A 144,179-nucleotide genomic window follows, 5' to 3' on the forward strand; every position below is an offset into this window, starting at 1 on the left:
TTGCCTGGACAAGCGCGGATAAATATAACATAATTAAACTTGTCATGAGGAAATTTTAAAGACAGAGCTAATTTATCCAGTTTGTCTTGAAGAACCAGTTTGTCTTCACAAACACAAGCAAGATGCTGTTCATGCGAGACGCAGACAGAATGTTCTCAGGCCCAATCACTTCTCCTACAGCGAGACTAAACTCTTCTATACTGACCACTGAGTCTATTTTTACACCTTGACGGCACGTCAAAAATATCAAAACTCCCCCTACCTGGGGCAGCCATGCTCCCAGTACAAAACCGGGAGAAGACACTCTAGAATATTATACCCCTCCAGTCCTTACCCTCCCAACTAAATTAATAAAGCAAAACCTAAATTTAAATCACCAACAAAACAATAAAAAAAGATTTGATTGAGAGAGAGAGAGAGAGAGAGAGAGAGAGAGAGAGAGAGAGAGAGAGATAGAGACACACACATCTGTCATTATGATTGTGGAAAAGTTGATTGATTGTGGACTTTCTGAACTTGCAAAACCTGTTGTTTTATTTTGAGTGAAAAGTGCAGAGAGAGAGAGAGAGAGAGAGAGAGAGAGAGAGAGAGAGAGAGAGAGAGAGAGAGAGAGAGAGAGAGAGAGAGAGAGAGAGAGAGAGAACTTGAACGTGAGGGAGGGAGGGAGGGAGGACAAGATAAGCTGTGATTTGTACATATAAGCATTGCAAAACTGACAGCACAGAATGTAGTTTAACACACAAGAGCTTCAATAAACATTTGAGGAGAGCAAAAGAGAAGAACAACAGAAAAAGGGAAAATAAAAGACTGAGAAAACGGTTATAAAGGAACATCTTTTCACCACAATGGAAATCCATGAATCATCCTCAGTGAGTAAATAAATATGTTAAGTATGTTGTAGAAAACCATGTTGAAGAAAACCTTTGGGGGTGAAAAAATTGGGAATGGGAATTAGCAAGGTATAAATGAAAAAACAACTGCAATGTTATTGTAACCTGTATGTTCTATTTTAGTTTTGGTTTCACTCTGTTCCTGCTTTCCCGAGGTCCTAGTTTCCCTGTTTGTTAATTGGTTTCCACAGTCCCTAATTTTCACACTGTTCTGTTTCTATTTGATTATATTCTCTGTGTATTTAAACCCTGAGTTCTGTCTGTTTAATTTTCCGTATCCTCAATGTTTTATTGTTTGTGTTCTTCTGAGTATTCTCAGTGATTATATTATTAAATTCAGTTTATTTCGACAAATCTCCTGTGTTGATCGCCTCCTTGTAGCAACCCGTGACAAAATACGGAACCTAGAATAGATTATTTTGCTGCAGTTTTTCCTTATTTTTTTCTTTTTCCCCTTTCACTATGGACTTACCAGCTGTCAAGGCAGAAAGAAAGTTCAAATACAACTTCTGCGGTCGTGTCGAGGTAGACAGGAAGTTCAGGTATGACCTCTGCGGCCGTGTTGGGGTTAACAGGAAGTTCATTGTTCATGAGGCTGGGCTCTGGGACAGGATCGAACTCTGGAGCGGATTCATGGGCTGGAGTAGGCTTTGGAGTGGGCTCTTGAACTGAAGTGCAGTGGATGGCCCGAACACACAACATGGCCATCGGTGTAACGGGGAGTGCAACTGTCAATGGGACCACTTCTGAGACACCCAGACTTGATGCCACTGTAGAAATAGCAGCTGCTCGCACCAACATCAGAGGTGTGTCTTGTAGACTTGAAGTCAGTCTCAAATGCCTAGGGGTTGCCTTAAAGGTGCCTTGTGTAATATCCGCAAAAAAAAAAATCAATTCTTACTCCACATTCCATACCAGATGGGGGCAGTCTACCTCCAGAAAGTGAATTGATCTACTCTAGAGTAACAAACGAGATACGGCATAGTCTCTATGCTCCGCCCCTACCTTCACAACGACCCTAGAGCCATAGCCGAAGCCGAGCCAACTCCTAATAGAGGACGTTTTGAGTCCAGAGGAACGTTGGTTGATGTCAAGTGATTTTTAAATGACATCTTCAAGCTACTCCCCTTCACCAGTGAATGTTCATATTCGTTTTGTTCACATTACATTTTTATTGTTAGTTTGAAATACATTAATTTGACAGACAGCATTCGCTGCTGTTGACCAAGCTAGCGCCATTCAGAGCTGCCAACTCTCACAAATTCACCGTCACCGATTCTGTCAATGTTATTACGCAATTCAAACAAAAAATACCGTTTTGGCGCTTGTAAATGTTAAGGTTACACGACAGATCCCTAGCGCACGTGAACCGATCATCTCTACTAGCTAATAGTAAAAACACACGAACACTGTTGAAAGATACAGTATGCTACAACTTACCAAAATGTATTCTTCATACAAAATACCGACCAATCATTTTTTAATCAGCTTGCAGAGGACAATAACATAGCTGGAGAACAAATATGTCAGATTTACCTCAGGAAAGCAATTTAGTAAACATAATATAGCTCACGTAGTTCTCATTACACCTTTCAATGTAGCCATCGCTAACTTTAGAACTTATATCGAACAGCCTTCGATACATTTCTATGTTATAACTTCCCGAAAAAACTAAAACATATAAAACAAACTTCTAGCGAAATACTAACAGCATCTTACTTACCAATCCAAAAGAAATGTTGCAAGTTCGGAGTCAAACCTCATTTCTTTCATTTCCATTAGTTGTCTTCAACGATGGAAAGCAGTGCCAATGTTAACTCTGGTTCTGCTGCTTTTTTTATCCGATTTTATTTGTGATTCCGAGTGCGTTTTTTTTCCCTGCAGCAGGTGGTTGTGGTAAGGGTCTCTCTTCCCAAGGGCTTCAGCCATTCTTCTGCTCTCTTCCCTGAACTAAACTGTAGTAGTGGGGTGTACTTTCCACACGATTGACATCAGGTTCAAATACGCCCACAAGCCATGCGACTTATTCGTGTATTACAGTTTGGCTGGTGTTGCCCGCATACCGCCTCCTATGGCCGAAACTGGTATTATGACATCTGTCGGGCCAGGGCTAGTAATTTAGCATGCTAATTCAGGTTGATATCTCTGCAACACTATAACTTTTCATTTTTTTAATGACATCATCGCCCTTATTTCTTCTCATTCTTTTGATCCGTGTAACTCATTTTTTGTATATTTTTAACTCAATTCTGACATATGGCACCTTTAACATGCTTCATGTTGACCGGTAACACTGTCCATGACAGCTGAAGGCTCTGGCTAAACAACCATGACAGCTGGAGGCTCTGGTGTGGTGGCCATCTTGAGAAGAGGCTCTGGCCATCTTGTGAAGAGGCTCTGGTCTTGGGAACCCAGGACTGGAAAGAGTTGAGAGCACTGGACTTGCCATCATCAAAGCTAGAAGTGCTGGGGACAGTGATGGGCCAAGCTCCGTGGCCACCGGAGCTTGATGCATACTGTCCTCCCCTAAAGAAATGTTTAGGGGAAGCATCCTCTTCTACTTCCCCAACAGTCAAGTCAAGTCACATTTATTTATATAGCGTTTTTTACAATACAGATTGTTTCAAAGCAGCTTTACAGAGATAACAGGAAAGTAATCCAAAAAAGTTTGTTTTCAGAAGAAAATAGCGTCACAGTCCAGCTTAAGTAAGTTCAGTGATGTTTCATTTTTGTTTTAAAAAAGTTATTAATTTAGTTAGTTTATATATATATATATATATATATATATATATATATAGCCGCTCTGGAGTAAACCGTGATGCCATCGTGCAGCTCAGTTCAGTTCTTGTATAATAGTTTCAATTCAGGCAGATCACATTTACATTTACATTTACATTTATTCATTTAGCTGACGCTTTTATCCAAAGCGACTTACAATTGCTATGTATGTCAGAGGTCGCACGCCTCTGGAGCGATTAGGGGTTAAGTGTCTTGCTCAGGGACACATTGGTGTCTCACAGTGGATTCGAACCCGGGTCTCTCAAACCAAAGGCATGTGTCTTATCCACTGCGCCATCACCACCCCTCATTATTGATATAGATCAATATTATTGTTGAATATTAAATTAAATATTAAATTTAATGACCCCTACTAAGCAAGCCAAAGGCAACAGTGGAAAGGAACCAAAACTCCGTCAGGGAGCAGAATGGAGAAAAAAAGCTTTGGGAGAACCCAGGCTCATTCGGCGGGCCAGTTCTCCTCTGGCCAATGAACGAACAATGTATGATTACGATTCAGGCAGTATTATAGGTAAGAAGTCATATTGGTTTGGAACAATCAGAATATTATCCGGTTCCAACCTGTTGACGATCGGAGTCATAGGTTATAGTCTGTAATCATATCATTAGCATTAAGTGCTTTTGAAGTAAGGGATTGAATATTCAGCAACCCGAGCTTTATCATTTGTTCATTTGTATAATATCTGTTTTTTATTTTTTGAACATCAATTACATTTTTACACTTAGATGGGTTTGGAAGTTTTTTGTATTTCCTAATTCGGGGAACAGAACTATTTGATGATATCTAGGTGAAAGACTCTCTATGTGATGGGATTTATCTGACCTCATTGCCATGCTAGCAGATGGTCGGTTTAGCCAGTTAGTCTGCTTCCTCACCTGAGCCCCAGATTGTCATGTTTGAGCTCTTAGACTATGTGCCATATTACTAAAGAGAAGAGCAGCACCATCCCAGGAGGGATGAATACAATCTCTTTTCAACAGGTCAGGTGTGGCCCAAAAACTTTTACAATTGTCTATGAATTCTATATCATTTTGCGGACACCACTTAGACAGCCAGCCATTGAGAGAGGAAAGTCTACTAACTATCTCATAAATCCTTCGAACAGGAAGGGGGCCAGAGCAAATTACAGTGCCTGGCATCGTACTTGCGAGTTCACACACCTCTTTAACATTAATTTTAGTGATCTCCGAATGGCGAATTCGAATATCATTTGTGCCGACGTGAATAATAATCTTAGATAATTTACGATTAGCATTAGCCAGCATTGTGGCGAGCAGGACGATGCCGAGGGACGTGACAGAATGGTGCGAGGCCGGTGGTGTGAGTGATAATGAATGTCACCTGTGAGACGCACCGGTCTCGCATCTCTCACAGAGGAGCAGAAGCATAAAAGGAGGAGCGACGACACTGAAGATCAAGACCGGTGCGTCTCACATGTGATGTTCATTATCACTCGCGCCGTTCTCACGTCCCTCCGCCTCGCTCGCTCACCACAAGCACTTTTAAATTTGCTTTGATGTCAGGCACTCTGGCTCCCGGCAAACATGTGACTATGGTAGCTGTAGTCTCTATTTTCACATTCCGTGTAATATGAAATTCCGTTTCACATTCGCCAGTAACTAGGGCACATTCAACAGGATTCTCAGTGGGTGTTTCACTGAGTGGAGAGAAACCTGACACATACATAATCAATGCATTAATTGCAGTATATTAAAACATATAAGCACTAATTTCCCATATATGGAAATGTATTATGTAATATATCACATTATATTTTGCAGTATATTCCCATATATTTTTGTTAATATTTTTGTTAATTTGCAAAGCCCTATACTTTTAATAGATGGACAAAAAAATTGATAATATTAAAAATAAATGACAGTATATATTGGTTATAAATGGTATTGAATATTGATACTTTTCAAGGTATCTTATCGAAGTTAAGTCTCTTATCCTCAGAGCTCATAAAAGGGTCTGTCTTAAAAGGTTTGTAAATGCTGTATTTCAAAATCTATTTGTTTGTGTATGTTTTGCAGTTTTTTTCTTCTTCTGAAGCCTGAAAAACCTGATTATTCCTACTCAGGGATGATTAATGGAGTGAAACCACAGCAATAACCTGAGGCTTTTTAATACTTTAGATGAAACTACCTGGTCGGCCTGAACTGTTTGATTTTGAGGGTATTTCTATGATCCACTACTTCACTGACAACTGGGAAAAGGTGAAAAACTTTCAAGCAAGACCTGATGACGTTCTGATCGCCACTTACCCCAAAGCAGGTGAGGGTACTGCATGATTAATAATTAATAAATTAATTTAGCCAGCATGTGATGTGACCATGGATCCATATACAGTATACATACACGCTATACATTTAAAAGGTTTGGGTCAGTAATTATGTCCCGAGCACCAATGGTGAGAGGACCCTATTGGAATTGCTCCATTTATTATTGTTATTATTATTATTACTATTCAAAGTGAATCGCTTTTTTGAGAAGCTAAACATGCTTGAAAACTCAAGAAACTTTGCAAACGTGTCAGGAGTGGTGAAAATTTACGTGTGATATGGGTTTTAGAAGTAATGTTAACTCAGAATTAACATTACTTTTATTCATATCTTTCACATCTACTGCAGTCAGATTCACCGTGTTCACTCTGAATAAAATCACTCACATGGCTGTGCACTTGTAATGACACATCAAGGATGTTAAGAGGCTAAAAGCAGGTTTAAAATTTGCCCAAGTTAAGTCAACAGGGTGCAAATTTTAAAAAGAGGATAACACGATGTAGGCAACACCGATTTTTGTCGTTGTTCTCTGTACTGACAGCACTCCAAATTTACAAAAAAAAATGAGCTCAATGTTAAAATTGACCGGAGTTCTCTTTTCAATGAACCGCGGCAATGTTTCAAATGAGCGTCTAACGCTAGACCAACGCCTTTATTTTCAACCTGATCACCTTGTACCCAAACCATTTCGAAACTAAGGAGCCATTTGTCCTCCGATAACATACAAGCTCCTCGGCGCCGCGTTTGCGGGACTCATGTTTCTTCTTCTTCTTCTTTGTTTTTAACAGCGGTTGGCAACCAGCTTTTGGTGCATTACAACTACCTTCCGCTCCGGAGTGTGAATCAGACATTAGGCTTACAATCTAGTTTCCACATAAAAAAAAAACAATAAAAAAAACATCTTATAATTATATGCTCCACTGACTCCTCTTCCTGACACCATTCACACAAGCCTGTCTCGTGTTTTCCTATCATTTTCAGTGATTTATTTAAAGCACAGTGCCCCAGCCTTAACCTTGTCATTACAGTTTCCTCTCTCCTGTGCCCACCACCTAACCTAGTTATTTTTACACTCTTTTGAATTTGATATACATGCCTTCCTTTCTCCTCTCTGTCCCACCTTTCTTGACACATTTGGTTAGTTTTTTCCCAGATAATACTTTTGACCTCTGCTTTACTTATTTTAATTAGCATTTCTATATTTTCCTTCTTTAAAGCCCTCTTTGCCAATTCATCCACCTGCTCATTCCCTTTCACCCCTACATGTGCTGGAACCCACATAAATTGTACCTGTCCTCCTTGATTTGTTATCCTTGTAACTGACTGAAGGACTTCATACAATACATCCTGATGGCTCTTAGAATGAAAAGACCTTAAACTCACAAGGACTGAGGATGAATCGGAGCATATCAGCACCTTTTCTTGCCTTGTTTTTTCCACCCACCTTTACACAACTAACACTGCCACCATTTCCACTGTGTATACTCCTAAAAAAATCTAATGTTCTTCTATTTATTCCTATTCCTTTTGCAGGTATTGCCACCCCATATCCTGTCACTCCTGTCTCAGGTTTCTTAGAACCATCTGTATATATATTTATGAATTCTTTATAATCTTTATTTATATGGTGTATGCATGCTCTAACCAAATCTATTTGATCTTTTTCTTTCCTTTTTACCTCTAACAAATACCAGTCAATGGGACTCATGTTTCGCGCTGTAGGGGATTTAAAAAAAGTGACGTGAGTGGAAGGGCGGCGCCGATGCAGTGTGTGTGCGAGCGGGAGGCAGAGCGGCAGAGAGATATCATTGAATTTCATCCCTTTCACCCCGGCTTCATTTATTGAATCAAAAATAAAGTAAAAACTGTAATACTGTGAAATATCATAATATTTTATATAATAATAATAGTATCATAATAGTATCATTTAAAAAAGCTGTTTTCTATTTGGATAAGAAATCCTTGAGCAGCAAATTAGCATTTTTAATGTTTTGAAATAATAGTATTTATACTGCTCTCTTCACTGTAATGCCGGGGACACACTTAACGACTAGCTGAAACATTCTAAGACCTGAACTGAACTCACTTACACACTTTCCAATGACTGGAGCAGATTTTAAACACTGACTGAACACAACTGTCAGTTGATCAGTTGTATGAAATTACATTCATAATCAGCCTTACAGTCGTTGGACTGAGGGAGGGAGGGAGAGAAGGAGGGTTGATTTAGTAAAATCACTCATCAGGAGGGGGGCAGGAGAGTGTGTAGTTGTTGGTTTAGTGCAGTGCTTGTAAAACCAGTCCCGGGGACCACATTTCGGATGTCTTCCCCCTTTTAACACACCTGATTCAACTCATTAGTAGAAATTGCAAGTATGAAGGGAGACATACAAAATATGTAGTGGTGGGGGGTCCCCAGGACTGGTTTGAGAAGCACTAGTTTAGGTCACTCATTCTGAGTCATCATTATGCAAGAATGAAAGAATAACCTTTGAAAACATTTATATGATTCTCCCTAGATGTAGTGCCCCAGGAATGTGCCTCAATGCTCATAGTTAATCTGTCCCTGATGATTTTCAATAAATGCTCTTTTAGGACTTCTCTTTGGTCTTGTTTGCGTTCTCAAAGTGTTTAGGCCTATATTACATTGTAGCAGTATAAACTACCATTTAAAACATTTCTTATAATTCAAATTCAAAGTTTGATTCCAAACCCGCAATTGTTCTAAATGTTACCTTAGATGTAGTACACATTACCGATTTCAGACACATAAAGTGATTTAAAAATAATAACCCCTCTAATAGAGGGTTTTAATCATGCAGAATTCTACTCTCCATTCTTCTTCTAGGTACCACATGGGTTTCATATATTCTAGACCTTCTGTATTTTGAAAAGGAAGATCCAGAGCGCCAGACTTCCCATCCTATCTATATGAGAGTGCCATTCCTGGAGTCAAGTTTTCAAATTATGCCATCAGGTCAGAGATCACAGTATAGTGGATGTTCACTGAATTTGTTTGTGTTTCATGTTCACTATTAAACGTTGTCTAAAATTTCACTGTAAAAAATATTACAATGCCTTACAAGTCCATTACTGAACCAAGATCACAAGTTATTAACAGATTTAGTGTTACTATTCCACAATATTTTAAAGTCCTGCATGTATTGTTTTCTACTTACATGTACTGTATTTTTTTTATTATATTTTCTTTAAGTCTAATTTTTATACTATGATTATATATTTTTTTAAACATTTGGGGCTTGTTTCACAGACAGGACTTAGATTAAGCCAGGATTAGGCCTTAGGGCATTGAAGTAGCTTTTATAAACATGCCTTAAAGTGTCAGTGAAAGTTACTTTCAGTTAAAACAGCTCAAAGCTGCATTTTAGTCTGGGACTAGGTTGAAGCCTTCTCTGTGAAACCAGGGGTTGAAAAGCCATGGAAAGACTGATTACAGACTAGGATATTATTACTACCTCCAACCAGGAGAGGTCGCTAGTTTCCAGTCATCGCCTAATTAAAGCTTAGTATGATGTGCAAGCTCAAAGCCAAAAAGAAACAAAAAAATGACATTTTCCAGGCAAGGTGGGAACAGTGGTGGTAAGTAACGAAGTAGAAATACTTCGTTACTTTACTTAAGCATTTTTTTCGGGGATCTGTACTTTACTTGAGCATGTTTTATTTGCATCTACTTTTACTCTTACTCCACTACAATATTGAAGACAAAGTTTACTTTTTACTCAGTTACATTTCCCCATGCCTGCTCCAAGTATTTATTACACTTGCTTTCCAAACCAATGAAAAACTTGGTTTTATTTTGAAAAAAAGAACGCACAAGCTCTTTGCCAGCATACGCTCACATAGCAGTCAGTTCGCCATTGTGGAAGATGACCGCAGAAACAGGTGAAGGTGCAGCTCTGCCCTGCAATGATCCCGAGATTCCCGCTTACCTTGTATCTTGCACATCTTCTTTTTGATGCAGCTAATGTTATGGAACATGTCTATTGCAGAGCTGCCAACTCTCACTCTTTCGGTGTGAGACTCACGCAATTGACACTTTCCACACGCTCTCACGACACACATCCATTTTCTCACGCACAGAAAAATCGCGAAGCAAAGAGGACACTGACACCGACAGACAAGACAGAGTAGGTTTATTTTGATATGGAACAAATTCTCAGCTCTCAGATTCTGTCAATTTTATTATGAAATTCAGACAATAAATACTGTTTTGGAGCTTTTAAATGTGATGTGACAGATAGCTAGCGCCTGCTATGGGGTGCCGTTAATCTCTTTACTCCTAGTTAATTGTAAATAAACACACATATGAACAATAATAGGTAGCCTATGTTGAAATATAGAGTACAACTTAGCGAAATGTATATACCTTATACATAATATCAATAAATCAGTGTTTTTCAACTGAGAATAGAGGTCAATAAAACAGCTGGAGAACAATGTCACATAACGTTAAGTTACATTTACCTCAGGAAAAAAAAAACATTTAATGACCATAGTATGTTAGTTGGCTAGAAAAGTTAGTTTTTTATAATATATGTAATATTAGTATAAATTAGTATTTTTTTAAATGTGCACTATATATTTATTATATTTTTACTTATATCATTAAAATATTATAAAGTTGTTATTATAATAAAAATCTAATGTGTTTTTAACATGTAATAATACCAGCTGACAGGGCTCTCTGTAGCCTATGTTTACAGAATTAGGTGAGATTTTCTTAATTTAAAAATTAACATGTATCTACTGTACCAAATATTTATCAAAATGAATCTATTGAATCAAGATCGGAATCAAACCACAATAATTGAATTGAAATTGTAAAATTTGTATCAAAGAATGGCCTACCAGTCATTGCACCATAATATGCTGTCACTAAACTTAATGAAATTGTTTAGAATTGATGCAAGGTGCTTCATTGTCTCTTATGATTGCAAATCTAACAAATTCTTAATTGCAGTATCTAATAAGTTGTTCAATTAAAACAGATAAATTGTTTTGGGAGTGATATGCAATGTTTAATTATTGATATTTACAGTTTGAATATTTACTTTTTACTTTCGGTACTTAAGTACGTTTTAAATCGGATACTTTTGTACTTTTACTCAAGTGATGTTTGAATGGAGGACTTTCTACTTTTACTGGAGTCATTTTTTATTTAGGTATATATACTTTTACTCGAGTATAATTTTTGAGTACTTTTACCCCCCCCTGATTATTGTAATGCTCTACTCAAAGACCATTGGCAACCGCAATGCGTGCTCCACAGATGAGGCATACAGCTTTATCTTTAATATTAGTGAAGAGGAATTCTGTCTCCCACTCCTCGTTAAAACAATAAGTCTTCTTTTTTGCATGACCTGCATCGTCAGCCATAATTAATTTATTTTTTATTTTTTATAGTTCAATTTATCTTATGTATAAATGTATCGGTCTGCCCGCGACCGCCTCAACTCACTGAAGTTACGTTACGTTTTTTTTTTAAACGTGCTCGACGTGCAGATTCTAAATATTTTTAATTATTTTATTATGTTTTAATGGTATATGAAATGTTAACATTAGTTATTTTCTCATTTTATGCCATCATCATAAATAATAATTTAAAAAAACTAAATGAAAGACAATTCAGGCTATTTTTAGAACGTGCACGGCGGGCGACTCAGAGACTCCATGCAGGCTACCAGGTGCCCGCGGGCACCATGTTGGAGACCACTGCTCTACTGGGTGGTTAACCTGCACGTTTAATACATAAACTATAGCTGGTCCAAAATGCAGCCGATAGAGTTCTTACCAGAACCAGGAAGTATGACCATATTAGCCCGGTTCTGTCATGTGGTTGAAGGAGAGAACCCAAACGCAGACGATATGCACACACTCAAGGTTTATTACGGCACAAAACAGAAAACAAAACCCACGAGGGGGCAAAACAGGACTGGAGGAGACAAGATAAATTCTGACTTGACGATGACTAGACAGGAAACAAACAGCTACACAAACTCACAATTCTTATTAAACAGGATTCAGACGAAGTACTCACAGGACTGACACAGAGATTAACCCTCTGGGGTCTAAGGGGTTTTTGGGGTCCTTGAGGTGTTCTGACATGCTCTGACATTTGTGCTTTTTTCAGTTATTTATAAACATGTTAATGGCAAAGGTGTAAATTCACTCTATATAGCACAAACGGGGCTACCGTAATATGTGAGCAACATGTATGTACATGTTTGTATTTTTTAGAGAATAATGTTTATGCGTGGTTATTGAAAAAACTAAAACTTAAAGTGTCTGAAATAAGGCCAAAAAACACATACTAAATATGTGTCCACAAGACTTTTGACTAATGAGTGTTGTTGCCTAGAATCATCCTGCCTAATCATTTACACAAAACAATATATTGATTTAAATTTCATAAGACACCTTTTGTTTGGAAAGGCAATATGCATGAAGGCGTGTTCACACCTGAGAAGACAAAGGCCGGGTAATGTGACACATACATAATGAGCTGCATATTAATTAGCCTTTCACACAGGTGTGTCACATGATCCCAAAGAATGCAAGGACAAAATAAATTTTCTATATATATACATATTTTACGATTAGAAATTGTAACCAATTACAAATAGGTTACAATTACAACAACAATTACAATTTTAACAATATTTCAAGTGTATTTCTTTGTAAAAAGTATACATTTTATCATACGTATTAAAAAAGGTAAGGATTCATTAGTTTGAATATTGGAACAAACACTATAATAACATCTTAGTCGATATTTTCAATATACCTACTTTATTTTTGACAAAACATCATACTATAGTATATTTAACTATGAGCAGAAATTGGTGAACAAAAGCGTACCTCTTTAATGTGACAGTAGTCTTTTTTTTCCAGTCAAAACTTTATAATCTATCCAAAACTAATCACAATATCTTGTCTAAACATTCATATTTAGTTTGTAACATATTGTGTATGATATATTAGCATATACATGTGAATTTGCAGTTTGTTGCTTATACAGACATTTTATTTCAACATATTTCAGTCTATTTTTACTCATCTTAGTAGGCTATAGCAATATAGTTTTGATGTGTTCATGTAAACATAACGTTTACTAATATAGGTGCGAGAGTGAATGAACGGCACAGACAAGCGCTGTATAACTGTAGTAAACAAAGCACGTGCGCCTGTGCTGTTCATTCATCATTTAGCCTACACACAGACACTTTGAGTGAAAGCTTCTCAACCAATCAGCGGCTTCTACCCCACGTGTGACTTCGAACACTTTATTCTCTATTAGTGTACACACACCGGCGGTGCCATTAGTCGTCTGTCTGTGGCGCCCAGCTACGGCTCAGGACCTTGTTTAAAATCCTGCCACGCCACAGAGCGCCATTTGTTTTGTTTTATAATAAATTTAAATGTATGTCTCAAATCGCTGTTTATGTATATACTGACTTCACCCTGTGCTGCAATATACATTTAGTTTTATATTCATTCACAGAAATCAGCTGCTTGAAAAAAAAATTGCTGATGTTATCGGATTTTCAGCTGATATTCTCAATTCATTCAGTTAACGGACTCTGAGGTAAAGTGTTCAGACTGCAAAGTCAGCAACGATTGTATTTAATTGTACAGTAAAAATCATAACATAGTACAGACATTATCTTAATTCCATAATGTCCTTAAACATAACAGTATTGCTGGCCATAAACTGAGAAAGTGCGCGTCCAGTGTGCGATACCTCGAGTTGTCCTAGACGCGACGCGATGCGGCGCTGCGCTTCGCTTCGCTTCTTGTCCAGTGTGCGACCCCCCACTAACGTTACTGCACTGAGCTGAGGACAGCGACACAAGAGCCACACAGGTAGGCTACTGAGTCGCTGTCCTCAGTGCCGCAGAAAAGCGCTGAAACGGAGATGAAGGGGAACCCTTTTTTTTTTTTTTTTTGCTTATTTTAACTGGCCCATCCTCGAAATGAAACTACCAGCACTCCTGGTACATTTTCCAGGGTTATTAGATAGTATTATTCCTCACAGCGTATGGATATGCTGTGTACACAGCTGTAGTAAGATACTTATTAAACACGATGTGTTTTATAATCCAGCTGGTGGGCGTTGGCATGTTTGAATGGCTTGTCTTAGATCATTTGCATTTGAATACCACGCGCTCTCCGTGGGCGTGGCACATTAACGCGTAATTAGGTATAATGAGCTGGAAAGAAAAAGACTGACATCTCTCTCTTTTCATACAGATTACATAAACTGAGAATATCTGTTTTTTTATTTAAATTAATTCATTTAAAAGAGGAGAGTTCAAGCTTCATTGTGGAAAAACACTCGTGCCTGTATGACAAGTATTCGCGGAATTACAGTTCATTTTCGGACGTGTTTCAGAATGGACTTAACTGACAGAGAGAAGGCAGAATGCGCATCATGTTTGTTTTTCTTTATTTTGTGAAAAGCACAACACTTTGCTTTTATTGTGAGTATCCACAAAAAAAATAGACACTTATCAGGATCTAATGATGTACAACACTTAATATGTAAGATCAAAATCAACAGAGTATTTTGAGTTTCTTTTGCACATATAAGAAAAAAAGCGAGACTATCGCGTCGACCTCAGAGGGTTAACACGCAATGATTGACAATGTATCGACACAGGACAGAAAACATGAGGGGATTAAATAGGGAGCAAACTAATCAGGAACACAGGTGAAAGCGATGACATAATAATTACAAGATGAGATAACAAGGGGGCGGGGTGTGGTGACAGGACAACGCAAGCACACAGCCCAAACAAATGGTCACGTGCTTACACATAAAAACATGAGTCTGTCATGATCTTGCCTCAAGACAAGAGAAGATCTGGGACGCGAAGGCAGACGGGACAAGACCGACTGAGACATAGACACCAACCAACAATTCATGACAAAAACTAACAAAGGCAGACACGAATAAACTATAACAGGGTTGGGATGGAACAATAAAAACAAGAAACAAGGAAGGGGAGGAGGAGGAAACATTGAGTCCATGGGGGGAAATCCAGAGAGGATAGGTGAGATGGGGGTCTTGGGTTGACGGGACGAGGGCTTTGGACAAGGATTATGGGCAGGTTTAGATGAAGAGACACGAGGTACAGTCTTGGGGAAAACAGTCCGGGGCTGGGCAACAACAGGGGTGATAGGGTAAACACACGGCGACTTGACAGGAGTCTTGATGGGGACAACAGGAGGCGACGCATGGGAGACAAAACAGGGGATGAAGCAGGTGTTTGCGGAACAGGTTCTGGCTCGAGAGGACAGACAAACTGGACTGGTTCATCAGGGCAGATGACTTTAGAATGCGCTTGACTCAGGGCACGATTCAGAACAGGAATCGATTCACTTGAATCTTCCATACCTGATACATTATGTTCACTTGAATCATTCGGAACTGGACTCGAAGGAGGACTTGGAGCAGGACTCGATTCATTAGAATCATTCAGACTAAGCACATTTGACTCGGGAGAAGCGCTGTCTGATGTCGTGGGTTCGTGACTTAGAAGTAAATTGGGTCTGGGTGGCATTTCAAGGATCTTGGCAAGAGCGGTAAGATAGTCAGATAAGGTTCGAGCAGCTAAGATGACAGGCATCTCCTTTTGGGCAGACACTGCTTGCAGAACCTCTTTAGCGGCTAGATCGGCTGCAACTCTCTCAGCAGATCCGGGATCGGCCTCTTCTGCAGCAGATTCTGGGACGGCGCTTGCAGTAGCGGGCTCTGGGACGGCGCTTGCAGTAGCGGGCTCTGGGACGGCACTTGCAGTAGCGGGCTCTGGGACGGTGCTTGCAGTAGCGGGCTCTGGGACGGCGCTTGCAGTAGCGGGCTCTGGGACGGCGCTTGCAGTAGCGGGCTCTTGGACAGCGCTTGCAGTAGCGGGCTCTGGGACAGGCAGAGACGAAGGATGGAAGGCTCCCTTCCTCCTTCTCTTTCTCCTAGGACGCAGTGCGGACGTCATAGCTGGACTAGGAGCCGGTTGGAGAAGCTCCACTGGGACCGTAACTGGTGCTGGAAGGGCAGTCTCAGACAGCGTTGATTCCGTCGAGGATGATTCCGAAGGAGAATCCCATGAAATCCGTCTCCCTCGTTTGCCACGGAGATCAGCAGGTGTGGATGAAACCTCGGGAGAAGAAACTGAGAGACCCTGATCCCCTTGAGTGACGACAGCTAGGACTCGACCCTCCGGGAGCACTGGAAGCGGTACATTCTGTCATGTGGTTGAAGGAGAGAACCCAAACGCAGACGATATGCACACACTCAAGGTTTATTACGGCACAAAACAGAAAACAAAACCCACGAGGGGGCAAAACAGGACTGGAGGAGACAAGATAAATTCTGACGATGAATAGACAGGAAACAAACAGCTACACAAACTCACAATTCTCATTAAACAGGATTCAGACGAAGTACTCACAGGACTGTCACAGAGATTAACACGCAATGATTGACAATGTACTGACACAGGACAGAAAGAATGAGGGGATTAAATAGGGAGCAAACTAATCAGGAACACAGGTGAAAGCGATGACATAATAATTACAAGATTAACAACATGAGTCTGTCATGATCCTGCCTCAAGACAAGATCTGGGACGCGAAGGCAGAATCATGACAGGTTCTATCAACACTGCATTGGGTACCTATTAAACATCGTATACATTTTTAAATATTACTGATTACACTAAATGGTTTAGCTCCCCAGTACTTGAGCAAGCTTTTAACACATTATAGTCCTTCACGTCTATTGTGATCTCAAAATTCTGGCCAGTTGATAATACCTAGAATATCGAAATCGACTGCTGGTGGTAGATACTTCTCCTAATCAGCACCAAAACTTTGGAATAATCTTCCTAAAATTGTCCGGGAAGCAGACACAGTCTGTCAGTTCAGATGTAGACTAAAAACACATCTCTTTGGCCTAGCATATACATAACACATTATAGACTTCTATAATTCAATTTTAGGCTGCATAGTTTAGATCAGCCGCAACCGGGAACACTTCCCATAAATCCCGATATACTTGGTACATCAAATGCAGGATGCCGTCTACGCTAATATTAGTCTCTCTGTTTATCCCGAGGTTTACTGCAGTCCGTTGGATCCAGGCCAGATCTGATGAAGGACCTGCACCTGGATACAACGAGAACGCAGTCCTGAAGTGTCAACTAGTCACTCCCTTGTGAAGGCCTCCTTCCCTTTGCCTCTGTGCTGATAAAACTTTGTCGGGATAATTTCCGATTGACGTGACTATGCGGAAGCGATAAAAAATTCTCAGAGCCACCAGGCACTGGTTTATGCAAATAAACTGATCAGATTAAAATTTTTCTGTTAGAACGGTGTCGTGTTAGCGGCCCCATAGTTAATAAATAATGATCGTTGCGACGGAAGTGAATCAATCAAAACTAACTTTAGGTGGACAATAACTTTATTCTAGAGCTGCTGTAAAGCCAAAACAATCTCTGTTACTTTAATTTCCTATTATCACTGTAAAGCTGCTTTTAAACAGTCCATATTGTTAAAAGTGCTATATAAATTAAGGTGACTTGACTTGAGTTGACATGTAGCTCTGGCTCCGCTGCGACTCCAGGGCATCTGCATTTTGAATTACATAGATGACTGGCTGATCCTGGCCCAGTCTCAAGAGCTTGCTCTCCAGCATCAGGATGTTGTCCTCGCTCATCTTGTATCTCTGGGGTTAAGACTCAGCGCCAAGAAAACCGTTCTCTCGCCTGCCCAGAGGACAACGTAATTAGGGGTATGGCACTCGGTCACCATGCGGGCACAACTGTCTCCTGCACATATTGAGACCATCTTAAACACACTGAGCAATATCAGGCTAGGTCAGGAAATTACTTTTCATCACTTTCAAAGAAGTCTGGGTCTTATGGCAGCTGAGTCCACATGCCTATGGGCCTTCTGCACATGAGACCATTTCAGTTGTGTCTCAAAGCCAGAGGTTTTCATCCAAGGGCCAAACCCTAAAGGCAAATAAGGGTTACGCTCCACGGGCTTACGAGCCACAGTTCCTTACCTTGGGTCCCACGCTAGACGCATGTTGTCATCGCAAGATGCTAACAAACAGACGCTTTCAGGCTGGGGAGTGGTCTTAGATGGCCATCCAGCCCAAGGGACCTGGGGAGGTCATCATCTCCATTGGCACATCAATTATCCTGGCCCTCATCATTATCAGATTTGCCCATCTCTGCAATTGCCTACATTAATTAAGAACCAAGGGAATGTGTTTTTCTTCTTTTTTACACAAATTTCTAATCTTTCCCTGTTCAATGTATGCATTCACATACTGTATAGCTCTTATTTTGTAGTCAAGTCACATTTATTTATATAGAGCTTTTTACAATACAGATTGTTTCAAAGCAGCTTTACTGAGATAACAGGAAAATAATGCAACCAAGTTTGTTTCCAGAAGAAAATAGCGTCCCAGTCCAGCTTAAGTAAGTTCAGTGATGTTAAGCAGTGACATGAGATCATATCTTGGCTGAGTGACAATGGGACACATTAAATTTAGAACAACGTTGTCAGGGGTGGTAAAAGTACTCAAAAATTAGTATATATACCTAAATAAAAAATGACTCCAGTAAAAGTAGAAAGTCCTCCATTCAAACATCACTTGAGTAAAAGTACAAAAGTATCCGATTTAAAACATACTTAAGTCCTGAAAGTAAAAAGTAAATATTCAAACTGTAAATATCAATAATTAAACAGATCAATTGTTTTGGGAGTGATATGCAATGTTTTAATTTAACAAATTATTAGATACTGCAATTAAGAATTTGTTAGATTTGCAATCATAAGAGACAATGAAGCACCTTGCATCAATTCTAAACAATTTCATTAAGTTTAGTGACAGCATATTATTAAATATATTATAAAATACTAATTTTTCTAGCCAACTAACATGCTATGGCCATTAAATTTTGTTTTTTTTCCTGAGGTAAATGTAACGTTATGTGACATTGTTCTCCAGCTTTTTTTTTTACTCTTTCCGCGGTTGAAAAACACTGATTTATTGATATTATGTATAAGGTATATACATTTCGGTAAGTTGTACTGTATCTTTCAACATAGCCTACCTATTATTGTTCATTTGTGTTTATTTACAATTAACTAGTAGTAAAGAGATTAACGGCACCCCATAGCAGGCGCTAGCTATCTGTCACGTCACATTTAAAAGCTCTAAAACAGTATTTATTGTTTAAATTTTGTAATAAAATTGACAGAATCTGAGAGCTGAGAATTTGTTTAATATCAAAAGTAACCTAATCTGTCTTGTCTGTCGGTGTCAATGTCCTCTTTGCTTCGCGATTTTTCTCTGTGTGAGAAAATGGATGTGTGTCGTGAGAGCGTGTGGAAAGTGTCAATTGCGTGAGTCTCACACTGAATGAGTGAGAGTTGGCAGCTCTGCAATAGACATGTTCCATAACATTAGCTGCATCAAAAAGAAGATGTGCAAGATACAAGGTAAGCGGGAATCTCGGGATCATTGCTGGGCAGAGCTGCACCTTCACCTGTTTCTGCGGTCATCTTCCACAATGGCGAACTGACTGCTATGTGAGCGTATGCTGGCAAAGAGCTTGCGCATTCTTTTTTTCAAAATAAAACCAAGTTTTTCATTGGTTTGGAAAGCCAGTGTAATAAATACTTGGAGCAGGCATGGGGAAATATAACGGAGTAAAAAGTAAACTTTGTCTTTAATATTGTAGTGGAGTAAGAGTAAAAGTAGATGCAAATAAAACATACTCAAGTAAAGTACAGATCCCCGAAAAAAATACTTAAGTAAAGTAACAAAGTATTTCTACTTCGTTACTTACCACCACTGCACGTTGTTCACTAACTTTTTCAGGAACAGAACTGGCTGATAATCTGACCACGTCGCCTCGTCTCATCAAAACTCATTTACCTCTTCAGCTTGTGCCCAAGTCCTTCTGGGAGCAGAACTCAAAGGTAGTTTTTTTTTTTCACTCTATGACATGAATAACAATAATGTAATACGTATGTAATATAATAAAGATACCTGAATGTGACAACATGCCATTCATTTGCCATAATTCATGAAGATGATGATGATGTGAAACGTCTCGGTCACGTATGTAACCCTCGTTCACCTCGTAACCTACTCGTGTAGTAGGGAACAGAGATGTTCCGTCGTGACGACGAATGAGATTTCATTTAGAAAGCATATCGACTTTGAGTATTACAAAACGAGCCAATGGCAAAGAAATGCCATGGGTCTGGGGAATTTGCATGGCGCAACTCCGCCCCACCTCGTGTGTATAAAAGGAGGACGCCGGCAACGTACAGATATGTTTCTTCGCTGAGGAGCCAAGACTGAACTCTGGTGATCTCCACAGTACAGCGGACAGGAAGACGGAACGTCTCGGTTCCCTACTCAGGGAACGAGGGTTGGGAACATACGTAACCGAGACATTCCCTTTCGTTGTGACTACGAGTTCCGTCGTGACGACGAATGGGGTTCCAGTCTAATCGCGCCACCTTCACAGCTGTCTTCCAGTGCCCTGCGTAAGTCTGAGCTCCCTGTCGTAGACTGGCACAGACGAAGGACTCCTACTAAACACAGAAATATCAAGGTACACTCGGAGCATATCTCAGAGGAAATATGCAAATAATGCAAACCCAAGGGTGGACCGGGTGGGGGGTGGGGGGCTGAAAATCCGTCCTGCAGGAAGGAAAGCACGACACTGATCGGGCATTTCCTGGGGACTTCTCGGTGAGAAGAGCACCAGTTGACGAAGAGGTTCCACTTCAATGCGTAGACATGTCAGTGGACGATGCTCTAACGGAAGTGATGATAGCCACCACCGGTGGTGGTAGGGTACTCAAACCTGCCTCGTCCCATCCAGGAGTCACACGTGGAGGTTCCAAAGATCGGGACGAGGGTGCCATAGGGTGCCCCGTCCCTGAGAAAGGAGGTCCTTCCTCAGAGGAATTGGCCTGGAAGGTGCTGTCACGAGGAGAAAGTTTGGAGAACCAGGTCTGGGTGGGCCAATGAGGCGCAACCAATATGAACTGCTCCTTGTCCTCCCTAATCTTGCACAGGGTCTTGCAGACGGCTCACTTGGGGGAACGCATAATTGTGGAGGCCCCGCGGCCAGCTGTGTGCATGTGTGTCCGTGCCGAGCGTGCCCTCAGTCAGGGAGTAAAACAGGGACTGTTTTGGGAGGCAAACAGGTCTACCTGTGCGTCCCTGAACTGGTCCCAAACCAGCCGAACCGACTGGGGATGGAGTCGCCATTCTCCAGGGAGGGGCTGAAGCCGTGGGAGCTCGTAGGCTGCACAGTTCAGGGCTCCGGGAAAATAATGGCTCAAAGCGACCTCAGATGCTTCTGACTCCATAAGAGGAGGTGGCGGGCGAGTTGTGACATACGGCGGGAGCGTAGACCACCTTGACGGTAGATGTACGCTACTGACACGGTATTGTCTGAGCGGACTAGTACGTGTTGACCTTTGAGCAAAGCAAGAGACCGGTGCAGAGCAAGGCGTACTGCCAGCAACTCGAGGCAATAGAAATGCTAAGGGCGCTAGGGTCCTGTCCAGGAGCCTGCGGCAGTGTGTCCATTGGGCATGGCGCCCCAGCCCTTGGTGGAGGCATGTGTTGAGACAACATGCCCGGAAGCTCGTTCCAGGGGCACTAGCACGTAGAAAACTGATGTTCGAAAAAAAAAATGTTCCATATTATAATTTTTGTTCACTCATTCCAGATTGTGTATGTAGCTCGGAATGCAAAAGACAATGCAGTTTCATATTTTCATTTTGATCGAATGAACATGGTACAGCCTGAACCAGGAGACTGGAACACCTTCTTACAGAAATTTATGGAAGGAAAGAGTAAGGAAATACTTGTTTAAGTCTAATAGTGTATATATATATATATATATATATATATATATATATATATATATATATATATATATATATATATATATATTATCAGTGCTCGGAGTGGGGCGGTATACCGGTAGCGGTAGCAGTACCGGCACTTCTACATTTTACTCTAAGCGTACCTGCACTTTTTTCTTTTATAGCGCTACTTCTCGCATGTAGCCGGTACTCGACCACTGACAGAAAAAGCGTTAGTGTCAAGCCCATTTCACATATACTCCGTTTGCAGTGCGTATAGTTCACCCAAAAACGAAAATTCTGTCAGTATTTACTTACCCTCATGTTGTTCCAACCCTGTAAGACCTTTGTTCATCTTCGGAACACAAATTAAGATATTATTTATTAAATCTGAGAGCTGGATCACTCCTCCATAGGCTTCTAAGGGATTGACACTTGCCAGCCCCGAAAAGTTATTAAAGATATTGTTAAAATAGTCCAAGTGACTACAGTGGCTGAATCTTAAGTTTATGAAGCGACGAGAATACTTTTTGTGCGCAAAAACAAACAAAAATAACGACTTTATTTCAATTATTAATTTCCTTCTCTGTGGGCCTCTATTCAGTTAACGTAGTGTGATAGCGTAGTGCTACGTCACACGTAGGTTCACTATTGGCTGACACTGGTCATGTGTGTGATGTGTGTGATGCGTGTGACGTTTAACACAGAAGCACTGCGCTATATCACTAGTGAACTGACTCGAGGCCCACAGAGAAGGAAATGAAAAGTTGAAACAAAGTCGTTATTTTTGTTTTTGTCATTTGATAAACTTAAGATTGAGCCACTGTAGTCACTTGGACTATCTTAACGATATCTTTAATAACTTTTCGGGGCTGGCAAGTTTCAATCCCTTAGAAGCCTATGGAGGAGTGACCCAGCTCTCAGATTTAATCAAAAATATCTTAATTCATGTTCCGAAGATGAACGAAGGTTTTACGGGGTTGGAACAACATGAGGGTGAGTAAATACTGACAGAATTTTCATTGTTGGGTGAACTATCCCTTTAACAGGTTACAGCTTTCACACTGCACGTGGATACGCTCCGGCAATGCGCTCCCGGTGCAGTGTGTAGGCTATAAAGCAGTGCAGAGATCGTTTTTTGCTGCGCTGCACGCGCTGAATTAAAGTTACAGCGCATGGTTCGTGGTCAAAATTAACACAGATTGACATGAAAATATAATAATCTTACCATAAATGCATTTAATTAAATAAAATGTAGTAATCTTACCATAAATGTATTTTTGGACTTGCAGACTTGGAGGAGTTCCGTTTTCACACGTACAAACACACACACACGCACGCACGCACGCACGCACACACGCACACACACACACACACACGACTTGTTTAAATACATTTATGTTGTTAATAAATAACAATAAATTGTTGTTGTACCAGCAATATTTCCAAGTTTTGTTTTTCACAGTAGAAATCTCAAATGTCATGATATGCCAATGCAAGAGAGTACCAGAACCCCCCCCCCACTTCAAGCGCTGTATATTATGTCTCATTTTTTTATTATAATCTTTTGTCAGTTACGATTTGAAACTTTTTAAAGAACCATTTTAATTTCTGGGAAAAATAAATAAATAAAACAAACTACAAAAACATTAAGAAACGTGTCACTGGGAAACATGATTTAACATCAGACATTTTCTCCTAGATGTGTTTGGTCCTTGGTACGACCATGTCAGTGGATGGTGGGAGAAAAAACAGACTTATTCTAACCTACTATACTTGTTCTATGAGGATTTGGTTGAAGTAAGTTATTTTTTATCAAGCGTAAAATCAGTATGTTAAATGTGTCTAAGGTGTATATTTTTCTGTCTTTTTCAGGACACAGGACGTGAGGTGGAACGTTTGTGTTCCTTCTTGGGTTTGTCCACTTCAGTAGAAGAGAGAGAGAACATAACAAAGGGGGTTCAATTTGATACCATGAAACAGAACAAGATGACCAACTATTCCACAGTCCCAGTCATGGACTTCAAGATCTCACCCTTCATGCGGAAAGGTTGATAAACTACTAAATCATCTAATTTAGTCCCTCTGAATTCCATACTTTAACTTGCTTTAATCTTTTCTTTCCAAAAGGCAAAATTGGAGACTGGAAAAATCACTTCACTGTGGCACAAAATGAACAGTTTGATGAAGTCTACAAACAGAAGATGAAGAATACCACTGTCAAGTTCCGCACTGAGATTTAACTTTATCAGGGGCCAGTAGCATAAACTTTACCAATATGTTAAGACAGTGTCTTAAAATCTAATCAAGGGACATTCAGTCTTACTTTTCAGTATCAAATTAGGCCAATCTATGTTTTTATGTAACTGATTTAAAAAAAAAATAGTTATGAACAGTTTTCCCTTTCGCGGCACAGGATCGCTGACGGCCCCAGATTATTGTTGTTGAACATTCATTACTCGTTAAAACGTCACACTCTTACTTGATCTGGAACAATTGGGCATCATTAGGAGGTGTTGAAGCATTTGTTTTTTGAATCCAAAATTATCCAAAGTTTCTTGAAGGAATTTGCAGAATTTATCTTTAATTTAGTAAAAATTAAATACTATTTTACTTTAAAGGATATTATTGTGTATTATGAAAACAATGTTAACAAAGGTCTTGAATACACTGTTAATTTATTTATACTATTGGGAAAATGTTATATCCATAAGCAAAAATATTTAAATTAATCCCCAATATTTAAGATGTTTAAATTAGAATTTGATTGCTTCATATCTTCTCTGAAATTGTTAAAAAACAAAAAGTCATTAACATGTGTAAAATATTTTGATATCATTTTTCGTTCCCCTGCTACCAATTAATGTTTCTACTTGTTTTGTCTTATTGTATGCTATGTTGGATACTTGTTCTATCTGCAATAATAAATAAATAAATAAAACTGGGCATCATTAGAAAGATTGAAGACTCCAGCTTCATATTTGACCACTGTTTATAATAAAACTGGTTTGCAGTGACATTAATTTCTTAATTTATGCCAGGAGTGCAACATCTGTAACATTCGTTATTTTGAATATAAATCATCACTCATAATAAAGCATTCATTCAAGTCTTCTCTGGTTTATTTATGTTCACATACATGGGCTATTAGTCCAATGGTGCACATATTTGGAGAAATAATGATTAATTATCACATGTTTGTAAAATATTTCGTCATACAGAATAACATTTAGCTCTGTCTCTCCTCTTCCTGATTTGCATCAGTTTATGATCTCAGCGCTCTCTCATTCGCTGTACAGCTGTCAATCATCTCACATGATCCAACGTGACCATAATCCTGCCCTTTCTGCATGACGCAGTCCTGTTACTTCCTCATTCTAACCTCCGTCATAACTTGTATCGTTAAGATTTAAAGGTGCAATGTGTAATATTTCTGAGGATCTATTGACAGAAATGCAAGATCCATCACTATGTTTTCAGTGGTGTATAAAGACCTTGCATTTTTATTACCTTAGAATGAGACATTTATATCTCCATAACCGCGGGCACCCCCTTCTATGGAGGTCCACATATTATCTCGCCATGTTTCTACCGTAGCCGACAGCGAACAAACAGCGCTACAGAGCACGTTTCGTCACTACCTTGAAAAAGAAGTTCCCTTTCAAGAGAACTCGTATTGCGTCAATTGACGCTAAGGGAACACTTTGCGTGTTGATGTATTGAAGCACATGTAAAAATCACTCCAATGGTCTGACGGGACGTCAGAGGCGGGTGACGTCATGAACCAGGAAACTATATAAGCCTGTTCAAACCCAGCCGCTCCAGCTTCTGTGTCTTCACAAGCGCTCTATGTGAAATTGGCTCAGGTCCCGCTGCTGCCGAGGCACAGCGAAGACTTCAGACTTGGGGTTTCGCAAATGGATCTGTCAACGGGGCTAGAGACGGGCTCTGCCTTATCTCTGACCTCACCTGACAGATTTAATGCCTCGTATCAGGGTTCGGAAGCACGCGCTGCTGTTTCTTCCACCCCGATACAGGCACCAACACAACAGCTATCCAGTTCCGAGGGACTGGATGTTGTTAGTGTTTATGCTCGTGATACTGAGGATTCACCACCTCAGTCTCATGCTTTTGAAGAGCTAGTTGAGGTTGTAACGAGAGCGGTCGAAAGATTACATATTGATTGGCCGGCAGATAAGCAGGACGTTCGTTTAAAAAGCCAACTAGACGAACGCTTCCTGCCCGTTCACAATCTCAACGCCTGAGCCTTCAGTTTTTTCCCGATCTCCACACTGAGGTGTTGTATAGAATGTACAGTGCACAATCATTACACTACTCTTCTATTTCACAATATAAAGAGCACAGATATTGGGAAATGCCGAAGGTGGAAGAGACACTCGCGAACCTTCTCTCCCCTGAATCTGCATCTTCCCTTAAAGCCACATTATTACCCACCAAGCCAGTTAGAGTAACTTCAGCTTTGGTGGGTAAGGCTTATTCAGCGGCTGGTTAGGCTGCTGCATGTCTTCACACAATGTCGCTGCTGCAGGCTTACCAGGCTGAAATGTTAGGAGACATTGCTGAAGGCGGGGCTATTGGCCCAAACGCTGTTTGCGAACTGCATGGGGTTGCTGAGCGGGACCAGCCCCAAACTTTTAAAACCAGCTCCTCACACCATGCCACACAAAAACAGAACGTGGCTTCCCGTGTTCCCCCATAAAAAGACTGGGGACACGGAAAGCGCGCTCAACAGCAGCCTTCAAGGGAATAAGACGGATCTGAGGACTGTCATTATTTCCAAGAAAGCTGCAAAGAAAAGGCCTGACGTCCGAGGGCGCAGGCCATCGAGGGCAGTTCCCCACCGAAGCAGAGCGGTTAACACCTCATTTTATGGTGCCCGTCTCCCTTCGGTGCCCTCGGGGGACCGTTATGCTAGCCCTGCCACCTCGTGTGTTACAGGGCGCAGCGGTCTTCATTTATAAAAAAGTATTCATAAAGTATATCTTCATTTCTTTTCTACTGACATCCATTCCACCTGAGAGTTAACAAGGTCTATGAACAAAAAATATCTCAGGTGCCACCTGGAAACGTAGTGGCCCTGGGATGCCCGTCCCCTCCGAGGAGGGTCCTAGAGCAGTCAGTTCAGTTGTTCCCTGCCGGTTCGCCATTACAAGGCGACGGGCTGATTACTCAACAAAAAAAGAAATCCAGAAACCAGTCTCGAGAGGCTGGTACCTCTAGTAGAGTTCTTGGCAGCGCGGAAGCTACTGCCAAATATTTCTTGTTGGGTCCAGCAGACCAAAAGGGGCTTTCATCCCACCGTGGTGAGCCCCGAGCAGGTTCTGGTAATGGAACAAGAAGTGAAAATCCTGTTGGACATAGGGGCCATAGAATATGTTCCTCCCTCCAGCAGGGACACCAGGTTTACAGCCGGTATTTCATCGTTCCAGAGAAGGATGGGGGGTTGCGTCCCATTTTGATTTTAATAGTTCTGTACGTTTCTGTCATGTAACTAAAGTTCAAAATGTTGAGACAAATCGTGCCACAGATCAGATCGAGGACTGGTCTGTCACAAAAGATCTCAAGGACGCGTACTTCCGCTTTTCCATCCTTCCATATCACGGGAAGTTCCTGAGCATACCAACATCGTGTTCTTCCGTTCAACCTAGCACTATCACCCTGCACTTTCACGAAATGCGTAGATGCAGCTCTGGCGCCACGTCGTCCTCAGGGCATTCGCATCATGAACTACATAGACGATTTGCTAGCTAATTTGATCTGATGAACTACACCATCGATTCTAGCTCAGTCGCATCTGTTGGTGGTTCGGCATCGAGATGTCGTTCTCACCCACATGAAAGAGCTGGGGTTACGGTTAAACGCCAAGAAGAGGGTGCGTTCTCCATTACAGAGGACCACTTTTCTAGGGGTAGTGTGGAATTCTATGTTGATGCGGGCACGCCTGTCTCTGGCACGCATAGAGTCCATCCTGTCAGCTATGAAAAGAATAATGCTAGGCCAGTCACTCACTGTGAAACAGTTTCAGAGACTGTTGGGTTTGATGGCAGCAGCGTGATACCGTTTGGCCTGCTGTACATGAGACCCTCGCAGTGGTGGCTCAGGACCAAAGGGTTTTCCCCGAGGGGCAACCCCTTTTGCATGATCAGGGTTACGCGGCGATGGCTACGTGCCCTGGTTATGTGGAAGAAACCTTGGTTCCTGTCCCAGGTCCCAGTGTTGAGAGCTTCTTGGCGTCGCAGGATGCTAACGACAGATGCCTCCTTCACGGGCTGGGGGAGCGATCCTGGAAGGACGCTCAATTCAGGGTAAGGGTTTTCCCTGAGGGTCAACCCCTTTCGCATGATCATGGTTATGCGGCAATGCCAACATGCCCTGGTTATGTGGAAGAAACCTTGGTTCCTGTCCCAGGTCCCCATGTTGAGAGCTTCTTGTCGTCGTAGGATGCTAATGACAGATGCCTCCCTCACGGGCTGGGTAGCATTCCTGGAAGGACGCCTGACTTAGGATCTATGGGGCCTACCAGACCTCAGGGGCCACCATGTGTGGGTCCACACAGAAAGCACATTGGTGGTCACCTATATAATTCATCAAGGATCAGACATCCTGTCGAGACAGGGGCTGAGGCCTGGGGATTAGATGTTCCACCCAGAGGTGGTGGAGCAGATATGGAGGGAGTTTGGCCAGGCTCAAGTGGATCTTTTTGCGTCTCGAGAAACATCTCACTGTCCAATCTGGTTCTCCCTCACGTATCCAGCTTCTCTCGGACTGGATGCGATGGTACAGACGTAGCCGAGGCTACGTTTGTATGTTTTTCCCCCGAATCCCTTTGCTCCCGGGAGTTCTGGAGAGAGTTCGCAGGGACCATCTGCGCCTGCTTCTTGTAGTCCCGTGGTGGCCGGGCATAATATGGTTTGCAGATCTAGTGTTTCTCCTAACAGGCCTCCTATGGAGTTTCCCGTCAGGAGAGACCTTCTGTCCCAAGGAGAGGGCTCGATATTTCACCCTCGTCCCGAACTGTGGAACCTGTGGGCTTGGCCTCTGCAGGGGCCCGGCTCATAGGGTCAGGTCTCTCAACCGAGGTAATAGAGACCATTCTACAATCCAGAGCTCCCTCCACGAGGAAACTTTATGTGTGGAAGGTTTTCACTTCATGGTGTAGTGACCGTCAGCTGGACCAAGTTAACTGCCCGGTTGGTAAAGTGCTGGAGTTCCTGCAGGAGCGGTTCACTGCAGGTCTATCCCAGTCCACTTTAAAGGCCTTAGGTGCTTACCACACTCCTTTGGGTGGAATGTCTTTGGGTAAAGACCCCTTGGTATCTCGTTTCCTACGTGGCACTTTGAGGCTGAGGCCTGCTGCACGCACGAGGGTTCCGACTTTGGACCTGGCGATTGTCCTCCAAGGCCTTTCCCAGGCTCCATTTGAAAACCCTGGAGGAGGTTCCTGCCAGATTTCTGACATTGAAAACTCTGTTCCTCCTCGCTATTTCGTCTCTCAAGAGAATAGGCGACCTTCAGACGCTGTTGGTTACACCCTCGTGCCTGGAATTTCCGCCCAGCATGGTTAAAGCGTTCCTTCATCCTAGGCCGGGTTATGTTCCCAAGGTCCCCACTAATGTGGCCCGATCTATAGTGCTGCAGGCCTTCTGTCCTCCTCCGTTCCAGGATGCGGACCAGGAAAAGCACAATTTGCTATGGCCGGTTAGGGCATTGGATGCTTATGTCCACAGAGCTGCCCTGTGGCGTAAATCCGAACAGTTGTTTGTCTGTTTTTGACCCCCGAACAAGGGGTCAACAGCATCTAAGCAAAGACTGAGCAAGTTGGTGCTTGAGACTATCTCACTTGCTTATGAGTCCACCAGAAAGCCTTCACCTTTGGTGGTGCTGTCTCACTCAACCAGGAGTATGGCGGCTTCTAAGGCCTTATTGTCAGGAGTACCTCTACAAGACGTTTGTGATGCGGCAGGCTGGTCCTCACCTCACACATTCGTTAGGTTTTGTTCTCTGAACTTGGACTCTACACCTCCACGAGAATGCTCTCGTCCTAGTGCTGCTCGCCCTGATTTCACACTGGACAGGCACTTCTCGCTATGGTGGCGTTGGTATAGATGTTCCCTTAGCGTCAATCGACGCAACACGAGTTCCCTTGAAAGGGAACGCCTCGGTTACGACTGTAACCTCGGTTCCCTGAAGAGGGAACGAGACGTTGCGTCACCTGCCATATCTCCTACGTGCCTATAAGCGACTTGTTCAGACCTTACGAAGCTGGAGCGGCTGGGTTTGAACAGGCTTATATAGTTTCCTGGTTCATGACGTCACCCGCCTCTGACGTCCCATCACACCATTGGACTGATTTTACATGTGCTTCAATACATCAACACGTACAGCGTTCCCTTAGCGTCAATCGACGCAGCGTCTCATTCCCTCTTCAGGGAACAGGGGTTACAGTCTTAACTGAGGCGTTTTCAGTGGCGTATAAAGACCTTACTTAATGAACTGTTATATTTGTATTACCTTAGAATGAGCAGTTTCTATCTACATACAACACGACTCCCCTTACATTGAAATGCGCCAACATGTTTCTACAACATGTTTCTTCCATTACATTTAAAACAATCTTTTCCATGTTTTCAACACTTGATATGAGCTCAGTGAAATGTTTTATTATTGGTTTTTAATAATCTGTTGTAGCATCTGGACCAATTAAACACACACACAATTTAGTCATTATATTTAATGAATTGTCCGGCAAACTCACTCTCCCAACAAAGATCTGTGTAACTTCCCCCGAAACTAACATCACAATGAAGCTAACACCAATGGCAGAACTCAGTGTCCTGTTACATTGATAAGAATTTTTACGACCCCAAAAAAAGGAATGTGCAGAGGTCTGTTACTCTTACTTAATTCTTACTGAGAAGGAGAAATAACCTATATTTTATAAAGTTACTCCTATATAGTCTATATATATAAAACCACTTGGGAAAGGTATAAACATGTATCTAATTTTCCCATCTCATGATTTTCCTTTTTATGTTGTTTGGCCTATGTTTTCTTGTAAACTTTAATGGGTTAATGTTTCAGACTTTGCATACTATGGTTAACCAAAATCATATGTGTGGCATGTTTGGTCTCAATAAACTCCAATCTTGTTCCCCATTTGTTAACCCTCTGGGGTCTGAGGTGTACTTGGGGTCCTTGAGATGTTTTGACATGCCCTGACATTTGTGCTTTTTTCAGTTGCTTATAAACATATTAAGATTTCCATTACACGAGAATAGATGTTAAAAACTTCATGCTGATTTGTACTCGGCTTTCGCCAAGATAAGCACCAACTAAGACATAGCTTTACAGTAACCTATGCTTCTCCATCCATATACGCTTTTTTCCAAATGGTGATGTGAACCTTCTTCTGTCTGGTGTTAATAGCTGCAGTGTATTTGCACACACAATGGCTGCAACCACAGTGCGGTCCCCTCATGACAATCATCTGGATTGAGCAGAGGATTCCATCCTCAGTGTTTCGTCGACTAGCCCACGACACCTCAAGAGGGCTCAACAGTGACTCTGGAGTCCCAGAGTCACCCCCCTCCACCCCCCACTCAACTAAGCTCAGCTTACTGACCTTTACATCCCTCCTGCTGCTGAGGCTGCTCCTTTGACCTAACCACAATCTCTCACAACCTATCCACAACCCGACCATACACGCCAACCCGTTTGACTAAGGCTGTTGAGCCCCACTGCGGACGTTAAAGCGGTCAGTGGCAACGGTTCGGTATGGCATACTACCGCAAAACATAATATCTGTCCAAACACCAATCCTCATTCACGCAAAATACACAGGAACGTAATAACTGTAATTACTATGCAAACTATACAAATAAACCAACAAACTCATCAAATTTTCAAGAATTTTTCTAATTTTTCGTAGCATGGCGGCCTGTACACAGCCAGCCAGACTCTTTCCGTCTCAACCACAGTCAGTTGCTGCTCCTCTCTGCTGCTTCAGATAAGTTCTTTACTGTGCGACGCAACTCTTGGCCACTGAATCCGACGTCTCTGAGGAACCGGGTTGTGGAGTGTGCCACAAATCCTTGACAACCCACTTCCACTGGATAAACCCTGACTCTCTATCCTCGCTGTCCTGCTTCAGTGGCCCGCTGAGCATACCGCAGTTTCTTCCTCTCATATGCCTCATCTACAGCATCCTCCCATGGCACTGTTAACTCTATCAGTTGAACAATGCGTGCTGATCCAGACCACAAAACAATATCTGGTCGGAGGTTACTGGTGGCAATCTCAGGTGGAAAAATAAGCCGTTGATCAAGATCAGCCAGCATTTTCCAGTCCCTAGCAGCTTCCAGTTAGAATTGGTTTTAACACCTTTTCTTGGTGGTTGCTCGCCTGGGCGGAGGAATGTTGTCTTCTGTGTGTAATGTTTTGCTAGAACAGGCGACAACTTATTGGTCATGTTACGCTTGTCTTCCAATGCTAAAGCCACACATCGGAGTACTTGGTCATGGCGCCAAGTAAACCGACCTTGGCTAAGAGCCAACTTACATCCTGTCAAAATGTGCCTTGATGTGGCAGCTGATGAACACAAAGGACAAGAGGGATCCTCTCCTACCCAGAGGTTTAGGTTCTGTGGTGATGGGAGAACATCATATATTGACCTGATAAGGAAACTGATCCTACTCTCTTCCATTGACCAAAGGTCTTGCCAACCCATCTTGCGTTGTTCCAAACTCTCCCATTTCATCCACTCTCCCTGCTTGGCCTGGGAAATGGCCTTTATACACTTCATCCTCTCCTCCTGCTTTCGCACCTCGTTAACTAAGAGCTTCCTCCTTTGAGCTGGGGCTGCCTTGTGCCATTTAGGATGAGCTAAACTGAGCCCAAAACCCCCTCTTCCATGCTGTACCGGCCCCACGATATCACCAATTTGTAGGGCAGTCTTTTGCCTCTTCCACAGATTTCTTTGCTGACCACTTTCTACCATTTTTTAACACAGGTGCTGCCTCCCTTACACATTTGTCGCGTGACTCTACTAAGGTCATTTCCAGTCTGACCTTGGCGCACTTAAACTCCTCGGTTAAAGCAGAGACTGGCAGCTGCAATATTCCTTTACTATAAAGCCCCACTCTGCTGAGGCACCGTGGAACTCCCAACCATTTCCTGATATATGAACTTATTAACGATTCCAGCTTATCCACAGTTGTCAAAGAAACCTCGTACACAGTCAGTGGCCACAGCAACCTCGGCAGTAGACCAAACTGAAAGCACCAGAGTTTCCCTAGTAGAGTGCAGCCGTTTATGCTCTTCAACCCTTCCACTGCTTGTCGTCTAACTTCTCCCACTCAAACTGTGTCCTTTAGATCCCCATCGTACCATCTCCCAAGACTCTTCACTGGCTTCTCAGAAACTGTTGGTATTGGCTCACCATTAATGAAGAATGTTTTATCTACCACCTTGCCTTTAATTATCGAGATGCTCCTTGATTTAGAGGGCTTAAATTGCATTCGTGCCCATTCAATGTTATCGGTTAACTACCCCAATAACCGATTAGTGCAGGCTACTATTGTAGTCATGGTTGTAATGTCATCCATGTATGCTCTGATTGGTGATAGTCGCATCCCAGAAGCCAAGCGCTCTCCTCCTACTACCCATTTTGATGCCCTAATGATTACTTCCATTGCCATGGTAAAAGCCAGTGGAGAAATTGTGCATCCTGCCATTATTCCAACCTCTAAGCATGGCCATGTAGTGCTGAATTCTGGAGCTGAGAAACTAAATTGCAAATCTCCAAAATAGGCTTTCACTAAATTTGTTATCCACATCGGTACCCTGAAAAAAATCAAATGCTTCCCAAAGTAGCTCATGTGGCACTGAACCATATGGATTAGCCAAATCCAGGAATGTCACATGGAGCTCCTTCCTCTCCTTTTTTAGCTGATTGAATTCATTGCCAGATAACATTGATGTGTTCTAAGCATCCTGAGAACCCTGGAATGCCCGCTTTTTGAGCTGAAGTGTCAATGAAGCCATTCTTTAATAGGTAGGTTGACAATCTCTGAGCAATAATGCTGAAGAAAATCTTACCTTTGACGTTTAATAGTGAAATAGGACGAAACTGACTGATGCTTGTAGCATCTTTTTCTTTAGTTATAAAGACTCCACATGCTCGGAGCCATGCTCTAGGTACAACCTGCTTTTCCCATGCCACTTTTATCAATTTCCACAGAATTCGTAGAACTCCTGAAGCACTCTTGTACACTCTGTATGGAACTCCATTAGGCCCTGGAGATGATGAAGCCCTTGCCTTTCTCACAGCCTGCTCTATCTCTTTCCACTTAGGTGCACAGACCTCCATTTGGTATTCTGGTGGATTGATAGGTGGGATGTCTGATGGAATTGACATAGGCTAATAGTTTTTTGCATCTGTATGCGTTTCCTCCAAATATCTCTCTAGCTCAACCCTAGATGCTTTTAAAGTGCCATTCTTCTCACTGGTGAATAACTTCCCAGCCAGCACAGCCATGTGGGGCCCACGTGGGTTTGACCTGGGCTATCTAACTGAGACCCAGCGAGTTTTGTCCACGGTTTCCATGTAGGCCCCACATGAGTTTGCCCAGATGAAATGAACACTGCTCAGTGTGCACACTACAGGCTGTTAAATGTAACACTGATCAGTGTTGGAGTTAATGAGATAATTAAGTGATTGAATAATGATTTAGCAGTATTGATGAACACCTGCTGTTAACAAGCAGAATCACTGAAGAAAAGAGAAACACAAGAACTACTTCCAGCTTCCAGTTGTTTAATCAGATTTTGAGAGATTTTGTGTATTTTATCTTCAGTTGATTTCATCTAAGGCTGTGGCTGGAAGTAGTTCTTGTGTTACTCTTTTCTTCAGTGATTCTGCTTATTAACAGCAGGTGTTCATTGATAAGGCTCAATCATTATTCAATCAATTAATTATCTCATTAACTCCAACACTGATTCAGTGTTACATTTAACAGCATGTAGTGTGCACACTGAGCAGTGCTCATTTCATCTGGGCAAACCCATGTGGGGCCTACATGGAAACCATGGACAAAACTGGCTCGGTCCCAGTTAGATAGCCAGGTCAATCCCATGTGGGCCCCACGTGGCTGTGCTGGCTGAGTTCTCTTACGAGAGTATCTCTCGTACTGCGTGATATTTGAAGCCAAAAATTATCCTTAATTTTGAATTAATGTAAAACGCCGTGCAGCAGCATGCAGACATAGGCACCCAGCCAGCAATGACATGTGGGCCCCAGATGGGTTAAGTACGGGTTCCATGGTTACTGTGTGGGCATGGGCTTTGGCTGGGTGAAATCAGCGGGTCCCATGTAGGTTTTGTAGTATGAGTCCCACATAGGAAGCCCATATGAGCTGATTACATGGGACCCATAAGGGACAGGCATGGGCCATTTGGGCATGGGTTTGAACTGAGAACACATATATGTGTCCTGCATAGCATATTTATGGGCCAAGTGGGCATGGGTTTGATCTGGGAACACATATATGGGTCTTGAATGACATATTTATGGTCCAAGTGGGCATGGGTTTGAACTGGGAACACATATGTGGGTCTTGGATGGCACATTTATGGGCAGAGTGGGCATGGGTTTGAACTGGGAATGCATATATGGGTCCTGCATAGAATTTTTATGAGCCAAGTGGGCATGGGTTTCAACTGGGAACACATATATGGGTCCTGCGTGGTGTATTTATGGTCCAAGAGGGCATGGGTTTGAACTGGGAACACATATATGGGTCCTGCATGACATATTTATGGGCTAAGTGGCCATGGTTTTGAACTGGGAACACATATATGGGTCCTGCATAAAAAATGTATGGGCCAAGTGACCATGGGTTTGAACTGGGAACACATATATGGGTCCTGCATGGTATATTTATGGGCCAAGTGGTCATGGTTTTGATCTGGGAACACATATATGGGTCTTGCATGACATATTTATGTGCCGAGTGGGCATGAGTTTGTACTGGGAACACATATATGGGTCCTGCATGGTCTATTTATGGGCCAAGTGGGCATTGGTTTGATCTGAGAACACATATATGGGTCCTGCATGGCATTTTTATGGGCCAAGTGGCCATGGGTTTGAACTGGGGACACATATATGGGTCCTGCATAGAATTTTTATGGGCCAAGTGGCCATGGGTTTGAACTGGGAACACATATATGGATCCTGCATGATATATTTTTGGGCCAAGTGGGCATGGTTTTGATCTGGGAACACATATATGGGTCCTGCATGGTATATTTATGGGCCAAGTGGTCATGGTTTTGATCTGGGAACACATACATGGGTCTTGCATGACATATTTATGTGCCGAGTGGGCATGGGTTTGATCTGGGAACACATGTATGGGTCCTGCATGGCATTTTTATGGGCCAAGTGGCCATGGGTTTGAACTGGGAACAAATATATGGGTCCTGCATAGAATTTTTATGGGCCAAGTGGCCATGGATTTGAACCGGGAACACATACATGGGTCTTGCATGACATATTTTTGGGCCAAGTGGGCATGGTTTTGATCTGGGAACACATATATGGGTCCTGCATGGTATATTTATGGGCCAAGTGGTCATGGTTTTGATCTGGGAACACATACATGGGTCTTGCATGACATATTTATGTGCCGAGTGGGCATGGGTTTGATCTGGGAACACATGTATGGGTCCTGCATGGCATTTTTATGGGCCAAGTGGCCATGGGTTTGAACTGGGAACACATATATGGGTCCTGCATTGTATATGTATGGGCCAAGTGGTCATGGTTTTGATCTGGGAACACATACATGGGTCTTGCATGACATATTTATGTGCCGAATGGGCATGGGTTTGATCTGGGAACACATATATGGGTCCTGCATGGCATTTTTATGGGCCAAGTGGCCATGGGTTTGAACTGGTAACACACATATGGGTCCTGCATAGAAATTTTATGGGCCAAGTGGCCATGGGTTTGAACTGGGAACACATATATGGATCCTGCATGGTGCATTTATGGGCAAAGTGGGCATGGGTTTGAACTGGGAACACATATATGGGTCCTGCATGGCATATTTATGGGCTGAGTGGGGATGGCCGGATGGGTTTGATCTGGGAACGAAGTAACTATGTAGGCCTATTGAGTCATGTAATTACTTACTGTACAACTTTTAGTAACTTGTAGTAACTCTACATGTAGGCTAATCAAGCAGATTGAGTAATTGTAACTCGATACATTTCAAGTCACGCTAGTCACCAAAGAACAAACATTGCATACATGTAGATCTTTTGCCAAAACAATCCATCAGTCATTTTTGTTAGTCGTGCAGAAAATTAAAAATGTAACTTCCCAAAAATGTAAAAAACATCAAAATAGGTCAAAGTTTACGCTGTGTTGTAATTATGCTGATAGTGGACTCTCAGAAAGGTTGCATGCCTACCGTAACCCTTCAAATAATAGCCTAATCCCAGACGCCTGTCCCTTGGGGCAGAAACACATATTTAGACAAATAACTAGGGATGCTCGATATTATCGGCCGATATTGGCTTTAAAATTAATCGGTATCGGTTTTTGAAATGGTTTAAAATGACTAAAGTATGTCATTTTATACCTTATTGGAAAGCTCGTTTCCTCTCAAAGCGAATGCAGACAAAATTTGGGTGTTGCTGTAGGTTGTTGGCCAACCAGATTAAACACAGGGTTTGTAGAGTAAATAAATTCTTGAGCAGGGCAGATCTAAGCCCCAATGAGTGGAATGAGTTGAATTTTTGTTCTTGTGTGGCTATTTGTTTTTAGTTTACCTCAGTCAAAGAATTGTTCAGTTGGCATCTTCTCTCGAAGGGGTAGTAAGCACCACACCCCAGTTAGCCTACCGGTTGCTGGCTAGTCCTTCAAAACATTCAAATCCCCAGTATCAAGGGAGTCATGGAACAGTGGGCAGTAAGCCTATAAACGATCAAATGTTTCGGTATCTGTATCGGCTAATATCGGTATCGGAAATGAAGCATTGGACAATATTGGTATATCGGATATCGGTACAAAATCAATGTCAGGCATCCCTACAAATAACCCCATACGGTTATCCACATCCCATGCCTGTCCCAATGGTCTATTTGGTCAAATAAAATGCCGGGATCCTTTTCGAAGTTCTACGGTACTTCATTTTTGAAGATGAGGCCAAATAGCTCACAGACAGCTAGTCCCTTTATGGACATGAATATGATGCATTTATTACCTCTTAGGAAATTGTAATTCAATATTTGTTAGAAAAGGACTGCAGGGGGCCTCATCATCAATCTGCCTTCCACTTCTGTGTTGTTAGATGTCCTTGGACCAAGGAGTAGCATGTGTTTCTATCAAGGTGTAAATCATACCACTGATGTGTAGGCTGTAAAAGGTACAGTAGATCTGTTTGAGAAAAAAAACGAGGGAAAAACACTTGTTTTGTATCTTATCAATTATTAATGATTTGGCGTTTTAACTTTTGGTAAAGGAAAACACATCCAGCCCTAGTCTGGAGAAGTGACAGTGACATCAGTGGTTTAACGTAACTAATACTCTGAGTAGGTTTTTTTTTTGGTTTTTGTACAAATTGTACTTTTACTTGAGTATTTCTCCAACACCAGTACTTTTACTTGTAATAGAGTAATATTTTAGCAATGTAACAGTACTTGTACTTCAGATTTTCAGTACTCTTTATCCACACAACACCTTATTAGGCTCATTCATAATGAAGTCAGCGAAGCAGTTAACGTTTGATAATTCTCTCACATATCCTCCAATTTACGAATTTTACTGTATTTAATTGTTATTTGGTCAGGCAGTTTTTAGGACATCTAGGGGCCTGTATGCAAAGGCCTTGTTTCGCGCTCAAAACGTTAACCGTCCATTCGGAAAGCACTGCTGCTAGCTGTGACTTCGAGGAGAACTTCATCAGACATTCACAAATTGAGGTAAGTTGAAATATTATGTTGTCAGAAAAATAACACTGCAGATTGTACAGTGGTCTGTATTTTTGGTTTGCGCTGTTTAATCGGATGTAGAATCTAACCAAAAGGAAAAACAGCGGTCCGAGAGGTTGGACAATAATTAATATATCACGATAGAAGTTATACTTTTATTCAATAACGGTGATATGAGTTTTAAACACATTTCCGATATTTCGATATACATTACAGTATATGATTACAGCGTTTCACTGACTGGCGTTCATTCAAGCCGAACAGAAAGAGCCGCAACACAAAGCTGCTATGTGAGTGATGAGTAGGGTGGCCAACTTTAATAAGAAAATTAAATAAGAAAATTTGAAAAATAACCCCTGAAATGATGACTTCTGGTGAATATTGTATGCTATCATACATTATAGCATAATATAATACAACTTATTAGGCCTATATTTATAGAATAGCAAAGTAGGCCTAATCAAGACTGAACCACATAGATATATAAATGCTATCATGATCATTTTGCCAACAATGAACCATTGATTTGTTTAGTTTATAATACCTTTTATTTTTTACTTAAACAAATACAACATATAACATTCAAAGCTCATCGGCTGCATTTGAAGAAAAATAAATACAACAGTTTGCTGTAGCCTTGTGCGAACTTATTCAATAGAATTAGACTTCTAGAATGTTCTTTCCAGTGCAAAAAAATTATAATTTTAATTTATTTAGACAACATTTTAAGGAAGTGTAGTGCAAATATCTTTATATAATTATACTTCCATTATAGTTAACTTTCTTTTCGCCGGCTGCTCGGAGGTAGTCATTTTTACATTTCCCGCTGTTGTCACTTCTCGTCATCGTTGCTACGATACGTGACTCACAATGACTAACGACCAATTAAAAGGGCATTCTCTGAAGATGTTCCGAGATGTTAAAAACGCTATGTGGCTGATCATAGACAAACAGGGGGAGAAATAGTATCTACCGCACCGTCGGGTTTCTTTTTTCTTATCATTGCCTACAAATGTCTTCGTTCATAGTCTGCCTGACATACATTAGAAGCTATGTGTCTGTCATGGATTTGCACTGAATTGATCCTAAAAAATACGTAACAAAGTGCGTTCCGACTTTTATGTGTCAAATACGGGACGAGTCCGTATTATACGGAACGGTTGGCAACCGTTACATTGGAAACCGTGGACATACACCATAGACAGGAGCCCAGCAGCAGTTGGCTGTGCTCAGCATAGACATATTATATATTGAGCACAGGCTGCGTTCCGGCTTTTGTTGGCTGCGCCGTGAACGCTAGTCTGTGAAACGCCGTAATCATATACCGTAATGTTTATGGATGTTTATGCTAACTGATGTCTCCTCCCTGACCTGCTCTCTCTGTTTTAGTAATAAAGATTTCTTTTAAATATGTGAAAAACAATAATGAACAAAAGTTCTGCTCAGATGATTGGGTTTATTCCTAGCATGAACTAATTATAGCAGCCTTTAACTGGCTCAACATGATAACTAGTTATCATTTAGCTAACATCTGGATGCGACAACATTACTCAATTTACACTCAATTTATTACTTTATTACTCGTCTTTTTTGCTAGGTTTTGCCAAATGTAACACAAAACTATCAGACCTAAAACTATTAGATTTTTTTTTGTTATTATTTAACATGACTGTTTTATTTATTTATTTAAATATCTATTTATATATTTTTGGAGAAAAAAATGAGGGTCAGTTGTGTAAATGAGCACAGGCTTTTAGGTGTTTTTAGCTTTTAGCTGCTTTTAATGTTGATTATAGCGCATTTTCTTTGTGCAACCACGTAACCATGAATTAATCTCGTTTAACTGCCACAAGAGGTGTCCAACTTGTAATAGCCTAAAGATCTCAATGAGGATACACGCTGTTTTTTCTATCCTCACTGCATTTAAATATAGCCTAACACTTAATTTTAATATAAAAATATCAATGATTAATTGAAAATCGATCGTTAATTCTCCTGATGATCGATGAAGACAATTTAATCGAATGCCCATCCCTAGTATTGACCGAAATTAGAAAATATATTGTGATACAAGTTTTGGCCATATCGTCCAGCCCTATCCTAGGCCTACTTGATTTCCACAAATTGTAGGTTTTATTCTTACGTCAATTTATGGGGCATTTTAATCAGACTGAAAATCGTTCCAGGGCTGTAGGCTAACATTTACTCCAATGTAAGGCCATATTTAGTAATTTTCAGAGTCTCTCCAATGCAATCCGTTGCAGGAGGGCTTGCCCTAGCATGCTGTAACCGTCGTGGCCAGGGGCGGGAAGACACCATCACACAAAAAATGTTTCAACTATTCAAGCCCTGCCTGTTGTCTCCAACATTAAAACCTAGCTGTGAGCTGTTTGCGTGTTACGATTGAATTTAGGTGAATGCAAGTGAGTAGGCCTATGAATTCCACCTATTTGTACGGACTGTCGGTACGGCAGCTAGCTGCCTAGCTAGTTTACCTATGACGATTTCATGTAGATGCATCCATGCCGTGCACGGTGCAATTGCACCTCCCAAAGTTATCAAGTGCGCATACACGAACGGTCTACATCCCCCTTCACGTGCACGGGTCGGGATGTTCTTTAGCCTGCCACATAAGACTTTCACCAGTGGTTTTGCAACTACGAAATTGTTTGCAAACTTTGACAGACAGTTATTTGGGCTGGCCAACTCATTTTCTCTCCCTCCTCACACATCGGCATCCGTTCTCTGGCATTGATCTTGGAACAACTACACATATTGCTGAGTGAACGTGAGCCTTGCTTATCGTCGACGCTTACACACACTAATGTCCCTGTGTGCTCTGCGTGCATATATGCACACAGACACACACACACACACACACACACTTAGTGTCATGTAAGCTGGTTATTTTATGTTCATTTGTTACTTATCTTTTTATTGATTGAAAGCTCCTATTGAACACTGATTTGCTCAATTTTTGTCTAATTGATAAATTGTTGATAAATGATGTTAATTTCAAATGTTTATATCACTGACTTATATCACAATAGTTTAGCCAGGATATTCTCATTTCAAAAGCAGAGGTGCAGCCCACAACTGATATTGTTTACATTTGATATTTGATAAAAGTTCCCAATCAGGGAGAAGAGGGCTCTAAAGTATTCAGAATTTGGGTGGATATTTTATTCAACCCATTTTGGCCATTTTTGTCAATTTCTTACATATGCAGGGTTTTACCTCCATGGAGATTTCGTTGGTGGCCGCCACCGTGTTATTTCTTGCTGCCACCGCCTCACGATGAGGAAATCCAAAAATAAATACTTCAAGCACTGTCTGTTGGGTGCGCTGGTTTATTCTTTATTATATTTATTAATTTATATTATTCTGCGCGACCCATGCTATTTCTGGATCTTACGGTTACGCTAGTACCCCCCCACCCCCATCGTAGCTATGATCGCACCACGCCGCGTGCTCCGCGAGGGGTTACCGCCACTCTCCTTTTTTGGCCAAGGAAAAACCCTGATATTGCTCAATTAAACTTGATTGTAGTATCAGGTGTGTGTGACAGTCAGCAGGTCTTTAACTTAAACACCTCAATATGTCTGTCGGTTTTATAAAGTATAAAAGCTTTGTCTGTTACAGACCCAAAAGAAAAATGGATTATGACGTCAGTCGTTGGACTAAACGAAGACGTGTTAAAATGAAAGTAAAGGAGCACTTGAATTTTTTGAAAGGCTGCCATAATGACGAGGACATTGTGCCAACAAATATGGATTTCATTGCATCAGAGGAAGAGTTGGAGTCTCATGGAAGTAATAATTCAAATGACAAACAGATCTGTGGACATCATAGTGAAGAGTTGGGGTCTCAAAGTGATGAAGAATCACATTCTGAAGTTGTTTCCAAACACAGTTTTGAAGCCACAAATGATCAGACTGATTCGGAAAGCACAGTTGACAAATCAGACCCTTGTAGCTTTAGTGACATAAGAAGGAAATTGGGAGACTGGTCAGTAAATCACAATATTTCACCTAGTGCCCTGTCAGAGTTGTTGCACTTATTAGTGCAGTGTGGCTTGGAGTTACCAAAAGATCCAAGAACTCTTTTGTCAACCTCAACAACCTACGAAATCAAAAACATCGGAACTGGATGCTACTGCCATATTGGAGTGTCTAACGTAATCATTTCAGCGCTGTCACAGGAAGCACATTCCTCAGTAGACACTATAACACTGCGCATCAACATTGATGGTATACCCCTCTCAGGCAGCTCTAAACAGGAGTTATGGCCTATTCTGGTTAAGATCAAGGAACTTCCCAGAGCTAATGTTGATGTCATTGGTCTGTTTGCAGGCCCAACAAAGCCTCAATTGGTTCATGAATACCTGAAGGATTTCATTGAGGAGTTGAAGCTATTAATGCATGATGGTCTAGAATACAATGAAAGACATTACAATGTTGCTCTTCCAGATGCATTTATCTGTGATGCACCTGCTCGTGCCTACTTGAAATGCATCAAAGGTCACACTGGCTACAGCTCCTGCGAGCAATGTACTGAGTATGAGGTTCATTTAGGTACAGTTGTGTTTCCAGAATTGACTGCACCGCTTCGAACAGACTTGACCTTTGATCAGCAGCTCGATAGTGAACATCACCATAATGATATAGTCTCACCGCTACAAGAGCTTGGCATTAGAATGGTGTCAAGCTTTGTCCTTGACTATATGCATTTGGAATGCTTAGGACATGTTAGAAGAATTGTACATCTTTGGACCAAGGGACCTTTAAGTAGTCGTCTTTCTGCTTCCACAATCAACATGATTTCTGATCACTTGGAATCAATCAGAGCAAATCTCCCAAAGAATTTTTCACGTAAGCCAAGGTCACTTAGAGAATACAGAAATTGGAAGGCCACTGAATATCGGCAGTTTCTGTTGTACACAGGTCCTGTGGTACTGAAAGGACGCCTACCAACAAGGCTGTACAAAAACTTTATGATACTCTCAGTTGCAATGAGGATACTTCTCAGTCCAGCCTTGTGCTCGGAGCACTCTGAATATCCAGGCAAGCTACTCAAATGTTATGTGACAAATTTTGGACAGATATATGGATCAGAGCAGCTAGTCTATAACACTCACTCACTCATCCATCTCGCTGATGATGCCAGAAACTTTGGTGCCCTAGACAACGTGTCATGTTTCCCTTTCAAAAACTATCTGGGGACTATGAAGCGGATGATGAGACGGCCCCAAGGCGCAGTTCAACAACTCGTAAGGCGTCTCAGTGAAAAACAGCGTTCACTCTCCCTTAAAAATAAGCCTCTACAACCACATTTCTCAGCTCCGACTCTCCCTGATGTTCCTGTCCGCATGCAGTACATGAAGTACAGACATGAGGGCAATATCATTTCACGTCGTGAAGGCAGCAATTGTTTTAATGTTAAGGGCAAAGTTGCTGTGGTGCGGAACATTGTTGAGTTGGTATCGGGGGGTATGTACGCAGTCTGTCAGTTTTATGAAAAACAAGACAGCTTTTACAACTACCCTATTGAGTCGACGTGTGTGGGGATTAGAACAGTGACACGGCTGTCTCACCAGCTGCACGGTGTGTCGGTCACAGATTTAACTGAGAGACTAGTACTTCTGCCATTGCAGGATGGAGCTGTTGCTTTTGTCCAATTACACAATCAGTAACCATTATGAACTTTTCAGCATGTCCCTGTACTCTATCGTCGAGTTTATTGGCGAGACCAATGATGGCCAATCTGTGGTTGATATAATTCCAACTTGTTGGATGACCGAAGAACACAATGAGTGTTTCTGGCCATCAGGCCGTAATGTAACCAAGGCTGTGAAGGGCCGACAGAAGCCAGAGGAATCGTGGCCGAAATACTCCATCAGAGTACTTGGATGGGCAGGTAAGAGGTTCTTTCTGAATTTGACAAATACTCTGTCTGTCATCTAGCTCAGTGTCAATAAGACATCAATTTCTATAAGTGCCAATAATGTACTTCCCTTTCGAAGGGAACTCAACAATACGTCAACGACGCTATGGGGAACGCCTCAGGCGTGACAGGTGTCTGAAATCACTATCAAATCACGTCAATCATATTGACCGGCGACAGCCCGTGAATCATTAGCGTGAATGATTAACGTGCGACCTGGAAGTATAAAAGGGCGCCTTGCAAACATGACAAATCATCTCATCGTCTTCAGGGACTGTCTGTTTGAAAACGCTATTCAATGAAACGGTAAGAAAATTAAATGTACAGCACACGAGTGTGCTTTTCTTGCCTGGGAGAAGAGCGCGCACGGGAGATTCTCGAGGGAATCCTCTGTGTGAACTGTGAGCGTTTTTCTCTTAAAACGCTCGCTCTCGTCTGGCCCTCTTCTCGAGTGAAGGGGGTTCAACGTCTGGTTCTCATGGTCCCGCTCGTGCCGAGGCAGAGCGGCGACTTGCATCATGGGCTTCCAGATAGAGCTCGTCGATCATCTTGAGAGTGCTGTAAACCTCTCAGATGATTCGACGGCTGACGAGGGCGAACTGCAGGTCGATGACGAGGATTTTTCACCGACGGTTTCCTGCAGTTGCTGCTCTTCAGGACGAGCAGGAGATGGCTGAGGAGGTTTATAATCAGGTAGATCCTGAACCCTCTCAGCCACCCTGCCCCGTGTATGCAGGTCTGGTGGATGTTGTGGAGCGCGCCGCCAACAGGCTGTAGCTGCCATGGCAACGCGCTAGAGGAGAGACCGCTCGCGGTAGGCTCGGCGATCGGTTTCTCCCCGGCCATACACCACCAGCTCAGGTGAGCCTTCCATTCCTTCCTGATCTTCACACGGAGATCGAGAGGGCATGGAAGAGCCCATGCTCTGCCCGTATTCACTGACATCAGCGGGTTAATTTCGCTGATGTTGATGGGATCGCAGAGCATGGGTATGTGTCGATGCCGCCCATTTGACGAGTCGTTTGCAAACTATCTCGTGTCTGGGCAGGCGTCGACACTGAGAGCTCCAACTCTGCCATCCAAACCGCTAAAGACAACAGCGCGTTTGAATGGCAGAGCATACACGGCAGCAGTTCAGGCTGGTGCTTCCCTGCACACCATGGCGGTGCTGCAGGCATACCGGGCCGACCTGCTGCAGGATCTCGACCAGGGGGCAGGGTTGTCCCCTAAGGCAGTTACTGAGCCGCGCCGAACCACGGCTCTTGCGCTCCGGGCCACCAAACAAACTGCTGCCACGATCAGTCGGTCGATGGCGGCGATGGTGGCCACGGAGAGACAGCTTTGGTTAAACCTGGCCGACGTTGAGGAGAAAGAGAAGGCCTTTCTCCTCGATTCGTCGGTTTCGCCCTCTGAACTCTTTGGCCCCGCCGTGGAGGCGGGGCTTGGGAAGTTCAGGGAGGCGAAGGCGCGCTCAGCTGCTTTTAGGAAAAAAAAAAAACCTACATACCGCTGAGATCCGGTTCCACGCCCAGGCAGGCGGGAGGGCCTGGCCCTTCACGATCTGAGGACCGTAGACAGGGCCAGAGAGCCAGTGTCGCCTCTCGTGCGCCCCCTCTGTGGAGGAACAGGGCGCAGGAAAGGCGTGACTCCCGCTAGAAGAGGGATCTGAGGGAGGTTATCCAGCACAAGCGCATACAGCGTCGCTGATGGATAATCTCCCCGGAGGGCTTCATTAAAAAGAGAATCCAGCCCTCTCCTCTCTTCTGACTCCCCAGACGTTCATTACATCAGGCCTGGCGCTGGGCCTATGATAAGAACGATGTTCCAATGGCCCGCCTAGGCTTGGTTAGTAGAAACGCCTCTTTCAGGCATGTAAAGTGGTGGACCCCAGGTTCATAAAGAACTATCTGGCGAGTCTTCACTCCGCACGCCGCAGGTGAGCTGTCTGGTCTTTTCAAGAGTCATTTTTTGTGAATTAAAATTCCGAAATGTATCTCTCTACAGACCTTGTTCCCTGTATAGAGTCATGGGGTCATGTCAAGGTAATAAGGTAAGAGAACTTTATTGGATTATCAGGGCCCTGAAGTTCCCCGTTAGGTGGCCAGAACGGTAACTGTGTTAGCCTTCGGGCTGCTAGCCACCTCAGGGTAGAGTGGTTGGTCTCTCTCTTTAAATTGTTTTACTTAGAGTGTTGACTGACGCTAGAGCTTCAGATAGATCTTATGTCCGGCCCACAGGTCCGTTTGACTTCTTCCTGAGTATGTCGCCCCTTGAGCTCTGTTTGGGTTTTCATTAGGCTGAGCGATTCTGCAGCCCTTTGTATGGAATAATACAGACTATATTCTTTAGTAAGGCTGTGGCTCCTCCGAGCCCTCAGATAGATCTATGCTTGCAGGCTGGCCCTTACCAGGGCCGCCTCTGTAGCTGGCCTAGGCTGTGCCAGGGATAATAGAGGCGCTCTCCTAAAAATTTTAGCATTTCTTCCTCTGACCCTTCACTGTGTGAATGTTGGTTTCTAGTATCCCTGTATAAACAGCCTCCTCCCGTGGGAGTCGTTAGGCCAAGGCCCGCCCCCTTCTCTGCATTCTGGGGTGACTAGAGTAATGCAGCGTGGTGCTGAGGATGGTTTGTAAGGACATGGTAGGCCTCAAACAGGCCTCCGTGGTATATATGTCTTTATTGAGCAGGGTTAGGCCGTCTTTCGCTTCACGAAGAAGACTGGGTTTCCTGCCCGACCCTGCCATGCAGAACTGGCCTACGGATTTAGGCCGCCAGTTTAGGCTTCACTCACCTCGCTGAGCTACTGCTCGAGCGCTAGGTTGTAGGTGGTTGGCTTTCATTCAAGCCCCACTCCCCTAGGTTGGGCACAGATACATTTCTGTCACCCCTAGAGCCGCTGGCAGGCCCGCACCCTGGTAACCTCAGGGTGAGGTGTGAGTATTCCCCTGTGATACAGGGTAGGTCTGAGCACTTCACTCCCAGTTCTGTTTTATCCCACCTCGCACCACTATGGCTCGGGTCGAGTATGAAGTAAGCTTCACTTCTTCTTTGGTCGAAGTACGCTCCCCTGAAGCCAGAGCATTGCCCTGAGCTGACGCCCATGCATAGATGGTAGGCCCCTGGCTAACTGGGGCCTCCGTTGAGGCAGAGTGGCGTATGTTGTACTCCCCTTGTTTTAAGGGTGCTAGCTTTCTTGCGGAGTACACTGCCATGGGCAATGTGATTAGGCACCAGGATGCTGTAGGCGCTGTGTAAACAGTTTTTCTGCCAACGAAGGCTGCGCCATTAGGTAGTAGGCCTCAGCAGGCCTCCTTGATTGGACAGCCCCCCAGAGGGCACTGTAGGCCAGCTCACTTTACGTGGTTGGCCTTGGTGGTTCGGGCAGTTGACTCACTGATGGGTAGTAGGCCTTAAACAGGCCTCCTCGGAGGTGAGTCCCAACATTGTGGGACATACCTTATAGCGCTACTGGAAGCCCATTAGTGAATTATGCTGTGTAGTATGGTTTCCAACAGTGTACTTTATGGCAGAATATGACTTGCTATTAGCTAGTAGGCCCGACCAGGCCTCCCTGATAGGCGAGTCCCCAGCTGGCTGGCCTTAGCAGGCCACCTTATACTTTCACCCGGACTCAGGGCTCAAAGCTACCAGTGGTTATCAGGTAGTAGGCCACTCAGGCCTCCCTGAAGGTGAATTGCCACTTAAGATGGTTATCAGGTAGTAGGCCTCACCCGGCCGCCCTGAAGGCGAATTCCCACTTACGTTGGCTATCAGGTAGTAGGCCTCTCTGGGCCTCCCTGAATGTGAGCTCCCAAATATTGTGGCTGTCAGGTAGTAGGCCTCACCAGGCCTCCCTGAAGGTGAGTTCCCACATGCTGTGATTATCAGGTAGTAGGCTCCTCCAGGCCTCCTTGAAGGTGAATTGCCACTTAAGATGGTTATCAGGTAGTAGGCCTCACCCGGCCGCCCTGAAGGCGAATTCCCACTTACGTTGGCTATCAGGTAGTAGGCCTCACCAGGCCTCCCTGGATGTGGGCTCCCAAATATTTTGGCTGTCAGGTAGTAGGCCTCACCAGGCCTCCCTGAAGGTGAGTTCCCACATGCTGTGATTATCAGGTAGTAGGCTCCTCCAGGCCTCCTTGAATGAGAACGGTCAGGTAGTAGGCCTCACCAGGCCTCCCTGAAGGTGAGTTCCCACAGATAGTGGTGACCAGGTAGTAGGCCTCACCAGGCCTCCCTGAAGGTGAGCTCCCCACATACTGTGGTTGTAAGGTAGCAGGCCTCACCGGGCCTCCCTGAAGGAGGAGTTCCCACGTACTGTGGTTATCAGGTAGTAGGCCTCTCTTGGCCTCTCTGAAGGTGAGCATCTCACATACTGGGGTTATCAGGTAGTAGGCTCCTCCAGGCCTCCTTGATTGAGAACGGTCAGGTAGTAGGCCTCACCAGGCCTCCCTGAAGGTGAGTTCCCACAGTTTGTGGTTACCAGGTAGTAGGCCTCTCCAGGCCTCCCTGAAGGTGAGCTCCCCACATACTGTGGTCGTAGGGTAGCAGGCCTCACCGGGCCTCCCTGAAGGTGAGTTCCCACGTACTGTGGTTATCAGGTAGTAGGCCTCACGTGCCTCCCTAAAGGATCAGGTAGTAGGCCTCTCCGGGCCTCCCTGTAACGCTCCCTAGTGGTGCTGGGTTTATGAAGCTAGTGGTCTCTTGCTATCAGTTTCAGCTAGCCTTAATAGGCAGCTGCTGAAGGCGAGCTTGCGCCCTGGCTCGCTAAAGTGTTCATTCTCTGCTAAAGGTTCCCTCCCGGAACCTTTTCTGCCTACAGCCTGGTTTGCCTACCAGGCAGACCTTGTGCTCCCCTCACGAGGGTCTCTGTGAGCATGCGGCTTCCTGAGTCTGGTCAGACGGTCGTAGGCCTCTCGTGAGGCCTCCCAGTTAGATCAGCCCTTAGGCCTTCACAGGCCTCCTCAGTGTTTTGAAACACAGACACTGGGTTGATCCGTGGATCGAGTAGAGAAACTCCCCTCGCTAGCAAGGGTCGGAAAGCACTATGCTGAGTCATACTCTCCGGGATATCCCGTCTCTGAGATCCGGGCCGAGTGGTTCACTGCCAGCTTCGCAGTCCCTCGGTTGCAATGAGGATACTTCTCAGTCCAGCCTTGTGCTCGGAGCACTCTGAATATCCAGGCAAGCTACTCAAATGTTATGTGACAAATTTTGGACAGATATATGGATCAGAGCAGCTAGTCTATAACACTCACTCACTCATCCATCTCGCTGATGATGCCAGAAACTTTGGTGCCCTAGACAACGTGTCATGTTTCCCTTTCAAAAACTATCTGGGGACTATGAAGCGGATGATGAGACGGCCCCAAGGCGCAGTTCAACAACTCGTAAGGCGTCTCAGTGAAAAACAGCGTTCACTCTCCCTTAAAAATAAGCCTCTACAACCACATTTCTCAGCTCCGACTCTCCCTGATGTTCCTGTCCGCATGCAGTACATGAAGTACAGACATGAGGGCAATATCATTTCACGTCGTGAAGGCAGCAATTGTTTTAATGTTAAGGGCAAAGTTGCTGTGGTGCGGAACATTGTTGAGTTGGTATCGGGGGGTATGTACGCAGTCTGTCAGTTTTATGAAAAACAAGACAGCTTTTACAACTACCCTATTGAGTCGACGTGTGTGGGGATTAGAACAGTGACACGGCTGTCTCACCAGCTGCACGGTGTGTCGGTCACAGATTTAACTGAGAGACTAGTACTTCTGCCATTGCAGGATGGAGCTGTTGCTTTTGTCCAATTACACAATCAGTAACCATTATGAACTTTTCAGCATGTCCCTGTACTCTATCGTCGAGTTTATTGGCGAGACCAATGATGGCCAATCTGTGGTTGATATAATTCCAACTTGTTGGATGACCGAAGAACACAATGAGTGTTTCTGGCCATCAGGCCGTAATGTAACCAAGGCTGTGAAGGGCCGACAGAAGCCAGAGGAATCATGGCCGAAATACTCCATCAGAGTACTTGGATGGGCAGGTAAGAGGTTCTTTCTGAATTTGACAAATACTCTGTCTGTCATCTAGCTCAGTGTCAATAAGACATCAATTTCTATAAGTGCCAATAATGTACTTCCCTTTCGAAGGGAACTCAACAATACGTCAACGACGCTATGGGGAACGCCTCAGGCGTGACAGGTGTCTGAAATCACTATCAAATCACGTCAATCATATTGACCGGCGACAGCCCGTGAATCATTAGCGTGAATGATTAACGTGCGACCTGGAAGTATAAAAGGGCGCCTTGCAAACATGACAAATCATCTCATCGTCTTCAGGGACTGTCTGTTTGAAAACGCTATTCAATGAAACGGTAAGAAAATTAAATGTACAGCACACGAGTGTGCTTTTCTTGCCTGGGAGAAGAGCGCGCACGGGAGATTCTCGAGGGAATCCTCTGTGTGAACTGTGAGCGTTTTTCTCTTAAAACGCTCGCTCTCGTCTGGCCCTCTTCTCGAGTGAAGGGGGTTCAACGTCTGGTTCTCATGGTCCCGCTCGTGCCGAGGCAGAGCGGCGACTTGCATCATGGGCTTCCAGATAGAGCTCGTCGATCATCTTGAGAGTGCTGTAAACCTCTCAGATGATTCGACGGCTGACGAGGGCGAACTGCAGGTCGATGACGAGGATTTTTCACCGACGGTTTCCTGCAGTTGCTGCTCTTCAGGACGAGCAGGAGATGGCTGAGGAGGTTTATAATCAGGTAGATCCTGAACCCTCTCAGCCACCCTGCCCCGTGTATGCAGGTCTGGTGGATGTTGTGGAGCGCGCCGCCAACAGGCTGTAGCTGCCATGGCAACGCGCTAGAGGAGAGACCGCTCGCGGTAGGCTCGGCGATCGGTTTCTCCCCGGCCATACACCACCAGCTCAGGTGAGCCTTCCATTCCTTCCTGATCTTCACACGGAGATCGAGAGGGCATGGAAGAGCCCATGCTCTGCCCGTATTCACTGACATCAGCGGGTTAATTTCGCTGATGTTGATGGGATCGCAGAGCATGGGTATGTGTCGATGCCGCCCATTTGACGAGTCGTTTGCAAACTATCTCGTGTCTGGGCAGGCGTCGACACTGAGAGCTCCAACTCTGCCATCCAAACCGCTAAAGACAACAGCGCGTTTGAATGGCAGAGCATACACGGCAGCAGTTCAGGCTGGTGCTTCCCTGCACACCATGGCGGTGCTGCAGGCATACCGGGCCGACCTGCTGCAGGATCTCGACCAGGGGGCAGGGTTGTCCCCTAAGGCAGTTACTGAGCCGCGCCGAACCACGGCTCTTGCGCTCCGGGCCACCAAACAAACTGCTGCCACGATCAGTCGGTCGATGGCGGCGATGGTGGCCACGGAGAGACAGCTTTGGTTAAACCTGGCCGACGTTGAGGAGAAAGAGAAGGCCTTTCTCCTCGATTCGTCGGTTTCGCCCTCTGAACTCTTTGGCCCCGCCGTGGAGGCGGGGCTTGGGAAGTTCAGGGAGGCGAAGGCGCGCTCAGCTGCTTTTAGGAAAAAAAAAAAACCTACATACCGCTGAGATCCGGTTCCACGCCCAGGCAGGCGGGAGGGCCTGGCCCTTCACGATCTGAGGACCGTAGACAGGGCCAGAGAGCCAGTGTCGCCTCTCGTGCGCCCCCTCTGTGGAGGAACAGGGCGCAGGAAAGGCGTGACTCCCGCTAGAAGAGGGATCTGAGGGAGGTTATCCAGCACAAGCGCATACAGCGTCGCTGATGGATAATCTCCCCGGAGGGCTTCATTAAAAAGAGAATCCAGCCCTCTCCTCTCTTCTGACTCCCCAGACGTTCATTACATCAGGCCTGGCGCTGGGCCTATGATAAGAACGATGTTCCAATGGCCCGCCTAGGCTTGGTTAGTAGAAACGCCTCTTTCAGGCATGTAAAGTGGTGGACCCCAGGTTCATAAAGAACTATCTGGCGAGTCTTCACTCCGCACGCCGCAGGTGAGCTGTCTGGTCTTTTCAAGAGTCATTTTTTGTGAATTAAAATTCCGAAATGTATCTCTCTACAGACCTTGTTCCCTGTATAGAGTCATGGGGTCATGTCAAGGTAATAAGGTAAGAGAACTTTATTGGATTATCAGGGCCCTGAAGTTCCCCGTTAGGTGGCCAGAACGGTAACTGTGTTAGCCTTCGGGCTGCTAGCCACCTCAGGGTAGAGTGGTTGGTCTCTCTCTTTAAATTGTTTTACTTAGAGTGTTGACTGACGCTAGAGCTTCAGATAGATCTTATGTCCGGCCCACAGGTCCGTTTGACTTCTTCCTGAGTATGTCGCCCCTTGAGCTCTGTTTGGGTTTTCATTAGGCTGAGCGATTCTGCAGCCCTTTGTATGGAATAATACAGACTATATTCTTTAGTAAGGCTGTGGCTCCTCCGAGCCCTCAGATAGATCTATGCTTGCAGGCTGGCCCTTACCAGGGCCGCCTCTGTAGCTGGCCTAGGCTGTGCCAGGGATAATAGAGGCGCTCTCCTAAAAATTTTAGCATTTCTTCCTCTGACCCTTCACTGTGTGAATGTTGGTTTCTAGTATCCCTGTATAAACAGCCTCCTCCCGTGGGAGTCGTTAGGCCAAGGCCCGCCCCCTTCTCTGCATTCTGGGGTGACTAGAGTAATGCAGCGTGGTGCTGAGGATGGTTTGTAAGGACATGGTAGGCCTCAAACAGGCCTCCGTGGTATATATGTCTTTATTGAGCAGGGTTAGGCCGTCTTTCGCTTCACGAAGAAGACTGGGTTTCCTGCCCGACCCTGCCATGCAGAACTGGCCTACGGATTTAGGCCGCCAGTTTAGGCTTCACTCACCTCGCTGAGCTACTGCTCGAGCGCTAGGTTGTAGGTGGTTGGCTTTCATTCAAGCCCCACTCCCCTAGGTTGGGCACAGATACATTTCTGTCACCCCTAGAGCCGCTGGCAGGCCCGCACCCTGGTAACCTCAGGGTGAGGTGTGAGTATTCCCCTGTGATACAGGGTAGGTCTGAGCACTTCACTCCCAGTTCTGTTTTATCCCACCTCGCACCACTATGGCTCGGGTCGAGTATGAAGTAAGCTTCACTTCTTCTTTGGTCGAAGTACGCTCCCCTGAAGCCAGAGCATTGCCCTGAGCTGACGCCCATGCATAGATGGTAGGCCCCTGGCTAACTGGGGCCTCCGTTGAGGCAGAGTGGCGTATGTTGTACTCCCCTTGTTTTAAGGGTGCTAGCTTTCTTGCGGAGTACACTGCCATGGGCAATGTGATTAGGCACCAGGATGCTGTAGGCGCTGTGTAAACAGTTTTTCTGCCAACGAAGGCTGCGCCATTAGGTAGTAGGCCTCAGCAGGCCTCCTTGATTGGACAGCCCCCCAGAGGGCACTGTAGGCCAGCTCACTTTACGTGGTTGGCCTTGGTGGTTCGGGCAGTTGACTCACTGATGGGTAGTAGGCCTTAAACAGGCCTCCTCGGAGGTGAGTCCCAACATTGTGGGACATACCTTATAGCGCTACTGGAAGCCCATTAGTGAATTATGCTGTGTAGTATGGTTTCCAACAGTGTACTTTATGGCAGAATATGACTTGCTATTAGCTAGTAGGCCCGACCAGGCCTCCCTGATAGGCGAGTCCCCAGCTGGCTGGCCTTAGCAGGCCACCTTATACTTTCACCCGGACTCAGGGCTCAAAGCTACCAGTGGTTATCAGGTAGTAGGCCACTCAGGCCTCCCTGAAGGTGAATTGCCACTTAAGATGGTTATCAGGTAGTAGGCCTCACCCGGCCGCCCTGAAGGCGAATTCCCACTTACGTTGGCTATCAGGTAGTAGGCCTCTCTGGGCCTCCCTGAATGTGAGCTCCCAAATATTGTGGCTGTCAGGTAGTAGGCCTCACCAGGCCTCCCTGAAGGTGAGTTCCCACATGCTGTGATTATCAGGTAGTAGGCTCCTCCAGGCCTCCTTGAAGGTGAATTGCCACTTAAGATGGTTATCAGGTAGTAGGCCTCACCCGGCCGCCCTGAAGGCGAATTCCCACTTACGTTGGCTATCAGGTAGTAGGCCTCACCAGGCCTCCCTGGATGTGGGCTCCCAAATATTTTGGCTGTCAGGTAGTAGGCCTCACCAGGCCTCCCTGAAGGTGAGTTCCCACATGCTGTGATTATCAGGTAGTAGGCTCCTCCAGGCCTCCTTGAATGAGAACGGTCAGGTAGTAGGCCTCACCAGGCCTCCCTGAAGGTGAGTTCCCACAGATAGTGGTGACCAGGTAGTAGGCCTCACCAGGCCTCCCTGAAGGTGAGCTCCCCACATACTGTGGTTGTAAGGTAGCAGGCCTCACCGGGCCTCCCTGAAGGAGGAGTTCCCACGTACTGTGGTTATCAGGTAGTAGGCCTCTCTTGGCCTCTCTGAAGGTGAGCATCTCACATACTGGGGTTATCAGGTAGTAGGCTCCTCCAGGCCTCCTTGATTGAGAACGGTCAGGTAGTAGGCCTCACCAGGCCTCCCTGAAGGTGAGTTCCCACAGTTTGTGGTTACCAGGTAGTAGGCCTCTCCAGGCCTCCCTGAAGGTGAGCTCCCCACATACTGTGGTCGTAGGGTAGCAGGCCTCACCGGGCCTCCCTGAAGGTGAGTTCCCACGTACTGTGGTTATCAGGTAGTAGGCCTCACGTGCCTCCCTAAAGGATCAGGTAGTAGGCCTCTCCGGGCCTCCCTGTAACGCTCCCTAGTGGTGCTGGGTTTATGAAGCTAGTGGTCTCTTGCTATCAGTTTCAGCTAGCCTTAATAGGCAGCTGCTGAAGGCGAGCTTGCGCCCTGGCTCGCTAAAGTGTTCATTCTCTGCTAAAGGTTCCCTCCCGGAACCTTTTCTGCCTACAGCCTGGTTTGCCTACCAGGCAGACCTTGTGCTCCCCTCACGAGGGTCTCTGTGAGCATGCGGCTTCCTGAGTCTGGTCAGACGGTCGTAGGCCTCTCGTGAGGCCTCCCAGTTAGATCAGCCCTTAGGCCTTCACAGGCCTCCTCAGTGTTTTGAAACACAGACACTGGGTTGATCCGTGGATCGAGTAGAGAAACTCCCCTCGCTAGCAAGGGTCGGAAAGCACTATGCTGAGTCATACTCTCCGGGATATCCCGTCTCTGAGATCCGGGCCGAGTGGTTCACTGCCAGCTTCGCAGTCCCTCGGGTTGGATGCCTTACTTAAGGCATTTGTCCAGAGGCTCTGTCTTCAGACAGACAGGATTTGGCCTGACTAAGTGTCTATGTACTGGCGCCAGGTCAGGCCGTCCTGGTGGCATTTCGGGGTGAGTACGTTCCCCTGAATAGTGACTGGCTGGGGTTCCCTTGGGTTCCCTAGCCACATTCCCTAGAAGGGACCCCTTCTAATTGGAAGCTGAGGTTCCAGGCCCGGAGGCGGCCCAGGTAGACCTTTCATTTAACCATGTTTATGAAGGTTTTTCTGTGAGGCTGTAGCTTGGGCTGTGACCGTAGGGAATGCTGTCACTGACAGCCCAGTGTGACCTGAGGGTGAGTGGTTCTAGCGTTTCATTTGAAGTTGCTGGTTCTGACAGTTGTCACTGCCACTTGGCATGCACTCCCCTTAGCATGGCGGCGTTGGTATATCGTTCCCCATAGCGTCGTTGACGTATTGTTGAGTTCCCTTCGAAAGGGAACGTCTCAGGTTACGAGTGTAACCTATGTTCCCTGAGAACAGGGAACGAGACAATACGTCTCCCTGCCATGCCGCGGTGCTTGCCTACCGTACAGTCCCTTCAGACGATAAGGTGATTTGTCATGTTTGCAAGGCGCCCTTTTATACTTCCAGGTCGCACGTTAATCATTCACGCTAATGATTCACGGGCTGTCGCCGGTCAATATGATTGACGTGATTTGATAGTGATTTCAGACACCTGTCACGCCTGAGGCGTTCCCCATAGCGTCGTTGACGTATTGTCTCGTTCCCTGTTCTCAGGGAACATAGGTTACAGTCGTAACCTGAGACGTTTTCAAATTTAGGCTGTAAAATTGTGATTTCTATATTCAATTGTCTTTGTCTGAACCAACATCAGTCATCATAAATGGTAAACAATATTTTTTCATGTATACTCAACTCCAGGCATTTGATATTATTTAAGGTGCAGACACCAAAAAAATTTTTTTTATCACGGTCACCATAGATTGCATACTAATACCCTTTTTCCTTTTGTTATTAAGACACTTTCGAGGCTGCTCGCCAAAAATCTAAAAAAGCGGAGGCAACGTCTGACTTACAGACAGATGGTGATGATATGCCTGCAAGGCGAAAAAGGAGGTAATGTAATATACAGAATATAATGTTTCTGGCGTTGCAGAATTTCTGGCATTAAAGGAAAACGTCTCGGTTACGTATGTAACCCTAGTTCCCTGATAGGGAACGAGACGCTGCGTCAAACGCTGCGGGAACGCCCCTGCGTTGTGCGTCATGAAGCACGTATGGAATCAGCCCAATGGAGAGATGAAACGTCATAGGCGGGTGACGTCATCGACCAGGAAACTATAAAGCACCCCAAAAACACAAGCGCATTAGCTTCTGATAGGCTTGAAGGAAGCGCTAACGGGAGTGCCGGGAGTATGGCGGAGCGACGCAGCGTCTCGTTCCTTATCAGGGAACTAGGGTTACATACGTAACCGAGACGTTCCCTTTCAAGGGAACTTCGAGCTGCGTCAAACGCTGCGGGAACGCGAATACCCACGTCGCCATAGGACCAAATGACCGTCATGTGAGACTAGCGCACAGAGGACGAGAGCACCTGTGCCCCAGGGGTAGAGCTTAAGTCTAGGTCATAGAACTTAATAAAAGTATGCGGTGAAGACCATCCAGCCGCATCACAAACATCACTCGGGGAAACCCCCGACAAAAGAGCTTTAGAAGCAGCCATACTCCTGGTAGAGTGAGCTCGGACAACCAAAGGTGAAGGCTGGCCAGCCGACTCATACGCAAGTGAGATAGCCTCAACCACCCACTTGCTCATTCTCTGTTTAGACGCCGGACACCCTTTCCTGGGTGGCCCGAAACATACAAAAAGTTGTTCTGATTTCCTCCACAGGGCAGCTCTGTGGACATAAGCGTCTAATGCCCTAACAGGGCAGAGTGAATTAAGTTTCTCCTGGTCCGATGACATAAATGGAGGAGGACAGAAAGCCTGCAGAACCGTAGGTCTAACAATATTAGTAGGAACCTTAGGAACCTAACCTGGTCTAGGATGCAGAAAAGCTTTAACCATGCCAGGTGCAAATTCCAGGCACGAGGGTGAAACCGACAGAGCCTGCAAATCTCCGATTCTTTTTAGTGAAGAGATAGCAAGCAAAAAGATAGTCTTAAAAGTGAGAAACTTCTCGGGAACTTCTTCGATAGGTTCAAAAGGAGCTAGGGAAAGACCTTCTAATACAATGGCCAGATCCCAAGTCGGCACCCTCGTACGAACTGCTGGCCTCAGCCTCAAAGTGCCACGGAGGAAACGAGTTATAAGCGGGTGTCTCCCAAGAGAAACTCCGCTGAAAGGGACGTGGTAAGCAGCTAGTGCCGCCACATACACCTTTAGTGTGGAGGGGGATAACCCTGTGGAGAAGCGCTCCTGCAGGAATTCCAGCACTGCACCCACTGGGCAGTTAACTGGGTCCTGCAGGTGTTCTCCACACCAAGAAGTGAAAAGTTTCCACTTCAAGGCATAAAGCTTCCTCGTGGATGGAGCTCTGGAGTTAAGAATGGTCTCAACAACCTCGGTTGAGAGACCGGAGTCTATGAGCTGGGCCCCCTCAGAGGCCAAGCCCACAGTTTCCACAATTCTGGGCGGGGGTGAAGTATCGTGCCCCCCGCCTGGGAGAGTAGATCCCTCCTGACCGGGAGCTCCAAAGGAGAACCGTCCAGGAGAGAAATCAGGTCCGCAAACCATACTCGGGCCGGCCAGAACGGGGCTACTAGTAGTAGACTGACCCCGTCCCGGCGGACCCTCTCCAGAACTCCTGGTAACAGAGCAATCGGGGGAAAGGCGTACAGACGTGACCTCGGCCACGGCTGCACCATAGCATCCAACCCCAGGGGGGCTGGAAGAGTGATGGAGAACCACCGATGACAATGAGTGGTCTCCTTGGAAGCGAATAGGTCCACCTCGGCGCGACCGAAACTCAACCAAAGGAGCTCCACCACCTGGGGGTGGAGTCTCCATTCCCCTGGCCTCGGCCCCTGCCTCGACAGGGAGTCTGCTACCACATTCAAATACCCAGGGAGATACATTGCTCTCAGAGATAGTAGCTTCCCTTGGGACCACAGGAGGATCTGACGGGCCAACTTGTAAAGCCGGCGAGACCGCAGGCCCCCCTGATGATTTATATAAGAGACCACCAACGTGTTGTCTGATTGAACTAACACATGATGGCCTCTCAGGTCTGTTAGGAAGTGTTTCAGAGCCTGAAACACAGCCAACATCTCTAGACAATTTATGTGCCACGAAAGATGATGATCCTGCCACAGACCTTGGGCTGGGCGACCACTCATGACCGCCCCCCACCCTGTGAGGGAAGCATCCGTCGTTAGCGTTATGCGACGACAAAGAGCCCCCAGCACAGGACCTTTGGATAGGAACCAAGTTTCTCTCCACATGACCAGAGCACGAAGGCAGCGCCGCGTGACTTTGAACGTGCGGAGCGGATTTCCCCTCGGGGAGAATCCCTTGGTCCTGAGCCACCACTGTAGCGGTCTCATGTACAACAGGCCGCAAGGTATAACGTTGGACGCTGCTGCCATCAGACCCAACAGTCTCTGAAACTGCTTGACAGTGAGTAGCTGGCCTAGCTTCACTTGTTTCACAGCTGAGAGAATCGAAGCGATGCGGGTCGGAGAGAGTCGCGCCCGCATCGATACCGAATCCCAAACGACACCCAGAAAAGTGGTCTTCTGGGAAGGAGATAATACACTTTTCTTTGCGTTCAGCCTCAACCCCAACTTTCTGATATGAGCGAGGACGACATCTCGATGCCGAACCGCCATCTGCTCGGTCTGAGCTAAAATCAACCAATCGTCGATGTAATTGAGAATACGAATGCCCTGAAGCCTCAGAGGCACTAGTGCTGCATCCATGCATTTCGTGAAAGTGCGGGGAGATAAAGCTAGGCCAAACGGAAGAACCCTGTACTGGTACGCCTCGCCCCCGAAGGCGAACCTCAGGAACTTCCTGTGTTGTGGAAGGATGGACACATGGAAGTATGCGTCCTTCAGATCTATCGTGACAAACCAGTCCTCGGACCTGATTTGAGACACGATCTGCTTGATAGTGAGCATCTTGAATTTTAGCTTCCCTACCGAGCGATTCAATATGCGCAGGTCTAAAATTGGACGCAACCCCCCATCCTTCTTTGGAACGATGAAATATCGGCTGTAATAACCTGACTCCAAACTGGGAGGAGGAACCCGTTCTATAGCCTCTTTTTGAAGGAGCGTTTTCACCTCTTGTTCCAATACCAGAGCCTGCTCGGGGCCCACCACTGTGTGCAGAACCCCTCTGAATTTTGGTGGACGACACCTGAACTGGATAGCATAACCCTTTTCTACTGTCTGCAGGACCCAATGAGATATTTTTGGAAGGCTTTTCCACTCTGCCAGAAATTCTACTAAGGGTATCAGCCTCTCGAGACTGGCCTCTGGTGTAACTTGAGCAGCAGACGCAGCGCCCTGTAACGGCGCACCGGCAGGGAACAACTGGTCTGACCGCTCTGAGACCCTCCTCAGAGGGAGCGAGCGTCCCTCGGGAAAGCGCTCGCTGGGATCGTCTGTGCCCCGGCATAAAGGCGGGGTTGGCAGAACGAGCCCCTGAGGGCACAGAGGAGGAATGGGCACCGTAAAAAGAGGTGAACACCTTTCCGCCTCGGTGGGGACCACCCTCAGCATCCTGAACGGCTTGGCGTCAGGACTTCTTCTTAGCCGAAGCCTTCTTAGCCAATATAACTGTCCTCAGATCAGTTCTACTGGGAGAAGGCTTCGGCTGAGAGTGTCGCGGCTGAGCCCACTGTCCAGCAGGGGGAGCACGAGACGCGACACTCTGCCTCTGCTGCGCTCTATGTGATGAGCTCGAAGACGGCCGGGGCTGCTCCCGCCCAGCAGCCCCAGGGACATGAACTTTAAGGGGAAGAAACTTTTTAAAAGCTGCAGTTTGTTTCTTTTCTTCTTGGAATTTATCGATAACTGAATTCACAGCATCACCAAACAACCCCATGGGAGAAAGAGGAGCATCTAAAAGAAAAGCTTTTTCTCTCTCTTTAATATTAGTCTGATTTAACCACAAATGTCTTTCTGCGGCCACCAGAGCTGCCATAGAACGACCCATTAATTTGGCCGATTCTCTGGTGGCACGCAGGGATAAATCAGCAGCCTGACGCAGTTCGCGAACTACGTCAGTACTGACCTCCTCACTCTCACTCATGTCCCTTAGCAGATCAGCCTGGTATGCCTGCAAGATTGACATAGTATGCAGACATGACGCAGCCTGACCTGCTGCCGAATATGCTTTACCCACCAAAGCCGAAGTGTTTCTTAAAGGCTTGGTGGGTAATGCCGGTGCCTTAAAAGATGATGCTGCTTCGGGGGAGAGATGGCTCGCAAGCGTCTCTTCCACACGAGGCAAAGCACCATAACCATGAGCCTTGGCTCCCATAATATTAGCGTATGTTGAAGTCTGGGGACTAAACACTCTATATGACACCGGTTTTCTCCATGATTTCGACACCTCGGTGTGGAGATCATGGAAAAACGGCAGGCACCGGCGTGGAGGCTGCACACGTGACGGCAAAAATCTCTCATCCAACTTTGATTTAGAAACAGACTCCTGTCTAGTCACTGGCCATTCAATATTAAGTTTTTCAACAGCTCTTGTTAACACCTCCATAAGCTCATCACTCTCAGGAGTGTGGGGTGGCGAATCCTCCACATCTCCCTCAACACTAACAACATCAAGTTCCACAGAACTGGATAGCTGCAGCATTGGTGCCTCAGCCCGAGCGGAAGAAACCGCAGCGCGTGCTTCCGAACCCGGGACTGAGGCACTGGATCTCACAGGTGAAGGGAGAGATAAGGCAGAGCCCGTCTCAAACCCCGCTGTGAGATCCATCTGCGATCCCCACGATAAGCGCCGCCGCTCTGCCTCGGCAGAAGCGGGACCCGAACCGCGGGGAGCGCGCACCGAACCGCTCTCCTCAAAGAGCGATCGGCGGGAGCGGAGCGTCCTTAACGGCAAACGCTCGCAATGCTCACAGTCTGCTCCCTCGAGAGCAAACTGGGCATGCTGAACTCCCAAACAAACAACACAAAGATCATGTGTATCCCCGCTCGTTAAATAACGCGAGCAGGGAGGAACACACTTTCTAAACTGCTGTTCGTCCGCCATAATCTCTCAATATATATATATATAGGGATAAATTGTTTGTGTGGTGCAGGGTATGTAAGACAGACAATATCACACAGGGACAGATTCACATGTAGCGCGACTGAAAGCACAGAAGCTAATGCGCTTGTGTTTTTGGGGTGCTTTATAGTTTCCTGGTCGATGACGTCACCCGCCTATGACGTTTCATCTCTCCATTGGGCTGATTCCATACGTGCTTCATGACGCACAACGCAGGGGCGTTCCCGCAGCGTTTGACGCAGCTCGAAGTTCCCTTGAAAGGGAAGTACTGTTTTTTTTAACCTGTACTGTTTTTTTTAACCTGTATTGTTTTTTAACCTTGTTATTAGCCTGTGATACTTTCATAAACTTACCTGGGGAAGTTTGGATTCACTTTTTGTCCTTCAGGAGATATTTTGATCCATGCAATTGCGTCCATTCCAGCAAAACGGTAGAGGTCGGGGACAGTAACATTTCAGCCTAAATAAAACATTATCAGTGACAAAACATCTTCTATTCACCATTATGTAGTTATGCATTGTTGGTGCTATCCCTCGATGACTTCGGAACACCTTGTTTGTCATCCAGGCATTTTAAAAAGATTTGTCAATGTGGGCTGATGACATCATTGCCATTTGCCACCACATAATTATTTTATTTCAGCCTTGTACACTACATCCAATGGCCTGCTAACTTGCTACTGCTAGTTTAGTACAATATAGCAGAATATCCGATTTTGAGGATGTGTAGGACATCTTCATTGTGCACAATTTTGTGGAAGTGACGTCATAGACGTCTTATGTCAACCCAAAGCTATCTAGAGCTAACCTCAGGCTAGTTTGCTAATTTTTTTTAAAAGCCCTGGAAGACAACCAAGCCGCTCCAAAGTCAACGAGGGATAGCATTAGCAATGTATAACTACATATTGGTGAAAAGAAGACGTGTTGTTACTGATAATGTTTTATTTAGGCTGAAATGTGACTGGCCCTGTCCTATACCGTTTTGCTGGAATAGCACTCATTGAGATGGATGTAAATTTCTTGCGAACGAAATGAGGTGACTCCAAACTTCTCCGGGTGAGTTTATGAACTTATTTCGTGCTAGAAATAAGGTCCAGGTTCAAAAAAACTTTTCTTTTCCTTTAATTTCCATTTTTCATTTACCTCAAATATGGCAGTTGTTAGAAAAATGCCTTGAGCCACATACAGTATAAAAAACTCCTTTTGGTGGGAATAAATCATAAAAAGCAAAATCGATGCCAATATTTTAGAGTCCAAAACTAGATCAGTATGCCTCTAACAAACACCTGTAACAAAAACGTCTCGGTTACGTATGTAACCCTCGTTCCCTGATCAGGGAACGGAGACGTTACGTCGGATGACGACGAATGGGGTTTCGCCAGGCCCGTCGCCAAGGGGGGGCATTAGGGGGCCGTGCCCCCCCAGATGACACAACGTGCCCCCCTAATCATATGGTCATTGAGCAAACTATTGAGAGCAAAAAAACGTATCCACGTATTCCATAACGAAATGTCGTCAGCAGCATTTAGCACACAGGTGCACTAATCTCTGTAACTTTAAATAACACATTGTCTTCAGAAATATGAAAACTAACGCTCCGTTAGTTAGTCGGAGCGTGTAAGGCTCTGCGCAAGGCTTACCTTCCCCTGGCCAAGCGGGTTTGTCGAATTTTCTGATTAATTTGCCTGCTTAAAACAGCCTACTGTTTCCACGTAAAAAAAAGGTAATTTTTCTCAGAATTGCGTGATATAAAATCAAAATGGCAAATTACAAAGTCAGAGTTGAGTGATATACAGTCACATTTGCGTGTTATAAAGTCAGAATGTTGAGAAAAACTCTGAATTGAGAGAAATCCATGTGAGAATCGTGAGATAAAAAGTCGCAATTATCTTTTACTTTTTTTATTCCGGGGCGAAAACAAGCTTCCATATACTTCAGATTGCTTTTAGAGGGAAAAGCGGTCCATAAATGCTGGTCTAGGATCAGTTTTCTCCGTAATAAAAGAATATTGGCTAAACTCCGGTGTTTTGAGCGGTGAGTGGATTAGTTTACGCGCGTGCAAATCCTCTCGTTATAATAAGCAGTTAGGCTATGTAAATAAGGCATTTTTGTGTATCAGCTTTACTGATAGCCTAGGAACTTTGTGAGATCGCGATGAAGTTGTATAACCGCTTTTTAAAGATAATAAAATAGGCGCTCTTTGCGAGCTTTCTGCCATGTCAAATCCTGCATATAGCCTAGTAAATGTTTTTAAAGGGGAAGTGCATATCCTCATGGTGTTGGTTCACCCTCCGCCAATGATCAGAAACTTAATATTTTGTGTTTTGGTGTTGTTTAAATATAGAATTTGGTCTATTTCAGTTATATTAGATTAAATAGGGGATGTTATTGTTTTTGTGACTTTCTGTTTTGTAGATCATAAAAAGTGTGCCCCCCCATGAAAATGAAATGCCCCCCCATTCTATATGTTCTGGCGACGGCCCTGGGTTTCGCTTAGAACACCTATCGACTTCGAGTATTACAAAACGAGCCAATGGCAAAGAAATGCCATGGGTCTGTGGAATTTGCATAGCGTATCTCCGCCTTACCTCGTGGGTATAAAAAGAGGACGCCGGCAACAGGCAGATATGTTTCTTCGCTGAGGAGCCAAGACTGAGCTCAGGTGATCCCCGCGGTACAGCGGAAAGTGGCAGGAAGACGTAACGTCTCCGTTCCCTTTCGTTGTCACTCCGAGTTACGTCGGATGACGATGAATAGGGTTACCAGTCTAATCACGCCACCTTCTCAGCTGTCTTCCAGTGCCCTGCGTAAATCTGAGATCCCTGTCGTGAGACTGGCACGGACGAAGGACTCCTATTTAGCACAGGAATACCAAGGTACACTGGGGAGCATACCCCAAAGTTTAGCGGAAATATGCAATTACTGCCAACCCAGAGGGGGGACTTAGAAAATACACATATGACCGAAAGGGATGCATATGGAGAACACTGGGGTGTCCAGCCGCAGATGGAATATTTCAACCCCAGGGGTGGCAAGGTGGCTTGCCAAGGGAAAGACACATGCTCAGAGAGGCTTACAGTGGAATACACATGTGGGGGTCGCTCAGAGGAGGGACCATGCACACGGGAGGCACCTAGCCGACGCGCAGGCAATAGACACTGGCGCCGACGTCAGGAGTGCTGGAGGAACTCAGGGCTTTCGGAGAAGCTCACCTGAGGAAATATCGCACGTATCCAGTCCGTGGAGTGGAATGGCGAGCAAGCGAAGACACCTGAGCGGATCCAGTACTAGCTGGTTGAAGCGAGTACATGAGAGGACACTGGCTCCACTCGGAGATTGTAGAATCTGGCGAATGTGTTAGGTGTCGCCCAGCCTGCAGCTCTTCAGATGTCTGTTAGCGAGGCACCATGCGCTAGAGCCCAAGAGGACGCCACACTCCGGGTGGAGTGGGCAGTCACACCAAGGGGGCACGGTCGACCTTGCTGCTTGTATGCCAAGGCAATGGCGTCCACTATCCAGTGAGACAACCTTTGCTTGGAAGAGCCTTTCCCTTCAGCTTCCCACCATAACAGACAAAGAGCTGGTCTGAGGTCCTGAAACACTGCGTCCTGTCTACATAGGCGCGGAGAGTGCGTACTGGACAGAGCAGTGCAAGGCTGGGTCTGCCTCCTCCAGGGGCAGCGCTTGCAGGTTCACCACATGGTCCCGGAAGGGAGTGCTAGGAACCTTGGGCACAAATCCAGGCCGGGGTCTCAGGATCACGTGAGAGTAAGCCGGCCCGAACTCCAGGCACGCTTGTCAACGGAGAATGCGTGCAGGTCCCCTACCCTCTTGATGGAGGCCAGTGCAACCAGGAGCGCTGTCTTCATAGACAGGAATTTAAGCTTGACTGATTGCAGGGGCTCAAATGGAGCACTCTTCAGGGCAGTTAGAACCACTGAGAGGTCCCAAGAGGGAACGAGAGGAGGGCGAGGCGGATTTAGTCTCCTCTCAGGAACCTGATAACCGGGTCGTGCTTCCCCACCGACTTACCTTCGATGAGGTCATGGTGTGCGGCAATAGCGGCAACGTAGACCTTCAGGGTGGAGGGAGACAGCCTTCGCTCCAGCCCCTGTTGAAGGAAGGAAAGCACAACGCTGATCGAGCATCTCCGGGGGTCTTTTCGGTGAGAAGAGCACCAGCTGACGAAGAGGTTCCACTTCGACGCATAGACGTGTCACGTGGACGACGCCCTAGCGGAAGTGATGGTAGCCACCACCTCTGGTGGTAGGGTACTCAAACCTGCCTCGTCCCATCGAGGAGCCGCACGTGGAGGTTCCAGAGATCGGGACGAGGGTGCCATAGGGTGCCCCGTCCCTGAGGAAGAAGGTTCTTCCTCAGAGGGATCGGCCAGGTACGGCGCGACCAGAATGACCTGCTCCTCGTCCTCCCTGACCTTGCGCAAGGTCTGCGCAAGAAGGCTCACTGGGGGAAACGCATACTTGCGGCCCTGAGGCCATCTGTGCGCCAGAGCATCCGTGCCGAGCGTGCCCTCGGTCAGGGAATAAAACTGGGCGCAATGGGTCGAGTCGTGGGAGGCAAACAGATCTATCTGTGCGTCCCCGAACTGGTCCAAAATCAGCTGGACCGACTGGGGATGGAGTCGCCATTCTCCAGGGAGTGGCTGAAGCCGTGAGAGCTCGTCGGCTGCACAGTTCAGGGCTCCGGGGATATAAATGGCATGAAGCGACCTCAGATGCTTCTGACTCCATATGAGGAGGTGGTGAGGGAGTTGCGACATAAGGCGGGAGCGTAGACCACCTTGATGGTTGATGTACGCTACAGTAGCGGTATTGTCTGAGCGGACTAGTACGTGTTGGTTCTTGAGCACGGCCCGGAAGCGGCGCAAAGCAAGACGTATGGCCAGCAACTCGAGGCAATTGACATGCCAGAGGCGACGGGGTCCTGTCCAGGAGCCCGCGGCAGCACGTCCATTGCACATGGCACCCCAGCCCGTGGAGGAGGCATCTGTCGTTACAACAACATGCCGCAAAGCTCGTTCCAAGGGCACTCCGGCCCGTAGAAAACTGAGGTTCGACCACGGGGTGAAGGTCTGACGGCAGGTCGGAGTAACTGTTACTCGGAGGGTGCCGTGTTGCCATGCCACCTCGGGACTCGGTCGCGAAGCCAAAGCTGAAGCGGTCTCATATGAAGCAATCCGAGCGGCGTTGCCGTGGCTGCAGAAGCCATATGCCCCAGGAGCCTCTGAAAAAGTTTCAGTGGAACCGCACTCTTGCCCTCGAACTGTCTCAGGCAAGTCAGCAGTGACTGCGCGCGCTCGCTCGTAAGCTGCGCGGACATGGCGACCGAGTCGATATCCACACCGAGAAAAGAGATCCTCTGCACGGGGCAAAGTTTGCTCTTCTCCCAGTTGACCCGAAGGCCCAGATGAGCTAATTGCCGAAGCACTAGGTCCCTGTGTTCGCAAACCTGAACTCGAGAGTGAGCTATGATCAGACAGTCGTCAATATAACTAAGGATGCAAACCCCGTGTTCCCGAAGGGGAGCAAGGGCAGCCTCAACGACCTTCGTGAAGATGCGAGGAGACAGGGCTAGCCCGAAAGGGAAAACCGCGTACTGGATGCCTGCCCCTCGAAAGAAAACCGAGGAGAATGGAGATATGAAAGTAGGCGTCCTTCAGGTCGATCGCTGCAAACCAATCCTTGGGCCGTATGCATTCGAAAACGCGTTTGAGCATCTTGAACGGCATCCTGTGAAGGGAGCGGTTCAGCACGCGCAAGTCCAGGATTGGCCGTAACCCACCGGTTTTCTTGGGGACAATGAAGTAGGGGCTGTAGAAGCCGGACCTCATCTCGGCTGGAGGGACACCCTTCGCCGATTGCACCCTTCGCCAGCAGGGTGGCAATCTCTGCTCTCATGATGGGGGCATAGCCACCGACAAAAGTGGAGCGGACTCCCCAAGCGGGGAGGAGACCGTGCGAACTGAATTCGCATAGCCGAGCCTGATTATCTGTGCGACCCAGCGGGACAGACGGGGAAGCTCTAACCAGGTTCCCAGGAACTGAACCAGCGGGATCATGGGAACCACAGGCGTCCCCCCGGAGGGGCAGCGAAGCGGAGTAACTGGCCCAGACGTGGACGGCATAGCGGCCCAATGTGGGGGCACAGTTAGCAACCGCGCCCTGGCAGAGGGGACCAGGGGAGGACCAGGCTGGTCGTCCCGCGGGGGCCTGCTCTGCCAGGGGTCTGGCGACAGAGGGGGACAGGGGCGAAGCGGTCCGTGGACGGCACGCCGTGTCAACCACCTCTGGGACAGAGGGGGACGAGGAGAGCACGGCTTGTGGGTGGCGCTCTGTGACGTCCGAGAACTCTCTGTGCTCAGAGACGGGAGAGTCAGCTCTTTGGAGAATAAGGATTCTTCCCCGGCCCTCCCCCGGGGAAAGGAGTGGTCCTGCTACCAACTCCTGGAAAGAACTGAGTCCCATCTCTGAGGAGCCCATCTCAAGAGCGCCGCTTAACCCTTCGTGTAGCGGGGTGCGGGGCTGGAGAGGACTGTGGCGTCCGCCCGCGGCCCCCAGCAGTTCACTAGCGGGCACCGTCATTGAAGAGGGGGGCTGGGGTCGCGGACAAATAGTCGGCGCCTTGATCCAGAACGTAATCCTCAGGTCTCCCTGGCCACCAGCCGAAGATCGGGGGGTGGATGAGGGGACTCTCATTCTTGCGAGTTCACAGAGTCTCGACCTATATATGACGCGATGATCAAGTTCCCAGCGAGAACATGAGTCACCCACGAGCGCTGTTCAAGCATGATCAAAGCCCAAACACACTAGACAGCGCTCGTGCCCATCAGAGTCCGATACCAGTCCGCTGCAACCAGAAATGCACGGGCAAGCCGTCTTTAAAAAGACGTGCCGCGTGCGAACTCTTTTATGAGAGGAGAAAAAAACTCCGCGATGTTGAAGCACACAGGGAGACACACACACACACTGGCAGATCACTGCACAGATCAGCAGGCACTGTGAGCTCGCTGCAGATCGCCGTCACACCAATACCGGAGAGAGAAGCTCGTCTCATAGAGCGAAGTCAGAGATGACTGTGGAGTGAAGAAATACTCTTGGCTCCGAAGCGAAAACATATCTGCCTGTTGCCGGCGTCCTCCTTTTATACCCACGAGGTAAGGCGGAGATACGCTAAGCAAATTCCGCAGACCCATGGCATTTCTTTGCCATTGGCTCGTTTTGTAATACTCGAAGTCGATAGGTGTTCTAAGCGAAACCCCATTCATTGTCATCCGACGTAACTCTGAGTGACAACGAAAGGAAACTGCTTTTTTTCAGTGTATTATGTTGTAAAAGTTTAAATTTATGCTTTTAACTGAATATAGAGCACCAAAACACCTGCTGGCTTCCAGTGAGGAGGAAACGGACATCGAGGGAGATGTCTTGCCACCTACCCCTCCCGAGGCGTTTGTGTTTAAGAAAGTGTGGGGTGCAGGTGAAGCCCGGACAAAAAACAGGGTTAGTGATTAAGTGTGTGAAGTGATTAAGTGAAACGAGACCTACAAAAAGGAGAAATGAAAATGTCCCTCCTTCGATGAGAAATATAGATATAGTAGGCTATTGTCAGGAATCAATCAGATTCATTCCCATCCACCACTCAAAGATCACTCTCCCCGGAATACTAACCACTCACACCTGTGCACCATCAATTACCTCATCACCCAGGTCTACAAAACACCCATGCACACTTCAGTCTTTGTCAAGCCTCCAACAGTTATAGACAATAACCCTCTGTCTCCTGAAGTCTCCAAGTCAACCTGAAAACCACGTTCCCGCTGAGATCTCCGTGTCCGCTACTGTATCTGAAATAGAAAAGGAGACGTATCAATGAACAGTGTCTGCTCACGCCAAGCTAACTAAAGGAGGATCTGCTCACCTGGAATCCGCTCTGCACGTAGTGATCGTCACCGCACCTTCACCTGAACCTTGCCAATTCACCTTGTCACTTGAATCATTGTAAATAAACTCACGTTTTAATTCACTTACCTCCGCCTCTGTGCCTGTATCCTGACAGAAGGCTTGACCTACAAAGGAAAAGAAACAGCGCGATGGAGTCTACCCGCCATGGTGATAATCCTGTACAACCTACAACCGCTGTTGTGAATTCCAGTCAGCCGACGCTCAGTACTTCCGCAGGCCCCACTTCTTCTATGGTTTGCTTCGCGAACCCAGCATCACGTCCAGCGCCATTCTCCGGTCGGGCGGAGGATTGCAACGGGTTCCTGCTTCAGTGTTTGCTCGCTTTGGAACAGCAGACCCAGTTGTACCCCACAGAAAGATCGAAGATTGCTTTTATAATCCAACAGTTATCCGGGGCTGCTTTAAGATGGGCTGAAACATTGTGGTTACAGGAATCCACTGTTACCTCGTCGGTACAGGAATTCGTAGACCATTTTAAATAAGTTTTCGGGCGACCAGTTGATGATTCCTCCACCAGCGACAAACTACTGCAACTGCATCAGGGCAGAAAATCGGTTTCTGAGTATTCATTGGAGTTTCGCACTCTAGCCTCCGCAAGTGGGTGGAACGAGAAGGCGCTCATCTCTGTCTACCGACGTGGTTTGAATCCTGCTCTCCGTCTTCAAATGGCAATATATGATGACAGCCTGGGTGTGGAAAAGTTTATCCAGCAAGCTCTCCGCGTGCACCAACGATCTCAGGGCTGCTATCTCGAAACTCAACGACCCACTAGTACCTCTCAGTACCCCGCGGAAGGTCCATCCGAAGCAGGTGGAGAAAGGATGCAAGTGGATACTCACCGACTGTCTCCACCGGAACGTGCCCGACGTCGAGAGCTAAGATTATGTCTGTATTGCGGAATGGGAGGACATTTTCGTCAGTCATGTCCAACTCGACCCCCCAGAATGCTTGTGAGTTCTGTCTTTACGACCGATTCGGTGTCAGCCCCATTAACGATATCAGTGATCCTAAAATCCACGACTTTCCATGTTTCTGCCACAGCCATTCTGGACTCCGGGTCGACAGGAAACTTCATTTCCGGACAGCTCTGTCAAAAACTCCAGCTCGAGAAGTCAGCAACCACCAGACCGTACTCCATCCATGCAGTGATGGGTGAAACCATAAATCAGGGGTATGTCACATCTCAGATCAAACCTGTCATCCTCGGTGTCGAAGACACACACCATGAATTATTTGAACCTTTCATATTAGAGAACAGTCAGACTGATATAATCCTTGGCCGCCCATGGCTTATACGACATCCACCGAATATCAACTGGAAATCTGGTCAAATACTGACTTGGGCTTGTAAATGTGCGTCCAGGACCGCCGAACTCGCGATCACGCCCATCGTTAACATACCCGGCAACATTCCAGTGAACTCAACCTCCGTTGAAAGCCCCACAGAAAGCCTGTCAGTGTCCATCCCTACCTGTTACTCTCTGTTTGCAGATGTGTTCAATCCAGTCGAGGCTGCCAAATTACCACCTCACCGAGCCTGGGATTGTGCCATCGATCTCGTTCCAGGAGAGCCCATCCCTAAGGGACGAATCTACTCCCTGTCTATCCCCGAACAAAGAGCCATGCAACAGTACATTGAAGAAGCCTTGAAACAGGGTTATATCCGCTCCTCCACATCACCTGCTGCTGCCAGTTTTTTCTTTGTCCCTAAGAAGGATGGCGGACTACGTCCGTGTATCGACTATAGAACCCTGAATCGGATAACCGTGAAGTTCAGCTATCCACTCCCGCTGGTTCCTTCCTCTCTGGAACAACTTCGAGAGGCTAAGGTATTCACCAAACTGGATTTGAGAAGCGCATATAATCTCATCCGAATTCGAGAAGGCGACGAATGGAAGTCCGCGTTCATCACCCCAGCAGGCCATTACGAATATTTGGTTATGCCATATGGTCTGGTAAACGCTCCTTCCATCTTCCAAAGCTTCATGGATGAAGTCTTCCGAGATTACCTGAATCGGTTCGTAATAATCTACATTGACGACATTCTAATCTATTCTAAGGATCCACTGGAACATCAACGACATGTCTCCCTAGTACTCCAACGGCTACCTGAATTCTCCCTGTTCCTTAAGGCAGAGAAATGTTCCTTCCACCAAACCTCAGTCGAGTTCCTCGGTTATCAACTCAGTGAAAAAGGAGTAGAGATGGACGATCGCAAGACCAAGGCGATAGCTTCCTGGCCAACCCCACAGACTGTTAAAGAATTGCAAAGGTTCCTTGGATTTGCCCATTTTTACCGGAGGTTCATTCACCAGTACAGCCTGTTAACTGCCCCTCTAACATCTCTCCTCAAAGGAAAGCCCAAGACACTGCTCTGGACCGGTGAGGCCGATCACGCATTCCAGTCTCTAAAGACAGCGTTCACCACAGCTCCTCTACTCCGACATCCTAATCCTGAGGAAATGTTCATTGTTGAAGTTGATGCCTCCACTACTGGGGTAGGAGCTGTGTTATCCCAGTACTCCAACTCGTCCCCCAAACCTATGCCATGTGCGTCCTTCTCTCACAAGTTATCGCTTGCTCCGGTAAACTATGATATCGGCAATCGGGAACTCCTGGCGGTAAAGCTTGCTCTTGAAGAATGGCGACACTGGTTAGAGGGGGCCAAACACCCATTCCTGGTTACTAACCACTCACACCTGTGCACCATCAATTACCTCATCACCCAGCTCTACAAAACAGCCATGCACACTTCAGTCTTTGTCAAGCCTCCAACAGGAATAGACCATAACCCTCTGTCTCCTGAAGTCTCCAAGTCAACCTGAAAACCACCACGTAACGTATACTCACCTTTGAAATACTCACCTTTGTATCCTTGTCCCGCTGTTCCCAGAAGTCCTGCCTGGTCCCATGTTCCCCGAGTCCTGGAGATTCGTCTGAGTGTCCCACGTTCCCGCCGAGATCTCCGTGTCCGCTACTGTATCTGAAATAGAAAAGGAGACGTATCAATGAACAGTGTCTGCTCACGCCAAGCTAACTAAAGGAGGATCTGCTCACCTGGAACCCGCTCTGCACGTAGTGATCGTCACCGCACCTTCACCTGAACCTTGCCAATTCACCTTGTCACTTGAATCATTGTAAATAAACTCACGTTTGAATTCACTTACCTCCGCCTCTGTGCCTGTATCCTGACAGCTATATGGTCAGGATTTAATTTATTTTTTATTTAATTGATGCACTGACCCGTCCATTGACTTTTGAGTGATTGTCCGCATATCGCCTAACCAGTGGTTCTTAAACTTTTAGTCAGAGAATAGCTTATCCATTCACAATTTAACGTGAATCTGCAGCATTCTGTCACAGAGGGGAAATATCTCTCGCTGAAAACGTAGCCTATGATAAGATACATTGTCTCTTTGCATTCGATTGTTTATAAGGTGTGTCAGACAGAAAGTTCTGATATGTGGTTTTGATCATTACATAGGCTATATTGTAAGACATTAATATTGTAAGACACCTTATTCAAATCTTCATTTTCTCTTGCTCAACAATCTACATGGAGACTACTAGCATCTACTACTACTAGCATCTCGCGAACCATCGGAAACGTCTTGCAACCTCCTCGGGGGTCGCAATCCCCAGTATAAAAACCATTGGCCTAGGCAACGTTTTGTCGCCCAATGATAGAGATCCTTAGCTCTGGTAAAAGGCAAACTCGATTTCAGTAGCCTAATCTTCTAATGAAAGCCTATAGTTATTGAAATGTGAATCTGCAGACTTGTATGATTTAATTAAAGCAACCTACACGATGGCTAAATTGCTGCATTTTGTATTTCGACAATGTAGCCTATATTTCTGCAGAATTATAAAGCTCCTTAACTTCTAAAGCTCCGCAACAGCCTTTGGTGATATCATGTAAAAAAGTAGGCTAGTTTAAGTATCCTAAGCTGAGACAGAACAATGTTCCCTGCAGCACAGAAGTCAGCATCAATCATATTAAGCCAATCTAGCCGCATACCCTGCAGATCACCATTAACCACTCACAGTGCGCTACAAGTGCCCGGTCTTTGACCTATGATGTGTTGGTCTACAGTAAATAATTCCATCATGTAGTAGGCTACAGTGGAGCAGTGTCAGTCGTAACATAATGATATTTTAGATATTCTATTAATACCGCCTCGCATTGCTTCCTGTGTGCAATCGATTTCTGTAATTTAGTAACCCTGGAAGGAGTCAAATAGCTACCAGTACGTTAACGTTAATTAACGTTCCCATTGTAGCTGCTAAATGGATATTTAAGTATAATTCAACCTGTGCAACCTCTATCTGTAACTGTTTTGTTAATGGAGAAGGACATAAGAGAGGCTATGTAAGTATGATAAGGAAATGAAGCTGCACAAAAATGACTAACGCTAAACTTACGTTCAAATATCTTAAGCCCCAAGTGTGTGCGTTGCATGTATGCATGTTTGTGTGTGTGATATATTTATATATACAATACAAAAACTTTATCCCCAAGGGGCAATTTGTTTAGCATCCTGGTAAGAGCAAGAGTGAGGGAGAGCAGAGAGGTCAGAAGTCAAAGTCAAAGGGTTGATATGGTAGCACCCACGCACGCACACCCACACATACATATATATATTTATATATATATTAGGGGTGTGCAAAGCAGCCGGTATTTGTATCTGTATTTGTATTTGTTGAGGGGGAAAAAGTATTTGTATTTGTATTCGAGTAAAATCCAAAATAGGCGTAAAAATCTAGTTTTTTTGCGTTACACTTCTAATTTACGTTATAGTGTAAGTATTCTTTAATTATATAAATCCAGCAATGAACATGTAGCCTACCAAGGAACGTCATTGAAAAGAAAATAACATAACAGCCATTACCTCATCCATGGTTAAACCAACAACTAATAAAATACCATTGTGAACATTATGAATCCCACCACCACCCGTCCTTGTTGGAGGACGCTGAACAGACAGAATAAGTAAGGGATAATGTATAGCGAGGCGGTTGATTATGAGCCTGACGCGAAGCGGAGGGGTCTTGAATCAGCCTGAAGGGTTTGTATTCGCTATAACAACCACCTCGCTATACATTATCCCTTTTACTACATGGCTACCTACCAAATAAATCAATAATTTGACTCAAAATATTGATTTAAAAAGGAGTTTATTGATTTAAAAACTATTGTATTGCTTCCGCTAAAAAAAATAGTCCGTTCCGTCTCTACGTTTAGAATCCATGGCAACGCTCTGTTTTTCGTGGCAACGGTGTGTTATACTTAGCAGCGGTCTGTTATTAAGAAATAACCATGGAAATAACAGACCGCATTCTACATTAGAATTCAACCAAGCCATGTATTAAAAACAAATAATTACGGAGCTAACAGAGCTACGTAAACAGAGCGAACATGAGAGCACCCGGCTGCAGACGTCAATAATGCAGCGTAAAGAAATAATCTCCCGATCAAACTCCACTTCCCGAAAGTTATAAACTGCCTCCGGAACCCAGTTAAGGTACAAAAATCTATTCAACAAAAATAGTAATGCATTTAAGTGTTTTTTCGCTCAGCCGAGCCCTCTCTGTTGCTGTACGTGTGGAGCAGCCTGTGTCAGTCACCTCTTCCTGAACGTCACTCACTCACTCGCGCACTGCGGTCTCGTGAGGAAACGCAGCTTTTTGATATAAAGTTTTTCTTGTTCCCGAATACAAATATTTTCTAAAGTATTTGTTCGAAATAAGTATTCGTAAAAAACATGTTATTTGTGGATTTGTGGATTTGTGGGTTCGGCTCCACCCCTAATATATATATATATTAGTTTTTAATGGTAGTGTTGTGTTTTTAATTTGCTGCAGTGTTACTGGTATTTCTTCCTCTTAGGATATTGAAATGGTGTTAATGCTGTACTTCTGCTTTCAAATTGTGCAGAGGACCAGCCGCAGCCCTCGCGTATCCCAGAGGAGAAGCCGCAGCCGTCATGTGTCCCAGAGGGGACTCAGCAGCCCTCATGTGTCCCAGAGGGGAAGCCACAGCCCTCATGTGTCCCAGAGGGGACTCAGCAGCCCTCATGTGTCCCAGAGGGGAAGCCACAGCCCTCATGTGTCCCAGAGGGAAGCCACAGCCCTCATGTGTCCCAGAGGGGACTCAGCAGCCCTCATGTGTCTCAGAGGGGAAGCGACAGCCCTTATGTGTCCCAGAGGGGACTCAGCAGCCCTCATGTGTCCCAGAGGGGAAGCCACAGCCCTCATGTGTCCCAGAAGGGAAGCCGCGGCCCTCGTGTGTCCCAGAGGAGAAGCCGCAGCCCTCACGTTTCCGAGTGGCGGAGCAGGTCCCAGAGGAGCAGGTCCCACGGATCCCACAGGGGAAGCAGCCCCCACGTCACCGGGAGGCGGAGTAGCGCCCATGGTTCCGGGAGACGGAGCAGATCCCAGAGGAGCGGATCCCGCAGGGGGAGCGGATCCAGCTGGGGGAGCAGCCCCAACGTTTCTGGGAGGGTGAGCGAGTTCACAACGCCTGATGTTACAATGCATTATGAGCTTGTAGATCTGCCATTTCAGTATTTGTATTAGTTTTTTTGTTTTCGTTTAGAGGTATTGAAAAGTTCTTTAAAGTCAAAGTTTCTGCTTCCAAATTGTACAGGTAACCAGGGTCAGCCCAGCAAGACAGAGTCTGACCCCGAGAAACCCCTGTGGGTCCCCCACAAGTGGCCTCAGCATGAGCCTACATGACGGCAGACCCACCCAGTCTCCTGGCCACAGAGCAGCCCAGTTACTGCGTGTCCAAAGTTTAGCCCCCCAAAACATTGATAGAGCAATGTTCATCACACTAGTGACATTGCTAGAAGAAGTGAAGGACATACTGAAGCTGCATGGGCAGATGCTAAACACACTGCTCAAAAAAGATTCCATGCCAGTCATGGCAATACCGGATGGCGCTGTTTTCCCCCTGGCCAACGTTGAGGACGTTATCGCCATGAATGAGAAGTTGTCAGACCCTGAATTCATGTCTGCAGTGGTAAGTTTTTGGGGGCCAGATCCTCTTGTTTTCCTGTGTTTTCGTTTTCTTTCTTCTGACAAAATCCTTCCCATGCATAATGAATCACTAAACTTTGCAGAGTTCAACTCACATGCCAGGTTGCTTCAAAACCTTGAAAATGTATAACAAATCAACCATGTCTGCTACAACATTTTTCACCGAAATGTAGACCCAATACGGAAGAGACTTAGGTATACTTGAACATCAGTTCACTGCTGCATTGACTAATCTTAATTGCAAATCAGAAAAACAGTCCTTAGCTAAATAGACAAGTTATTAAGACCATTATTCTTGTATAGCTACAGTCGGCAAAATTGTATACACCCCAACAGCCATGCTCCCGCCCCCGCCACGTGCACCATATTGGGGAAAACAATGCTGATTTGCCCATTGACTCGCGTGTTATAATAACCATTTTTCCGAACGCAGGATTGAGGACCCACAGTGATATTTTCACTCTGCAACCCAGTGGGTTGCTCAATTGTTGTTGGGGTTATCCCCCAACAACCGGATAACCCCCCTGTTGTTGGGGTTGTTTTCTGAGTGGGTCCTCAATCCTGTGTTCGGAAAAATGCCTATTATAAGACGGGAGTCAATGGGCAAATCAGCATTGTTTTCCCCAATATGGTGCACGTGGCGGGGGCGGGAGCAAGGCTTTTGGAGCGTATACAATTTTGGGGACCATATCTATACCGATTAACTTATAAATGCCAAATATCGGCCCTAATTATCGTCCGTGAAGATAATCAGCCGAGCCCAAATACAGATCCAACTCGGTTAATATTTTCCCAACAAATAATCTAATTGGGTAGCCTATCAAAAGAAATAAGAACATTGATTCTTCGTAGAGGCCAAGGCCTATAAAGCTGCTCTTTTATTATTAATACTCTAATCTAATGGTTCATCTTCATGCAAGTTGGGTTGATGTCAGGATTTGATACACACTGTGTCAATGCGTTGGCAACATTTGGGAGCAGGCGGGGCTCGTGAGTTGTGTTTGCTGAGTCTCTGCTTATAGCACACATGCAGGAACTGTGTCCTTCCATCATGTTGCAGAGAAAATGAAATACAGGAATATGTTAACACTTTTTTGACACATTTGCCTAGCAATATCCTATATGTTGTCGCGATGCATAGCATACCCAAATACAAGCTCAGAAATTGACGGCACGCAAAGTGTTTGTTTCATCATCTGACAAAAAACGATTGACATTAGGAGCAGCCTATCTATCTCAAAACCAATCAGATGCACACCCAAAAAAACTGGTGAGCTGAACATTCACTACCCTGCAAAATGATATGAAATGAAATGTTGAGGTTTCTAATAGGAAATGTGCAGCCGTCACTCTAAACTTGAGTGGAATTTAATTGAGTCAGGTGATGTTGCGTGTTGTAAGTTTTTGCCGTAATGCTTTTTTGGTTTTGCATGCCTTAATATTTAAGTCGGTCTTGTCAAGGCAAAAGATGATAGAAGTCATAATCTTTTGGAATAGTAGATTTTATTCCCCGTGAATGAAGTGTTTTTTAGGTTTATGGAATGAATCACTCGCTCGTGAGTTGCCTCTTCCTTCAAATAGACCGCAACGTAACAGTGATGAGCCCAATTCTACACCAATGTCTCTGCGGAATATTTTTCCCCATGTAGCCTACAGCCTCAGTCACTTTTTGAAAATCGCTAATCTCGCATTTTAAACACTGCCGGGAGCTAATAAGCTACTCCAGTACTCATCCAGTACCCCAGTCCGCCCTCCCTAGTATCCGGGCGGCATGCGCAACTTTGGTTCCACCTGTTATTTTTGCTCCGCGTGTTTGTCATATACCAGTCCTTCCAGAAAAATTAGTTCCCTCGAGCTGCGTTTGAGACGCGGTGGGAACGCTCTGCGTGATTACGTCGTGAAGCACGTGTAAAATCAGTCCAATGGAAGCCCGCTACGACATAGGTGACGTCATAGACCAGGAAACTATAAAGCAACCCTGAAATCGGACCGCGATAGCTTCTGCACCTTCAGCAAGCGCTCTCTGTATATCTGTCCTTGTCTATTTATTGTTGTCTGTCAAGCCCCTTATATATATACATATATCACTATGGCGAGCAAGCAAAGTTATAAACCTTGTGTTGTGCCCTGCCCTCGTTATATCACGGGTGGGGACACACATCCTATGTGTATTGCTTGTTTGGGAGTGGAGCATGCCCAGTCAGTCCTCGAGGGGGCTGACTGTGAGCATTGCTTGAGTTTGTCTATGAAAACTCTCCGCTCTCGCCGGGCGTTCTTTGAGGAGGACGGTTCGGTTCGTGCTCCCCGAGATGCGGGTCCCGCTGCTGCCGAGGCACAGCATCGAATTTCATCTTGGGGTTCGCAGATGGATCTAGTAGCGGGGTTTGAGACGGGCCCCGCCCTTTCTCAGCCCTTACCTACTGGATTCGGTGTCTTTGCCCGGGAAGGAGCCCGCTCTGCGGCTTCTCCTTCCCAGGCTGAGGCACCAATATTACGGCTATCCAGTTCTGAGGATCTGGATGTCGGTAGTATGGGGGATATTGAGTGTTCGCCAGCTCATACCCCTGCTGATGAGGAGCTTATGGAGGTTTTATCTCGTGCTGTTACTAAATTAAATATTGAGTGGCCAGCCGATGATTTCGATGTTGAATCTAGAAAGAGTCTTTTAGATGAACGTTATTTACCATCTAGATCACGACCTCCTCGTCGGGAACTCCCGTTTTTTCCCGATCTCCACGCCGAGGTTTCGAGATTGTGGATTAAACCGGCGTCTTTCAGAGTGCATAACCCACAAACTAAGAATTATAGTAAAGTTCAAGGGATTGATCATTATGGTTATTTGACTATGCCTCGTGCTGAAGACACACTAGCGAGCTATCTCTCCCCTGAGTCTTCTTCTTCTCTGAAAGCCCCGACGTTACCCACCAAACCATTAAAAAATACATCTTTGTTGGTGGGTAAAGCGTATTCGGCAGCAGGTCAGGCCGCAGCATGTTTGCACACTATGTCGATTCTCCAAGCGTACCAGGCTGACCTGCTGAGGGATATAGATGATAGTGAGGAAGTTAGTGCTGACGCAATTCGAGAATTGCATCGCACGACAGATTTATCTCTCCGAGCCACCAAGGAGACGGCCAAGTCTGTGGGCCGCTCTATGGCAGCCTTGGTGGCCACGGAACGCCATTTATGGTTACATTTATCAGAAATAAAAGATAAAGATAGATCTGTTCTTCTGGACGCACCGCTGTCACTTACAAATCTGTTCGGCGACGCTATAAATTGTGTCGTCGATAGGTTTCAAGAAAATAAGAAACAAGCGGCTGCGTTTCAGAGGTTTCTTCCTCGCCGGTCTATTGTCCCCGAGGCTGCTCGTAGTATAAAGTCTGAGCAGTCTCGTCCGTCTACGAGCTCCGCTCACAGAGTTCAACAAAAACAGAGCGTCGCCGCTCGGGCACCTCCTCAATCTATGGTTCCTGAGTGGCGCTCGCAGCCCAGACCTGTTAGGGGTAAACAAGATCTGAGGACTGTTATCTCTAGGAGAGCTTGGGCTAAGAAGTTCTGACGCCAAGGCTATCAGGCTTCTGAGGGTGGTCCCCTCCAGGGAGGAACGGTTCCGAGGAACCGTCTCTCCTTGGCATCCTCCGGGGGGGCGACTCTCCGAGGAGAGCCGCAGCGCTGCCACTTCGGTTGTTCCCTGCCGGTTCGCCACTTCAGGGCACCGAGGTGTCAGCGTCCCCGTGCAATCCTCTGAAGAGGGTTGTAGAACGGTCAGTTCGGTTGTTCCCTGCCGGTTCGCCGCTTCAGGGCGCCGAAATGATTGTTCAATCAAATTCAGAGGCCAGTCTCGAGAGACTGGTTCCCTTATCGGAATTTCTGGCAGTGTGGAAACTTCTGCCAAATATTTCTCTATGGGTCCTGCACATAATAGAAAAGGGTTACAGAATTCAGTTCGGTTCTCGTCCGCCCAGATTCCTCCCCACGGTGGTGGACTCACAGCAGGCTCTGGTAATGGAGCAAGAAGTACTGACACTTCTTCGAAAGGGAGCTATAGAAAGGGTTTCTCCTCCCAGCAGAGAGTCAGGGTTTTACAGCCGTTACTTCATTGTTCCAAAGAAGGATGGAGGGCTGCGTCCCATTCTAGACCTGCGCCAGTTAAACAGCAGGGTTCAGAAACTCAAGTTCAGAATGCTTACACTCAAACAGATTGTATCACAGATTCAGTCCGAGGACTGGTTTGTCACAATAGACTTGAAGGACGCATACTTCCATGTATCTATCCATCCTCATCACAGGAGGTTCCTGAGGTTCGCTTTCGGGGGCGAAGCATACCAATATCGGGTTCTTCCATTTGGCCTAGGTTTATCTCCCCGCACTTTTACAAAATGCGTGGATGCAGCTCTGGCTCCGTTGAGACTCCAGGGCATCCGCGTATTAAATTACATCGACGATTGGTTGATTTTAGCTCAGTCAGAGCAGTTGGCAGTTCAGCATCGAGATGCTGTTCTGTCCCACATAAAGAGTTTGGGGTTGCGGCTAAACACCAAAAAGAGTGTGCTCCTCCCTGCTCACAGGACCACTTTTCTAGGTGTAATTTGGGATTCGACCACAATGCAGGCACGCCTGTCTCCTGCTCGTATTTCTGCGATTCTCACAGCCGCAAAGAATGTGAAACTAGGCCAGTCACTCACTGTGAAACAGTTTCAGAGACTGTTGGGTCTCATGGCAGCTGCGTCCAACGTTATTACTTTTGGCCTTCTGTACATGAGACCCCTGCAATGGTGGCTCAGGACCAAGGGGTTTTCTCCGAGGGGAAATCCGTTCCGCAAGATCAAGGTCACGCGGCTATGCCTTCGTGCCTTGGCCTTGTGGAAGAAACCTTGGTTCCTCGCCCAGGGCCCAGTGTTGGGGGCTCCTTGTCGACGCGTCACGCTTTCGACGGATGCTTCCCTCACGGGATGGGGGGCGGTCATGATCGGCCGCTCGGCGCAAGGTCTGTGGCAGGACCATCAATGTTCCTGGCACATAAATCGTTTAGAGTTGATGGCGGTATTCCGAGCACTCAAATATTTCCTGCCAGACCTGAGAGGCCATCACGTGTTGGTCCGCACAGACAACACTTCGGTGGTCTCCTATATCAACCATCAGGGGGGTCTGAGGTCACGTCACCTTTGCAAATTGGCCCATCAGATCCTCCTATGGGCCCAGGGGAAGTTACTGTCGCTCAAGGCGGCATATATTCCGGGGCGTCAAATTGTGGGAGCAGATATTCTGTCGAGACAGGGGCTGAGGCCCGGGGAGTGGAGACTTCACCCAGAAGTGGTGGAGTTCCTGTGGGAAAAGTTCGGTCGTGCTCAGGTAGACCTTTTCGCATCATCAGATTCAACCCATTGTCCCATGTGGTTCTCTATAACGCACCCAGCTCCTCTCGGTCTGGATGCTATGGTGCAGGTGTGGCCGAGGCTGCACCTGTACGCCTTTCCCCCGATATCTTTGCTTCCGGGGGTTCTGGAGAGGGTTCGCCGAGAAGGGGCTCGTCTGCTACTAGTAGCCCCTTATTGGCCGACCCGAGTTTGGTTCTCGGACTTGGTGTCTCTTCTGGACGGCTCCCCCTTGGAGATCCCAATCAGGGTGGACCTCCTGTCTCAGGCCGGGGGCACGATATTTCACCCTCGGCCGGAGTTGTGGAAACTGTGGGCCTGGCCTCTGAGGGGGCCAGGCTCAGGGAGACCGGTCTTTCGACCGATGTTGTAGAAACCATTCTTCAATCCAGAGCTCCTTCCACGAGAAGGCTGTATGCGCTAAAATGGAAACTTTTCACCACGTGGTGTGTTGAACGTCAGTTAGATCCTGTTAACTGCCCTGTTGGTTCAGTTCTTGATTTTCTGCAAGACCGTTTCTCGGCCAGGTTATCTCCTTCCACCCTAAAGGTTTACGTGGCGGCTATATCTGCCTACCACACCCCTCTGGGGGGTACTTCTATTGGGAGAAACCCTCTAATTACTCGCTTTCTCCGTGGTACATTGAGGTTGAGACCTGCACTGCACAGAGCACCGGCTTGGGACTTGGCCATTGTACTCGAGGGTCTGGCTTTAGCTCCCTTTGAGCCCATCGAGGAGGTTTCTGAAAAGTTCCTCACTCTAAAGACTTTATTTCTCCTTGCTATCTCATCTATCAAGAGAATTGGTGATTTACATGCTTTGTCGGTTGCTCCTTCATGTCTGGAATTTGCACCTGGTATGGTGAAGGCATTTCTCTACCCCAGGCCGGGTTATATTCCTAAGGTCCCACTGAATGTTGGGGGCCCAATAGTGCTGCAGGCCTTTTATCCTCCACCCTTTAATACCCCTGACCAGGAACAGCTTAACCTGTTATGTCCAGTCCGGGCTTTAGATGCCTACGTTCACAGAGCTGCCCTGTGGCGTAAATCTGAGCAACTATTTGTTTGTTTTGGGTCACTCAACAGAGGACGCCCTGCATCTAAGCAGGTTATGAGTAAATGGATAGTCTAGGCTATTTCATTGGCTTATGAAGCGGCCGGACAGCCTTCACCTATGGCTGTGTGGGCCCATTCTACTCGGAGTATGGCGGCCTCTATGGCCTTAATTTCGGGAGTTTCCCTTCTTGACGTATGTAATGCGGCAGGATGGTCCTCTCCGCATACATTTGTCAGGTTTTATGACCTTGACCTCTCCACTCCTGGGGCGAGGTTGCTTGCTTCTTAGTGTGCGCAGGACCTCACACAGAACGGGCATTTGTCTTTATGGCGTAGTGGGTATAGGGTTCCCACCGCGTCTCAAACGCAGCTCGAGTTCCCTTGAAAGGGAACGTCTCAGGTTACGTATGTAACCCTGGTTCCCTGATAGGGAACGAGACGCTGCGTTTGCCTGCCATACTTCCTGCATGCCCTGATCGACTTGCTTCAGGTTTTTCAGAAGCTATCGCGGTCTGATTTCAGGGTTGCTTTATAGTTTCCTGGTCTATGACGTCACCTATGTCGTAGTGGGCTTCCATTGGACTGATTTTACACGTGCTTCACGACGTAATCACGCAGAGCGTTCCCACCGCGTCTCAAACACAGCGTCTCGTTCCCTATCAGGGAACCAGGGTTACATACGTAACCTGAGACGTTTTTTTGTGATTGTTGCGGGCAAAAATCCTTGATTATGCGGCACGCTTTCTTAAAAAATTCAATGAAATATTCGGGATATTTATGCAATTTTATGCAATGAAATTGCGGGAACTTACAAAAACTGCGGGAACTTGCAAAAACTGTTTGATGAAAAAAAACTTAGGCTACTACCTTAATGTAAGGGTCATTTCTTATTACTTTCTATGACAGAAAGTGCTAGGAATATTTAAGTTCTCATCTTTTTTTATTTCAGACCTTTATAAACACATGGTATTAAACACAAACTTACAAAACATTGAGTCAAACAAGTTTTGTAGCTTTACAAAATGAATATGCTACAACTTCTGTAAAAATTAATAAATAAAACATAAAAAATTAAAAAAAAAAAAAAAAATTAAATGTGTGCTTCCTGTTTTACAGAGGTAGCTATACAAAACAGACATCTTCTGTTAAAATAAGTGCTTCCCATGCACAAAGTGCAATCTCTTACTGTAACATAAATTTACATACTACTAATATAATTACAACTGTAAGGTTTTTGAAACTAGTATGATTTAACCTCGATGATGTTCACGTCGCATAATTACGTCACTTCATAACGTTCCCATGGCAACAGTGGGAAATGGCTGCTCTTGTGTGAAGTAAACACAACATCTTTCAACTTTCTGCTAGGATATGTCTTTTTTGCAACGAAAATGCGGGGATTATGAAATCATGCAAGCCCCGCATATTTTCCGCGGAAATCGGGAATTTATGCGGCGAAAGTGCGGTGTATTTGAAAAAATGCGGCCCCCGCATGAATATGCGGACTTTGGCTGATTATGCACCAAATCATGCGATCGCATAATCGCGTTTTTCTGGAGGGACTGATATATAGTCGATTATCAAGAGTTTAAGATTTTAAACGTTTCGTCACATGTCGGAAAGATTAATCTAATAATCGACTTTTAAGCACACCCCTACTGGAAAGTGCCAAAATAACTTCCAGTCAAAAATGACTGGCATTGTGAATATGGCGTATAGACCGTAACCTTGTAGGTTTTAGGGAACTGGTATTTTATGCTATCAAGCACATAATTGGTTTAACGCTTTTCAATATAATTAACAAAGTTATTATTATTATTATTATTGACATGCCAAAAATAAGGATGCCAGGTTTAAAGCAATTTATTGACTTACACAATGACCGTAGAATAAGTGCAACAGCTCTTGGTCATTGATGCATATTTTGAGGATGAGTTGTCTAGCAGAACAATATGGTAAGCCAGTTCATATGGGAGGGGGGGGGGGGGGGGGGGGGGGGGTTAGTTGGCTATATAATGGGGACAGAGAATATTTTATGATGTTTACTGACTTAATATGGTGTTTTCTTCCTGTGACTTTGAATGTACTGTGCTCTATTACTGTATACTCTTAAGGTTGCCATGGTTGCAGACATAGGGGGTTCCTCACTAGAAGATGCCACCAGGAGGATGATGAAGTTCCTAATGGTGCCAGAACTGCAACGGCAGTACAACGTGACTGGACGGATGGGCAAGCTGTGCTTCAAAGATCTGCGTCTTTTTGAAGTTTTCTATTGTAAATTCAGTTTTTTAATTGCTCAATGAAACTTGTCTTTGGCCTTTCTTTTATTTATCCAAAGTTAAATGATACAGTAGTTTGTGGGGACACAAAAGTGCTCCTGTAAGTTAGCACACATTAGTAATACTAGTAACTAACTAGTAAGAAAACGACCTGGCGCATTAAAATAATGCATACCAAGGGATCGCCTCGGGAGAATTCATGAATGTTGATATATTCATGGAAAACCGTTTCTAATGTCGCTCAAATCTGGTGCTCATTTGAGGCTAAATTTCAACATGTAATGGAAAAAGGGTTATAGGTAGGCATAAAACTCCATGGTAAATGTCACCCGAGGGTAAACATTTTAGCTTACCACATGTGGAAATGTGTTTTACTTGACTGAATGATTTGAAGAGTTGCAAGTTGGAGCAAAAAAGAACCTTGCTAAATTGACTTATGCTCCTTTGTTTTTAGGTGCACTGAAGAGTAATGCAATGACTCAAAATGTGAACCGCAAAGAAGTGGAAATGGCGCTGGGGAAGTGGTTTACCGGCGCACGTGACCGTGGAGGGGAGAGGGCTGCAAGAGCCCAAAGAGAAAAAGGAGCTTCCACCACACAGACGCCATGAGTGTATTTTGTATTAATGTTTTTTTTTTTTCAGAGATTTTTTTTTAAATATATTTTTTGATTTATTTACCGGTATGTTGTGACATTTAAATTGTTTTTTAAAGATTATGTTTGTTGTTCGATGTAACAATTTTGTATTAATGTATTAATGTATTTTTTGGAGAGATGTTTATTTCAGAGATTATTTTTTAAATATATTTTTGATTTGTTTACCGGTATGTTGTGACATTTAAATCGTTTTTTAAAGATAATTTTTGTTGTTCAATTTAACAATATATTTCTTGGACTTCAAAGCATCAAGTGTCTTGTATTTATCTTGGACTTATATTCATTCTTCGTTTTTAGTTTTTCTTAGATTGTTTCCTTAAACCATTTGGCATGGTTGGGCTTAGATAGGCCTTGCATGAATTGCCCAGTTAGGACCCACATAAGATCCTTACAGAGCCCACTTTAAGCCCATAGGGGCATTCACGGTTGAATCCTGGTGCAAGCCCACATTAAACCCCTTTAGACAGGTGGGGCCCAAATGGGTCTGACATGAATTACCCAGTTAAGACCCACATAAGACACCTTACAGGTCCCACTTAAAACCCATCTGGGCATCCACGGCTGGCCCCCTGTGTGGATCCCGGGTTCAAGCCCATTTTAAACGTCCTTTAAGCAGGTGGGGCCCAAATGGGTCTGTCATGAATTGCCCGGTTAAGATCCCACATAACACCCTTATAGATCCCTTTTAAAGCCCATCTGGGCATCCACGGCTGGATCCTGGGTGCAAACCCGCTTTAAACCCCTTTGGGCAGGTGGGGCCCCAATGGGTCTGGCATGAATTGCCCAGTTAGGACCCACATAAGACTCTTACAGAGACCATTTAAAGCCCATCTTGGTAGCCATGGTTGGATCCCGGGTGCAAGCCCACTTTAGACCCATTTGGGCAGGTGGGGCCCAAATGGGTCTGACATGAATTGCCCAATTAAGACCCATGCAGTACCCTTACAGGTCCCACTTTTAGTACGTCTGGGCTTCCACGGCTTGCCCCAATGTGGATCCCGGGTGCAAGCCCATAATGGGGCCCACATTTGCCGCCCATGAAGCTCTCATCTGGGCCCCACATGTCATTGCTGGCTGGGCAAGACGGCTTGCGCGCCAATTGGCTGCCCTGCGGCAACAGCAGCAGCCTATCGACAGAGGCTCTGCGTGACGGATATCCAATGGGGGCATTTTGCGCCCATTTCGTCACGCCCCGCCAGAAAGGGCGTGGTCTTGCCCTATAAACATAGCTCGATTAGGCTGGTACAACTGATTTTCATCTCTACAGCGAAGCATCCCCGCATCGCTGGATCCGGAGTGAGAAGCCACGCCGTCTGAGAAAAAGCACACAGCGGGACGAGCCTTTGAGTCTGAAGTCGCTGGCATCGCCGCCTTTAGACGCCGTACCTGCTACGCTTTCCGGCGTTATATCCTTTTCTGCAAGTGTGTGTGTGTTTTCGCCGCTGCGACACACATTTTTTCACTGTCTCTCTCCCTCTCCTAATAGACCTGCGTCTTTTTCAAGATGCATAGATCCTGCGGCTCGTGCCGAGTCACACTCAATGAAGAGGATCGCCATGTCATCTGCGTTTCCTGCCTGGGTGAGGATCATGTGGCTCTCGCTCTCGTCGACGGTGGATGCCCTCACTGTGAGCTACTGCCGATGGTGACTCTGAGGACTCGCCTGGCATCATTCTCAGAGCCTGCACTTCAGCCCGCTGTAGCGCCACGCCATAAAAGCGCCGTGCCCAGCGTGGCCCCGAGCCTTCTCCTGCCCGCCAAAGCTCGCCGGTTCGCCCGCCAGCTTCGCCGGCATTGCTCTAGTCCCTCACCGACGGACAGCGGCCGCCGTCTGCCGCCGCTTCCACCATTGAGGTCGACGAAACAGCCCCGAGCCTTCTCCAGCCCGTGATAGCTCACCGGTTCGCCTGCCAGCTTCACCAGCTTCACTCGAGTCACTCGCTGACGGACAACGGCCGCCGCGCGCCGCCGCTTCCACCGTTAATGACGACGAGATAGCTGCATCTGTAGAGAAGGCCAGCTGCTCTATCCTGGCGTTGGACAGTGAGGACTGGGCGAGCTCTGTGGACCAACCCCCTCTGCCCACGAGTCGTCAGGGAAACGGGCCAGCATCAAAACCGCTTAGCGGCTAGCTTTCTTTACGTTACAAGAAAGCTACCCTGCCCCCCGTGGACATGCGTCACCGGCGAAATGAGGAAAGAGTGTGTTTTGGTCCCGCCGAGGCCGGACCAATCTCCATTTCTCAAACATTTCTCAGCTCCTCTTAGTTTGAGCGGCTGAAAATGTCAATATTGCAGCAATGAGCCTGTTGTATAGCACGCACGCCTGGAAACAAACGCCAACACACACAAACTGTAATGACGCACTCTTATCTGCTCGAGCTATTTTAAGCTTTTGCGTTTCCCCCTGTGGCTCAGTGGCGAAGCCCAAATCCTTCGCACGGGAGACCTGTGTTCGCAGCAAATAAAATTTTGTCTCGCCGCGGCCAGACTTGCACCGAAACTTTTCGCTCGTTCAGTTCCAAGAAAATGGGACTGTTCCAGTGTATTTTGCAGTAAACAAGCCGGTGCCATGGCCCGCTTGCCTGCACAAAAATGCCGTTTCCACGGCGACCCAGAAAAATCATATAAGCAGTGTATTTTCTGGTATTCCGGCCACAGCCGATGGTGTTATGAGTGTAATAAAAATGCCCACAGCCCAGTGTTCATTTCTACACACAAACACAGCCCGCCACAGTGCAGGGCTCGCACAAATGAGATCGACTCATGTCATTGTGCATTAAATGTAGTGAATGTGCCCACAGCACAGTGCCCACAAACACTACACACTGCATGTGCCACGTTTTCTGAAAACTAAACCAACACACATACAGTCAGCTAAGACCCAAGGTGTTTAAGTCTCGCCGCGGCCAGACTCCACCGAAACTTCTCGCTCGTTCAGTTTCAAACAATGTGACTGTTCCAGTGTATTTCGCAGTAAACAAGCCGGCACCACAGCCCACTTGCCTGCACACAAATGCCATTTTTACGGCGACCCAGATACATCCCAAAAGAGTGTATTTTCTGGTATTACGGCCACGGCCGAGGGTGTTATGAGTGTTGAAAGAATGCCGACGTCTCAGTGCCCATTCCCACACACAGACGCAGCCCGCCACAGTTCAGGGCTAGCAGAAATAAAATCGACTCATGTCGATTGTGCACAAATGTAGTGAATGTGCCCACGACACAGTGCCCACAAACACTACACGATGCATGTCCCTCGTTTTCTGTAAAAACGAGACCGACACACATTCGGTCAGCACAAGCCGACGGTGTTCTCAGTGCAGTGAATGTGCCCGCCGTCCCGCGCCCACATTCCTTCACAGACACGCTCAGGCCCACCAGGCTCGCACACTATAAACACTGTGTTTATGTCTCAGCACACCGAAGCTCTGCAGAAGCCGCTATGCCGCGGCCAGAGCCCGGATTTCATTCTACCCCTAGCTATTCACGCAGATGCGTGGGCAAAGCTTCCCGGGGTATCAGAATGGGTGTTGAACACTATAGAAAGAGGCTATTCGCTACAGTTCGCTCGACGTCCCTGCCGTTACACGGCGCGAGTCGAAACCACGGTAAACAACGAAGTATCTCATCTACTTTGAGCCGAAATAGCGAAACTGCTGAGCAAAGGGGCCATAGAACCTTTATCTCAGGCTCAGAGCGAAGGGGGGCTATACAGCAGATATTTTATGGTACCGAAAAAAGACAGGGGTCTCAGACCCATTCTAGATCTGCGACAGCTGAACAGAGTGCTTATGAAGCGCCAGTTCAGAATGCTGACAACCAGGAAAATCCTCACACAAGTGCGCCAGGGAGACTGGTTTATGTCAATAGATCTGAAATACAAATATGAAATACAAATAGCGTCACGTCACAGGTGATTCTTGAGATTCCCCTTCGAGGGCCAGGCATATCAATACACAGTCCTACCGTTCGGCCTATCCCTAGCACCCCGTACATTTACGAAGTGCATGGACGCGGCCAAGTTTTGAACAACTTGGACGATTGGCTGATTCTAGCTCGATCACATTCAGAGCTCAGAACACAGAACCACATTACTCGAGCATCTCGAGAATCTGGGTCTCACAGTCAATTGGGCGAAGAGTTTGCTGTTTCCCAGCCAGAAAATCTCTTTTCTGGGAACAGTGCGGGACTCGCTGTCTATGACAGCACGTCTGTCGCCAGAGTGAGAACTGGACATTCAGCGCGCTGCGAAATCCTTTCGCCGTGGCTCTATAGTCCCACTCAAAAGGTTTCAGAAAATGCTGGGCCTCATGGCCTCGGCATCTTCAGTACTCCAGCTGGGCCTGCTTTGCATACGCCCACTGCAGTTATGGCTGAAAGTGCGAGTTCCACCCCGGGCATGGACCTCTGGTCTGTTTCGCCTCAGGGTCGACATGAAATGAAATCGGCTCTGGAACCTTGGAAAATAGCCGACTGGTATCAGTCAGGCGTGAGTCTGGGGACTCCCTGGAGTGTGACGGTGGTGTCCACGGACGCCTCCACCTCGGGATGGGGAGCGCTGCTCGAGGGCAGACCGTTCTTCGGCCAGTGGTCAGAAGGGGAAAAGCTCCTACGCATAAACTCTCTTGAAATGCTGACAGTCGACAACACGCTATGGCGCTTTTGTCCCCAGATAAAAGGCCGCCACGTCTTAGTCCGGTCGGACAACATGTCAGTTGTGGCATACATAAATCACCAGGGTGGCGTCAAGTCCCGAAACCTTTACAGGCTGACGGAACGCCTCCTGGTCTGGGCTCAGCACAACCTGCTTTCACTGAAAGCAGCGCATGTGCCTGGTCGCCTGAATCTGGGACCAGACCGTCTGTCCAGATACAATGTCCCAGCAGGGGAATGGTCGCTGCACCTGCAGATGATCAAACTGCTGTGGGAGACATTCGGCAGAGTGCAGGTGGACCTTTTCGCATCCCAAGAAAGCGCTCGCTGTCCGAACTTTTTCTCCAAGAGCAGGGATGCGCTGGCCCACGTATGGCCCCGCTGCCCCCTCTATGCTTTTCCCCCCGTCTCGCTCCAGCCTCAAGTGCTGGAACGAATCAGGGAAAACGGATGCCCAGTGCTACTCGTGGCTCCGCTCTGGACAAACCAGAATTGGTTCCCAGTCCTAATGCGGCGGACCGGCACTGCCCCGTGGCCGATACCGGTGAGGAGAGACCTCCTCTCTCAGTCAAAGGGCTCGATTTGGCATCCTCGCCCGGAATTATGGTCCCTACATGCATGGGCCATCAACGGGTACCCGCTAACCTCCCAGAGGGAGTGTTAAAAACAATCACGCAGGCTAGAGCCCCGTCTACTAGACGGCTCTATTCTTCAAAGTGGTCAGTATTCTCTGCCTGGTGTCAAGCTCAGGGCTTTTCACCGGCAGACTGCGGGGTTACGGAAGTGCTCTCCTTCCTTCAGGAGCTGCTGGATAAGGGCAGAACCCCATCCACGCTCAAAGTATACGTGGCGGCCATAGTGGCGTTTGCAAAACCGACGTCTGGCCAATCACTGGGGAAAAACGACCTGCTCGTGCGATTCCTCAGGGGAGCTCGGAGGCTGAATCCTCCCAGACCCCCTCAGTCCCTGTGTGGGACCTTTCCACGGTTGTGGAAGCCATGAAAGGTGCCCCATTCAAGCCAATCCATTTGTCAGACGTGAAACATCTGTCTCTCAAAACGGTATTCCTTATGGCTCTCGCTTCAGTGAAGCGTGCAGGGGTCTTGCAAGCGATTTCGTTAAGCGCGTCATGCATGGAGTTTGGGCCTAATAGCTCAAAAGTCATAGTCAAACCAAGGCACGGGTACGTGCCCACATCCCTCAACACACCGTTCAGGGCCCAGGTTATTTCCCTGTGCGCCCTCCCGGTTCGTGATGAGGAGAAGGATGCGAGTCTCCTCTGCCCTGTCAGGGCACTGAGAGCTTATGTGTCCCGCTTCGTTTTGTTTGGCAGACGCTCCAAGGGACTTGCCGCATCAAAACAGAGCCTATCCAGATGGATAGTCAACGCCATAGCACTGGCTTACACTTCTAAGGGCCTGCAGTGTCCTTTGGGTGTCAGAGCACACTCCACAAGTGGCGTGGCCTCATCGTAGGCGTGGTATAGTGTGGGGTTACCGATATCTGTACGGCCGCGGCCTGGGCCTCGCCGTCTACATTTATAAGGTTTTACAACATAGAGGTTCCCGCCTTACAAGCCAAGCTTCTGTCGGTATAGAATTCAGTGCTATCTGCCCCGCTGTGCCGGCCCAGATGCTGAGTTTCGCTTGTGCATCGCTCACTGAGCGATAAAACAGCTCCATGGGTGTTGAATAACCCGTACTATTACCCAGTTCAGGCTGAACACGTTCACCCTGTCTTCGTGAAACACTATTAACATAACTAGCTCCTGTAGGATGCTTTTTCTTGGGGAACGATGCTTGCAGCCCTCTCTTCTCCGACTCTCTGTGAGTCTATGGTGATTATGCACTATATGAGCCCCGGGCTACTGCCCTTGGGACTTTGGTGTCGGATCCCAGTACACACGGCGATTTGCATTATGTGTCCCCATAGCGTAAGATATTACGCAGTACGAGAGATACTCTCGTAAGAGAACGTACTCGGTTACTAACGTAACCTCGGTTCTCTCTAGAGAGGGAACGAGTACTGCGTATCTTGCCGTGCATACACAGCTCTGGTTCGCTTCGGCGATGAAAACCAGTTGTACCAGCCTAATTGAGCTATGTTTATACTACTGCTACTGCTGTTGCCGCAGGGCAGCCAATAGGCGCGCAAGCCGTCTTGCCTATGTCTGCATGCTGCTGCACAGCGTTTTACATTAATTCAAAATTAAGGTAATTTTTGGCTTCAATATCTCGTGGAAAAGAGGTTTTCCCCATAGCGTAAGATATTACGCAGTACTCGTTCCCTCTCTAGAGAGAACCGAGGTTACGTTAGTAACCGAGTAAATTTTTTACGAATTTGAATGGGTCTTTATAGAAATTAGCCCTCGCACACTCCTTCTTTTTGTAGCGTTTCCGTAGGCGCTCAGCTCTGCGTAATGTTGCAAGCTTATCTTTTATGGCCCTTTGTAAGAGATTGGGCCCTCCTTCTGACCTTGTTCTGCTCTTTTCAAGTCAAGTCAAGTCATCCTCATTTATATAGCGCTTTTAACAATGTAGATTGTTTCAAAGCAGCTTTACAGAGATAAACATATAATTTAAGGTAACAGAGATTGGTTTGGTTTTATAGTGGCTCTTGAAAAATGTTTTTTCCAGCTAAAGTTAGTTTTGATTGATTCACTTCCGTCTAAATGATCATTTGTTATTAAATTAGGGGCCGCTAAGACGACACCGTTCTCTCTAAACAGACTTTAAACGTGAACCTTTGATAGACGCTGATGGCATTCACATGCGCATTAAGAATTGATTCTATAGTTATGTGCGTTTGAATATATGTGCGCAGGTTTGTAATTCCTTACAAACCATGCCTAAACAAACTACTTGTCTATAAATTTTGATGCAGAATTTTTCCATTGCTTCCTCAGCTGCCTCCTTTCTCTAACTAACCCTTCAATTTTGTGCTGCTGTCTAGACATTCCAGGAGTAGTTTGTACTTTTTCCTTCCTTTTTTCAACACCAAACCTCTCACTCCATATGCGTAAATGATGTCCCCAAATTTATCCAGCTTCTTTTCAACTGTACCAGTTAATCTTTCCAATGCAAAGCATAGATCTGTCTTAATAGCAAAGGTGTAATTACACTCTATTTAGCACAAACAGGGCAGCCATAATATGTGAGCAACATGTATGTACATGTTTGTATTTTTGAGAGAATATTGTTTATGCATGGTTATTGAAAAAACTAAAACTTAAAGTGTCTGAAATAAGGCCACAAAACACATACTAAGTATGTGTCCGCAAGACTTTTGACTAATGGGTGTTGTTGCCTAGAGTTTTTGCTTCAAAATGATCTGAAAATCATCCTGCATAATCATTTACACAAAACAATACATTGATTTAAATTTTATAAGAAACCTTTTGTTTGAAAAGGCAATATGCGTAGAGGCGTGTTCACACCTGAGAAGACAAAGGCCGGATAATGTGCCACATACATAATGAGCTGCATATTTATTAGCCTTTCACACAGCTGTGTCACAGGGTCCCAAAGAAAGCAAGGACAAAAGAAAATATCTATATATACATATTTTACAATTAGAAATTGTAACCAATTACAAATAGGTTACAATTACAACAAAAATTAAAATTTTAACAATATTTCAAGTGTATTCTTTCTTTGTAAAAATTATAAATTTTATCATAGGTATTAAAAAAGGTAAGGATTCATTAGTTTGAATGTTAAAGAGTACTGAAAAAACGTACTCAAGTAAAAGTACCATTACATTCCAAAAAATGTAGTGTGAGTAGAGTAAAAAGTACTTGTCCAAAAAACTACTTGAGTAAGAGTAAAAAAGTAGCTTATTTAAAAGTACTCATGAGTAGTGAGTAGTGAGTACTGAGCTGCGGATTCTACCCCTTATAATAAACACTGTGCATTACAATTTATAAATAAATAAAAAATGCACATACTGTAATTCACATTATATTTTGTTCTTTTTCAGAAAGATTGAAGAATATCTATCATCCATCTTTTTAAAATGCATCAAATCAGTACACTCATCACCATTTAAATCATATTATTTGGGGGGGAAAAGCATTTAAAATTAGGCGAAAGGCCACTGGGCCGGAGCATGGTATTGTTGCACATAAAATATCAATATTCATAACTGTGCAAAGAATTCAAGTCAAGTCAAGTCAAGTCACCTTTATTTATATAGCGCTTTTACAATACAAATAGTTTCAAAACAGCTTTACAGAGATAACAGGAAAGTAAAGTTGTAATAGTATTGTTAAATTCAAAATTAAGAGCCAATGGCGAATGAAGGCGAAAAAAAAGGCGTCAGTGGCTAGGAACCAAAACTCCATCAGGTGACAGAATGGAGAAAAAAACCTTGGGAGAACCCAGGCTCAGTCCTCCTTTGGCCAACAAACGAACAGTGTATGATTATGATTTAGGCGGCATAATAGGTCAGAAGCCAGATTTGATCAGACCTTTCACAATATTTATCCAGTTCATCTGGTTAGGGGTCGGAGTCATCACGCCGGTATGGAGATGAGATTGTTGAGGTGTCCATGAGGCCTTCAAAGTGTTGATGAGGCTGGCACTTCAGGGATGTGTTGTCGTCGTGTCCATGTAATGGTCTTTCATCAGATCTGGATATGGCCTGGATCCGGCGGACTGCGGTAAACCTCGGGATAAACAGAGAGACTAATATAAGCATAGACGCCATCCTTCTGATGATGTACAAAGTACATCAGGATTTATCGGAAGTGTTCCCGGTTTCAGGTGATCTAAACTATGCAGCCTAACATTGAATTATAGCAATCTATAATGTGTTATGGTATGCTAAGCCAAAGAGATGTGTTTTTAGTCTAGATTTGAACTGACAGACTGTGTCTGTTTCCCGGACAATGTTAGGAAGATTGTTCCAAAGTTTTGGTGCTAAATAGGAAAAAGAATCTACCGCCAGCAGTTGATTTTGATATTCTAGGTATTATCAACTGGCCAGAATTTTGAGATCGCAATAGACGTGAAGGACTAAAATGGGTTAAGAGCTCGCTCAAGTACTGCAGAGCTAAACCATTTAGTGCTTTGAAAGTAATCAGCAATATTTTAAAATGTATACAATGTTTAATAGGGAAGCCAATGCAGTTTTATCAGAACCGGGCTTATATGGTCATACTTCCTGGTTCTGGTAAGAACTCTAGCGGCTGCGTTTTGGACCAGCTGTAGTTTGTTTATTAAGCGTGCAGGGCAACCAAAATATAAGCATTATATTTACAAGGCAATTTAGCCTTGAGGTCATGAACGCATGAACTAATTGTTCCGCATTTGTCAATGAGAGCATATGACGTAATTTAGATATATTTTTTAAGATGGAAAAATGCACTTTTACAGATACTAGACACGTGACTTTCAAATGAGAGATTGGTATCAAAGAGCAAACCCAGGTTCCTAACTGACGACGAAGACTTGACAGAGCAGCCAACAAGTGTTAAACAGTATACTAGGTTATTACGTGTGGAAGTTTTTTGTCCAATAATTAGAATCTCTGTTTTTTCAGAATATGGTAGAAGGAAATTACTAGTCATCCAATTTTTTATATCAGCTATGCATTCCATTAATTTTGTGAATTGGTAAGTTTCGTTAGGTTTTGAGGAAATATAGAGCTGAGTATCATCAGCATAACAGTGAAAACTAATTCCATGTTTCCTAGTGATATCTCCTAACGGTAGCATGTACAGAGTGAACAGCAGCGGTCCTAGTACTGAGCCTTGTGGTACGCCATACTGAACTTTTGACCGATAAGACATCTCTTAATTTACTGCTACAAGATAATTATGATTTAAACCATGCTAGTGCAATTCCACTAATGCCAACATAGTTTTCTAGTCTATTTAATAGAATGTTGTGGTCAATGGTGTCAAATGCAGCACTAAGATCAAGTAATATTAATTGAGAGATATAACCACGATCGGATGATAAGATGATCACTGGAGTGATGATCAGCACGGCCCACTTTAAATCGGTGAAGCACAGGTAGAGAGGGTGAAGATTAGGTGTGAGGGTGTGATTAAAACGGCACAATACATTTGTGGAACAGCTTTTCCATCACTTCAGGACATTTACAAAACCCGGGTAACTAAGAGGGCACATAACATTATCGTAGACACTACACACCCTCAGCATATACTGTTGCATTGCTACCTTCTGGCAGACGCTATAGGAGCATGAAAGCCAGAACATCCAGACTTAAAAACAGTTTTTATCCACAGGCCATCAGGCTGTTGAATGACTCAGTCTTTTGACAACTTCATACTCGCACTTTAATCACTGTTTGCACTACACTGTGAATGTTTGCATTGTTCAATGTAAATGCTTTTTATGATGCTTTTAATGTCTCTGCCGAATGCAATTCTACACATTTGCATCTTTTAAATATATTGTGTATATTGTGTACATTTAATATTGTCGGAAACTTTTGCAACTTAAGAATTTCATCGCATGGTGTAAATCTGTGCATATCACAAATAAACATCTTGAATCTTGAATAAGAGCAAATCATTTGTGACTTTAATGAGAGCAGTCTCAGTACTATGGTACGGTCTAAATCCAGACTGAAAATCCTTGCAGATAGCATTTCCTTCAAGAAAGGAACACAATTGTGAGGATACTGCCTTTTCTAATATCTTTGACAGAAAAGGCAAATTCGAGATTGGCCTGTAATTGACTAATTCCGTAGGATCCAGTTGTGTTTTTTTAACAAGCGGTTTAATCATAACCAGCTTAAATGGTTTTGGTACGTATCCTAGAGACAAAGATAAATTAAAGATATTGAGAAGAGGATCTACGACCTCTGGAAGCATCTCTTTCAATAGTTTAGTCGGTATAGGGTCTAACATATACAAGTTGTCAATTTATAGGAGTTAACGATTTTGCAAAATTCTTCTTCTCCTATAGCAACAAATGAATCCATTTTTTCCTCAGGGAGACTACAATGCACTCCCTGTACTACTGTAGTAGACGGTTGCATAGTTATAATTTTGTCCCTGATAATATCGATCTTATAAGTGAAGAAGTTCATAAAGTCATTAGTGCAGTGTTTCTCGGAAACTTCTGGGCTTGAAGCTTTCTTTTTCGTTAGTTTAGCCACTTTTTAAAATAAATACCTAGGATTATGTTTATTTTCTTCTAATAGGGTTGAAAAATAAGCAGATCTAGCAGCTTTTAAAGTCTCTCTGCAAGCAATCGAGCTCTCCTTCCATGCAATCCGAAATACCTCTAATTTTGTTTTCTTCCAGTTGCGCTCCATTTTTCTGGCTGTTCTCTTAAGGGCCCGGGTGTACTCGTTGTACCACGGCGTTGGACTATTTTCTTTAATCTTCTTTAAGCGCAGCGGAGCAACTGCGTCCAAAATGCTGGAAAAGAGAGAGTTAAAAGTTTCTGTTGCAATATCAAGTTCTTCTAAGCTATCTGGGATGCTGAGATGATGAAACTGATCAGGAAGATTATTGATAAAGCAATCTTTCGTGGCAGAAGTGATAGGTCTAACATATTTATAACACGGAGTCGGCTTTGCAGCCTCAGCTAAATGTAATTTACATGAGACTAGATAATCGCTCTGCTGCAGTATTTCAACAGCATCAACATTGATTCCATGTGATAATATTAGATCTAGAGTATGATTACGACAATGAGTAGGTCCTGACACATGTTGTCTAACTCCAATTGAGTTTACATTGTCTTTAAATGCCAATCCCAATGCATCTTTTTCATTATCTACATGTATATTAAAATTACCAATTAGACAATTAGTACTTAATCTGCAGCCAATACTAATTCTGATAGAGAGTCAGCAAATTCTTTCATAAAGTCTTTATGGTGCCCTGGTGGGCTGTATACAGTAGCCAGCAGGATTCTCAAACTTGATTTATCGTTTACACTATATGTTTTTACATTAAGCACCAACACTTCAAAAGAAGTATATTTAAAACTAGATTTCTTAGTGGATTTGAAAATATTACTATAAATTACAGCAACACCTCCCCCTTTGCCTTTCGGACGAGGTTCATGTTTATAACAGTAATCTTGCGGGGTGGACTCATTTATAGTAATGTAATCGTTTGGTTTTGGCCAGGTTTCTGTCAAACACAGCACATCTAGGTTATAATTTAAAATCATATCATTAACAATAAGTGCTTTTGAAGTAAGGGATCGAATATTCAGCAACCCAAGCTTTATCGTTTGCTCATCTGTATTATATCTATTTTTTATTTGTTGAACATCAATTAAATTTTTAACCTTAGATAGGTTTGGAAGTTTTTTGTATTTCCAAATTCGGGGAACAGACACAGTCTCTATATGATGATATCTAGGTGAAAGAGCCTCTATGTGATGGGAATTATCTGACCTTGGTGACGCGAGGCCGCTAGCAGACGGTCGGTTTAGCCTGTCTGTCTGCTTCCTGACCTGAGCCCCAGATTGTCATACTTTATCTCTAAGACTATGAGCCAAATTACTAGAGAGAAGAGCAGCACCATCCCAGGAGGGTTGAATACCATCTCTTTTCAACAGGCCAGGTTTTCCCCAAAAACTTTCCAATTGTCTACGAATTCTATATTATTTTGCGGACACCTCTTAGACAGCCAGCCATTGAGTGCACACAATCACTCAATTGTAGTGGGGAAATGTAGTCCGTAATAACCCAGGGAGTGTGTGGCTAATCGTTACAGAAAGTCTCTTATCTTATGCTCACCAAGGCTTTTTTTTAAAAAGACACCCAATGACAAAATGGCGCACGGTTGGTTGGGCTCCGTGCTCCTCTTGCTTTGGCCTTTAAAATCTGGCTATTTTATGCACTCTGATAGACTTTCTACTGACACCAAGATTTATAAGCAGCAAATACGTGAATATGTCAATAAACCAGAAGCCGTAAATAAGAAGGATAAACAACATCAACAAATGAAATACCGGCGTGGAGCAAACAAGCAGCGTCAGTGTTCAGACCTGCTATTCACCTGTTTGGTGTGGCTTCTTCTGCTGCTAATATTAGGATCACTTGTCCTAAGGATTCCTCAAAACGAGCCTGACAGTCTTCTGTGCAACACGCCATACCTGAACAACGTTGGATATGGCCGTTTTACCATCTACTATTCCCTCCTGAAGTTTGGAAATGCACGCGTAATAGGCTTACGCACCAAAGTGGAGCTGGGTAACAGTAAAAAAAATAGTGGGCGCGCTATAATATATCTCTCCTTCCTGGTCCTGTTAGCAGGAGACATCCAGCTTAACCCCGGCCCAGACGCTGACTGTGCGCCGCGGGTCCATGCTGCCAACGTGGGGCCGGGTCCCGGTGCGGAGACGGAGCGGGGAGCGGCAGGCTGGATTGGTGGGCGGGCGGGAGCCTCCGCGGCGGAACTAGTGCGTCATCTGTGGTGGCCGGCGGAGCCGGAGGTGGTTGGCGGATTTCCAGCGGGAGACAGCTCTGGGCGCTCTGTGCGGGCGAGTGTTCGAACGCCGGCACCGGAGGACCCGGAGGGAGTGGATCCGTCTGCCCACGTCGACCGGGCTGCGGCGGGGGTTGCGCCCACAGATGGCCCGGCGGACTGTTGGAGCGACCTGGTCCAAAGTGGTGCCCTTCTTTTGGCGGATTCTTCTGTCGACAAAGCGGAGGAGGCCACACTGGAGACGGATTTAAAATCATTTTGTGCGCAAGGATCCAGAGGCGCTCCTAACCGTAAGACTGACTATACTAAGGGTAAAGTCAATACAACTCATAAAGTCGAGCATAGGCGAACAAACAGAGACACTACTGACAATATAATAACTTTGCAGTCACAAGCAATAATAAAGCAGAGACAATATTTATTTTTCCAGACAGTAAATCACGCGAAAATAATCTGGGATCGCACAGTAAAGCCCAAGGGTATTTTGGGAGGGCATTTAAATATTAGAAGCCTGTATCCAAAATGTGATGAAATTAGAATTCTTTTAATTGGTTCCAATCTTGATTATTTATGCATAGGTGAAACATGGATGCATGATAAAATCCCCACCTCAATGATAGGTGTGCCTGGATATAAGTGCTATAGAAAGGACAGGGTTACTGGTAGAGGAGGTGGAGTTCTGGTTTATATTAAAGACTCCTTTAAGACTAAGGAAGTCCAATTAGATGAATCTCTATCAATTGAAAGTCTATGTGTAAATGTGGCTCTATCCTCACGCATGATGTTTAACATCCTTGTAGTGTATAATCCACCATCTAGTTGCCCACAAACTTTTTATCAAAATCTAGAAAAAATTCTCAAATCTTTTAAACCGAACAGTGAGGTGCTTATTTATGGAGATATTAATGTTAATTGGTTAAATAAATCCAGTAGGAAACAACTCAAAGAACTAGCATCAAAATATGACTTTCATCAATTTGTAAAGGGACCCACTCGCCTGACAAAAACATCACAGACAGCAATAGATTTAGCTTTCTCAAATAAGCCGGAAAGAGTTTTAAAAACATACAATCTGGTGTGTGGCTTATCAGATCATAACATGATATACATTTCCAGAAAACTCTCAAAAAAACGTCTAAATGAATATAAAAATCACCAAAAGGTAACTAAGTTAATAATTCCCCGTAAGGATCTTATTAAAGTTGAGAATGAGTTAGCAAACACTAATTGGGATGAAGTCTCACAACATAATCAAGTGAACGAGTGTTGCGATATATTTACTTCCACGATGAGTAACATTTTAAATAAGTTCTTAAAACAATGTAAAAGGCCACAAAGAAAAGTACAGCTTCCATGGGTAAGTGATGCAGTACGACAGTTAATTAAAAAAAGAGATTTTGCTCTAAAAACCTATCTTAGAACCAGATATGACACAGATCTGATGTTATTTAAAGGTTTACGAAATCAAGTAGTAAAAGAATTGCGAAACTTAAAAGCAAACTATTATATGAAAATTCTAACTGAAGCTAAAGGAAATTGTAAAGCAATATGGAAACAAATAAACAGCCTAATTAAACCTAATGCAAATATAAATAATTCATATGAACTAAAATGTGAAGGAAAAAATATATTTAATCAAATTTTTATCAAATCTGTTGAAGATCTTGCTTCTAATTTTTTAGATGAGGAGCCCAATAGTAGCAACTTAAATATATTGTCATCAGCAAATGAGAATTCTTTTAAAATTAGAGAAGTGGATCAGGCAGTGGTATTGAAAGCCATTTCAGACCTGAATACCAACTTTTCCAAAGACAACTACAACATAGACGAAACTTTCCTCAAACAATATGCTCAAATTATCATTCAACCTTTGACCCACATTATAAATGTCTCTATTAAAACGGGGATATTTCCAGATGCTTGGAAAAAGGCACTGGTTAAACCCATCTTTAAGTCCGGGAATACCACAGACGTTAGTAACTATCGACCAATAAGTCTAGTTCCGGTAATGTCAAAAATACTAGAAAAAATAGTTTCAGAACAGCTAACTCAATACTTAGAAACACAGAAATATATACACCTTCAACAGTATGGTTTCAGACAGAACCATTCCACTGAATCAGCTATCTGCGCTTTATTGGAAAATATTTTGCAGCCGCTTGATAAAGGAAGCATTGTGGGTGCAGTATTCCTGGACTTAAAGAGGGCATTCGATACAGTAAACCATAGCCGTCTTATCTCAAAACTGTCAACCTATAATACGTCACACCAGGCATTATCATGGTTTGAGTCATATTTACAGGGACGAGAACAATGTGTAGTAATTGATCATGTAAAATCTGCCCCATGTAAAATTAAGACCGGAATCCCTCAGGGAACCATACTGGGGCCTATTCTCTTCAGCCTGTATGTGAACGAGCTGCCTGAAGTGTGTCCTGAAGTGGGTCTTCAGATGTATGCCGATGACACGGTGGTTTATGTGTCCGGCAAAAGCCCTGCTGTTGTCGGCAGTACACTGACCAAAAGTCTTGAGAAAGTGTTTAATTGGCTAAACAAATCATGTTTAACACTTAATCTGAAGAAAACTAAGGCTATGTGTTTTTCGATACGAGCTCGGACAATAAAAGATCTTAACATTAAAATGAATGGCGAAATAATCGATCAGGTAGAACAAGAAAAATATTTAGGAGTGATTTTAGATTCTCAGCTAAATTTTAAAAGTCATATAAAAAACATTTCAAGAAAAATGAAGGCCAGTATGAACTGTTTCAGAATGATCAGGAGCTGTCTTACATTTGAATGTGCTCATGTATTTCTTAACACTATGATCCTGTCCCATCTGTCGTACTGCACCACCGTTTGGTCCCAGACCAGCCAAACTACCCTGAAGCCTATTGAGAGGCTTTATAACCGGGCCCTAAAAATTTTAGATGAAAAGCCCATTCGATTCCACCACTGTTATATTTTAAGTAAACATAGAATCTTAAATTTTGTAAATTTTGTTAATCTCAGACACATTAAGTTGTTTTTTAAATGTTTAACTGGACTTGCACCTGAGCCACTTTGTAAATTTGTGAACAGGCTGGAACAAGAGCAACAAGAGCTGCTACTCGTGGAGACTGTAAAGTTCCATTTTTTAAAACTTCTTTTGCCCAAAATGTTTTTTCAGTGAAAGGAGCCAATCTGTGGAACTGGCTTCCTACAAATATAAAGATTTTAACTAAACTATCCACCATTAAAAAACTAACAAAAGCCTGGTTCATAGAGCAGCAGCAGTGTAATCATGCCATATGAAAGGAATATCCGTGTGAGTTCATCTGTGTAAGTTCGAGTGAATGTGTTTATTTACTAATTTTATTGGTGCTAACTGGTTTCTAGACATTTTATTGTATTCACTGTCATTTTTGTACTCCTTTATTATCCTAACTGTTAAAAGCCCTTCTAGGGACAGGTGTTGCGAATTAGCCTTGGCTATAAACACTGTGATACAGGCATCGGATTGTTCTTTATGTAATAATCTATGTTTTTTTGTATCTGTCCCTATTCAAATAAACAATAAAAGAAAATAAAAAATCTACTAACTATCTCATCACTCCTTCGGACAGGAAGGGGGCCAGAGCAAATTACAGTACCTGACATCGTACTTGCGAGTTCAAACACCTCTTTAATGTTAATTTTGGTGATCTCCGACTGGCGAAGTTGAACATCATTAGTGCCGACGTGGATAATAATCTTAGAGAATTTACGATTAGCATTAGCCAGCACTTTTAAATTTGCTTTGATGTCAGGCGCTCTGGCTCCTGGCAAACATGTGACTATGCTGGCTGGTGTCTCTATTCACACGTTCCGTGTAATAGAATCGCCAATTACCAGTGAACAATCAACAGAATTCTCAGTCGGTGTTTCACTGAGTGGGGCAATCGATTTGTTGTGGTAATCGGAACGGAAGAGTGGTTTTTTGATCCGCGACTAGAGCGATCCCTCACTGTCACCCATCTGCCTGGCTGCACAGGCAATAATTCAGCCAGAACCAAATCATGTAAAGGTTTCACTATGCTAGGTGCATCCAAAATAGTATCTAAAGCTCTTGCACACTTACTATCCTCAATTAAAGTTTGGATGTGTGTCTCTAGTTCTGAAATCTTCTCCGTCAGCCTGACTGTTTCCTTACATTTATCATATATCCTATATTGCCGACGGGTAAGGCTATACTAAACATGTTGCATGAAGTGCAGGTGACAATAACAGGACAAGACATTACTCACCGTGTTTGTTGACTGATTCTTACTCACCTGGGGTGTATTCCAGAAAGCAGGTTATGTGACATACCCGGGTATGTTTAAGAGTAAGTAAGCGGATAACCTCAACTTTCAGTTCCAAAAACGGAGGTAACTTTCAGGGTATGTTAGTAGTCATAGCAACTCACTCTCTGAATTTAACCTGCGCCGGAGCAGGTTATGTTCCAGAGTTAGTTTGTTTCAGAGAGGTGACGGAGCATGGCGTGCCCTTTTGAAGACGATCCAGTGGATGTGGAAGCACAGATAATACGAAATATTTTCCGCCGTGAGAGGGTGATACGACCACGTATCGATGTGTTTTCGTATCCAAATGAATATTTGCGGGAGCGTTACCGTTTTTCAAAAGAATCGTTAATTTATTTAACGAAGATTTTGAAACCATACATAGCAAACGTGACACATCGCGGATTAGCACTTAATACAGAGCACATTTTGTGCATTGCCCTTCGCTTTTTTGCAACGGGGAGTTTTTTGTATACAGTAGGCGATGCAGAGCATGTGGGAAAGGCAACTGTGTGTGGGGCTGTTCGTAGAGTATGCATTGCACTCAAACGGTTCCTTCATACTTTTGTAGAGTTCCCTGGCCATAAACCACCGAGGGTCAGTAAAGAGGAATTTCACAGAGTGGCGGGTTTGTCCGTTCTATGATATTCTATGACAGACCATTTACTTAATCTATCCATACTGTATACAATCACAATCACATTTTAAATATTTCTAATTATATAACTTTCAATTTCAGGGTTCCCAAATGTGATTGGGTGCATTGATGGAACCCACATTCCCATTAAAGCTCCTTCAGTCAAATGAAGAAGACTATGTTAATAGGAAGTCAATCCATAGCATCAATGTGCAGGTGACAATAGATTTTTTTGGGTGCTAAATGTTTGGGTGTTTAAAATATTAAATCACCCTCATCACTGGTCCTCACTAACTAGGTAATATGTGATGCAACCCACCTCATCAGTAATGTTGAAGCCAAATGGCCAGGGTCTGTACATGATGCCAGAATGTTTAGGGAGTCATCATTGTGCCACAAATTTCAACAGGGTATGTTTTGCCTTACACAATGTTTTTTAGGGCCCAAGCCTTGAAAAGGTCGACGGCCCTATTGTTTTCCTAAGGATTATTATTATTATTATTATTATTATTATTATTATTATTATTATTATTATTATTATTATTATTATTATTATTATTATTAGGGCCCAAGCCTTGAAAAGGTGAAGGCCCTATTGTTTTCCTAAGGATTATTATTATGGCCCAAGCCTTGAAAAGGCGAAGGCCCTATTGTTTTCCTAAGGATTATTAGGGCCCAAGCCTTGAAAAGGCGAAGGCCCTATTGTTTTCCTAAGGATTATTATTATTATTAGGGCCCAAGCCCTGAAAGGGCGAAGGCCCTATTGTTTTCCTAAGGATTATTTATTAGGGCCCAAGCCCTGAAAGGGCGAAGGCCCTATTGTTTTCCTAAGGATTATTTATTAGGGCCCAAGCCTTGAAAAGGCGAAGGCCCTATTGTTTTCCTAAGGATTAATATTATTATTATTATTATTATTATTAGGGCCCAAGCCTTGAAAAGGCGAAGGCCCTATTGTTTTCCTTAGGATTATTTATTTTTTTTTCTCCTCTTTTATTTTTCTTACGACTATTCGGGCACTTTTGGGGCTCTTAACGTGCACGAAAACTCTTGAAACTTTGCACGCGGGTCAGAACCCGCGGCCATCAGGGTCGGGGTGAAGATGGTACCCGGGCGTGGCAGGGGGGCTCGACAGCGCCCCCTGGAACGGGGTCCGAAAACTTGGTCCATAAATCAAACACGCTTGTATGTAAGAATATGAAACTCGGTACACATATAGATCTCATCGGTTCATATATACTTCATGCTCTTACTTTTTACCCCAGCCCAACAGGAAGTCGGCTATTTAGGGTTGTTTGTAAAACGCATGCAATGGAATTTAAAGTACTTCTCCTAGAGAATTCAAAGAAATGCCACGAAACTCGGTCAGCATGAAGTCAAGACATTGAGGATGAAAAATTGCGAGGGGATTTTTGATATCTCGAACGGTGTGGCCGTGGCGAGGAAACGAAATTATGGCGAGAAACGTGAAACAGGAAGTGTGTTATAACTTCTGCATACATTAACTGATCTTGATGAAACTTCAGCAGTGTGTTCGTTGTAAGAGGCCGATCACATGGATGTGACTTTTGTGAGTCAAAGTTATAGCGCCACCAACTGGCAGCAGGAAGTGTGTCACTTTCAAAATGCTTCGAAATCACCCTCTTATTTTAACCCAATTTGCTTCAAACTTCATCTGTATAATGTAAACATACGCCATATGTAGACCTGTGAATGGATTCTTGATATCTTTGATACTGTTGCCGTGGCAACACATCAAACTTTAAAATTCTTTTTTGATGCTTTTGAGACTCTTAGCATGCTTGAAATTGCATGAAACTCGACAGACATGTCACATATATTAGCCAGTAGACATGTGCAAAGTTTCAGGAACGGGCGTGGTGCAGGGACTCAGTAGCGCCACCTTTTGACAAAAGTGAGAGGGTTAGTTTCATAGTTTTACCTGCAATCTTAAAACTCGGTAGGCATATTGTTCAGATCAAGCCGGACAACTTTCTAATTTACAGATTTTGGTTCCGAACAACAGGAAGTCAGATATTTTGGTTTGAATGGGATGTTTTGGAGTAATCTCTGTCCCTCTCTCCCTCTCTCTGCATACCTCTGTGTCTGTGGGGGGAGGGGGATGTGTCTGTTTGAGTGACAAAGCTTTTAATTATTGTTGATCAAGGTTTTGGGGGCTTTTGGGGCCCTTAACATCCTCTAAAACTCTTGAAACTTTGCACACGGGTCAGAACCCGTGGCCATCAGGGCCGGACTGAAGCTGGTACCCGGGCGTGGCAGGGCGGACCGACAGCGCCCCCTGGACTGGGATTCGAACACTTGTCCATAAATCAAAGACACTTGCATGTAATAATATGAAACTCGGTACACTTATAGATCTCATTGGGTTGAACAACTTTCGTGCTCTAAGTTTTACGACATCCCAACAGGAAGCCGGCTATCATGGTTTGTTTGGAAACGCATACCCCTGAAATTCTATTTAATTCTCCTTGGGAATTAATCGGATTTCAAGCAAACTCGGTCAGCATGACGTCAAGACATTGATGATGCTAAATTCCGGAGGGATTTTTGATATCTCGAACGGTTTGGCCGTGGCGAGGAAATTAATTTTATGACTAAAAAAGGACACATAAAGTGTGTTATAACTTTGCTCGTTTTACCTACAGTTACAAAACTTGCCACGCATATTGTTCTCATCAAGCCAATCGACTTTCTAATTTAAAGTCATTAGCTCAGAGCAACAGAAAGTCAGATATTGTAGTTTGAATGGATTTCTTGTCCCCCTGCCATTCTGTTTGTGTGTGTGTGTGTGTGTGTGTGTGTGTGTGTGTGTGTGTGTGTGTGTGTGTGTGTGTGTGTGTGTGTGTGTGTGTGTGTGTGTGTTGTGTGTGTGTGTGTGTGTGTGTGTGTGTGTGTGTCTGTGTGGGGAGGGGGGGAGGGGAGGAGGGGAGGGGGGGGGGGCTCTTTGAGTGATAGTTTAGTTTAAACACCAACTCATACATAGGGCCATACTGCCCTCTTGTGTTCAAAATTATATACATATTTGGTATGTGACTGAGGATCGAGAGCTTTTAAATACGGACGTCCACATTGATAATGGTGGCTCTTGCAGAGCGCTCGAATGAATAAATTAACTAAACGTTCGCTCAGCTCTGCTCGCTCGTCGCCATGGACGCGCACCGTTATGAATGCCCAGTGTTTCCCCTAGGATTTTTTTTCAGGGGGGGGGGGGGGATTGGGGGAACTGCTAGTGTTGCGGAGCGGGTGTATTACGAATACGTGGTGTAAATTTTTTAGCAATCAAAAAGCATGTCTAATTAATTGAAATAGTGTATTATGAATCATTAAACGTATACAACATTTAAAAAAAAATATGAAAAAAAATGTCACACTAATTCTGTGTTGTGTTTTTTCTGGTAATAAAATGAAGACATAAAACACAAATTTGATCATTTATCATCAATTTTAATCATATGAAATTAAATAAACTTTTTGTCAAATAACGTGCTGCACAATGAGCTTTACTGTTAAAGTCCCCATGAATTCAAAATTGACCATACTTACTTTGTTTGCTTAAATTGATCGTTTTGTGGTGAACAATTCATCCATGCAAGTCAATCCACACAAAAAAATTGTTTGGCTTCGTAATCTTTAATCAAAATCTGAAATTTCCCCTCCCCTCTGCGTTGGAGGACCTTGCCTGATGACGTAGGTTTCACGGTTTGGGCGTCTTCTTAACATCCGTAATCACGCCCCTCCAACTGACAGTAGACAGGCTGAATGAAAACACCTACTTTTCTAGATCCAATCAGGTGCTAGTTGGGGAAAAAGCCACGCCCACCATTTTGCCTCATTTAGTATTCCGTTTCTCTCGGAAATACGTCACAACACTGGAGAAAAGTCGTTTGCAACTTCCGGTTCACGGGGACTTTAAAATTAAAACATGGATTATTCCTTAAATTCAGTTTTGATGATAATTTATTTGGATTAGTGTTAGTATTATTACATTGGGACATATCTAAATTCTACTGTACAACGGTAATATATTTCTGTCAAGTTAAACCGAACTTTTATTTTGACGGGTTGCCGTGAAGACCTTTTGAGTTTGTTTGTTTATGTCATAATGATATTTTTTCAAATGAAGCGGTTAAATGATCACGAAGTGACTTTCGGAGTGGATCTAGAGCCTAAATACTAGTATCTATTAATAGGTACTAGTATCTAAAAGGTAATTTTCTCTCTCTCTCTCTCTCTCTATCTCTGAGCCAATATGGCAAGCCGTTTTAACATTTAATCATTTTAACCTACTAGTCTCTATTTTCATGCTACTAGTACTTATTTTTTAGATACTAGTATCTATTCCATTAAGTACTAGTACTTATACATTAGCGACTAGTGCTTATTCTGTTTAGAATATTCAAAGTGCTTATTCAATTTTTAAGCTTATTTATATTTTCAGAGCAGAAAATCCGATTTTTCTGCTTATTCAATATTGCATCTAAAATGTAAGTGACTTGACGTGTGTGTTTGTGTGTGTGTGTGTGTGTGTGTGAGAGAGAGAGAGAGAGAGATTGTGTCTGTTACAGTGACAAGAGTTTAACCCTTTAAGGCCTTGTCTTTTTGGATATATATCTTTTTTTTTATAAAAAAAAAGTGCATACAAGCCATATATTTTAAATGTATTGTTTGCTTTAAATTAAATTAAGATTTTATGTTTGGTAATTGAACCTAAATAAATTTAAAACTAATGTGCTATATTTCAGATAAATATATTTGTTTTCCTTCATTTTAATCAACACTAACTTTATTCTCATCTGAATTATAAATAACTTATTTCTGTATAAAAGACAAAATCCCGAATAATCCAGACCAACCAGGGCGCACTATTTCTACAACATCATCAGTGTTGAAGCAGAACTACCAGAGCCGTTCGGCAGATAGCGAGCAGATATTTTGTGTCACGTCGTGCACAATAACCCTAAAGGCACCAGGGTGGCGGTGCCACCGGCTTTATATATATATATATATAAATATAGCTGCGAGCAGCGATGAAGGGCCAAAGCCGGCGGCACCGCCACCCCGGTGCCTTTAGGTAACTAAAGGCACCGGGGTTGTGGTGCCACCGGCTTGGGTCCGTAATCGCTGCTCGCAGCTATATTTATATATATATATATATATATATATATATATTTATTATTATTATTATTATTATTATTCTAACGACTATTCGGACACTTTTGGGGCTCTTAACGTGCACGAAAACTCTTGAAAATTTGCACACAGGTCAGAACCCGCGGCCATCAGGGCCGGGCTGAAGGTGGTACCCGGGCGTGGCAGGGGGGCTCGACAGCGCCCCCTGGAACGGGGTCCTAAAACTTGGTCCATAAATCAAACACGCTTGCATGTAATAATATGAAACTCGGTACACATATAGATCTCATCGGTTCATATATACTTCATTCTCTTACTTTTTACCCCAGCCCAACAGGAAGTCGGCTATTTAGGGTTGTTTGTAAAACGCATGCAATGGAATTTAAAGTACTTCTCCTAGAGAATTCAAAGAAATGCCACGAAACTCGGTCAGCATGAAGTCAAGACATTGAGGATGAAAAATTGCCAGGGGATTTTTGATATCTCGAACGGTTTGGCCGTGGCGAGGAAACGAATTTATGGCGAGAAACGTGAAACAGGAAGTGTGTTATAACTTCAGCATACATTAGCTGATCTTAACGAAACTTCAGCAGTGTGTTCGTTGTAAGAGGCCGATCACATGGATGTGACTATTGTGAGTCAAAGTTATAGCGCCACCAACTGGCGGCAGGAAGTGTTTCACTTTCAAAATGCTTTGAAATCACCCTCTTATTTTAACCCGATTTGCTTCAAACTTCATCTGTATAATGTAAATACACGGCAGATGTAGACCTGTGAAAGGATTATTGATATCTTTGATACTGTTGCCGTGGCAACGCATCAAACTTTAAAATTCTTTTTGGATGCTTTTGAGACTCTTAGCATGCCTGAAATTGCTTGAAATTGCATGAAACTCGACAGACAAATCACATTTATTAGCCAGTAGACATGTGCAAAGTTTCAGAAACGGGCGTGGTGCAGGGACTCAGTAGCGCCACCTTTTGACAAAAGTGGGGGGGTTAGTTTATAGTTTTACCTACAATCATAAAACTCGGTACGCATATTGTTCAGATCAAGCCGGACAACTTTCTAATTAACTGTCATTAGCTCAGACCAAGAGGAAGTCAGATATTTTGGTTTGAATATGGTCATTTTCTCTCTCTCTCTCTCTCTGAGCCAATATGGCAAGCCGTTTTAACATTTAATCATTTTAACCTACTAGTCTCTATTTTCATGCTTCTAGTACTTATTTTTTAGATACTAGTATCTATTCCATTAAGTACTAGTACTTATTCATTAGCGACTAGTGCTTATTCTTTAGTACTAGTGCCTATTCTTTAGATACTAGTGCTAATTCTTTAGATATTTCCTAAGGATTATTATTATTATTATTATTATTATTATTATTATTATTATTATTATTCTAACGACTATTCGGGCACCTTTGGGGCTCTTAAAGTGCACGAAAACTCTTGAAACTTTGCACACAGGTCAGAACCCGCGGCCATCAGGGCCGGGCTGAAGGTGGTACCCGGGCGTGGCAGGGGGGCTCGACAGCGCCCCTTGGAACGGGGTCCGAAAACTTGGTCCATAAATCAAACACGCTTGCATGTAATAATATGAAACTCGGTACACATATAGATCTCATCGGTTCATATATACTTCATGCTCTTACTTTTTACCCCAGCCCAACAGGAAGTCGGCTATTTACGGTTGTTTGTAAAACGCATGCAATGGAATTTAAAGTACTTCTCCTAGAGAATTCAAAGAAATGCCACGAAACTCGGTCAGCATGAAGTCAAGACATTGAGGATGAAAATTGCCAGGGGATTTTTGATATCTCGAACAGTTTGGCCGTGGCGAGGAAACGAATTTATGGCGAGAAACGTGAAACAGGAAGTGTGTTATGACTTCAGCATACATTAGCTGATCTTAATGAAACTTCAGCAGTGTGTTCGTTGTAAGAGGCCGATCACATGGATGTGACTATTGTAAGTCAAAGTTATAGCGCCACCAACTGGCAGCAGGAAGTGTATACTTTCAAAATGCTTTGAAATAACCCTCTTATTTTAACCCGATTTGCTTCAAACTTCATCTGTATAATGTAAATACACGGCAGATGTAGACCTGTGAAAGGATTATTGATATCTTTGATACTGTTGCCGTGGCAACGCATCAAACTTTAAAATTCTTTTTGGATGCTTTTGAGACTCTTAGCATGCCTGAAATTGCTTGAAATTGCATGAAACTCGACAGACAGATCACATTTATTAGCCAGTAGACATGTGCAAAGTTTCAGAAACGGGCGTGGTGCAGGGACTCAGTAGCGCCACCTTTTGACAAAAGTGGGGGGGTTAGTTTATAGTTTTACCTACAATCATAAAACTCGGTACGCATATTGTTCAGATCAAGCCGGACAACTTTCTAATTAACTGTCATTAGCTCAGACCAAGAGGAAGTCAGATATTTTGGTTTGAATATGGTCATTTTCTCTCTCTCTCTCTCTCTCTGAGCCAATATGGCAAGCCGTTTTAACATTTAATCATTTTAACCTACTAGTCTCTATTTTCATGCTTCTAGTACTTATTTTTTAGATACTAGTATCTATTCCATTAAGTACTAGTACTTATTCATTAGCGACTAGTGCTTATTCTTTAGTACTAGTGCCTATTCTTTAGATACTAGTGCTTATTCTTTAGATATTCTTTTGAATACGTATTAGTAGCTAATGAATAAGTACTGGTATCTATTTAATAGGTACTAGTATCTAATGACTTAGTACTAATATTTATTGAATAAATACTAGTATCTATTAATAGGTACTAGTATCTAAAAGGTCATTTTCTCTCTCTCTCTCTCTCTGAGCCAATATGGCAAGCCGTTTTAACATTTTATCATTTTAACCTACTAGTCTCTATTTTCATGCTTCTAGTACTTATTTTTTAGATACTAGTATCTATTCCATTAAGTACTAGTACTTATTCATTAGCGACTAGTGCTTATTCTTTAGTACTAGTGCCTATTCTTTAGATACTAGTGCTAATTCTTTAGATATTTCCTAAGGATTATTATTATTATTATTATTATTATTATTATTATTATTATTATTATTATTATTATTCTAACGACTATTCGGGCACCTTTGGGGCTCTTAAAGTGCACGAAAACTCTTGAAACTTTGCACACAGGTCAGAACCCGCGGCCATCAGGGCCGGGCTGAAGGTGGTACCCGGGCGTGGCAAGGGGGCTCGACAGCGCCCCTTGGAACGGGGTCCGAAAACTTGGTCCATAAATCAAACACGCTTGCATGTAATAATATGAAACTCGGTACACATATAGATCTCATCGGTTCATATATACTTCATGCTCTTACTTTTTACCCCAGCCCAACAGGAAGTCGGCTATTTACGGTTGTTTGTAAAACGCATGCAATGGAATTTAAAGTACTTCTCCTAGAGAATTCAAAGAAATGCCACGAAACTCGGTCAGCATGAAGTCAAGACATTGAGGATGAAAATTGCCAGGGGATTTTTGATATCTCGAACAGTTTGGCCGTGGCGAGGAAACGAATTTATGGCGAGAAACGTGAAACAGGAAGTGTGTTATAACTTCAGCATACATTAGCTGATCTTAATGAAACTTCAGCAGTGTGTTCGTTGTAAGAGGCCGATCACATGGATGTGACTATTGTAAGTCAAAGTTATAGCGCCACCAACTGGCAGCAGGAAGTGTATACTTTCAAAATGCTTTGAAATAACCCTCTTATTTTAACCCGATTTGCTTCAAACTTCATCTGTATAATGTAAATACACGGCAGATGTAGACCTGTGAAAGGATTATTGATATCTTTGATACTGTTGCCGTGGCAACGCATCAAACTTTAAAATTCTTTTTGGATGCTTTTGAGACTCTTAGCATGCCTGAAATTGCTTGAAATTGCATGAAACTCGACAGACAGATCACATTTATTAGCCAGTAGACATGTGCAAAGTTTCAGAAACGGGCGTGGTGCAGGGACTCAGTAGCGCCACCTTTTGACAAAAGTGGGGGGGTTAGTTTATAGTTTTACCTACAATCATAAAACTCGGTACGCATATTGTTCAGATCAAGCCGGACAACTTTCTAATTAACTGTCATTAGCTCAGACCAAGAGGAAGTCAGATATTTTGGTTTGAATATGGTCATTTTCTCTCTCTCTCTCTCTCTCTGAGCCAATATGGCAAGCCGTTTTAACATTTAATCATTTTAACCTACTAGTCTCTATTTTCATGCTTCTAGTACTTATTTTTTAGATACTAGTATCTATTCCATTAAGTACTAGTACTTATTCATTAGCGACTAGTGCTTATTCTTTAGTACTAGTGCCTATTCTTTAGATACTAGTGCTTATTCTTTAGATATTCTTTTGAATACGTATTAGTAGCTAATGAATAAGTACTGGTATCTATTTAATAGGTACTAGTATCTAATGACTTAGTACTAATATTTATTGAATAAATACTAGTATCTATTAATAGGTACTAGTATCTAAAAGGTCATTTTCTCTCTCTCTCTCTCTGAGCCAATATGGCAAGCTGTTTTAACATTTTATCATTTTAACCTACTAGTCTCTATTTTCATGCTACTAGTACTTATTTTTTAGATACTAGTATCTATTCCATTAAGTACTAGTACTTATTCATTAGCGACTAGTGCTTATTCTGTTTAGAATATTAAAAGTGCTTATTCAATTTTTATGCTTATTTATATTTTCAGAGCAGAAAATCCGAATTTTCTGCTTATTCAATATTGCGTCTAAAATGGAAGTGACTTGATGTGTGTGTGTGTGTGTGTGTGTGTGTGTGTGTGTGTGTGTGTGTGTGTGTGTGTGTGTGTGTGTGTGTGTGTGTGTGTGTGTGTGTGTGTGTGTGTGTGAGAGAGAGAGAGATTGTGTCTGTTACAGTGACAAGAGTTTAACCCTTTAAGGCCTTGTTTTTTGGATATATATCTTTTTTTATTAAAAAAAAAAGTGCATACAACCCATATCTTTTAAATGTATTGTTTGCTTTAAATTAAATTAAGATTGTATGTTTGGTAATTGAACCTAAATAAATTTAAAATTAATGTGCTATATTTCAGATCAATATATTTGTTTTCCTTCATTTTAATCAACACTAACTTTATTCTCATCTGAATTATAAATAACTTATTTCTGTATAAAATAAAAAATCCCGAATAATCCAGACCAACCAGAGCGCACTATTTCTACAACATCATCAGTGCTGAAGCGGAACTACCAGAGCCGTTCGGCAGATAGCCAGCAGATATTTTGTGTCACGTCGTGCACAATAACCCTAAAGGCACCAGGGTGGCGGTGCCACCGGCTTTATATATATATATATATATATATATATATATATATATATATATATATATAATATAGCTGCGAGCAGCGATGAAGGGCCAAAGCCGGCGGTACCGCCACCCCGGTGCCTTTAACTAAAGGCACCGGGGTTGCGGTGCCACCGGCTTGGGCCCGTAATCGCTGCTCGCAGCTATATTTATTATTATTATTATTATTCTAACGACTATTCTGGCACTTTTGGGGCTCTTAACGTGCACGAAAACTCTTGAAACTTTGCACACAGGTCAGAACCCGCGGCCATCAGGGTCGGGCTGAAGATGGTACCCGGGCGTGGCAGGGGGGCTCGACAGCGCCCCCTGGAACGGGGTCCGAAAACTTGGTCCATAAATCAAACATGCTTGCATGTAATAATATGAAACTCGGTACACATATAGATCTCATCGGTTCATATATACTTCATGCTCTTACTTTTTACCCCAGCCCAAAAGGAAGTCGGCTATTTAGGGTTGTTTGTAAAACGCATGCAATGGAATTTAAAGTACTTCTCATGGAGAATTCAAAGAAATGCCACGAAACTCGGTCAGCATGAATTCAAGACATTGAGGATGAAAAATTGCCAGGGGATTTTTGATATCTCGAACGGTTTGGCCGTGGCGAGGAAACGAATTTATGGCGAATAATGGAAACAGGAAGTGTGTTATAACTTCAGCATACAGTGACTGATCTTGATGAAACTTTAGCAGTGTGTTCGCTGTAAGAGGCCGATCACATGGATGTGACTATTGTGAGTCAAAGTTATAGCGCCACCAACTGGCAGCAGGAAGTGTGTCACTTTCAAAATGCTTTTAAATCACCCTCTTATTTTTACCCGATTTGCTTCAAACTTTATGTGTATAATGTAGACACACGCCAGATGTAGACCTGTGAAAGGATTATTGATATCTTAGATACTGTTGCCATGGCAACGCATCAAACTTTAATATTCTTTTTGGATGCTTTTGAGACTCTTAGCATGCCTGAAATTGCTTAAAATTGCATGAAACTCTTCAGACAGATCACATTTATTAGCCAGAAGACATGTGCAAAATTTCAGAAACGGGCGTGGTGCAGGGACTCAGTAGCGCCACCTTTTGAGAAAAGTGGGGGTGTTAGTTTTATAGTTTTACCTACAATCATAAAACTCGGTTCGCATATTGTTCAGATCAAGCCAGACAACTTTCTAATTAACTGTCATTAGCTCAGACCAAGAGGAAGTCAGATATTTTAGTTTGAATGTGGATGTTTATGAGAATTTTCTCTCCCTCTCTCTTCGTCTCTGTGTGTGAGGGATTTGTCAATTGCTTTTAATGGAGTTCAAGGTTTCAGGGGCTTTTGGGGCTCTTAACGTGCTCAAAAACTCTTGAAACTTTGCACACAGGTCAGAACTCACGGCCATCAGGGCCGGGCTGAAGCTGGTACCCGGGCGTGGCAGGGGGGCTCAACAGCGCCCCCTTGAACGGGGTCCTACAATTTGGTCCATATATCCAACACGCTTGCATGAATTAATATGAAACTCAGTACACATATAGATCTCATCGGGCCGAACATCTTTCCCCCGGTCAAGTTTTACGCCAGCCCAACAGGAAATCGGCTATTATGGGTTGTTTGGAAAACGCTTGCTGTGGAATTTGAAGTACTACTCCTAGGCAATTCATTCAATCATTGCCAAACTCGGTGTGCATGAAGTCAAGACATTAAGGATGCTAAATTGCGGACAGATTTTTGATATCTCGAACGGTTTGGCCGCGGAGAGGAAATTAATTTTCATGACTAAAAAAGGACATATAAAGTGTGTTATAACTTAGTTAGTTTTACCTACAGTTACAAAACTCAGCATCTATATTCTTCTCCTCAAGCCGAACAACTTTCTAATTTAAAGTAATTAGCTCCGACTCTCAGAAAGTCATTTATTGTGGTTTGAATATGGTCATTTTCTCTCTCTCTCTCTCTGAGCCAATATGGCAAGCCACTTTCACATTTAATCATTTTAACCTACTAGTCTCTATTTTCATGCTACTAGTACTTATTTTTTAGATACTAGTATCTATTCCATTAAGTACTAGTATTTATTCATTTGCAACTAGTGCTTATTCTTTAGTACTAGTGCCTATTCTTTAGATACTAGTGCTTATTCTTTAGATATTCTTTTGAATACGTATTAGTAGCTAATGAATAAGTACTGGTATCTATTTAATAGGTACTAGTATCTAATGACTTAGTACTAGTATTTATTGAATAAATACTAGTATCTATTAATAGGTACTAGTATCTAAAAGGTAATTTTCTCTCTCTCTCTCTCTCTCTCTCTCTCTCTCTCTGAGCCAATATGGCAAGCCGTCTTAACATTTAATCATTTTAACCTACTAGTCTCTATTTTCATGCTACTAGTACTTATTTTTTAGATACTAGTATCTATTCCATTAGGTACTAGTACTTATTGATTAGCGACTAGTGCTCATTCGGTTTAGAATATTCAAAGTGCTTATTCAATTTTTATGCTTATTTATATTTTCAGAGCAGAAAATCCGATTTTTCTGCTTATTCAATATTGCATCTAAAATGTAAGTGACTTGACGTGTGTTACGCGGCGAACAAGACGAGAGACGTGCGGATCCATTTGCAGGGCTTTATTCCAAAACATGGTCGTATACAGGCAAGGTCAACAAACAGCAAACAGGAATGGCAGAGGCATGACACAGAGTTATCCTTAGGGAAAGCGTGGGTCGACGATCGGCAAACAACATCCAACAGGGGCAAGGCAAAGAGAGATAATCCAGGTAACCATCAAAATCCAAACAAGGCGCTAACAGAGTCCAAAGGGCTAGGCTAGGGGTAAATCCAGGAAACACAGGCTAGAATCAGAACACAGGGAAACAGGCAAGGCAATGAACACTGGATGGGCTCAGTAGAGTAGCTGACACTAGGGGAGCGCTAAACGCAATACAATACTCAGCATCAGGGAGAGAAAGTCCTAGGCTTATGAAGAGTGTGAGATAGTGTGTGATAGTTCTCAGGTGTGAGCGTGATTAGTGGAATCAGTTGTGTGAGTCGTCAATGCAATGAATGATGGGGATTGTAGTGAAGTGCAAGAGTCCATGCTGTGATTTGGTGACCTCTGGTGGTGATTGACCGGAAGTGCATGGACCAGATTCGTGACATAGCCCCCCTCCAAGGAGCGGCTTCCAGACGCTCTTACACAATCCACGATGGCGATGGAGCAGAGGCGGAACAGGGACCGGGACGGAGACAAAGATCTCTGCGGCAAAGCAGAAGACCGCCAGACAGGAGCAGAATACCACCACAGTAGAGCAGACGAAACAAAAGGCCTCCACGGCAGAGCAGAGCACCACCACGGCGGAGCAGCCTGTGCAGGCGACCAGGGCGGAGCAGGCTGTGCAGTCGACCAGGGCGGAGCCGGCCGTGCAGTCGGTTCAGGAACCAAGGGTGGAGCAGGCTCTGCAGGTGACCAGGGTGGAGCCGGCCGTGCAGTCGGTTCAGGAACCCAGGGTGGAGCAGGTTGTGCAATCGACCAGGGCGGAGCAGGCCGTGCAGTCGACCAGGGCGGAGCAGGCCGTGCAGTCGACCAGGGCGGAGTAGGCCGTGCAGTCGACCAGGGCGGAGCAGGCCGTGTAGTCGACCAGAGCGGAGCAGGCCGTGCAGTCGACCAGGGCGGAGCAGGCCGTGCAGTCGACCAGGGCGGAGCAGGCCGTGCAGTCGGGACAGGAACCCAGGGCGGAGCAGGCTGTGCAGAATAGACTGAGGACCATGGCAAGAACTGGGACCTAGGGAACACAGAAACACACAAAACCGACAGAGTATCTATGGTCCCAAGGACCAAGGCAGGGAACACAAGTTCGTCAGTACTTTCCCTGTTGACAATTGAGCTGGCAAACAGTTCATGAGCATGCTTATTGACTGTAACTAGACAGACATTCCAAAATCAGACTCTGTAGTAGGAACAGGACAGACATAGAGTGCATTCATGGTTTCTGAGTTCATGACAGAAAGGGTTAAGAGTTCAACGGCAGGTCTTTGGGCTGTGACAGGGCTACTAGAGCCCAAAGAGAGCTCGGGTAAGGTTTCTGGGGTCGTGACTGAACTAGTGGGGCACGAGACAGATTCATAGATTGAAATGGGACAAACACATGGTTCGACAAATACAATGCTTAAATCAGAACTGACAGATAGTTTAAATTCAGACTCAACAGCAGTACTAGGACAGACAGATAACTCCAGTTTAGATTCCTTGATGGAATCAGGCAGGACAGATAGTTCAAAATCAGCCACCTTGGCTAGTTCAGAACACAATGATAGTTCGGCATGGATTGGAACTGGACAGGAAGACATAACGTGAACAGTCTCTGGCTCGGCAGACGTGACGTGAACTGTCTCTGGCTCTGGACTGGACGGGACCAGCGGTGAAGGTTCTGGGGTGGACGGGACCAGGGGTGAAGCCTCTGGGCTGGACGGGACCAGCGGTGAAGCCTCTGGGCTGGACGGGACCAGCGGTGAAGCCTCTGGGCTGGACGGGACCAGCGGTGAAGCCTCTGGGCTTTGTGCGGTGGGCACGACATGTACAGTCCCTGGTTCGGTGGCCATGACATGAGGAGTCTCTGGATTGGTAACAGGGCAAGACGAGGATTTACAGACGGCTTCCAGAGCCGTGACAGGATAGGACAGGAATTCATCAACGGTTACCTCTGACACTTCCGAAGGTTCTGCAGCAGATCCCGCCACCCCTGGAGGTTCTACAGTGGTAGCATTAAGAATCAGGTAAAGTTCATTAACAGGACAGGTACAGTTCTCCTCTACGGTTCCCTTGACCGTGACATGACAGGCTGAGAGGACATTGCTGGGCGCTACCACCATACAAGGGGCGGAAGCGAGCACTGCTGCTTCGGGAGGTTCTGCAGCGCGTGCCGCCACCTCTAGAGAAACTGCAGCGGGTGCCATCACCTGGGGCAGTTCTGAGGTGGTATATGCAGCCCAAATGCAACAAAGAGCGATCCCATCATGGGAACCGTTTCTGGCAGGGTAATTAGTGCAGGAACAGAAGGATGAAAGCGAATAGGTTTGGGGATACCAGCTGCACGTGCAGACCCCAGCTGGGCATCCCTCACACTGGAAACCAGACTAGGAAATCGAAGGACTGACCTTGAATCTCTGGGTTTGGCAGACAGGACGTGAGAAGACTCTGTGTGGTCAGCGGTGCCCTGACGAGACTCTGGAAAATCCGCTGAGATGTGAAGGGACTTGTGACGATCAGTTGAGACATGACTTGACTTGTGATGATTAACTGTGACTTGGCTTGACTCGTGACGATCAACGGTGACTTGGCTTGACTCATGACTATCAACGGTGACTTGGCTTGACTCATGACTATCAACGGTGATTGGCTTGACTCGTGACGATCAACGGTGACTTGGCTTGACTCGTGACGATCAACGGTGACTTGGCTTGACTCGTGACGATCAACGGTGACTTGGCTTGACTCATGACGATCAACGGTGACTTGGCTTGACTCATGACGATCAACGGTGACTTGGCTTGACTCATGACGATCAACGGTGACTTGGCTTGACTCATGACGATCAACGGTGACTTGGCTTGACTCATGACGATCAACGGTGACTTGGTTTGACTCATGACGATCAACGGTGACTTGGCTTGACTCATGACGATCAACGGTGACTTGGCTTGACTCATGACGATCAACGGTGACTTGGCTTGACTCATGACGATCAACGGTGACTTGGCCTGACTCATGACGATCAACGGTGACTTGGCCTGACTCATGACGATCAACGGTGGCTTGGCTTGACTCATGATTGGTAGCTATGACGGAACGGGATGTTGTTGTGTCCGCCACCTTGTGAGCGTGCTCTGGCACGGTCGACATTACATGAGTGAGTGCGGAGTCGCATTCCTCTGCGACACCCACAGTGAAAGCTGAACCAACAGACACCAAGGCATAATCCATAAACTGACTGAGAGATGAATAGGGACCCTCACAGACTAAACGTGATCTAAGCCGCTGGATCCTTGTATGGCTGAGTATTCTGTTACGCGGCGAACAAGACGAGAGACGTGCGGATCCATTTGCAGGGCTTTATTCCAAAACATGGTCGTATACAGGCAAGGTCAACAAACAGCAAACAGGAATGGCAGAGGCATGACACAGAGTTATCCTTAGGGAAAGCGTGGGTCGACGATCGGCAAACAACATCCAACAGGGGCAAGGCAAAGAGAGATAATCCAGGTAACCATCAAAATCCAAACAAGGCGCTAACAGAGTCCAAAGGGCTAGGCTAGGGGTAAATCCAGGAAACACAGGCTAGAATCAGAACACAGGGAAACAGGCAAGGCAATGAACACTGGATGGGCTCAGTAGAGTAGCTAACACTAGGGGAGCGCTAAACGCAATACAATACTGAGCATCAGGGAGAGAAAGTCCAAGGCTTATGAAGAGTGTGAGATAGTGTGTGATAGTTCTCAGGTGTGCGTGATTAGTGGAATCAGCTGTGTGAGTCGGCAATGCAATGAATGATGGGGATTGTAGTGAAGTGCAAGAGTCCATGCTGTGATTTGGTGACCTCTGGTGGTGATTGACCGGAAGTGCATGGACCAGATTCGTGCCAACGTGTGTGTGTGTGTGTGTGTGTGTGTGAGAGAGAGAGAGAGATTGTGTCTGTTACAGTGACAAGAGTTTAACCCTTTAAGGCCTTGTCTTTTTGGATATATATCTTTTTTTATAAAAAAAGTGCATACAACCAATATATTTTAAATGTATTGTTTGCTTTAAATTAAATTAAGATTGTATGTTTGGTAATAAAACCTAAATAAATTTAAAATAATGTTCTATATTTCAGATCAATATATTTGTTTTCCTTCATTTTAATCAACACTAACTTTATTCTCATCTGAATTATAAATAACTTATTTCTGTATAAAATAAAAAATCCAGAATAATCCAAACCAACCAGAGCCACTATTTCTACAACATCATCAGTGCTGAAGTGGAACTACCAGAGCCGTTCGGCAGATAGCGAGTAGATATTTTGTGTCACGTCGTGCACAATAACCGGCTTTATATATATATATATATATATATATATATATATATATATATAAATATAGCTGCGAGCAGCGATGAAGGGCCAAAGCCGGCGGCACCGCCACCCCGGTGCCTTTAGGTAACTAAAGGCACCGGGGTTGCGGTGCCACCGGCTTGGGCCCGTAATCGCTGCTCGCAGCTATATTTATTATTATTATTTTTATTCTAACGAATATTCTGGCACTTTTGGGGCCCTTAACGTGCTCGAAAACTCTTGAAACTTTGCACACGGGTCAGAACCCGCGGCCATCAGGGCCGGGCTGAAGGTGGTACCCGGGCGTGGCAGGGGGACTCGACAGCGCCCCCTGGAACGGGGTCCGAAAACTTGGTCCATAAATCAAACACGCTTGCATGTAATAATGTGAAACTCGGTACACATATAGATCTCATCGGTTCATATATACTTCATGCTCTTACTTTTTCCCCCAGCCCAATAGGAAGTCGGCTATTTAAGTTTGTTTGTAAAACGCATGCAATGGAATTTAAAGTACTTCTCCTAGAGAATTCAAAGAAATGCCACGAAACTCGGTCAGCATGAAGTCAAGACATTGAGGATGGAAAATTGCCAGGGGATTTTTGATATCTCAAACGGTTTGGCCGTGGCGAGGAAACGAATTTATGGCGAGAAACGTGAAACAGGAAGTGTGTTATAACTTCAGCATACATTAGCTGATCTTAATGAAACTTCAGCAGTGTGTTCGTTGTAAGAGGCCGATCACATGGATGTGACTATTGTGAGTCAAAGTTATAGCGCCACCAACTGGCAGCAGGAAGTGTGTCACTTTCAAAATGCTTTGAAATCACCCTCTTATTTTAACCCGATTTGCTTCAAACTTCATCTGTATAATGTAAATACACGACAGATGTAGACCTGTGAAAGGATTATTGATATCTTTGATACTGTTGCCGTGGCAACGCATCAAACTTTAAAATTCTTTTTGGATGCTTTTGAGACTCTTAGCATGCCTGAAATTGCTTGAAATTGCATGAAACTCGACAGACAGATCACATTTATTAGCCAGTAGACATGTGCAAAGTTTCAGAAACGGGCGTGGTGCAGGGACTCAGTAGCGCCACCTTTTGACAAAAGTGGGGGGGTTAGTTTATAGTTTTACCTACAATCATAAAAGTCGGTACGCATATTGTTCAGATCAAGCCGGACAACTTTCTAATTAACTGTCATTAGCTCAGACCAAGAGGAAGTCAGATATTTTGGTTTGAATATGGTCATTTTCTCTCTCTCTCTCTCTGAGCCAATATGGCAAGCCGTTTTAACATTTAATCATTTTAACCTACTAGTCTCTATTTTCATGCTTCTAGTACTTATTTTTTAGATACTAGTATCTATTCCATCAAGTACTAGTACTTATTCATTAGCGACTAGTGCTTATTCTTTAGTACTAGTGCCTATTCTTTAGATACTAGTGCTTATTCTTTAGATATTCTTTTGAATACGTATTAGTAGCTAATGAATAAGTACTGGTATCTATTTAATAGGTACTAGTATCTAATGACTTAGTACTAGTATTTATTGAATAAATACTAGTATCTATTAATAGGTACTAGTATCTAAAAGGTAATTTTCTCTCTCTCTCTCTCTGAGCCAATATGGCAAGCCGTTTTAACATCTTATCATTTTAACCTACTAGTCTCTATTTTCATGCTACTAGTACTTATTTTTTAGATACTAGTATCTATTCCATTAAGTACTAGTACTTATTCATTAGCGACTAATGCTTATTCTGTTTAGAATATTAAAAGTGCTTATTCAATTTTTATGCTTATTTATATTTTCAGAGCAGAAAATCCGAATTTTCTGCTTATTCAATATTGCATCTAAAATGGAAGTGACTTGACGTGTGTGTGTGTGTGTGTGTGTGTGTGTGTGTGTGTGTGTGTGTGTGTGTGTGTGTGTGTGTGTGTGAGAGAGAGAGAGAGAGATTGTGTCTGTTACAGTGAAAAGAGTTTAACCCTTTAAGGCCTTGTTTTTTGGATATATATCTTTTTTTATTAAAAAAAAGTGCATACAACCCATATCTTTTAAATGTATTGTTTGCTTTAAATTAAATTAAGATTGTATGTTTGGTAATTGAACCTAAATAAATTTAAAATTAATGTGCTATATTTCAGGTCAATATATTTGTTTTCCTTCATTTTAATCAACACTAACTTTATTCTCATCTGAATTATAAATAACTTATTTCTGTATAAAATAAAAAATCCCGAATAATCCAGACCAACCAGAGCGCACTATTTCTACAACATCATCAGTACTGAAGCGGAACTACCAGAGCCGTTCGGCAGATAGCCAGCAGATATTTTGTGTCACGTCGTGCACAATAACCCTAAAGGCACCAGGGTGGCGGTGCCACCGGCTTTTTATATATATATATATATATATATATATATAAATATAGCTGCGAGCAGCGATGAAGAGCCAAAGCCAAAGCCGGCGGTACCACCACCCCGGTGCCTTTAGGTAACTAAAGGCACCCGGGTTGCGGTGCCACCGGCTTGGGCCCGTAATCGCTGCTCGCAGCTATATTTATATATATATATATATATATATATTTATATTATTATTCTAACGACTATTCGGGCACTTTTGGGGCTCTTTACGTGCACGAAAACTCTTGAAACTTTGCACACAGGTCAGAACCCGCGGCCATCAGGGCCGGGCTGAAGGTGGTACCCGGGCGTGGCAGGGGGGCTCGACAGCGCCCCCTGGAACGGGGTCCGAAAACTTGGTCCATAAATCAAACACGCTTGCATGTAATAATATGAAACTCGGTACACATATAGATCTCATCGGTTTATATATCCTTTGTACTTTTACTTTTTACCCCAGCCCAACAGGAAGTCGGCTATTTAGGGTTGTTTGTAAAACGCATGCAATGGAATTTAAAGTACTTCTCCTAGAGAATTCAAAGAAATGCCACGAAACTCGGTCAGCATGAAGTCAAGACATTGAGGATGAAAAATTGCCAGGGGATTTTTGATATCTCGAACGGTTTGGCCGTGGCAAGGAAACGAATTTATGGCGAGAAACGTGAAACAGGAAGTGTGTTATAACTCCAGCATACATTAGCTGATCTTAATGAAACTTCAGCAGTGTGTTCGTTGTAAGAGGCCGATCACATGGATGTGACTATTGTGAGTCAAAGTTATAGCGCCACCAACTGGCAGCAGGAAGTGTGTCACTTTCAAAATGCTTTGAAATCACCCTCTTATTTTAACCCGATTTTCTTCAAACTTCATCTGTATAATGTAAATACACGGCAGATGTAGACCTGTGAAAGGATTATTGATATCTTTGATACTGTTGCCGTGGCAACGCATCAAACTTTAAAATTCTTTTTGGATGCTTTTGAGACTCTTAGCATGCCTGAAATTGCTTGAAATTGCATGAAACTCGACAGACAGATCACATTTATTAGCCAGTAGACATGTGCAAAGTTTCAGAAACGGGCGTGGTGCAGGGACTCAGTAGCACTACCTTTTGACAAAAGTGGGGGGGTTAGTTTTATAGTTTTACCTACAATCATAAAAGTCGGTACGCATATTGTTCAGATCAAGCCGGACAACTTTCTAATTAACTGTCATTAGCTCAGACCAAGAGGAAGTCAGATATTTTGGTTTGAATATGGTCATTTTCTCTCTCTCTCTCTCTGAGCCAATATGGCAAGCCGTTTTAACATTTAATCATTTTAACCTACTAGTCTCTATTTTCATGCTTCCAGTACTTATTTTTTAGATACTAGTATCTATTCCATTAAGTACTAGTACTTATTCATTAGCGACTAGTGCTTATTCTTTAGTACTAGTGCCTATTCTTTAGATACTAGTGCTTATTCTTTAGATATTCTTTTGAATACGTATTAGTAGCTAATGAATAAGTACTGGTATCTATTTAATAGGTACTAGTATCTAATGACTTAGTACTAGTATTTATTGAATAAATACTGGTATCTATTAATAGGTACTAGTATCTAAAAGGTCATTTTCTCTCTCTCTCTCTCTCTCTCTCTCTGAGCCAATATGGCAAGCCGTTTTAACATTTTATCATTTTAACCTACTAGTCTCTATTTTCATGCTACTAGTACTTATTTTTTAGATACTAGTATCTATTCCATTAAGTACTAGTACTTATTCATTAGCGACTAGTGCTTATTTTTTAGATACTAGTATCTATTCCATTAAGTACTAGTACTTATTCATTAGCGACTAGTGCTTATTCTGTTTAGAATATTAAAAGTGCTTATTCAATTTTTATGCTTATTTATATTTTCAGAGCAGAAAATCCGAATTTTCTGCTTATTCAATATTGCATCTAAAATAGAAGTGACTTGACGTGTGTGTGTGTGTGTGTGTGTGTGTGTGTGTGTGTGTGTATGTGTGTGTGTGTGTGTGTGTGTGTGTGTGTGTGTGTGTGTGTGTGTGTGTGTGTGTGTGTGTGTGTGTGTGTGTGTGTGTGTGTGTGTGTGTGTGTGTGTGTGTGTCTGTGTGTGTGTGAGAGAGAGAGATTGTGTCTGTTACAGTGACAAGAGTTTAACCCTTTAAGGCCTTGTTTTTTGGATATATATCTTTTTTTATTTAAAAAAAAGTGCATACAACCCATATCTTTTAAATGTATTGTTTGCTTTAAATTAAATTAAGATTGTATGTTTGGTAATTGAACCTAAATAAATTTAAAATTAATGTGCTATATTTCAGGTCAACATATTTGTTTTCCTTCATTTTAATCAACACTAACTTTATTCTCATCTGAATTATAAATAACTTATTTCTGTATAAAATAAAAAATCCCGAATAATCCAGACCAACCAGAGCGCACTATTTCTACAACATCATCAGTACTGAAGCGGAACTACCAGAGCCGTTCGGCAGATAGCCAGCAGATATTTTGTGTCACGTCGTGCACAATAACCCTAAAGGCACCAGGGTGGCGGTGCCACCGGCTTTTTATATATATATATATATATATATATATATATATATATATATATATATATATATATATATATATAATATAGCTGCGAGCAGCGGTGAAGGGCCAAAGCCGGCGGTACCACCACCCCGGTGCCTTTAGGTAACTAAAGGCACCGGGGCTGCGGTGCCACCGGCTTGGGCCCGTAATCGCTGCTCGCAGCTATATTTATATATATATATATATATATATATATATATTTATTATTATTATTCTAACGACTATTCGGGCACTTTTGGGGCTCTTAACGTGCACGAAAACTCTTGAAACTTTGCACACAGGTCAAAACCCGCGGCCATCAGGGCCGGGCTGAAGGTGGTACCCCGGCGTGGCAGGGGGGCTCGACAGCGCCCCCTGGAACGGGGTCCGAAAACTTGGTCCATAAATCAAACACGCTTGCATGTAATAATATGAAACTCGGTACACATATAGATCTCATCGGTTTATATATCCTTTGTACTTTTACTTTTTACCCCAGCCCAACAGGAAGTCGGCTATTTAGGGTTGTTTGTAAAACGCATGCAATGGAATTTAAAGTACTTCTCCTAGAGAATTCAAAGAAATGCCACGAAACTCGGTCAGCATGAAGTCAAGACATTGAGGATGAAAAATTGCCAGGGGATTTTTGATATCTCGAACGGTTTGGCCGTGGCGAGGAAACGAATTTATGGCGAGAAACGTGAAACAGGAAGTGTGTTATAACTTCAGCATACATTAGCTGATCTTAATGAAACTTCAGCAGTGTGTTCGTTGTAAGAGGCCGATCACATGGATGTGACTATTGTGAGTCAAAGTTATAGCGCCACCAACTGGCAGCAGGAAGTGTGTCACTTTCAAAATGCTTTGAAATCACCCTCTTATTTTAACCCGATTTGCTTCAAACTTCATCTGTATAATGTAAATACACGGCAGATGTAGACCTGTGAAAGGATTATTGATATCTTTGATACTATTGCCGTGGCAACGCATCCAACTTTAATATTCTTTTTGGATGCTTTTGAGACTCTTAGCATACTTGAAATTGCATGAAACTCGACAGACACATCACATTTATTAGCCAGTAGACATGTGCAAAGTTTCAGAAACGGGCGTGGTGAGGGGCTCAGTAGCGCCACCTTTTGTCAAAAGTGGGGGGATTAATTTTATCTACAGTAATAAAAATCGGTATGTGTATCTTTCTCCTCCAGCCAAACAACTTTCTAATTTACACTCAATAGCTCCAACCAACAGGAAGTCAGATATTTTGGTTTGAAAATTGTCATTTTATGTCTCTCTCTCTCTAGGGCTGGTCCGAATACCATTTTTTTGAGCTTCGAAGCTTCGTTAGTAATGAACATCGAATATTCGAAGCTTCGGCGAGAGGGGGCTGAACATATTCTTTTCACTAATAAAGGCAGGAATCTCTGTGTTGGTCTGTCTTTTTGCATTTTGATTATTTCGAGAACCGTTCATCCAACCGACTTCACAAGGGAGTGCAGTGTTGCATTTGGTGCAATATAGACGGACACGCGAGACGCGACACATTCAGAATTAATAAACTTTTAGTCAGCTACAGAACAGCGCGAGCGGGAAGCAGCGCACCTCACGCGGGCAGGGTTTATATGCTCCGAGAACGGACACTCCACTATGATATAAAACGCACACACACAGGTCTGTTAAATTAAGCAATACTTTTAAGGTAGTCTAATATTTTTCTGACTAACAAATTACTGACACAGTAAAGGGTAGATTTAAATAAAGAAAAACGAAATTTAAATAAAGAAAAAAATTAATTTAAATAATGAAAAACGAAATTTAAATAAAGAAAAAAATAAATTTAAATAAAGAAAAACGAAACTTAAATAAAGAAAAACGAAACTTAAATAAAGAAAAACGAAATTTAAATAAAGAAAAATGAAACTTAAATAAAGAAAAAACGAAATTTAAATAAAGAAAAATGAAACTTAAATAAAGAAAAAACAAAATTTAAATAAAGAAAAACGAAATTAAGTTAAATTAAAAACGAGATTAATTTAGATTGATAATAACGGGTAAAAGGCTAATACATTTTGTCAAAGCAACGCAGCTTAACCCAAAACACAAGCTCAGGCATGCACTTCGGTCCATACAAACTCCGCTGTTCTGCGCTCTAGCCAGAGAACACTCCCGTTGCAGTTAGGCGTCGGTTCTATTTCTAGCATGCACGCATTTTCCGCGTGGCTCGAGCCGCGCCTGAGACGCGTGTTTCACACTGGCAGTGTGCAAACTCCAACCTGGAGCTGAAATAAAAACGTACATGCCACACAGCTGAGACGCTTACGCCATGCAGCCAGTGTGGGCCGGCCTTATTCAAGCGCGAGTGAGAACCGCGGGGGATCCCAGGTGTGCAAAAAAAAAAAAAAAAAAACGAATATTCGAATGTCAAATTTTCAAATCGAATACCAACCCACCCAACGAATATTCGAATATTCGAATATTCTGGTCCAGCCCTATCTCTCTCTGAGCCTACGTCTCTGTGTGTGTGTGTGTGTGTGTGTGTGTGTGTGTGTGTGTGTGTGTGTGTGTCTGTGAGTGTGGGGAGGGGGAGGGGGGCTAGATTAACCATTTCACTGCTGTTTGGTCTGGCCTGCATTAAAAAAGAAAATAAATGTCTTAAGCCTTGTATTTTTTAAATAAGTTGTATTAATAAGTAAAGGCATATAACCAGTTGAATTGTAGTGCATTAAAAATAGTTTTATATAATTAGTTTATTAATTAAATTAACTTGGTCCATAAACTTGGTCAGAAAATTTGGTCCATAAATTAAACACACTTGCATGTAATATTATGAAACTCGGTACACATATAGATCTCATCGGGCCAAACAACTTTAAGCCAGCACAACAGGAAGTGGGCTATTTTGGTCTTAATGTGGATTTTTGGCAAAATCAGCCTCTGATTTTTTACCCACTCCTCTTAAGTGGTTTATTCAATTCCCACCAAACTTTTTCAACATGATGAAAATACATTAAAGAAGCTAAATTGTGAATGGCTATTGAATATCTCAAATTGTTTTGCTATGGCGAGGGATTAAAGTCATGTCAAAAAAGTAAACACTAAAAGCCTCATATCTTCTAAAAAATTAATTATACACCATTTATTTCTAGATAAAATTACACAAATATCAGAACTAACCCCATTTTATTCTTGTTTTCAATTTAAGAATAATCTACAAGTTTAAAAACAGCCAGAATGTGATATTCAGTTAAAAAATAAATACATCAAGTAATACAAAGGGCTATACTGCCATCTTGTGTCCAAAATGATATCAACTCAGTACATAAAACTTTTTTATCAGGTATGGCTATTGTAATTAAATATAAATATATTAGGTATGTGGCTGTGAGGATCTTTTCCCACCGGTTAATCGACGTTAGACACCAGCGAGGCCTTTTAAATCGCTAATATAAAAGTGAAAGTAAAGTATAAGGACGTCCGCACGGACATTTATAGTGGTGGCGCTCGCAGTGCGCTCGAATGAATTTCTATGGAAGTAGAAATGAAAAAACGTTCGCTCTGTTCTGCTCGCTCGTCGCCATGGACGCGCACCGTTATGAATGCCAGTGCAGCCGCATACTTTTTAGTGTCACTTTAAAATTAGCACCATACGGGGGCCGATTGTTTCCGGTTTTCAGGTAAAACACAACAACAAATGAGAAAATGACAGATTCGCTTAAATAGGCGCCTTTACACAAAATATTCCGTCATCATTTTTTTCAGTCAGCTCTTCACTCTCGTGATTAATGAATTTTGACGCCTGTTGCTGATCTTTGCTGCAACTTTCGTCAGCTCACAATTTAGTAAGCAAACACGCTTCAAATGTGTTTTTATTTTATTTTTGTGTATACATGTGTGTATATATATATATATATATATATATATATATATATATATATATATATATATATATATATATATATATAGCTTATGTTTCAAATATGAGTTAATTAACAATCTTTGGAAAGAATGATACTTTTAAACATATCAGTAAACCGTCATTAGGTGTCGCCAGGCGACCGTCTTAATGAGCGAGTCATTGATTCATTCGTTCAAACGATTCGTTCGAACGGCTGAGTCATTCATGAATGAGACAGATTATGGATTGGTCGTTGAATCTTTGAGTCAACCGATTCGTTCAAAATGCTGAATCATTCAGTAATGAGAACGCGTTGCTGTGAGATCCTCGATGGTTCTGCTGTGATCTTTGTTTAACTATTTTCGCTGCTGAAACAGAAAAAAAGTCAATATTGCATCTAAAATGTAAGTGATTTGACGTGTGTGTGTGTTTGTGTGTGTGTGTGTGTGTGTGTGTGTGTGTGTGTGTGTGTGTGTGTGTGTGTGTGTGTGTGTGTGTGTGTGTGTGTGTGTGTGTGTGTGTGTGTGATTGTGTCTGTTACAGTGATTGTTTAACCCTTGTTAAAGTTTAAGCCTTGTCTTTTTGGATATATATCTTTTTATATAAAAAAATAGCATTTTAAATGAATGTGCTATATTTCAGATCATATATTTGTTTTCCTTAAAATTTGAACTAACACTAACTTTATTCTCATCTGAATGATAGATTATTTATTTATGTATTAAATAAAAACACATTTGATTTTTCTTTTTTAATCAATGTAGAATGTGTAACTGAAAAAATAAACAGATTAGGGCTCTGTTCGAGGACAAGAAATGAAAACCAATGCAATATGATGAATGTCCAAAAGATTTTTTTGCTTTTAAACTATGTGTGTGTGTGTGTGTGTGTGTGTGTGTGTGTGTGTGTGTGTGTGTGTGTGTGTGTGTGTGTGTGTAAGAGATTTTGGTTGGGTGACAGTTGTAGTTTAGCAGTACAGTTTGACAAAAGCACAATGTTGTGTTTTATTGCGATTGTACACAAATATAAGTAAACACCTTGCAGTTTGAATAATGTCCTGTATGAACAAAAGGACGGAGTATGTTTTTATGTCTACATTGTTCAATCACGCCTCACACACACACACACACAAACTATTTTTCTAATCAGATCAGGCAAATATTCTGTCTTGGCACACTTCATATAACTTTCAAACTTGTGTACTTATTTCATGTGTCCATTAAGTCCATGAGACCGTAGGGTGTCTCATTTTTCATTTTAGGTTTCAGAAGGTTGCTCACGCATACTTTGTGGTTGATATGTGCCCACAATGCACACTTTTGCAGAGCCCACACCAATGCAAGCTCTACAGCACACATCTTCTCAAAGGTCAAAGCGGGGTTACGTTATTGCCCGTCATGCACAGTAACCCCAAAGGCACCGGGGTGGCGGTGCCACCGGCTTGTTTATATATATATATATATATATATATATATAAATATAGCTGCGAGCAGCGATGAAGGGCCAAAGCCGGCGGCACCGCCACTCCGGTGCCTTTAGGTAACTAAAGGCACCGAGGTTGCGGTGCCACCGGCTTGGGCCCGTAATGCTGCTCGCAGCTATATTTTTATTTTATTTTTTTTACGCAATTATTCTTTAACTACCTTTATAGGACACTTCAATGGTTACTTGCTGGGGGACAGAGGGTACCCTTGTCAGCCCTATATGATGACACCCTACCCTGAACCCGAGCCTGGACCACAGGCACAATTCAACCTGGCCCACAGCAGAACACGGGTCAAGGTGGAAATGACCATAGGCATCCTGAAGGCAAGGTTTCAGTGCCTGCGTGGGCACAGGGTCAGCCCAGAAAGGTCATGTGACATCATAGCTGCTTGTGTTGTTCTTCACAACATTGCCACACTGAAAGGTGAGAGGGCCCCCCTTTCTCTTGATGAAGATGGCCAAGAGGAACCCCCAGTGAACACAGTAGACCAAGGAGATGGCAGGGTGGTACGAGACATGATTTGCCAAAATAACTTTAATTAAAACCAGTTAACAGTCAAGTGTTGTTCATTGTTTCTTTATTTCCTGTAACAAAAAACATTTGTATTTATTGCTTTAGATTTCATTCAACAACAAATGACAGATTCATGTTCACATACTGTTTCCCACCTTAAGCTGGTGCTCCAGCAATTCAATTTCAAGACTGGCCTTTTTTAGGTTAAGCCTTTTCTCCTCCATTTGAAGCTGTATAAGGTCCATCTCCATGTCCCTTTTTCTGATTTCCTTTTGAAGGTGGACCTTATACAGCTCTTTGGCAGGCAACTAGAAAGACAGAATAACTAAACATGACTGAACAAGTCTGTAATACAAACACAGACCAAATATTTAAATGAGGAAGGAGAACTGCAGAACATTTCTTACACTGCTAAGATTCTGTGTGGAGGTAGATGGACCCTCAGCTGTATTAAAATCTCCTGCCATATTCTGTAAAATGACAATGACAATTTATTTATTCTCTTATGTAAAAAAGGGGGAATGCATTCTATGCATCATACCTCTATGGGCCTCCCCAAATTTTCTGTTTCTGTCACAGCAGAAGTGGTCTCTTCATCATCACCCTACAGTGAAAATAAGGAAGGATGCTTGGTCTAGCTAGCAAACAGAAACCTAAAGACAATAATCACTTACAACTGTGACAGAGTGTGGGGTTGCAGGAGGATCCAACAATACAATGTGGCCATCAGCAACTGCAAGATAATTAAACCAATAAGATAATCATGCATTTTCAATACTCAATGTACATTCTTAAACAAATACAACTAATAAAGAAGGACATTAGGAACATCTAAGAGTACTAGTAATAAGATTACAGTATACAGCATATTCAAAGCAGCATGCACACTGCACAAGTGAATCAATGATTTTAAAATGGTGACAATGTTGATGATTTTCTTTATTAAAATACTGACAAAAACAGTGAAAACATCAATAAATCATAAGTATTAATATGGCACACCTACATTTTACTAAGCCACTTGTCTTGGTAGCTGAGTCTGACGAACTGCCCCCTGGAATCTCATCGACCACAGGTCGCCCTTTATTAAGGGACAGTGCCAGCTCCTCAGCTGGGGTGAGGGGAGGTGGAGGTGGACCCCCACCTGTTTTACGGGCCTCAGCCTTCTTTCTATTGGCTACATAGAAAACTAAATTACATTAAATACTAAAATACATGGCGTCAGTAACAAGTTTAGTAAGTTTAGAAAACATTACCTTGCTGGAGAATGTTTTTGTGTTTCATTTTGACTTGACTCACACTTCTTCTTCTTATAAGAAGAAGCTAACATATAACAAGCCAATTATGTGCATTTACTGTAATATTAAGAAATGTATGGAGGCCAACAAGTAAATAGGCTACTTGTCTATTTTTACATGCCCAAAAGAATAGTTGCCTAATGAAAGGGGAAAATAGCCCATTTATAATTTTCTAAACTCACGCATTTACTCTGTCCGTTATTTTTTGCCAAGCCAACTCTCTTTCTTTTGCTGATGCAGCAGTATTACTTTTTTAGTTATAACGGGCTTATAGTCTTCATAAGCAAGCATTAAAACCTCCAACTCAGTTTCACTGAAGTATGTAGCTCGCTTTTTTTCTCCCTTGGTTTCCATGGTGACTCCTGAAATCGGCGATCCATTGAAAATGTCTTTATGTACTCGCCGTGCGCGCGCATAATCTAACTCCTCACAGGTGTTTTGGAACCGACATACCCAGAGTAAGCAAGTTTGGGGTTAATCAACCAAGAGTTCAAGGTTTATCTGACGGTAAGTTAACCTCGCTTTCTGGAATACACCCCAGGGGCCCGTTCTCCGTACGTTGCTTAAAACATCCGAGATCAAACGAGACATCCAAGATAATATCATCGTGCTCATCATGATCCGGCTAATTAGGTTCTTCGAACACTCCTGCCGGTTATGATTAGTATAGCTGGATTGAGTTATCTGAGATAATTGCGCGTTCATGCGCTGGGTTTAAAGGGGATATGTATCGATAGTGGAAACATTGATCAGCAACGCTGCTATTGGCTGCTCACCGTGGCCAAAGAGCGCGCTCGGTTTTTTTCTCCACAGAAGAGCAAGAGTTATTGCTTGAAGGATATGCAGAATTTGAAAACTTAATTAAAACGCCAGGGAACACACCTCAAAGTGTGCAAAAGCCAAGAGAGAGGGCTGGCAAAACGTAGCAGACAAATTAAGTTTGTAGTTAGATGTTTTTATCACTTATTAAAGTATATATTTTGATATTTTAATAATTTCTAAATAATTAATAACTTTGTTCATTGTAATGTCAGAGTCACCACCCACTACTAGAACATGGGAACAAGTAAAAGTGAAGTACTAGAATATTCTACATAATAGTAGGCTAATTTGTACTAACTAATCTCTTTTAAAAAGGCACTGTTAATAAATGTTTGCCTGCTTATAAAAGCAACCAAGAAAAACAACGCATTCTCACCCCAAGGCGTCACTAAAATGACAATTTTGACCATGCTTCAATATTCGACGCTTTAGGCACCCTTTAGCGTCAGTTACATGACGCGATCCTAGGGCGTCATCTTACTGACGCTTTACCTAAGCGTCAGTTAGATGACGCGGGTAGGTTTAGGTCTGGGGTAGGGTTAGGATTAGATAGCGTCATCTAACTGACGTTAAAGGTAAAGCGTCAGTAAGATGACGCCCTAGGATCGCGTCATGTAACTGACGCTAAAGGGTGCCTAAAGCGTCGAATATTGAAGCATGGTCAAAATGATTCCCAAGGCGTCAGTTTCATGACGCCTAGGGATGAGAATGGGCTGAGAAAAAGGCTTAGAAAAAGAAAAGAAAAACAAACAGGTGGTGGTCCTGCACCCCCACATTATACCCAGGCAGAAGAGCTGACCCTTGGGTTAAATGTGAACCTTGTGGAGGGCATCCCTGGGTTCAGCTCTTCCTCAGACCCACAGCCAGAGGCCAGGAGCAGAACACCTTCACTGCTGGTAAATGAACTTTAAATGATCCTAGTACACTGTAAAATAATTTGTTGCTGCATTAAATTAAGTAGGCCTATAATCCAAATAGCTGTCCATTCATATCAGCTGTTAAACCTTGAGTAGCAATGAATTGCTTTGACTTGTGAAAGTGTACATGTGTGACTGTGAAACTACATAGTTAATGTAAAAAAAAAAAATATGTAGCCATGAGTTATTGATCACATTTCCCCCCAGTGTACTTCATTGTAATGAAATTGTGTTTTCCTCTTTTGTGCAGTATTAAACAATACACCAACACTTTTATGTGTTCCCAAGCAAGTGGCTGAAGCATGTGCAGTAAGTGGACTTTTTCTAATGTTACATCAAAAGGGAAGAAAGTAGCTACAACACTTTGTAATGCCCATTTTTCCCCCCAATGCACAGGACAGTCAAGAAACCCTCTCAGGTATCTTTAAGTGCATAAATAACTTCACTTAATTTACACTTGAGTACCTATTATTTCTAATATGAGTTGCAAGAGTCCACATCTACAGAAGATTCTGCATAAAGCAGTGATACAGAGGTGGCCAGTGTTGTACTTTTCCTTTTAATTTTTGATGCATAAGCCATGTGTTTGACAGGTTTACCCCCTACCCCTAGAAAACAGAGTATTTTGAAAATACTTGACAACTTAAAGAAAAAGAAAAAACTGGCACTAGAGATAGAGTTGCTTCATAGGAACTTCAGAGTAAGTGCTAATATATTATTTCACACAGAGTACAATATATATTATTTGCAGGCAAAAGATGACTTGATCACTGGCTTTTCTTAAAAAAGAACAATTAAAATAAAAATCAAGGAACTAAGCATATTTGTCTTGTCTTTTATTAAACATTAATGAAATGTTTTATATTTTTTCTGATGGTGCAATGTTGTGTCATATGGCCCATGCAATGTCACAGGCCCTGTCAGGTGCAACCCTCAGACTTTTCAGATACTTTAGTTGGCTAAAGTTCTCTTCATTGTGTGCCCTTGTCCTGGCTAGAACTGCACTGTAACTGGTCTGGGGTTCGGGTCAGGGAATGGGGTCATAAAACACCTGTCTCCAAGCAGGATCCTGTTGTAATCACCGGTTTAATGGAAAAATTCAGTTCTGTTAGGATAAGCATACGTGTATGTAATACAGTGAGCTTGATATTTCTATTTTTCCTTACCACGTTCAAATAATGTGCATAAATCTCTGAAAATTCTTGAGTCATGCACAGATCCTGGCCATATTTGTGATATGGAACATAGTCACACACTTTTTAAAATTTGATATATTAGGCTACTAATCTGGATAAGAATCGCAATAGTAACTTGCCTGCACTGTTATTGAAGCCCGACTCCGACGAGTCGAACATTTATGCGTTTCCAACAAATTAATGATGTAAACGACATCCTCACTAGTCATAAGAAAAATGATATCTCTCAAAAAGTACACTATCGCGCTGCGCTAAAAGACTTCCCGTATCAGCTCCAATTAAAAAGCCGCGATCTAATCCTGTTAACATGAAAAATGCCTGCTCGCGAGCAGGTTCAAGCTGGCGCACCTGTTGATATGAAAGCAAGTCCAGGATGAGCGTCGAAGAACCAAACAATCCAAGATCATGCCAAATCGCCAACAATCAAATCCAGCTAACTGAGTTAGCGACGTACGAAGAACAGGCCCCTGGGCTTTTATTAACTCAGAGGCGCGGGCGCGCAAGAGAAAAATAAATAAATAAACTGAGTGCACGGGTGGCGCGTTAACAGACTAGTGTGTCGTGCTAAGAATAACAGAAGCTAGTGAATGATAAGTATGCTGTAATTAGTAGTATTGTGATGAATAAGGAAATAATTGGAATTTAGGTGGGATTAATGTACACGCCCCTCTTAATCTAAACGAATGAGTGTTGCGTAATTGACTTAAAAAGGTACAGGTGATGTGGGAGGGGTTGATGATCATTTAAGGATGTTGTGAGTACTGCTCGAGAGAGATTCGGGGGAGCTCTCACTTGTGGGGAAACGCCAGACGGCCGCTCGGGATGATTAGTGTCTCCGGCGGTGAAGATAGACAGTCAGTGGGGGGTAAATGTGCCAGATAGTCAGGGACGCGACTTCGGGTTAGGAGGGCTCCTAATCGGTGAGATAATTTCAAGCAATAGAGAGTTTTGGAGAAACTGATACTGTCAGCCGAGTGACGCAGCTGAAAGGTTACGGGGTAGCCTATCCTCTTTACTGAACCTCTTACATCCTCTTGAGTCTGCCTGCTGACCAATGGACTGAATAGAGCTTTCCTGTGTATCCTTCTCGCCAGGACGTGAGCTCGTCTGCTTGTGGATCAACATACTGAGCAAGGGGGGTAATGTGTTTTATGAGTTGACATTGTGTTTTAACCATTAATAAACAGTTGTGTGTTAACTGCCATCCTAGTGTGCTGATCTCTGCCTCTCGTCTACACCGTGCGGTTGTAACACTGGTGGCAGCGGTGGGGTTTAATCCCTAACGATAATAAAACAGCCGGACGATGGAGAGCAGAGATGGGCACCGGGATGTGTCAGCGACCCCATCTACCTCAGCAAACTGTTACTGCACCTTTGGTTTTAGACACAGCTGCATCATCAAACCTGTCTATGGCACGTCCGGTATTTATGCCGGAGACCTTTACCGGCACGGGTCGGGAATGGTCTGATTGGAAGGAACAGTTTGAGATGGCAGCTGTGGTGAATAATTGGAATGACGGAATGAAATTGAAATTTATGGCACTTTTATTATCGGGGCGTGCTCGAGATATTTATAGTGGCCTTTCGTTGGAAGCCAAACTCAGCTATGTTTTATTGAAAGACGCTTTAGGTAAATGTTTTGAACCATGTGAAACGGCAGAATGGAATCGTGTTAGTTTCTCGTCCCGCAAGCGCATGCCGAACGAAACTTTACGTGAGTTTGGTAATGCGCTGCGGAGGTTGGTGACTAAGGCGTATTCTTCAGTAGGTGCAGATACACAGGATTTATTGGCTAGAGATCATTTTATTGCGCATGTGGGAAATGGGGAGATTCGTATTCAATTACGCAGTGTTAAACCTATCACTCTAGAAGAAGCAATTAATATTGCCAGTGAATTCGAACTTATTCAAGGGTTAGAACAATGTACGAGTACCCCTGATGCTCGGGTGCGGGTTTACAAATTTCCGCGGCAGAAAGTAAAGTAGATGCGCTGACGGAGGTGGTGGATGTGCTTCGTAATGAAGTTCAGACGTTGCAAAAATCTGTTCAACAACTTTGTGAGGCAGTTCCAACATTAGTAAGAAATCGCACCGTTGAACCGTCAACTATAAGTGGGGTTGGGAAAAGGCAGGTGCAACCTGTAGGAGGCAGTTGTTGGGAATGTGGATGTAATCGGCATATTAGGAGAGACTGGCCTTATGTGCAGGGAAACGGGAGGGGGCAGGCATTATAGGCCAAATGCCTGCCCCAATACAAGATAATTTTTTTCAGTTGGCCCCATCGGTCCAAGGCAGTTCTGGGATTTACCTTGCTGCTAAATTAGGTGGGTGTGACGTCAAACTTTTAGTCGATACAGGCGCCCAAGTCTCAATAATACCGAAGCAGAGGTAGCTTACTATAACGAATGGCGGGGCTCACCTTGAACATCATGAGGGCGTGGTTAGAGTGGCCAATGGGGGGAGGATGCCGATTTTGGGTCGCTGGCAAGCGGTATGTCAATTTGATTCCCTAACGATCATTACAGAGTTTCTTGTGGCAGATTTAGAGCCTCAGGAAATTCTGCTTGGCTCTGACTTTTTGCTAAAATATGGCGCTGTTATTAATCTCGATCAAAAGAGCTGTCGGTTGATGGGAAAACAGATTCCCCCCTTGTTTGGTAATAATAATGGTATGCAGCCCTGTGACGTGATCGTGTACGTTGATACAGCTGTTCCACCCTGTAGTGAAGTTTTAATTACAGGAGCGGTGGAGGGAGCGTCTGATAGTTTACAGGGCATGTTAGAACCGTCTTCCTCCCTTTATAAACATTGCGACCTTTTGGTGGCAAGGGTAGTGTGTAGGGTGGAGCAGGGTATTTTGCCCGTTCGTGTAATTAATGTCACTGATGACACTCATATTTTAAAGCGTGGATGAAAGTGGGTAAGTTATTTTTTGATGTTGTGGTAGAGGGAGAGGACGTGGCTATGGGTAAAAGGCCTACATTCTCTGTGGATATGCTTATGGATCGACTAAACTTACATGAAAAGGGCTTTGGGGACGCTGAAACGCGTAAGGTGCGTGAGTTATTGTGCCAGAATTTGTCAGTTTTTAGTGTAAATGACCCAGATTTAGGGCGGACACAATTGATTACGCATCAGATTGAGACGAAGGATGCCAAACCTATTAAACTACCCCCGCGCCGTGTTCCCCTTCATCTACAAGACGAAGTGACTGAGCATATTAAGGAGATGCAGGTAAACGGAATTGTACAGCCGTCGTGTAGTCCGTGGGGTGCGCCTGTGGTCCCTGTACGAAAGAAAGACGGGACCCTTCGATTTTGCATTGATTATAGGCGGTTGAATGATGTAACGCAGAAAGATGCGTATCCGTTACCACGTATTGATGATGCGTTGGATAGCCTTGCCCATGCTCAGTGGTTTTCCACTCTTGACCTGGCCAGTGGATACTGGCAGGTCAAGGTGGATCCTAGAGATAAACATAAGACCGCTTTTGTAACACGACAGGGGCTATTTGAATTTAATGTTTTAAGTTTCGGGTTGTGCAACGCACCGAGCACATTCCAGCGCCTTATGGATTTGGTGTTGGCAGATTTACAGTGGACCACGTGCCTTGTTTATCTAGATGACATTATTGTTTTTGGGAGAACATTTGGGGAACATCTACAACGGCTGGATGAGGTCCTCTGTAAATTACGCCAGGTGAACCTGAAGGTTAAACCATCTAAGTGCGCATTGTTTGCCATTCAGGTCCGTTATTTGGGGCACGTTATATCAGCTGATGGAATACGAGCGGACCCAGTTAAAATCGACGCGGTGAGACAATGGCCTGTACCAAAGAATCAAACTGAAGTTCGGAGTTTTGTGGGGCTGGCCTCTTATTATCGGCGATTTATTGAGGGGTTCGCTGAAATTGCGCGACCATTACATCGCCTCACAGAGAAAGGTCGTAAATTTAAATGGGATGGTGAGTGCCAGCGGGCGTTTTTACAGCTTAAAACAGCCCTGGTGACAACGCCAGTTCTTGCGTATCCCGACCCGCACAAGGCATTTATTTTAGACACTGATGCAAGTGATATGGGCATTGGTGCAGTTTTGTCACAAGAGGTGGATGGCTTGGAGCGGGTTGTGGCGTATGCTAGTCGAGCTTTAACGAAACAGGAACGTAGGTATGCCACCACGAAAAAGGAGTTGCTTAGTTTAGTGGTATTTACTAAATATTTCAAGCATTATTTGCTTGGGAAAGAATTTATATTGCGTACTGACCACAGCTCCTTAAGGTGGCTTCATAATTTTCAGGGGCTGGAAGGACAGCTGGCTAGATGGATCGAACAGCTGGCCAGTTTTCAGTATAAAATTGTGCACCGCCCCGGGAAAAAGCATGTTAATGCGGATGCGCTTTCACGCTTGCCATCATTCGGCGCCAAATGCGAAGGGTTCTCAGATCCACGTTCGGAGGTTAGTGCTTCGATTTGAGCTGTATGTGAAATTGCTCCTTCAGGGGAGATTGAGGATGAGTTGGTGGGGGCGCAGAAGAAGGATGCCGGTTTACAGATTGTAGAACAACTGTTGTCACGGGGGGAGGAGGGGTGGGCTGAAGCACAGACCAAAGCGGAAGTGAGAGGGTTTTTGCCCGTGTGGGATCAGTTGGAGGTTGAGCAGGGGCGGTTAGTGCATAAACCGCCCCTTAATACAGATGCTGCATCAAAAATTCAGGTGGTCCTTCCGAAGGTGATGGTTCCGGGGGTTTTGAAAATGTTGCATAATTCTGCTACGGGCGGTCATCTAGGGGTGCAAAAATTGCAGGCGAAAGTGAAAGACCGGTTCTATTGGCCCGGGTGGTTTGAGGATGTAAAGAAGTGGTGTAGGGAATGTGCGGAATGTGCATCTCGTAAATCTTCAACGCTGAACGTTCGTGCCCCTTTGCAACCTTCTTTTGTTTCTCTGCCTTTTGAACGTGTAGCGGTAGACATCTTGGCCCTTTGCCCTTAACTGGAGAGAAAAATAAGTATATCCTGGTAATTGGGGATTATTTCTCAAAGTGGACAGAAGCGGTGGCGCTTCCAAATCAGGAAGCAGTGTCCATAGCGAAGGTTTTGGTACAGGAGTGGGTTTGTAGATTTGGGGTCCCACGCAGTATTCATTCGGACCAAGGTAGAAACTTTGAATCAAAGTTATTTACAGAGTTGTGTGGTTTGCTGCAGATGCATAAAACAAGAACTACAGCTTATCATCCGCAGTCGAACGGGATGGTGGAGCGGTTTAATCGTACTTTACTTTCTATGCTATCTTTGTTTGTGGATAGTAACCAGCAGAATTGGGACACACTCCTGCCATATGTTATGATGGCTTATAGGAGCAGTACACATGCTACTACAGGGTTTTCGCCATATAAGGTTCTGTTTGGACGACAGATTGTTTTGCCAGTGGAAGTTGTGTTGGGAGTAGGGGAGACAGAACGTTTTGATTCAGCAAATGATTATGTGGAGAAAGTGGCTGAAAGCTTGTCTTCGGTAGTAGAGGCTGTAAAAGCTCATCAACTGAAGGCATCAGGGAGGCAGAAACGATATTTTGATGTAAAAGTTTCCCATCAGTTTTATACAGAAGGAGAATTGGTGTGGGTGAAAAATAAGGTGCGTAAGCGGGGGCTGTGTCCGAAGTTACAAAGGCATTTTGTCGGGCCGTTTGTAGTCATTGAGCGGGTTACGGAGGTCCTGTATCGAGTAGCCCCAAAAGAAAAGGGGCTTGAGCGGGTT

General features: G+C 44.1%; 2 protein-coding genes and 2 long non-coding RNA genes across 4 annotated transcripts; all 4 read left to right on the forward strand.

Annotated features, from left to right (window-relative positions):
* Window positions 1-640: 640 nt before the first annotated feature.
* LOC143733041 (cytosolic sulfotransferase 3-like) lies at window positions 641-24,865 on the forward strand. The gene is made up of 8 exons (XM_077224592.1): window positions 641-869; window positions 5,829-5,967; window positions 8,824-8,952; window positions 19,891-19,991; window positions 21,767-21,893; window positions 23,608-23,705; window positions 23,781-23,955; window positions 24,036-24,865. The coding sequence occupies exons 1-8, from the start codon at window positions 846-848 to the stop codon at window positions 24,146-24,148; spliced, it is 906 nt and encodes a 301-aa protein (XP_077080707.1). The 5' UTR covers window positions 641-845; the 3' UTR covers window positions 24,149-24,865.
* Window positions 24,866-42,251: 17,386 nt separating this feature from the next.
* On the forward strand, window positions 42,252-86,940 carry LOC143733054 (uncharacterized). The gene is made up of 7 exons (XM_077224603.1): window positions 42,252-44,843; window positions 57,090-57,186; window positions 69,692-69,824; window positions 76,222-76,787; window positions 76,933-77,307; window positions 85,872-86,031; window positions 86,491-86,940. Exons 1-5 carry the CDS (start codon window positions 44,582-44,584, stop codon window positions 76,934-76,936), a joined length of 1,062 nt encoding a protein of 353 aa, XP_077080718.1. The 5' UTR covers window positions 42,252-44,581; the 3' UTR covers window positions 76,937-77,307; window positions 85,872-86,031; window positions 86,491-86,940.
* LOC143732200 (uncharacterized) lies at window positions 45,235-45,762 on the forward strand. Its single transcript, XR_013201072.1, has 2 exons — window positions 45,235-45,475; window positions 45,514-45,762. It is a non-coding gene; the product is annotated as an uncharacterized LOC143732200 (long non-coding RNA).
* LOC143732201 (uncharacterized) lies at window positions 51,299-51,826 on the forward strand. The gene is made up of 2 exons (XR_013201073.1): window positions 51,299-51,539; window positions 51,578-51,826. It is a non-coding gene; the product is annotated as an uncharacterized LOC143732201 (long non-coding RNA).
* Window positions 86,941-144,179: the final 57,239 nt, after the last annotated feature.

The sequence above is a fragment of the Siphateles boraxobius genome, unplaced genomic scaffold (genome assembly GCF_051911475.1).
Source record: "Siphateles boraxobius isolate OS27281-9 unplaced genomic scaffold, OSU_SipBor_1 9, whole genome shotgun sequence".
Taxonomy (NCBI): Eukaryota; Metazoa; Chordata; class Actinopteri; order Cypriniformes; family Leuciscidae; genus Siphateles; species Siphateles boraxobius.

Bases quoted from the DNA above. Each gene is read 5' to 3' on its own strand.
- LOC143733041 (XM_077224592.1), top strand. From the start codon at position 846: ATGGAAATCCATGAATCATCCTCA. The intron at 21,894-23,607 runs GTAAGGAAATAC...ATTTTCTCCTAG, and splicing joins GAAATTTATGGAAGGAAAGA to ATGTGTTTGGTCCTTGGTAC. The intron at 23,706-23,780 runs GTAAGTTATTTT...TGTCTTTTTCAG, and splicing joins TCTATGAGGATTTGGTTGAA to GACACAGGACGTGAGGTGGA.
- LOC143733054 (XM_077224603.1), top strand. From the start codon at position 44,582: ATGGAGCTGTTGCTTTTGTCCAATTACACAATCAGTAACCATTATGAA. The intron at 44,844-57,089 runs GTAAGAGGTTCT...TTTGTTATTAAG, and splicing joins CAGAGTACTTGGATGGGCAG to ACACTTTCGAGGCTGCTCGC. The intron at 69,825-76,221 runs GTTAGTGATTAA...CAAATTGTGCAG, and splicing joins AAGCCCGGACAAAAAACAGG to AGGACCAGCCGCAGCCCTCG.